Below are 132,156 nucleotides of genomic sequence, written 5' to 3' on the forward strand. Positions count from 1 at the left end.
TTTAAACAAGGAGAATACAGAATGTATTACGTGCTTGAGGCACAAGAGTATAAAGCACCCAGTAAAATCCACCCCCCCCCTTTTAAAGCTGGAGTCTTATGTAGCCAAGACTGGCCTTGAACTCATTCTTCTCCTGCCTTCATCTTCAAAGTTCCGGAGTAGAGGAATATACCACCACCTCTGGCCAGTAAAGTCCATTATTAACAGAGGAAGCAGAAGTGAAACCTGGTGTCAGAATTAAGTCCAGAGAGTATCATTTTGACAAGTGGTTTGGTTTTGCCAGGGTCAATTGGTAAAGGAAGATCATGGACACTTACCTAACTAGATGAGTATGAAATAGGTTGTCAGTATGTAAGAGAACCAAACTAGGAGCTAGGAGTGCAGCTCGGTGGTGGAGTACTTGCTTCTGTGCTCAGAGCCTTGGATTCTAGCCTCCACACAGAAAAGGAAAGAAAGATAGGAGAAAGAAATTGAACCAAAGTTAGGTGTTACCTTGTCCAGGAGGAGGGGAGGGAGGGACAAGTGAGCGCCACCTCTCCCTCCCGAAGGCTAATGGGCAGGTTGACAGTCCTTGGAGGGAGACATTTCCTTTAAGGGTGGGACCACTGCCGAGGTGCCCACGCTCCTGTAAGTAACCCTAGTGAAATGCGTTGGGTCACACACACTAGTTGGGAAGAGGAAGGGGGTTCCTGGGAAAGGAGAATAAGAAGGGGGTAATGAGAGTGACTATGATTAAAATATGTTATATGCAGGAATAAAATACATTGAAATGAGTTATGTATAATATACGTTAATAAAAACACCTCAGAGCTTAACAGAAACCAGGGCTAAGTCTGGAAGGTTAGGTCTTCAGAAGGTTACAGAGGGCTAGAATTGCCTAGGCCCCAGTGGACTGGTCCCAGCAGAGAGAGATATTAGAGGGAACTGCTTGAGAGAGAGAGAGAGAGAGAGAGAGAGAGAGAGAGAGAGAGAGAGAGAGAGAGAAGCTCGTGGAGGCCAGAAAGGGGCATCAGATCCCTTGGAGCTGGGGTTACAGGCTTTGTGAGCCACCTGACATAGATGCTCAGATCTGAACTCTGCTCTTCTCAGAGCACTAAGCTCTCTTGACCACTGAGCCATCTCTCCAGCCTTAAGAGATTTTTTTTTTTTTTTTGAGACAGGGTCTCTCTATGTAGCCTTGGCTGGCCTGGAACTCACAGCACTAGCATTAAAGGTATGTGCCACCATACCTAGCTTGAGGGTTTGTTTTGCTTTTCAAGACAAGATTTCTTTGTGTAGCCCTGGCTGTCCTAGAACTCGATTTGTACATTGAGATCCACCTGCCTCTGCCTCCTAAGTGCTGAGATTAAAGGTGTGTACTACCACCTCCTGATAAGAGATAAATTAGATATGAAACTTTAGATTCACAATTATAGGATAGGTGATAGAATATTTTCTTTAATTTTTCCAAATACAAATAGACTAGATATTGTAACTATAATTCTTGCTTGATAACTGTTACATATAATTTTACTATGTTACAGTTAAACCTTCCTTTTTGATTGTGCTGTGGGATGTCTTTCTGTACTCTGTGAATATGTGTTGCTCTGATTGGTTGATAAATAAAGCTGCATTGGCCTATGGCAGGGCAGGATGGAGCCAGGTGGGAAAATCCAGGAGAGATAGAGAGAGAAAAGAGAGTGGGGCAGACGCTGCAAGCCGCCTCTAGAAGAAGCAAGATGTGAAAGTACCAGTAAGCTACAGCCATGTGGTAACATAGATTAATAGAAATGGGCCTGCCATTGGCCATGCAATTGTAAATAATATAAGTTTCTGAGTGATTATTTTATAAGTGGCTGAGGGTCCATGGGGCCAGGCTGGACCAGAGGAACTTGGGGCCGGAGAAACCTTCTGACTACAACCTCCAGGCAGGATTTTTAAATAAAAATAAAACAGGGTTGGGGATTTAGCTCAGTGGTAGAGCGCTTGCCTAGTAAGTGCAAGGCCCTGGATTCGATCCTCAGCTCCACAAAAACAAAACAAAACCCCCAAAAAACAGTGAAGCTTGTGAGTGCAGCTCAGGGGTAGGACACTTGTTTAGTATGTATGAGGCCAGGTTCCACCACCAGCTCTGCACACAGGCAGTCACATGGAGAGGCATCAATGACTTCCCCCACACCCATGTAGAAAAAGCTGGGCACAACCATGTACACTTGTAACCCCAGCAATGTTGGGGACGGAGACCGGCAGACTCTAGGAGTCATTAGCCAGCTAGCCTAGCTAAAATGTTAAGCTTCAGATGCGGTGAGAGAACCTGTCTCAAGGGAGTAAGGCAGAAAAAGAGTAGAGCACCGATGGTGTGCTCTGGTCTCTGCACCAGCACCCGCACATACCACATGCACATATCTTACACATATGTGTATTTATGCACATTCAGTTTTTAAAATACACCACCCAAAGTTGGTGACTTTTTGAGATGAGTCACTTTGAGGACACTGGCTTTCTCTGCTGTCCATACACAAAGACTATTGGTAACTAATGGGCATCATACAGGAATCTTCAGAAAGATTCATGGTTGTGTAGGGCATGGTGGTGCATGCCTATAATCCTGGCAGTTGGGAGAGACTGAGGCAGGTGGGTCAGGAATTCAAGGCCATCTTTGGCTATACACTAAGTTTGTTGCCAGCCTAGGCTACATGAGACCTTCTTTCAAAAAAGAGGGTGGGTGGGTGCATAGCTCAGTTAGTTGATAAAGTGTTCACCTAGCATGCATGAAGCCCTGGGTTCAATGGCCAGCACCACATAAACTAGACACGATCTGGGCTACATGAGATTCTATCCTAATCCCTAGGGCCCTCTAGATAGAAACTCAAAGTCTTGTACATATTTGGCTGGATTCCTGGGGAACTTTTCAAACTATCACAGGGTCCGGGCATAGCTCAGGAACGTAGCTTCTTATTTACCGTGCAAGAAGTTCAAAGTTCCATCTCTGCACTAATAATAGTAATAGTAGTAGTAGTAGTAACATTAATATTAGTAATCAATAAACAACAAAACCAAAAAACGTTTCTGGGATGGTTCCCATGTGCAGCTAGCTGCAGCTGAGACCCTCAAATTCACCAAAAGCAGCGAACAGGACTATCTGCTGACCAGGCACAAAGCCTGTTGAAGCACAGAAAATCTGCTGCTATTCAACCATGTTGTTGTTTTGTTTTTAAGTCAATTTGCTACTGTTCAATTTAATACTACAGGCCAAAACAAGAAGAAGTTGCCTGCTACACTGCTGACTTCAGCCGCCTTTCCATCTGCACCCCGTTCTCAGAAGAGAGGAGATGAGAAGAATGGCTGGAATTTAGATAAACCCTGCACTAGAGTCAGACATGGTGGTAGAAACCTGTGATCTCAGCACTGGAGGAGGAGGAGGAGGAGGAGGAGGAGGAGGAGGAGGAGGAGGAGGAGGAGGCGGCAAGAGGACCTCAAGATGGAGACCAGCCTGGGCTACAGACTGAGATGGAAGGAAGAAAGGAGGAAGCAGAGAGTGGGCCATCGGACTGGGGTGTAGCTCAGTGCCGGAGTGCTTTGCCAAGCATGTGTAAGGCCCTAGGTTCAATCCCTAGCACCAGACACATCTATAAGAAGAATCTAGGTGAGGGGCTGGAGAGAGCACTGGCTGCTCTTCCCGAGGACCGGAGTTCAGTTCCCAGCTCCCAGCTGTCTGTAACTTCAGACTAAGGGGATCTGACACCTCCTTCTAACTTCCACCGGCACCAGGCTAACAAGTGGTGTACATGCCAGATGCAGGCACGACGCTCACACACATAAAATAATAACATTAGTAAGTGCAATAAAAATAAGTAACAAAAAGCATAGTTAAAGAATATTCTAGGTGGTATTCTATACAGTTGTCCCAAGGATGAAAGGTGTACAGTATGGCTCTCTTAATGCCACAACACACAGTTCAAATGCAGGCCATTTGGTATATAGCCTGATCCCCAAATAGCTGATGGTAATCGTCACCTGCCCTTCCTACCTCTCCTGTCATGCCTGGAACCCTCCCCTGACTCTGCTGTCTCTGAACTGCTTTCCCAACAGGCCCTGGTGCATATCTGCTGGTGGAAGGCTTGAGCCTTGGGGCCACCAGATTCTACCCAACCCACTTCCCAATAATTTCAGCAGGAACTGGCCCTGTCCAAATCCTCAGCCTCATTACCAGGAAAAGGTCCTGAAACTGGCTCGGCTGCCCACTGTGCCCCTGAGCAAAGACCTTGTGGAAGACTACCAAGCCCTGATAGAGGACCGGGTTGCCAAGCCCCTCCACTACCTGTCCAAGGCAAGACCTGCCAAAACATCAGAGGAATACTGGAAATGAAGACCCGGGATATGTCTAAAAGAGCCTCAGGGTACACAGCAGTCTACAGTCCTCAGCAAGAAGCTCCAGGAGGCTGAGGACTCCAGCTTCTACAGAATACCTTTTGACCATCCTCCAGCCTCATACCACCTCTGTTTCAGGCTCCTGGAGACATTACTGAAGCTCTGAATTGTTCTGTGTTCTCCTTGGCGACTCATAGTAGTGTGGGAGGATTGGGGTAGAGAGAGGGGATAGGGCAGCTGTATCTTCCAGCTCTCAAGATTAGAATAAGGAGTGTTAGGTGTGGTGTGGTGTGGTGTGGTGTGGTGTGTGTGTGTGTGTGTGTGTGTGTGTGTGTGTGTGTGTGTGTGTGCTGGGGTGAGGAAGAGGTATGGTAAGAAATGCGGGTAAGGAAGTGCAGGCTGGGAATATAGCTCAGTGGTAGAGTGCTTGCCTAGCAAGAGTGAGGTTCTATGTTCAATTCCCATCACACTACCGAAAAAAGTTGTCTCTACTCCCAGAACCAACTCACAATAACACTGGGACTGGTAAGAGGAGAGAAAACCTCTTAGACTCCTGAAGTTTGAATCAACATCAGCTACTGAGTTATGTTGAACCAAACTAGCTTCTTGCCTTCCAAGAATCATTGCTCTGCTGGCCATGGTCAGAGGGCTCCTGCAGAAAGACAGCTTTGGACCTGAGCTACTGTTGACTGCAAAGGCCTCAGCATATGGACTCTGGGGTCCGAGACAAGGTGTGAAGTGGAGGCAGGCAGAAGGCAGTTGTTAGGTGTTTTCTCTGACTGAGGTGCAGGTAGCATAGGTCCAAAGCCTGGTGCAGAGGGCCAGGGTGTGTGGCTACAGGAAAGGAAATCAGATGGTGGGAGCACCTCATATCTCCTCCTGTGACATATCCTCAAGTGGGTGGTCTGCCTCTGGCTGGCCTTCTGTCTTTTAACCCACTAACCTGTCTCCACTTCTGTTTTTCCCCCCAAACATTTTATTTTTACTTATGTGTTTGTGTGAGGATTTGTGTACATGCATTTAGATGCCCAAAGAGCCCAGAGCAGGAGCTGGAGTTACAGGCAGTTGTGAACTGCTTGATATGGGTGCTGAGAACTGACCTGGAATCCTCTGGAAGAGCAGCAAGCACCCTTAACCGCTGAGCCATCTCTCTAAGCCCCTCTGTCTCCACTTTTTTTTTAAAGCCCCAAAGGCACTTGGAACTTGAGACACAACAGAGATTAGCTAGCGCTGACTCAACCACTCACCAGCTATGAGACTTGTGGGAGAGAAACTGCTCCCCTCTTGTAGCAGGCTTTCTTGGGCTGCAAGACCCCAAATTATGACACAGAGACTTATTATTAATTATGAATGTGGTGGTGCACGCCTTTAATACCAGCCCTCGGGAGGCAGAGCCAGGCAGATCTCTGTGAGTTCGAGGCCAGCCTGGTTTCCAAAGCAAGTTCCAGGAAAGGTGCAAAGCTACACAAAAAACCCTGTCTCGAAAAACAAAAAACAAAACAATTATGCTTGGACTTAGCTTAGGCTTGTTTCTAGCTAGCTTTTTTAAAAATTTAAATTATCCCATTTCTATTAATCTATGTGCTGCCCAAGATTTGTTTACCTCCTCTATGTCCTGTCCATCTGCTTTCCTGCTTCCTCCATGTCTGGCTAGCTGGCTCCTGGCCTGCTGACTGGCTCCCCCTTTCTTTCTGCCAGCCAGCCCCTCTTATGCCTCCTCTGCCTAGCTATTGGCCATTCAGCTTTTTATTAGACCAATCAGATGCCTTAGGCAGACAAGGTAAAACAGCAACACAACTTCACATAGTTAAACAAATGCAGCATAAACAAACGCAATACATAGTTAAACAATTATTCTGCAACACAAACAAATGCAACACATCTTTACAAAGTTAAACAAATATTCTATTCCAAAACACCCTCTGAATTTTGTTTTGTTTTTTTCTGCACAATGGAAAACATTAGGCTGTAAATAATTGGGATAAAGAAAATAATGTAAGTGAAGTTCTTGCCAAGCACTGGCATAAATCTGTCCACCACTGTCCACAGAATAAAGTAACTTTTTTTTTTTTTTTTTGGTTTTTTTGAGACATGGTTTCCCTGTGTAGCTTTGCGCCTTTCTTGGAACTCACTTGGTAGCCTAGGCTGGCCTCAAACTCACAGAGATCCACCTGGCTCTGCCTCCCGAGTGCTGGGATTAAAGGCGTGTGCCACCACCGCCCAGCTTCCAGGTTTTTTTGTTTTGTTTTGTTTTGTTGTTGTTTTTTTTTTTTTAAATAAAGTAACTATTACTCACCCATAACAAGGAGTGGTCTACTGATGGACGCTATAATGAAGATGCAACCAGAAAACGCCAAGTGAAAGAAGCCTGGCACAAAAGACTACGTAATATATGAGGTCCTGGGATAGGCAAATTCACAGAAAAGGCAGAAGAGGCACCAGGGGCTTGTGGAAGGAGGCAGGAGTTATTGTTTAATGTGCACAGAATTCCTGTTGGGACCATGAAGAGATTCTAGAATAGGATAGTGGTGATGGCGGTATAACATGGTGAGTGTTGTCAATGCCCCTGACTCACACACTTAGTAACTGGTGAAAATGGTAAATTTTGTGTGTATTTTACCACAATAAAAATGTTTTTTGAGCTGGACATGGTGGCGCACGCCTTTAATCCCAGCACTCGAGAGGCAGAGGCAGGTGGATCTCTGTGAGTTTGAAGCCAGCCTGGTCTATAGAGCAAGTTCCAGGACAGGCTCCAAAGGTACATGGAGAAACCCTGTCTTGAAAAACAAACAAAAAACAAACAAACAAACAAAAATGCTTTTTGAAGCTCAAGGACAATTTATTAATGTTTAAAAGGAAAGCTTAAAGCAGGCAAGCTGTAAATCACAAAGCTGCTAGGAGGAAGAAGACATGCACAGAAGTCATCCACATGGCAGTGGGCAGCCTTAGAAAAAAGAGTAAGGGATCCAGCAGCTTCAGTTGGGAAGTTTAGAAGCCAGGTGTGGTGGTGCACGTCTTCAATTCCAGCACCCAGGAGGCAGGAGCAAACTCAGTTTGACTCAGCCTGATTTAGTCTTAGAAAGGCCTGAAGACCCAGTGAACCCCATAGTCATTCAGCGCCTCACAATCACAGTTTTGGTAAATAAATAAAAACATTATGCTAAGTAAAGGCAACCAGACACAAAAGGTCATATATGGCTTGCTCGGTTTTATATTTGGGCTGAGTGAGTCTCTTAAGAGTTTTGTTTTGGAAGCTTTGTCCCCCGTGTAGCATTGAGAGGGGGTGGGAGAGCCTTTAAGAGGTAGGGCATAATGGGGGGCTGCTGTGGGATGTCTTTCTGTATGCTGTGAATATGTGTTGTTATGACTGGTTGATAAACAAAGCTGCATTGGCCTCTAACAAGGCAGCTTAGAGGCAGGTGGGAAATGCAAGCAGATACAGGGAAAGGAGAGGAGGGGAGACACCAGCCGCCACCAACAGAGCCGCAAGATGCCAGCAGATCGGTAATGCCATGGTCACTTGGCAACTTATAGATTAATAGAAATGGGTTCAGTTATAAGAGCCAGCTGGCAAAAAGCCTGCCATAGGCCATAGAGTTGGTAATTAGCAGTAAGCCTCTGAATGATTATAAACGGCTGAAGGACTGTGAGGCTGGTGGGACCTGAGAAAACTTACGGTGACAGAGGGCTGTTAGGTTGTGGGCACAGCCCTCCCCACAGAATGAATGAATGCTGGTCTCACAAAGTGAATCAGTTAGTCTCTAGAAAGCAAGCTGTTATAAAGGCGCAGGACCAGCCCACACCGCCCTCTGGCCTCTGCATAGTCTGTTCTCAGGCATGTGCCCCCAACAGAGCCATGTGACAGACCAAGTTCTCACCAGCGTGAACAGCTGTCAGCTGTTTTGATTTTAAACCCTATTTATGTGTGTGCGGTCAGAAGACAACTTGTGGAGTCAGCTCTCTCCTTCCACCTTGAGGCCCCTGGAGACTGAACTCAGGTCATTAGAGTTGGCAGCAAGAGATTTTGTCACCGAGCCATCTTGCTGGCCCAGTACCATGTTTTTGAGTAACCAAAACTACAGCATAATATACCATCTCCCCTGACCCTGCTTCTTTCTTCCACTCTCCCCTACTCTCCTCTTTCAACAGCAACTCACTGTGTAGTTCAGGCTGGCCTCAAACAGGTGATCCTCCATCTTCAGGCTCCTTTGTCCATCCTGGGACTATAAGTATACTACTGGCGCTTTTGAGAGCAATTCCTACTCTCTGTCCTTAGAGTATGGGAGAGCAGAAAGTGCTTTAGATCCCTACCTTGGCAGACCCAGACCTCCCACCTCTCCCAAAGCCAAAGACTCCTAGCTTTAATGAGGCCATCTGCCTCACCTCCCCACCCTCGAATTGTCCTCTCTGGGTCAGCGTCTCCCCTGCTGGACAAATGCCTACTGCATGATCAGGATCCTCTTGTCCACTGGGCAGCCAAGGAGTGGACGCAGGCCTCCTGAAACTCCTGCACCCCATGCTTTGGAGAGACCTGGGGGACAATGGAACCCATTCCTCTCCTGGGTCTGAGGTCTTGAAGAAGACAATGCCCAGCTCAGCCTGCCATATAGCCAGCTGTTAACCACAGACACCCCAACTTCTGTCCCCATGTACTGATAAATACAGAGTTCTTGAAAGCCTTTGGTGAGGTAGTGGGGAGGGGACTTTAGGGGTGAGGGCTCCAGCAACAGGATTTCTGAGCTGCTGCAGGCCTGCCTGAGGGAAGATCACATCTAGTGGGTACTGGAAGCTATGGGAATGGAGAGCTCCTAGGGCTGGCCGGGAAGGTAGAAGGATCATACTGTAATCCTAGCACTCAGGAGGCAGAAGCAGAATTGTGAGTTCCAGGCTAGGCTGGGCAACACAGTGAACTCCAGGCCATCCATTGAAACAGCAAGACTCTTGGGAAAAAAAAAATCACGACATAAAAACAATAAAAAGTTCTATAGGCTTCTCCTGGAGGCAGAGGCCTGAAGGACTTGGTTCTTAAGCTAGATGGGGTGTCTAAATTCCCTAGAGAACTCATTAATACACAAACTGCTGGATTCTACCCAGGCGTTCTGGATGGTTAGGTCTGGTGGGGCTAAGAGTCCTGTTTCTGGCAAGCTCCCTGGGTGAAGCTGCTGTTCTGGGCTTGGACAACTTTACAGGAACTGCCCACATATTCCTGATCTCTAACTATTTACTGACTACTTTGACTATTCAGGAAAGAGGATTCCCCCCATATGTCAGTCCTGCACCAACAGCCCCTCTGCAGGCCCACCCAGGGACGGAGCCTCACAGAGACCTATGTGTTTGCTAATCCTGCTACTACATACTGTCAGTCTGAACTTGTCTGCCTAGCTTCCCTTAGGACACCAGCATGTTCTCAGGTGTTCACTGAACATTGATGGGGGCCTCATGACGTGGTTGCTACATAACAGCCAGTGCAAGCTTCAGCTTGCATGCAATGAAAAAGAAAGGTCATGTCCATGAAGGCTGAAGCAGGCCCAAAACTTATGGAAGGAGGAATGGAAGAAGTTGATAAACAGAAGGGGTTGGAAGGGAAGCGAGAGACCACTGAAGCTGGAGGAAAGCAAGGCAGGAGTCTTTGCTGAAGCCTAGAGGCCCACAATATTTGGAAGGAACCATGTGATTTTGGCACACGTCCAGAGTATTCACAAGATTATGATGGGGAAATTATTCTCATACACTACAGTGCCTATAGTCCAGCTGCTCAGGAGGCTGAGGCAGGAGAATTGCCACGATTTGAAGTCAACTTGGGCAACCACGTGAGTTTAAAGCCACCTTGTGATACAGAGTTTGATCTTTTCTTGAAGAAATAAGCAAACAAACATAAAACAAGCAAGCAAACACTAGACAAACAGAATAAAGCTGGGAAAGTGTGTTAGTCAAGTCTTCATTACTACAGTGAAGTACCTGAGGCAGACAACCTCATAAAGAGAAGTCTATCCATCTTGCAGTTTTTAAGGCTGGAAATCCAAACAGCCTGGAGCAGGCTCTCAAGAGCCTTCCTCTTCCCTTGGCTATAGCATATCATGGGAATTCATCTCTCTCTCTCTCTCTCTGGGCTGGAGCTTGCTGTATAGACTAGGCTGGCCTCAAACTCACAAAGTTCCTCCTGCCTCTGCTGCCTGAGTTCTGGGAGAAAAGTCATGTGCCAGTATGACTGGCACAACACTTTTTTTTAAAGACAAGGCCTTGCTATGCAGCCCAGGATGGCTTCAAACTTTTTTTTTTTTTTTTTCCGAGACAGGGTTTCTCTGTGTAGTTTTTGGTGCCTGTCCTGGAACTCACTCTGTAGCCCAAGCTGGCCTCAAACTCACAGAGATCTGCCTGCCTCTTCCTCCTGAGTGCTTGGATTAAAGGCATAAGCCACTGCTGCCCTGCTGGCCTCAAACTTTCTATGTGGCCTTGAACTCCTGATCCTGCTGCCTCCACTTCCAAAGTTCTGGGTTATAGGCAGGAGCCACTTCTTTGGCTTTGGGGTCTCTTTTGTTTGTTATTTTATTTTTGCTTTTGAGATTTGACATCCCTGGCCTCCAATTTAGGGTTCTTCTTCAGCCTTCTGAGTGCTGGAATTAAAGGCATAGCTGCCATGCTGGTTAAGAGTTGAAACCTTTTGTTTGCTTTTTAATCATGTTTTCTTAATTAGGCTATTTACTTGTTGTTGTTGTTGTTGTTGTTGTTGGTGGTGGTGGTGGTGGTGGTGGTGTGTGTGTGTGTGTGTGTGTGTGTGTGTGTAGGTCAGAGGACAACTCTGGGGAGTCAGTTCTCTCCTTCCACAGTGGGTTCTGGGCATTGAACTCAGGAGGTCACACTTGTGTGGCAAGCACATTGACCTGCTGAGCCCAAGCTGTAAAAATCTTAACCGAGACGTCTGATTCCCACATCCCTTGTTCAGCTTGTTTGCACTCAGAGACAAGCCACCATGTAGCTGGAAGGTTTCTCCAGTCTTGCCCAGCCCTGCAGTCAGGACGAATCCTATTCCTCTGATCTCTCGGTTTTCACCCCAGTATCTGGCTCTGGGTTTTTTGATTAATGAGACCATTAGCAACTCATCTTACAGCACCATCTTTTCAGTACCCTGGCTTTGCCATGCACAAAGTAGAAGGAGCAGTTCAGAGTCACTAATACCAAACGTGAGCTTGACCTGGTTGTCTTTGGAAGATCTTCCTTCTAGTGTGGAAGCAGGACAGTGTCTTCTCCTTCTCAAGATTTCAAAATTGGCACTGGTTCCTGGGACCCTTGCTGGGCAGGATTTTCACAAGCCACATCATTCATGCCTTCAGCAGATCTGACAGGCCCAGAGGAGAAAGCCTGAAATAGAGCTGGCCGCCCTTAACCTTTCAGTGGCTCAAGGGAGCTGTCTGTGCAGCTCTGAATAACCCATTGCACCTAGAATAGTCTGGGAATTTCCTTATGTGGCAGAGTACATGCTGGGGCTGGGTGGGGTGGTGGTTCACTGAGCCTACAGGTTCAATTCATCCTATGAGCAGAGACAATAATTGTACTATTCAGCACTAAGAAATGAATATAGAAAGGGTGTGAAGATATTTAAAAGCAAAAAGTGCCTTTAATCCTAGCACTTGAGTTAGAGGTAGGACAATCTCTGTGAGTTCGAGGCCAGCCTGGTCTACAGAGTGAGTTCCAGGACAATTAGAGCTACACAGAGAAACCTTGACTCAAAAAACCAAAGCAAACCAAATCAACCCTCCCCCCCAAAAGCTCTTCTGTGGTTTGAACAAGAGGGCAGGTACTTAGAATATTGCTCCTCTGACCTGTGTAATCTAATTCTAGTGTCTCTTAATGCTATCAGGAAGTTCTTTATGTCTAATCTAACCCCCTACAGGTTCTGATTCTCCTGCCTCTAATGTGCCTGTTGAAACCAGTGGTTGTTCAATAAACCTAAATATATAAACAAAAAAAATATAGGTGTCATGTGAAAAAGCAAAATGAAATTAATTTATAAGGTATTTTGTTCAACCAGACAGACCCAAAATATTATTCATACCCGACAATGTAATTGACATGGAAATAATTGAGACTTCTCACAGTGCTTCCTACATTGTTTTCCAATGCAAGGTGGGTTGTTAAAGCAGACCTCACTTCAGGTGAGCTGGGTCTTAAATATTCAGTAACCATATGGCACAGCATAAGTCTATAATCATCAACAGGCCTAGGGGTGTAGTTTGGTTGTAGAGCATGTGTTTAGTATGTGTGGGACCCTGGACTCTTTATCAGTAACAAAAGTAACAAAATAGATGGGCAGGGCATGATGGTATACATCTATAATCTGCAAATGCAGAGACAGGAAAATCAGCACAAGTTCAAGGTGAGCACTGTGTAGATAAGGAGTCACCTAGGGGACACAGCTCTGGGCATGTGTGTGCTTGTTTTAATAGTAATGGCCTCCATAGGCTCATATATTTGAATGCTTAGTCACCAGTGAGTGGAACTATTTGAAAGGATTAAAAGGATTAGGAGGTGTGGCCTTGTTGGAGGAAGTGTGTCACTGGGGGCGGGCTTTGAAGTTTCAAAAATCCATGCCAGGCCCAGTCTCTCTGCCTGCAGATCAGAATGTAGCTCTCAGCTGCCACTCCACTTACTGACTGCATGCTGTCATGCTCCTCAACATTGATGATGGACTAAACCTCTGGACTATATGCAAGCCTGTAATTATATGTTGTCTCTTTGAACAGTTGTTGTAGCCATGGCGTCTCTTCTCAGCAACAGAACAGTGACTAAGACAACATGTGAGGGTGTTTCCAGAGAGGTGTTAACTGAGGAAAGAAGAACCACCATGATATGGGTGCCACCATTCCATGGCGTGGAGTCCTGGGCTGAACAGAAAGGGAAAAAGGAAGAAGCCCGCCAAGCAGCAGCCTTCATCTCTCTGCTTCCTCATGGTAGAAGCCATGTGACCACCTGCCTCCCACTCCTGTCTCTATGCACTCCAGGACAAGATGGTCTATCCTCAACCTCAAGCCAAATGACTCCTCCCTTCTGACAGTAGCTCTGCCAGGCATTTGATCACAACGAGGAAGAACAGTAACTAGATATGCACACACAAGCTACAATTACTACTTGACCCCAAATGACAGACCAAAGTGAATCTGCTTTTAGCCAAAGACACAAAACTTTCCAGAAGGTCTTCAACCTGCGGGCCATGAGGTTGGAAAGCCAAGAAAACCTTACCTTTTGGTGCCTTGCTTGGCCACCACCATCAGCCCAAATACAAAGCCTACAGCTCTATAGTGAGCTTAGAAGGCAAGTAAGTGTTCTGTTCTCTGTGACACGGGATGGGCAGTGTCCCTCAGGTCTGTCAGAGTCAGAGGAAAGAGCAAACTGAAATTAGCATCTCTCCCACCTCTGTGACTATTTTCTTCCTTCCTTCCTTCTTTCCTTCTTTCCTTCTTTCTTTCCTTCCTTCCTTCCTTTCTTCCTTCCTTCCTTTTCCTCTTTTTTGGTTTTTTGAGAGAGGGTTTTTATATGTAGTCCTAGCCAACTAGTTCTGAAAACCAGGCTGGCCTCAAACTCACAGAGATCCGCTTGCCTTTGCCTCCTGAGTGCTGGGATTAAAGGTGTGCACCACCACCACCCGGCTGTGAGTATTTTCTTAAGCTCTTTATTTTCCTCAGTACTTAGAACAACCTACCTGCCATATTTAGGTGCAGATTTTCTAACTGTTTTTGTGTTGCTGCTGTATAACAGTATGGACTGAACAGGGCCTGTACGTGGCAGGAAAACCTTCCACCATCTCCAGCCCTCTTTTTACTTAAAAAAAGAAAAAAAATATTTATCTAGCTGGGGAGCGGTGGCACACGCCTTTAATCCCAGCACTCAGGAGGCAGAGGCAGGTGGATCTCTGAGTTTGATCGAGGCCAGCCTGGGCTACAGAGAGAGATCCAGGACAGGCACCAAAACTATATGGAGAAACCCTGTCTCAAAACAAAACAAAACAAAACAACAACAACAACAAAAACAACAATAAAAAAGATTTATCTAAAAACATTTTAATTACATGTAAACGTGTTTGTCTGCATGTGTGGAAATGTGAGTACAGGTGCTTTGGAGTCCAGAGAGGGTGTCAGATCTTTTGGAATTGGAGCTGCAGGTGGTTTTGAGCTCTCTGACTGGGCGGGCTGCTGGGACCATACTGTAGGAGCAGTGTGCATGGTCTGAGCTCTTAGCCAATGAGCTCTCTCTCCAGTCCCACCCTGACTCCTTTATACTATGATTTTCATTTGAGTTCATTTCGCTATTTTGTTTTTATTTCTATTTATTTGTGTATCTGTGTGAGTGTACGCCATGTAGGTGCTGGAGTCACATGTATCTGTGAGTCACCTGAAATCAGGGCAGTAAGCACTTTTAAGCCCTGAGCCATCTCTCCAGGCCCTTCTTTTTATTTTTGAGATATCACTAGACTGAAAGCCTATGCTTGAACTCACTTTGTAGTCCAGGCAGACCTTGTGATCCCCCCATCTCACTTTCCCAAGGAGTTGGGGTTCTAGGACTGTATCCCCAGGTCTGGACTGGATTCTGTAACTATACATCATATCAGAAGGCATGGAGGAGGCGAAGGTGAGTCACTGGCAAAGACTCAGACTAACCCAGTGGAGGAGACATATTAGGCCCAGACTATTCCCTAGCTTTCTTCATCATTGTATGACTCGGGTTTCAGCCTCTAACAAGGAAGATCTCAGAGGTTTGGCTTACTAGAACATTCCTGGTCTCCTTGCCACTTGAGAGCAATGTTGGGACCGTCTGACAGGGAGAGGCTAAGCAAGGAAGGTCTCTGATGGCAGAGAGAGAGAGAGAGAGAGAGAGAGAGAGAGAGAGAGAGAGAAGAGAGAGAGAGGTGGGGAGGACACTTTTCATATTGTCCCTCTCTGGCCATCACCTCAAACCCTGGCAGCAGAGGAAGAAAGAGCTGGGTGGCTGACTGTCCAGAGACTGGGAGGGGGTCGGCAGAGCCAACTCCACAAATACAGAAGGGACAGGGACATGCTCGCCTGCCTCCCCATGCATACAGAACACCCCCACACACAATGGCATCACGTTCTCTCCGATGACTTGGCACAGCCTCCTGACAGTTTACAACACAGGCACTCGCTATCCACCGCCCACTCTGAACAGGACCCCAGAGCTGGATGCTTTGCAGCCTACCAGCTGCAGGCCCTGCCAGCCCTCCCTCTCTTCTAGGGCTGGGTTTTTCCAGCCGGAACCTCGCTCCCTCTACTGCAATTGCTGGAAATTGGTGTCTGACGCGGCTGCTCCTGCCTATTATTTATTTATTTCTTCTTTTCTTCCCGCTGAGACCCTCCTGTCAGAAGGAGAGCTGCAGTCCAGAGAAAGAGAAAGGCAGAAGCTGCAGGGGGAGCTGGGAGCAAAGAGGAGGTAGAGAGGACTCCCAGACACCCTTGTCTGCTTACCCCAGAGGACCATGAGCACCGGGCAGGAAGCCAGGAGAGAAGAGGGAGACTCCAGGAGAGGCCAGGAAGCCTTGCTTCGGGACCGAGCCCACCTGAGCCAGCAGCGCCGGCTCAAACAGGCCACCCAGTTCTTGCACAAGGACTCGGCTGACCTGCTGCCTCTGGACAGCCTCAAGAGGCTCGGCACCTCCAAGGACCTGGTGAGGCCCCTGGCCCTTTCTCTCTTCTCCATCTATATCCTGTGTCTGGGGCATGGGGAAGGTGGTAGAAGGGGTAGAGCCTCAGCCTTCAGATTCCTCTCTCCTGTTCAGATGAGAGAGATGGTCCAGTCAACTTGCAGACCCCAACATTCCCCAGATCCTCCATTGGGGATGTTTCTTGGCCTGGTGGCACTGAGGGTCCCAGGCTCATAACTCAGTTTTCCTCCCTTAGAGCCCAAAGCTCATCCTGGGGACAATAGAGAGTTATGCTGTTCAGTAGAAGCCTAGAGGATCTGGGAATCCTGTGGAATGGGCATATGAGGCCAGCAAAGCCTGGAGGATTTGTCAGCTTAGGGTTATGACTCCCTCCTTTTAGAGTCCTTCAAAGCTGCCCATGAATTAGCCTCATTCCTTAGACCTGCCCCCCCCCCTTTTTTTGCCCTTTGCCAGCATCAAAGTATTGAGGGTCTTCTTGGCAATCATGGTTCACATGGCTCTGACCTGGACTACCAGTCTCTATGTCTGTGTCCTTCTGTCCTTTCCTTCCAAACCACTGCAGCAATTCTGGCCCCAGAGAGAACGGGCTCCCGGGTTACTATAAGGAGTCGAGGGGCTCAGGGTCAGCTGCATACTGTTTTGCCCCCAGAGATAGAATGGTTAAGAACATGAGCTTTGGAGCTATCTTGTTTGGGACCAAATTCTGGCTGCAATTCAGAAAGTTATGACTCTGCCTCGATTTACTCATCTGTTAGAAGGGGATAAAGTGGTAAGAACCAGGCTGGTAAGGAGAGTGTTACTTGGGCTTCTCCATCCTTAGCATGGGGGCAGTGCCCGGCTAATAGGAACACCAGGGAATCTTCTAGCTATGATTCCATTTGGCTGTTGTGTTGGCATGAACACGGTTCTGTGGGCGCCACTTCTCCCCGGGGGGCAAACACACCCTCTGTTGCTTTGACTGACCTGTCCTTTCCTTTCTGTCCTACTCTTCGCCTGCGTTTTCCCTCTAGGAATCTCCTAACCCCATCCCAGCAGCCCCACAGAACACAGGAGACAGCTGAGGAACAGGGAGGGGGCAGGAAAGCAGGTTCTTTGGTGTCCAGGGGTTTGGGCTTTGTGCTTCTCCATATAATCCTACAGCTGTGGTGCCCAGAAGTTGCCCTGTGGACACTGACACCTCAGAGGAGCTGGCCGAACCTTTTGATGTCAGGGCTTCTACCCTTCCCCTTTGCCTTACCACCTCCACAGATCTATAGTATGCAGCTCCTGTAACTTTGGGAATGAAGGAGCAACAGTCTGCGAGCCCTATCTCCCTGCTTGGGATAGCTCTGGAACGCACTTGCCAACAGTGAGGAGGATGGAGTCACAGCGGAGAGAAGGGCATGGGAACTGCTTGGGCCCTGAGCTGGCTGCACTTTCCCAGAGCTAGCAACTTGTTGCCAGGGTCTCATGAGGCCACGGGTGGAGAAACAATCCCAGGCTCCCAGGGTCAGGTGGAGGAGTGTGTGGAGCCTGGGAGCCTGTAGCCATTCTCCAGAACCTTGATTTTAATTTGTTCAGAGTCTCACTATGTAGTCCTGCTGGCCTGAATTTGCTATGTAGCCTAGACTGGCTTACAACAGTTTCTTCTGACTTTATAAACAACAGGGTTGTATTTTATTTCTGAGATAGGTCTCACTACGTAGTCCAGGCTGGCATGAACTAAGTAGACCAGGATGACCTCATCTTTGTGGTGATCTTGCCTCTACCTCCTGGGTGCTGTGATTATAGGAGTGAGCTACCATTTGAGACTAAAACCAACCACTTTATTTTGTGTCTTTTTCCTTTTTCTTTATTTGTAGTACTGGGTATGGGTCCTTGTGCATGCTAGGCAAGTTTTCTATGACTGAGCCACCCCAAATCTCCACGCCAAGGAGGCGCTTATATGCTGACCTCGGCCCTGGGACAGAAAGATGAGCAAGACAGATCTGACTTGAAGGCCTTTCTAGGCTGTGGTGGGGGTGAAATCCAAAGATAACATCTGTGAGAACATGACCAAAGGAGCTATGAAGAAGGAAGAGTGAGGACAGAACAACCCAGAGGCCAGGCCTGCAGTCAGAGTTAGAAGCAAGGCCGTTACTCAATAGAGTGTGAGAACTATGCATTCAGACTGGCCTGGGGAGAATGGGAGGAGGGGTTTCCAGCAGAGGAGAGCAGGGGTGGAGCTTGGGGTGAAACAGGCTGGCCAGGCAAGAGGAGTAGTGTCACCAGAGCAGGAGAGCAGTGTGTGTGGATTATGCAGCAGACAGCAGCCGGGTCATCTAGGGATCAGGTTAGAAAATACAGAACTGGGTATACTGGTTCATACCTTTAATCCCAACACTTGGGAGGAAAAATAAAGTAGATCTCTGTGAGTTCAAAGCCAGCCTGGCCCACATATCAAATTCCCAGACAGTCAAGGCTAGCTACATAGAGAGACCCTGTCTCACAAACACCAAAGCAAGCAAGCAAGCGAACAAACTAAAAAGAAGAAAAACAACAAAAATGAAAACAGGCTGTCTCTGTAACAGTGTGTGCATATGTGCATGTGTGACATATTTTATACAGAAGAATAACGCGTAAAAAATTTTTTTCAAGGCAGGATCTTACTCTGTAGACTCTGACCTTGAACTCAGGGATTCACTTCTTTCTGCCTCCTGAATGCTGAGATCAAAGGTGTGTACCACCACACCAGTTACTTCCTTTAAAAAACAAACAAACAAACAAACAAAGCCTACAGTGAGCTTGAACTCATGGCTATTCTTCTGCCTCAGCCTTCTGAACATTGGAAATGTCTAGGTACACACCACCACATCTAGTTTGTACAGTTATTTTTACCTTTTACTTAAGCATTTCTCAAACCTGAATGTGCAGGAGTCTTATTGAAACAAGATTAGAGGCTGGGTTTGATGGCATATGTCAATCCTAGATCTTGGGGAGGCAGAGGCAGGTGTATTACTGTGAGTTCGAGGCCAGCTTGGTCTACAGAGTGAGATCCAGGACAGGCACCAAAACCTACACAGAGAAACCCTGTCTTGAAAACAAACAAACAAACAACAACAAAAACCAAACCAAACAAAACCAAACCAAAACAACAACAACAAAAACCAAAACGAAGACTCAGGGCCGGGGAGCAGCTGAGTGGTAGAGCATTTGCCAGGCATGTATAAGCTCCTGGGTTTAAATCTATGCACCAGAAAACGAACAAAATCCTTGATTCAGGAGGTCTGAGGCTCTGCATTTGGACAGGCTTTAGAATATCATTAAGGGGCGGGGGAGGAGGGAAGAAAGGGGGATCTGTGATTGGTATGTAAAATGAACAAAAAATTTCTTAATAGGAAAAAAAAGCAAACCAAATGAAACAACAAAACAAAAAGAATGTCAGTAAAGCTGTTGGTTTGGGGCAGGAGAGATGGCTGAGTTAAGAGCACTCTTCCAGAGGGCACAGGTTCGATTCCCAGCACCCACATGGCAGTTCACAATCATCTGTAACTCCAGTTCCAGGGGGTCTTCAGGTAACTTCACAGGCACAGGTATGCATATGGTGCACAGACATTCATATAGGCTAAACACTCATGCACATGAAATTATATCTATCTATAGCTACATCTCTGTCATCTATCTTTCTTTCCTTTTTTTTTTTTTTTTCTTTCAAGACAGGGTTTCTCTGTGTAGCTTGGTGCCTTTCCTGGAACTCACTCTGTAGCCCAGGCTGGCCTCAAACTCAGAGATCCACCTGCCTCTGCTTCCTGAGTGCTCGGATTAAAGGTGTGTGCCACCACTGCCCAGCTATCTTTCTATCTATCCATCCATCTCCATCTCTCTCTCTCTCTCTCTATATATATATATATATATATATACACACACATATATGTATATATATACATACACATACATATATACATATATATGTGTGTGCATCTTAAAATTTTATACATGTTGACTTGTGGACCACACTTCGAGTAGTAGGGCTTTAGCTAAGTCAGTGTAGAAAGACAAGTCTTGGAGGCAGGCTTTTCTGTGAGTGAACAAAGGTGTCCAGGGTTCCAACAGAATTGTGGGAGTCTGGGCACATCAGGTGTCCCTACAAAGGAAGGAAGCTGAGCTGTCAGAATACAAGCAGTGATTGGATGAATGGGGGTGGCAGCAGATGAGAGGTCAAGAATGATGGCTCATTATTCCACCCTGGACACTCTGTTTATATCTTTAGAAAAGTATCTTCCCTTTGAGCCACTCAAGCCCTGCTGGCCTTGTACTTAGCACACAACTGAGGATGACCTTGAACTCCTGATTTTCTTTCCTCTGCTTCCCAATTGCTAGGATGACACACCTGTTCTTCTACCAATGCAAGGCTTGTACCATACTGAAATTAGTTATGAGCCTCTGTGTAGGTGCTAAGGATTGAATCCAGGTCCTTTAGAAAAGTAGCCAGTGCTCTTACCTGCTGAGCCATCCCTCAGCTACTTTCTTACTGCTCCTCTGATCTGGGGTAGAGCTGGGGCAAGCATCCTGTGGTTTGCAAGGCATAAGGTGGGGAAGCAAGTAACCTGGATCTTAGATCTGCTTTCACTGTTCTGTGATGGAGCCAGCAGCCACACAGCGTGATCCAAAGACGCCTGGTGGAGGGAAACCAGAGGCGGCTTCAGGGGGAGTCTCCCCTGGTGCAGACACTGATCCAAGGCCATGACAGCAGCAGGACCAGTGGGACACAGGTTCCGGCTCTTCTTGTCAACTGCAAGGTAAGAGGTCTCCCAGGGCTCTTCCACTTGCCTGCTGAGCCTGCTCACTTCCCCAGCTCTCCTTTCTGCCTCCGCTGTCAAAAGGTGGAGAGAAGTCATTTCTCTCCTTTTCTGTCCCCACATCCGCTCTCCTGTCTGTCTTGGGTGTCTTCTCGGTGTAATGCCATCCGTCAGCAGCACTACGCTCCCATGCGTTTATCAAAGTATATTTAAGTGTGAGTATCCTTCACTGTGCTGCACACACTGGGAAAGTGTGCGCGAGTACAAAAGGCTCATGTTCCAAGGTGAGAAAAACTTTATTACTTTAAAAAATTTGTGTGTATTTGGGACGTCATGTGTGTGTGCGCGGTGGCCAGAGGGGCTGTTGGATCCCCTGGAGCTGGAGTTGCCGGCAGTGGTGAGCTGAACTCAGGTCCTCTAAGAGTGGCAAACACGCTTAGCTACTGAGCCATCTCTGTAGCCCCAAGGCTCCTCATCTCTGGAGCACCCTCTTGCTAGTGGCACATCCCAATAAATGTCCACTGCCTCTCTGCCCAGAAGTCTTATTTCCTGATCTCCAACCAACCCTTGTGCACATTCTTATTTTTTAAGGCTCACCTCAGATGCTGCCTCCTCCTTGAAAGCTTTTCTCTGTCCAGGAAACAGCCCCGTCCTCTCTATGTTCTGAGACACTCACCACACGATCCTTCTATAGGTCTTACAATGTGGAGTCATATTTCATCTCTTTTACACTGCTGAGGGACAGCATTCACTAAAGTATCTGCTAGTAACACATCTTACACAGCAGATGCTCAATAAATGTTTGAAACAAGAAAACTTATCTCCATATGTATGTATCCACGTGTTCACCCTTATGCCTGTCAGTATCCCAAGGCAGTGAACTTCTCTTCCTGCCTCCATTCTTGGTCACCCAAATCTGAGTATGTGCACACGAGCTTTGTCTTCTTAGCCTCCTCATGACCTGCAGCTCTTTGATGAGGAGGCCCCCAACCTCCCATGATTCTCTAAACAAGATGGCCATTCTGGCCCAGATCTTTCTCAACTTAGTGACTCACCACATGGAATACAACTTTTCTTTCTTTTTTGAGACAAGGTTTCTCTTGTGTAGCTTTGGTGCCTGTCGTGGATCTCTCGCTCTGTAGACCAGGCTGGCCTCGAAGTCAGAGAGATCCACCTGCCTCTGTGTCCTGAGGGCTGGGATCAAAGGCGTGTGCTGCCGCCACCACCTGGCTTGATTCCCTTTTGGGAGAGTCAGTTTCACTTCTGAGAACTTGTTCATTTCCTGCACCCAACTCTCAAAGGGAATGATCAAAGGGCCCAGTCCCCTCCTGGGGGACTCATCAACCCATCACTCTTTGTTTTCAGTGCCAGGACCAGATGCTTCGAGTGGCTGTGGACACAGGGACCCAGCATAATCAGATATCTGCTGCATGCCTCAGGCGCCTGGGGTAAGAGTGTGGCCTAAACCGGGGGACAGGAGTGGGGTTTCCTTCCTCTCCTTTTTTGTTTATTTTACTGAACCTAGACTGGCCTCAAATTCAACAACCTCTGCCTCAGCCTCCTGTGTGTGGTTTGTGTTGAGACTACAGACCACACTTGGGTTTGGCGTGGCGTTTCTTTTGGGGTGATGAAATATCTTCAAAGTATCTAGTGAAGATGGTTGCACTCTGACATACTACTAAACACCACTGAACTGTACACTTTTTGTTGATTTTTGAGACAAGGTTTCACTATGTAGACCAGGCTGGCCTAGAATTCTGCCTCCCAAGTGCTGGGACTAAGGGTGTGTTACTATGCCTCGCTCTGAACTACACACTTTTATGGAGTGAATTTTGCTGGGCCTGGTAGCTCAAGCCTATAAACCTAACATCTGAGGGTAAAAGAAAACTAGGAACCCAAGGCCATCCTTGGCTACACAAGATGTCTGAGACAGCCTGAGCTCCACAAGACTGTTTCAAAACACAGCTTTCCCCTATCAACCCAAACAAAACCAACAACCAAAAATGAACCTGATGGCATACAAACTGTATCTCAGTATATATTGTTTTTAAGTGGGGGAGGTTGGTCAGGCAGTTCTGGCAGGAAAGGGTAGAGTCTTGCCTAGGTCAGGGACTGGAAGAGAGCATAGATCAGTATTTGCTTTTTAACTGTAAGGGGCTAGGATCGGGGACTGTGGTGGCTATAACCCTTGCTTTCTAATCACAGGTTAGGGAAGAGGGTCCCCAAAGCCCCAGGTGGGGACCTGGCACCTGGGCCACCAGGTCAGGTGGAACAGCTGGAGCTAGAGCTGGGGCAGGAGACTGTGGCATGCTCGGCCCAGGTGGTGGGTAAGTCCTCCAGCCTCTTAACTCTTCTGCACGGGACAAGGGTGGAGGTTTTCAACATGTGAGCACACGGTCCCAAGACACTCAGATTATTAGCCACTCTGCTGTTCTCAACCCCGGGGTGGACTGGGAAGGAAAGGGGTGAGTGCTCAGAGGAGGTCGTCAGTCAGAGATGCAACCCCATTTTCCAATGGTTCCTGCAGATGTGGACAGCCCTGAATTTTGCCTGGGACTGCAGACTCTGCTTTCCCTTAAGGTAAGGCCCCCATGCTTGGGCCTGGCTCAAAATGCGAGGAGAGATGGATGGCTCAGGGTGGAGGCCAAAGTAGGCTGTCGAGGAAGATGGAGAAGTGTGAGACCTGGGACTTGCTTAGTCCCCAAAGGAACGTCCAGAGAATGGGTTCCCTCTCTGCAGGGGCAGGGGCATGGGGGCAAGGGGAGGCAGAAGGGGTGCAGGTGTGAGCTGGCAGGGAGGTGACCACACATCCTCCGGGGTCCCCATGGCAGTGCTGCATTGATCTGGACCGTGGAGTGCTACGGCTGAAAGCCCCCTTCTCGGAGCTGCCCTTCCTGCCTCTGTACCAAGAGCCTGGCCAGTGAGCACTGTCTCAGCCAGTCCCTGGGGCGACCCTGAGCCTTAGGGGAAGAGTGGTGTGCAGTGGGACACTGCTGAGCAGGGCGTCTGGAGACCACCCCCCCCCCCCCCCCCCCCCGCCCTCGCAGTTGCCACCCCTGTATCTTCTCCATAGCTGCCCTCTGCCCCAGGAGTTCCCACTGAGACTGTGACTCCAAGGTCCTGGCTTCCCTTCTCTCTTATCCCTTCCCAAGAGCACAGCGAAGTCAGTTACAGAAAAGGACCTACGGAAAATGGACTTTGTCCTGGCTGGGGGGTCGAGGTCACCTGCCGCCGCCACCTGTCTGGTAAACCCAAGCACTCCTCCACTGCCCTTACCACCACATCTCCCACCTCTAGGGCTCATCTGTCACAACCAGAACCCAGCTTGCGTGCCAGCCCCTCCTGGCACCTGCACCCATCTGCGTAGAGTTGGGTAGGAGTGACAAGTAAGTAGGACTTGGAAGTCTAGGAAGGTCCAGTCCCGGAGCTGAGCGCTTTCAGTCACTGTTCTTTCTGGGCTGCAGATGTCTGAGCGTCTTTCTGGCTGGGCTGGCGACTCTCAAATCATGGTTAGAGGAAGAGAGAATGGTATGCCTAACCCAAACTAGGGAACCGGGCCCCTTACATGGGAACTAAATACTAAGCCTAGGGTAGACCAAAGAGGAACCAGGACACAGCCTCACCTTCTTTTCTTTCAAGAGCAGGCCAGCTTAGTGTAAGTGCCATGGTACCTGGTCTCTCCTGACTCCTTCATCACCTTGCTTCGAGACCTATGCTCCTTCCCCAGTCTGCCCCCTACTGCTGCTGTAATGGCAGACCTGGCCCAGGGCAGGCCCTCAGCCTGCTTCTGCATTTGAATAAACACTGGTTCTCTAAGCCATGTTCTTCTCTGCTCTCTTCCTCTTACCTCTAGGAGCCCACAGCACCTCTGCCCTCAGACCCACAGGGAAAGTGTGAATGGAGTCCCTCTCCCAAGCTGGAATACAGGCTTGTGAAGGACATTTTACACTGTATGTGCTGCATAAAGACACAGGCAACCGCAACAAATCAGTATTTACCTCCATTGTGAGCAAGGGACTCTAACATTCTCCATTTTATTTTACTTCATTTCATTTAGTTCAAAAGCCCCGAGGATTGGGGAGATCGCTTAGTGGGGAAGAAAAGAGCACTTGTCACGCAAGCATGAGACCTCAAATTCAAGCCCAGCACCCATGTAAAAGGTTCAATTCCAGCACCCACATGGCAGCTCACACCTGTCTGTGACTCCAGTTCCAAGATCTGACACCCTTACCCTGACATACATACAGATAAAACACCAGTGAACATAAAATAAAAATAAATTATATATATATATATATATATGTAAAAAAATGCTGCTCAGATGCTTATAAACCTGGCACTGTGAAGTACCCACAGGAGATCACTTGTCTTACTTACATCAGCCAGCTATATGAAGCAGCAAGCCTCAGGTTCAGTGAGAGACCCTGTCTCAAGGGAATAAAGTGGAGGGAAAGAATGCAGGAGACTGGATTCTTTTGACCTCCATATGCCATCACCCATGTGTGCTGGGTACGCACATATAACACACAAGCCCTAGCCACAATCCATCAAAGGATTCTTAACTGTAACTGAAAAAATACTTACTCATAGCACACACAATAATGAGCAGATAAAACATAAATGGCTTAAACTATGTTTTTTTTAAGGTAGGGTCTTACTATGGTTGGTCTGAAACTTGCTGTGTAGATCAGGCTGCCTCGAATTCAAAGATATCCACCTGCCTCTATCATCCAAGTGCTGGGACTAAAGGTGTGTGCCACCATGCCGGGCTCAATTATATAATTCTAATTACAGTCGAGATCATAAACTTGTTTCAAATTGTTAATGTCTTTTCTGTTTGGATTTTTAAGATAAAATCTCCAAATGTGACTCACGATGGTCTCAAACTTGCTATGGAGCCTTGGCTGGCCTTGAAGTTATGATCTTCCTCCCAAGTACCGGGATTACATTGGCACATATCACAGAGGACAAGCTGCAGGTGTCTACTTTTTTTATAGACAGTAGAGTACTGGGGAAGGTCTCAAGCAGCACAATACTTTAGAACAGCCCGACAGTGGTGGCACATACTTTTAATCCCAGACTCAGGAGGCAGAGGCAGGCAGATCTCTGTGAGTTCAAGGCCAGCCTGCTCTACAGAGTTCCAGGATAGCTAGGACTGTTTCACCAAGAAACCCTGTCGCAAAAAAAACAAAAACAAAACAACCAACCAAACCAAACCTTTAGAATATGGCAGGGCCGAGGTGCAGCTGAATAGTAGAGTGCTTGGCTAGTGTGTGCAAGGCCCTGGGCTCCACTTCTGAACACACACACACACACACACACACACACACACACACACACACACACACCAACCAACCACCATCACCACCAAAACCAGAGAGAGAGACAGAGAGAGATAATGACAAAATGAGAAAGCCCTGACCTAGTTGCTTCAACAACTGGAAGAACACAGGAAGATGAGACGGAACATGTCCCGAAAGATGCCCTTAAACAAACACTCTGCCATTCCTGTAATAATTGCTGCTGTCAGCTGCCTGGAGCTAAGCTGGGAAAGTCGGCACTCAGCGGGAGCAGGAGGGGGGCTCACTTCCACTGCTCCCCTAGTCCCTCAGGCCTGCAGCTGGTGTCCTTTCAGGTGCTGGCACCATGGGAAAGGTTTGCTGCCTTTTCTCACCAACGAGTCTGTTTTCTGCACTGACAGTGAGGACAGGAGGAGGGAAGCACAGGGCCCGGGTGATTTACAAGACTGGGATCCTGGGACCCAGGTGGTGACCACGGGGCACTCATCAAAGGCTCTCGGGGTGCCACCATCCTTCCATGCTGAGAGTCACGTCCCACTCCACTGTAATATACACTCCCCATCCTGCCAAGATCATGGATCACTTTGGGGTAGGGTAGGGGCTCAGAAGGATCGATCCTTCACCAGCTAACTGGCCAAGCCCAGCTAGGTGGGGTCCTGGAAGCTTGAGGGGGTACACTGTGGTGGCTGGTCCGGGTGGTAGAGAGTCTGGTGAAGCAGGGTACAGACTGCAGAGAGGTCATCAGGATCTGAAGGCCAAGAAGAGACTGGTGAGAGGCTGCTGGGCCTCCAGGTACAGGGCTCTTGACTTTGTTGACACTCACCCACACCCAGCTCCTGCAGTAGGCTGTGGTACTCAGGCTCAGCCTCCAGCAGCTTCAACAGATTAGTGGACTCCATCCGCTCCAGCTGCACATCCCAGTACACGTAGATCTTCTGATTGAAAGTGACATATACCAAGCAGGGGCTGTTGCGGCCGTCTTTGCAGGCATACTGGCCTGGGAGATGGGGGCAAGAAGACAAAGGTCAAGACTTAGTCCTGGTGTTGGGAGGAGGCCAAGGACAAGAAGACATCAGAGGCAGCAATATTAACCCTCCACAAATATCAATCAACAAAAGCCTTTTCCTACTTCTTCTCTGTGAAGAACTCAGTATAATACATAAAATGGTAAAACATATAGTGCATTCTACATATGGAAAAGATACAGCACCCCAAAAGATGTATTTGTAGGTCTTCTCATCTCAGTGATAGTCTGGAGTAAGAGAGACAGCTAGCTAATGCAAGGGGCAGGTTAACAAAGTAGCCAGAGAAAAAGGCTTTTCCTGGCCTGTTTCTTTCTTCCAAAGCACACTGCAATCTTTCAAGTATCTGGGGTGTTTTCCCATTTATTTTGGGGTCTGGGAGACTGAGCCCACAGCTTTGTACATGCCAGCCAAGGCTCTACCACTAAGCTATACTGTCAGCCCATTGCCATTTTAGTAGCCAGATATATCTCTGTCACCCAAATAGCTACTACAGCTTTCCAAAGCCCCCAGTTCAGGATTACAGCCATTACTCTGAAGTATTTTCTTCAGCCTGGCATGCTCAGCTGGAAACACCCTCCCACAGTCATCCCATTTTTACAGAAGACCAGGTTCAATTCCTAACATCCAACTGTCTGTAAAGCCAGCCCTAGGGATATGATGCCCTCTTCTGGCTTCGGTGGGCACTGCATAGGCATGGTACATAGACATACACTCAGGCAAACACTCAGACACATAAAAACAAATAAATTTTCCTTCCAAATTGAAAAACAACCTGTCAAGATGGCTGTGGGATACCCATCACCCACCAATGAAAGCAAAGGAAGCCATTTGTGTGTGAAGATGTCTATCGGGCTACACTGAATGGGAACAGTCAGTCACTTGCCAGCACATTTACTAAGCTTGAGTAGCTGAGCTTAGAGGGCGCTGTCCCACCTGCACAGAAGGCACGGATATTTTCATCCACTTGGAAGCGGACCACGGTGCGGTTGTGATCGATGATATATGTCTGCCCATCCCAGGCACACGCCACCACCTCCTCAAGCCCATTGCCCTGAAAAAGGTCAAAGACGGTGCCAGAAGGGTCAGGGGCTAATCCCTAGTCAGATGTAGTGCCAGAGGCCAGCCTGGGCTCCACAGCACATAGCAAGATCCTGTGTCAGAAAGGAAGATGTGACGGTGGGGCGGGGACCCTGGGTGGCAAGCTGTAAACTGGGGTATCTCTTCTATGTGCCAAGTGCCATAGGGCACTCAGTAATCCACTTTGCTAACGTTCAAAGCAACACTATGATGCAGACATTATTCTGTTTTATACTGGGAAATTTCTTCTGAGAGGGATAAAAAGCCACTTGCCCAAGGTCACAGACAGGGGTCTGTTCTACTAGTCAAAGCCATCCAGCACATACCATGGTAGTGTGACCAAAGCAGGCCCATCTGTCAATTGAGGGCTACCGTGATAACAAACAGACTCATGGGCAAGAAGAAAAGCCCACAAGATACAGCTATATTCATGACTAATAGCCCACTTCTAGACCTATAGCCTGCTTTCTTTAGGGCTATTATTTTGGCTGAAAGGCATGAGAATGATTTTCTGGTAGCTTCATAGAGAAGTATTAAAGTCTGCACTATAAGGTCATACTTGAGTGTAAATAGAGGGGCACACTCGTTTCAGGTCTAAGATAAAGGCTTACTATGTTGACTAGGATGTGAGAACAGCTGCATTTAAATGCCTTCTTGTGGGGCTGGCATGATGGCTCAGCAATTAGAACACTGGTTCCTTTCTGGAGCACCTGGGTTTGATTCCCATCTACAAAGTGGTTAACAACCGTCTGTAATTGCAGTTCTAGGGGATCTGATGCTCTTTTCTGGCCTCTGTGGGTACCAGGCACACATGTGGCACAAACACACACATATATACAGGCAAAACATCTATACACATAAAAGTAAATAAATAAATGAATCTCAAAAAGGGAAAAAGTCCACTCACTGTGACATCCAGCTTCTCCAGGGCAAAGAGCTGGTGATCCACCTGTACAGACCACAACAGCTTATCTGCTTCTTGCATCAGCTTTAGCGTCCCTGCAGGAAGAGAGTTTGTGTGTGTGTGTGTGCGCGCGCGCGCGCGCACGCGCTGGGCCTTTGAGCAGACCCCCCTTAGGCAGACACCCACCTCATCCAGCCCAGGATTACTCACCATCTAGGGTACACAAGGCAAAGAGGCCGGAGTTACCAGTTGCAGGGTTATGACCTGTGGGGCGATGGAGAAGGATGGGGGCAGGGCCCTGGGGCTCCTTTCTCCCAGAACTGCCTTGTTCTTCAGCTCCTTCCTCCCTTACCTTGTTTGATGTTGCCAATTAGGTGAGTGGAGACGTTCTTGTTGTGGATCCGGCCAGATGTCTGGTGCAGTACTATGTCCCGAGCAGCTGGGGTTTCCCTGTGGGTAGAAGAGACTGGGTCAATGGGAGCTGACTTCTCTAGCACCTTTACATCCACCATCACTGCAGGGGCTTTGGTTTCGGAAGCCCACCTCTGACCCTTTCTGACTCATGCAGCAAATGGAAGGAAGGTGAGGGGGCTGCCAGGCGGGAGTCCTGAGACCAGAATCCAATGGTGCAATCTCCACAGAGACAGGTGCACGGTGCTCAGATGCTGTGCGGTTAACAAAGCCCAGGGCTCCCAGTCTAGACAGTCTTCTCTAATGGGGTCAAGTACTTGGGCTGCAGCTTAGATGGAGCCCTGGCACCTGCAGACCTGCCTCACCACCATGTCACCCTGTCCCTACTTGGATGCACCCACCACCCCACCCCCTTACCTACTGTCTCCTGTGGCCTCCTCAGAGGCAGGAGGGGAGCCAGTGTCCTTGTTCCAGGTACACAGTAGAACTGCATAAGCACACCCTGGCTGCGACACAACCAGCTCAGGCACACCCAGAGGCCCCGGGGTCACAGAGAGACTGTCTACCTGCACCAGGGAACAGAGTCTTAATGGGGGCCAGATCAGGAAGGAAGGGAGACTCTGTCACCAGTGTCCCCAGAACCAGGGGAGACAAGGGCAGGGCTTCTGAGAATCACCCTCCAGTTTGATGGGGACAGGAGGAGTTCTGAGGTTCATGAGTCATGTCTGGCACCATCCCCTCCACAGACCATTGCTTTCTGCTGTGGGCCTCTCTGGCCCCAGACCTGGCTCACACCACACACCTTCACATACTGAATTCTCAGCCACCATTCTTTGCACCCTCTACCTGTTACTCGAACTCCACTGGGACCTTCCCTGGAAATGACCCGGATCTCTCTCAGCAAGGACATTTTCCTTTCTTCCCTTCTAGATGGGCTCCACTTTCTACAAGCCACTTCTGGGAGGCCTTTTCTGTTCACTGGGGCTTTTAGGTCCCCAAGCTCTGCTTCTCACCTGACCCTCCAGCATCCACTTCTTGAGGGACACCAGCTGCCCTGTCAGGTGCTCAGGCCCCTCAGCCATCTCTTCCCAGCGGAAGGCCCGCACCACACGGTCTGTATATCCGACCACCAACTCGTAACACCCATCTGCATCTGCAGGCACAGAAACAGTGGATCTGTAGCAAACCTGAACTGGTCTGCCTGGGCCATGGCCAGCTTTCCATAGCGGACATTCCCAGCGCTTTCAGTTGAGTGCAGCCTCACGTCAGTCTCCTGGGCCATTTACCACATCTGTGGTTATCGCCCATCCCTGCTTGGCCTTGTGCCCATGCAGTTTCTCACTCAGATGCTACACAGGGCCCATTATCTCTGCTCTCTGCTTCCTATATCCACGGCATAGCACCTTGACCCACCCCACACCTACTACCTAGACAGCTGCTGTCAGTCAGTAGCCCCATGTCTCTACAGCTCACTCTCCTGCCACTTTCAGCTCTTTACCAAATGACACCTTCCAGCAAGAATGTCCCTGACACCAGGCGGTGGTGACGCACGCCTTTAATCCCAGCACTCAGGAGGCAGAGGCAGGCGGATCTATGAGTTCAAGGCCAGCCTGGTCTACAGAGTGAGTTCCAGGACAGCCAGGGCTACACAGAGAAACCCTGTCTCGAAAAACAAAACAAAACAAAACAAAAAATAAATAAATAAAATAAAATAAATGAAAAAAAAAAAATCCCTGACAACTCCATTTGGGCCTCTCAGCAGTCGAGAGTACTTGCTGCTCCTCCAGAGGACCCTAGTTAGGTTCAGAATACCCATGTCAAGTAGTTTGCAACTTCCTGTAACTCCAACTACAGGAGATTTGACCTTCACTTATGTGCATACACCCCCACACAAACCTACATATAATTAAATACAAATAAATCTCTAAAATTGCTGTCTCTACCTTGGTATCTTCAGCCCTCTGTTTATTTTATTCATAGCACTTACTACCTTCTAATATAGTATGGATTAACTGATTTTGGGCTGGGATTGAACTCAGGCCTGGTAGATGCTGGATAAGTGTTCTAATCCTGAGCCAATTTCCCAGCCTCATTATTTAATTTTTTTATAAAATTTATTCTGTCTCTTCCTAGTAAGATCTAAGATGGTATGATATTTTTGTTTGCTTTATTTACTTTTGTAATTCTAGAGCATAGAACAGTTCCTAGCTCATAGCAGGAGCTCAGTAACTAGGCATCAAAATACAACAAATAAAAATAAAGTAAAACAAAATAAAAAGAGAAAAAGTAAACACAAAACAAATGTACAAAATGGACCATCTCTCTCCCTCAGCCTAGTCCCTCAGCATCAACCCTAGGTCCCTCCCTACTCTTTAGCTGCTCATGCTCACCGATGTCGCTGATCAGCATGACCTTGGTGTTGGCCGGGATGTGCTGCTTGAAGACAGGACGCTGCTCCTCTCCAAGAGTTTCATGGTGCCCGGAAGCATCCAGAGCCTTGGTGGATGTCAGGTCAAATAAGTGAAGCCAGCCCTCTGCACTGACTGCCACCACCAGGTTCTGGAAGAGAGAGAGGTACAGGAGAGGTGCACATGTTGGGGAGGGAGGCCAATGAGCAGATCTCAAGGGCCAGAGCTGACATTCCCAGGGAGTCACAATGGAGACGAGGACTGGAGTTCCATCCTAGCCCGAGACGCCGAGTCCTTACCTTTCCTTTATTACACACATCTCCAACACCAACACAAGTCAACTGCAAGAAAGAAGGGGAGACTGATGGCAGCGACACCAAGAGACCGTTTCTTCCTACTCACCAAAAGCTTGTGTCATGTGACCTATTGGAACAGCCTTTATTAATAAACACATTGAGTTATATAGTTCGGTTTCTTCATATAGCAATATGAAGACCCAAATAGATAAAAATTCAGACTTAGGAAAAAAGGGAAAAAATCTGGCTGTGTGGTGCACACCTATACTCTTCCAGCACTCAGGAGGCTGAGGCAGAAGAACTGTCATGAATTCCAGACTAGCTAGGACTATATAGCAAAACCTCGTCTTATAAGGCCTCCCACCCCCTCAAAAACCCCCACTAAACAGGAAAATAGCCTGGTTATCATACTTCTAGATTATTCCAATTATCATCCCCATTTTTTATTATAGAGTCATATACTGTATAAGGACATCTTAGTCAACAGCACATCACATATATTATGGTGCAGCTGTAAGATCCCATTACATAGTTGGGTATCAATTAAGAGGCTGAGGCAGGAAGACTGAAAGTCTGAAGCCTGCCTGAGCTACACAGCAAGACACCAGCTCATAGAACTAAGGTAACACAGTGGCTGTCTTAGCTAATGTAAATGCTGCGGTGGTCACCCAGTGATCAAAGAACCTAATGATGCATTTCTCAGACCATGTCCTTGCTGTTAACTAATGCATGACTGCACTGCATACTATCACACAATCTTAGGCAGCCTCCATAAAGCACAAGTTCATTCTACAACATAATGGACAAATTAATTGTCCTTTTTTCCTGTCAAATTGACACAAGCTACAGTTATATGGGAAGAGAAAGCTCAACTGAGAACATGCCTCCATTAGATTGCTTGTAGGCAATTTCTTGATGAATGGCTGATGTGGCAGGCCCAGCCCTGAGCAGGTGGTTCTGGGTTGTATAAGAAAGCAGGTGGGTAAGCAGCTCCATGTTCTCTGAGTTCTTGCTTACAGGTTCCTGTCTTGAGATCCTGCCCTTACTTCCGACTTTAAGACAGACTATAAACTGTAAGCTGAAATAAGCTCCTTCCTCCCCAAGTTATTTTTGTGCTGCAGGCCTTAAGAATATGAAAGAGATTCAGCTATATATGACCTTTATCACAGCAACAGAAAGCAAACTAAGGCAAAGTCTTGTGGGAGACTTGACAGGGGGACAGATGAGAACAATTCCTGGGCTTAACTCCCCACCTCCCATGGTCAAACAAACCCTGAAGCGGTAATGCAGCTGAGTTTCCAGGGAATTCCTTGTGGGACTCCTTGGCAACCCAACACAAAGGCATCCCAGCTCTTCCCAAGCCCCGCAGAGATGAATACTGACCATTCCCTGGCAGGAGCAGGTGAGCCATGGCCGGCTGTCATCATCCTTATACACAGACAGTTTTCCACTGGTGTCTCCCACCACCAGTTCATTTAACTGCAAATGGAGGGAGAACAATGTTAGGAAGGGACTCTATGAAACCTCAGTAACCCCTTACCAGCTTAGTTTGCTTTTGGAAAAACCATGACATTATGAAAAAACTCGGATGGGCTGTAGGGGTAGCTGCGTTGATAATGTGCTTTGCCTAAAATGCCTGGGGCATTGTTGCTGGGTGTGGTGGCATGCCCTTTGATCCTTCCCTGTACTTCAGAGGCAGAGGCAGAGGCAGAGGCAGGAGGATCACTGTGAGTTCAAGACCAGTCTGGTCTATAGACTGTTTCAGGACATTTAGGGCCACATAGTGTCTCAAAAAACGAGAAAACAGGCATCGTGGCACACACCTGTCATCTCAGCACGGGAGGTGAAGACACGGTGTCTAAGTTTGAGGTCATTCTCTAGTTACATAGCAAATTTAAGGCCAGCTTGGACGCTGCCTTTAAACAAGAAGGCATTGAGAGGTATGGCAAATCTGCCTGTGATCCCAGCACTCAGGAGACTGAAGCCAAGAGACTGATACCAAGTTCAAGGCAACCTGGGTCACACAGCAAGAACATGTTTCAGGGAAACAAATCTTCTGAGACTGGTTGCCTGGGTGCTGGGGTGGCTCAGGAGCAGAGCAGTTGCCTGGCACAGGTTAAGCAAAAGGAACTCGACAACAAACAAACCTTTTGGGACCAAGGCAGCCATAGTTTCCCAGAACTCACTTCCGTGTATGCACAAAGGAAAGGCTCTACACAAGAGCAGTGATTCAGGTAGGTCGGCTATGGGCACAGCTCTCTGTCCAAATGCCTGGCCTCGGCTACTCTCACTTGTCCATTACAAATAGGATATGTTTTGAAAACAGTCCAATAGTGAACTTTGGAAGAATATTACTTCAGACCTCCTACTCTGTCAGAGGTCAAAAATACAAAGCCAGTTCCCAGGGCCCCATCTCTTCTCACAAGACCCCTCAGTTTCAATGATTCATGTGTATGGGAACACAGAGGGATAGATCTGTTTGAGGGATCGGGGCCCGAAAGCATTGCTGGTGCCAGCATCCTGGCTCCGAGAGAGGGAGGGCCCTTTCCCGGAGCCTCTCCCCCACCACTGCTAATCCATTTGGGGAGTTCCTCATGATTACCACGTGGCTCCAACCCCAGCTTCTACAGTTTCCCGTCTTCTCTTGGGAAGAAGACAATGAATGTCTCTCCCAAAGAGAAAGTTAAAATTAGATTCTTAAGAGATCAACAGCAGGCCAGGCAGTGGTGGCACATGCCTTTAATCCCAGCACTCAGAAGGCAGAGGCAGGCGGATCTCTGTGAGTTCAAGGCCAGCCTGGTCTCCAAAGTGAGTTCCAGGAAAGGCGCAAAGCTACACAGAGAAACCCCGTCTTGACCAACAACGGTAATGGAGCTTCATGTGGTGTGCCATGGATCTGTTAGAGCCAGCTATTTGAGGGACTCCCTCCCACAAAAACCAAAAACAACCCAGAAGAAATTTGAGACAAACTGGGGTTGACGTAATTATTGACTTTTAAATTTGTATTTTTAATAGTTATGGGAGTTTTGTGCAAAGTTATACAAAGAGAAAAACAAAACAGGGAGTATCAGGTTATAGAAGCATATATTCTGCTTTATTACAGCCCCCCAGCTGAGGTCTCGATTACAGCCTGCAGGCACCATGGAGAGTGGATTCTTCGAGTAAGGGTTCAGAGAGCAACCGCTGGTTTAACCCTGACCTTCTGATGCCATTTTCACTCCTTCTCTCACGCTCTTTGGTTTTGAGACAGCGTTTCCTGCGCAGCCCTGGCTGTCCTGGAACTCACTCTGTAGACCAGGCTGGCCTTGAACTCACAGAGATGGAAGGTATACCCCACCACACCCGATTTCTCTCTCTCTAAAAGATTTATTTTTCTTTTATGTATATGGGTGTTTCGCCTGCAATGTACGTCTGTGCACCATATGCACGCCTGGTGTTCTCAGAGGTCAGAAGAGGGTGTCAGAGCCCTGGAACTGGGTACAGACAGCTGTGAGCCCTTGAGTGCTGGGACTAAAACTGGGGCCTCTGGAGGAGCAACCAGTACTCTTAGCCAAGCCACCTCTCCAACCTTGATTACACTTTTCTTAGAAATTTTAAGGGTTGGGGATTTAGCTCAGTGGTAGAGTGCTTGCCTAGCAAGCGCAAGGCCCTGGGTTTGGTCCTCAGCTCCAGCAGAAAAAAAATTTTAAGGCAGAAACTTGCGAGCCATATCCACGTAGGGTTGTAAGTCTGCCTGCTTTTCTGGATTATTCAGAAAAGTGCAACTTTTCCTTGCCTTTCTGTCTTGTGTGCCATGTGTCTGGCCTTGTTTCCAGATAAAATGGCATGGCCTTTCCCTTCTCCTCCTCAGGCAGCTGCTGATGTTTGACAGTTTCCCTGCCACTTTTTTTTTTTTTTTAAAAAGTTCTAATAAAATTGTCTTTGTGCTTCCAAAACAAATATTTTTAAACTTACAGACATTTATTTACTTGTGTGTGTGTGTGTGTGTGTGTGTGTGTGTGTGTGTGTGTCCATGCACATACATATATGTGCCATGTGGTGTGTGTACAGGTGTACAGGACAACTTGTGTCAACCCTCTCCTTCTACCATGTGGGGCCTAGAGATCAAACTCAGGTCACCAGACCTGGTGGTAAGTGTCGTCTTTATCTGCTGTCCTTGCTTACATTTTTCATGTATCAAGTGCTGAGAGGAACCCACGATGGTGTGCATGCCTATAATCCCAGCACCAGAGGTTGAGGAAGGAGGGGGGACTGCAAATTCCAGACCAGCCTGGGGTAGGTACACTGTGAGACTTTATCAAAGAAAGAGAAAGCAGAAATGCAGAAAATGCTCAGTCAGCCCTCCCCCCAGTCTCCAGGAGGCCTCCTTGTTGAGCAGGACCTCTGTTTTGAGAACCACAGACACAGAAAAGGAATCACAAAACAGCACGTAAGTACACTGAGCAAGCAGATGTGACTCAGGCAGCTGGAGGCAACATGTGGGAGAGGACATTTCCAGGGTGGCTGCCTGCTTTCTAGCCCTTGAATGCTTCTCATCAGATCTGCGCTCTGACAGCTTAGCTCTGGCCTCACCAGGTCACACAGTGACACTAAAGGACCCCAGAGGGAAGGTCCACTGTGTTCAGGAGTGCTGAGTGAGAAAGGTGTAATCTTTCTGCGATCTGCTTCAGTCTCCCAAAGGCTTGCTGGGCCATGTCCAACCAGGCTTCTGTGGGCGGTCCAAAGCATGCTTGATTCCTGGCTTCCCCTCTACCTCAGCAGGAAATAAATCACCTTTAGAGACCTTTAGGTTAAGGGTTTATCAGGTTGATAACAACCTTTGTCTCCCAAAGCTCCAAATGTTTGGGGACCACAAACCATGTGTTTTTTTGTCCTCTCCTCCCCCCCCTCCCCCAGGGTTTCTCTGTGTTGCCCTGGCTGTCCTGGAACTCACTCTGTAGACCAGGCTGTCCTCAAACTCAGAGATCCACCTGCCCCTGCCTCCTGAGTGCTGGGATTAAAGGTGTATACCACCACCGCCCAGCACACAAACCATGTTTTATTGGTAGTTTTGAGACAGCATTTCACTATGTAGTCCTGGATGGCCTGGAATCTGTTATGCAGATCTGGGTGGCCACAGACTTGCAATGATGTCCTCCTCTCTCCCTTCTGAGTGCTGAAATTACAGATGTGTACCACCATGCTTAGCAGTGATGTTTTCTTTTTCTTTGTTCATTTTTGGAATGGTGGTGGGGGAGGAATGCAGGGCCTCACACATTCTCGACAAGTGCCCTACCACTGGGCTAGACCCCCACTATAATAATGTTTACCTACAGTCATGTACTAGAGCTGATCATTTGCTAACTAGTTAACCTTTCAACTTCTTCCATCTTCCCCCTAAGAACACACAAAGCTCTGCAGTTGGCTGTGGAACAATCACATTTGCTTTGTCTTTTTTTTTTTTTTTTTAAATAACACTGGAACTAGCACCTCCATCGTACAAGATTTTGTTTTTCACACTTGCCTTCCCTAACAATTTTATATCAAAAACCTGAGTTTGGTACCTGGGCAGCATCCATATGGTAGATGTGAGAACTAACTCCTGCAAGTTGTCCTTTGACTTCTCTATGTGCACTGCGGCATGTGTGTGCGCTCACTCTGTCACTCACACATGCAAGTAAGTAAGTTAATACAATTATTGACTGTGGGAGATGAAGAGATTGACTTAGGGGTTTAGAGCACTAGCTACTCCTGCAGAAAACCACTTTTGGTTCCCAGCATCCACATGTCAGCTCACAACCACCTTTATGGAATTTATAGTAATGGCCCTCACAGTGTAGGTAAGAAAAATAAGGACACATAAATTGGAGTTGAACCTCTGTATCTGTGGGGTGTGGTTACAGGAACTTGGTAACCATAGAGGAGTGTTTGGACATAACCCCTTAGACATTTTACTTTTTTTTGGAAACAGTGTTTCTCTGGCTGTCCTGGAACTTGCTGTGTCTTGAACTCAGAAATCAGCCTGCCTCTGATTATTTTGGGGATTAAAGGAGTGTGCCATCATGCCCAACTTAATTCTTACTCTTTTATTTATTTCTGTGGTATCAAAGAATTCAATTCAGGGCGTTGTTTATGGTTAGGCAAGTGTTGGTAGCTACATCCTCAGGCTGCTACCATATACTTCATTCATCTCCAGGGCTATATGAATACAGACCCGTGCGGCATATAGCTTGGTCGACGGTGGGCTCCATATGTCAAGATAAATACCGTTCAGATTTGTATAAGCACACACTATGATGTTAGGACTACAAAGTAATCCAGCAATGCACTCCTCGAAAGCATTCCCTTCACTAGGGCTGTGGTTGCTATGCCGTACTCTTTAGGTAGTGGTATCAATAAATGAAATCTGAACATGTTCACTACAGACCCATTTCCTTCCTCTTCAAATATTTCCTATGTGGTCTGGTGAATCCTGAACTCGTAACACTGGGACTGGGACGGCTGCTAATACTGACAACACTAACAGTTCCAGATCTTTAACTGTATGCCAGGATGTGAAACGATGCGTCTCACCTGCTAAATCTAAAAAGGAACAACTGCCTAGGAAAGAAAAGAGTTGGTGGCAATTGCTTTTGTAACTCAACAACGGAGTAGCACTACAAAGTCGCCGGACACCTGAGTCTGTTCTGGGTAGAAGCCGGACTGATCAAGACCGTGGGGTGGGTATCTGCGGCGGATGGGCTGTTAACAGAGAAGTCTACCGGTCGATTCCAGTGCGAGAGCCAAGAGCAAGAGCAGCAAGCGCACAAGCCTGGCGGCACAGTGGTTGGGAGGGGCAAAGCCATTGGTAGCGCGATATTATTAAGTGAAATTTACAGGTTAAAAAAAAAATTGGGCCGGGCGGTGGTGGCGCACGCCTTTAATACCAAAGTGAGTTCCAGGAAAGGCACAAAGCTACACAGAGAAACCCTGTCTCAAAAAACAAAAACAAACAAACAAACAAAACAACAACAACAAATTGGGCTTTGAAGGGTAAAGAATTTTGAAAGGGTATTTGGACTCGGGGAAGCAATAATATAGGAAACCTGACCACTGCTTTACAAGATTAAGTCACTGAACTGGGCAAGAGGACCAACTATCCACTACAATGATTAATAATAATAAAAATAAAAAATGGCTGGAAAGATGACTCAGCGGTTAAGACACTGGCTGCTCTTCCAGAGGAACAGGGTTCAATTCCCAGCACCCACGTGGCAGCTCACAGTTGTCTCTAACTCCACTTCGAGGGCATTCAATGCTCCTCTTCTGGTCTCCAGGGCACTGCACACACGTGGCACATAGACGTACATGGAGGCAAAACATTCTACACGTAAATTTTAAAACTGAAAAATAAAAAAGAACTATTCCAGAGGTTCTAGCCCAGTTAAGCCGCGAGCAGTGTTGTTCAAGGACTGGAACTATCAATCAAGATTTTCTCTTCCAAACGCCATGTTGGCTCCAGTGCGCACGCGCACCACATGCCACTTCCCACCCCTCGCCCCGCCCAAATGCAGTCATTTGCAGTGCGCATGCACTCACTGTGTCGTTATCGACGTCTCCGAGGCAGATGGCGTGTGGGAACAGGCTCCCGCTGAAGTCCAGGGCCACGCGCTGCACGTAGCTAACCGACCTCATGGCACTCTGGAGAGCTGAGGTGCCGGGCCACCGCGCCAAACGACCCCCGAGTCCTCGCGACAGCCGCGCGCGCGTTAAGGCCACCAAGCCGGAAGTCTACGTCAGCGCCTGAGCCTCCAGTTCCGGCTTTCTCCGTCTAACTTAGGGGAGGAGGCGGGCCTTCCGTGCACGAGCCGACCTGAGCCCTGGGGCTTGACGCACAGTCAAGCCATCAGCAGGGCTTATTAATTGCTGTCATAATTAACAATTTTATATTTCCCAACAGTTCTTTTACGAAATTACCCAATAGTTGTCAACACAACGTAGTGGATTGCAACCCACATTAAAAAGAGGCCAGAAAGAGCTCAGCAATTAAGAGCACTTGCTGCCCTTGCAGGGGACCCAAGATCGATTCTCAGCCCCGACATGGCGCTCGCAGCCATCAGTAATTCCAGTTTCAGGGGATCGCAAGTCAGACGCCCTCTTCTGGCTTCTCAGACACCCACGTGATGCACAGATCACACGCAGCAAGACAGCCATCACAAAAAATTTAAAAATATGAATAGAAAAAGACCCTAGTAGTATATAGTATTATTTCGTGAAAGTTTTGCTTCAGTTGTTTATATTTACATATATATCTTGGATTATAATGAAAAACAATTTTTTATGCTATGTATTTTGTAGGCAGCAGTGAAAAACACCCACTGCGAAGCACACTTCACGTATTTAATAAAATCAACCCAACTATGTAAACTTGGTTTCTTCAGATGAGGAAAACGTTCAGCAAGATTGAGTAACAGCTAAAGTGTAGATGTGAGACTCAAACCAAGGTGTTTGACCCACAATGCTAGCTTTTTTGTCACTGCTGGAGTTCCTAGAAAAGTGAAGGCTTACTGGGATTCTGGATTGGCTGTATAGTGTAGCCCCCCCCACCAGCACCAAACTGCCTCTTCCAAGTGGTCTTACTCTAGTTTAGGTGGGATCCTCACTCTCATGACTGGTTGCTTTTGGATACTTCCCCTGTTGAGTCAGGTCCTGCTATTCTTTTTTTTTTTTTTTTTTTAATTTTTCTTTATTTATTGTGTACACAGAAGAGGGCGCCAGATCTCATTGCAGATGGTTGTGAGCCACCATCTGGTTGCTGGGAACTGAACTCAGGACCTGTGCTCTTAACCTCTGAGGCATCTCTCCAGCCCCCCCCCCCCTTCTTTTGAGGGGTCTCATTAAGACAACAGGAGTGCTAAGCTAGATGTGGTAGTTCTTGTCTGTAATTCCAACCCGTGGGAGGAGTAGACAGGAGGATCAAGATTTCAAAGTCAGTCTTGAACTAATTCTATGCCAGCTTTGGTTACAAGAGACCCTGTCTCAAAAACAAAACAAAAACAACAAAATAACAACTTTCCTGGCCCTCGGGAGGTCGGGGCAGGAGATCAGAAGTTCCGAGTTATCTTCACATGCAGTATGAGGCCAGCCTGAAACACATGAGGCCGTCTCAATTTTTTACGTTTTAAATGTGCATGCTCAGGCTGATTTACACATGGTTCTCAGGGGAAACAAATACACACTTAGGGTATGTTGGACCAGAGAGATGGCCTTACTTTCTGTGCTGAAGATGGGGAGAAAGGCTGAGGGTAAGACCTTTCCACCCTGGAGAGGGGGAAATGATGGGTGTGGCCTCGGTGCATCTGACCGCTGAAAATACAAGGGGAAAAGCAAACAGGACGCAGCCTGGATCAGTACTGGGGCCTGCAGATTCTTTCCTCGATAATGTTACCAGCTCCTATGGGTGGTGAGCTGTGCGGGTGGCTGGATCCACGGAAGGTCCGGGTCATTGTTACTCACGGAGGGCTGCAGGCTCCCCCACCTGCCATATCTACTCTTGCCATTCTTGTTCAACCTCACAACTTCCTATTAGGCTTTAAGGAGAAAACTATACCAACTTTGAAGTGTTTGTGCCAGAAGATAATAGGTAGTTTATGCTTTGTTATAACTTTGTTTTCTATTTCCTTTCTGAATAAAATTATAAGATAAACATATTAATAAATTCCTAGGACAGAATAGAAGAGCACTAGCCCACTTCTCACTGTACACCCTGGTCTGACCCAATTCCTTGAAATCACCTCCTGACCCAGTACTCCACAATAATCTCCCTCATCATTTGGACTTCTAGAATTTTCAGTGGCAGTGTCCGGTTGTTTGTACAGTTATCATTCACAACTTGCATGCCATATCTTCTGTCACTCAAGAGAGCCAGATAAAATTAGAAAGGAGAGAAAGTCCCTAAAAAGGGTATAACTAAGTATTGTGTTATGTGTCTGTGCACTTGTATGTGTGGGTGTGCTTGACGATGTGGACACACGTGAAAGCCAGGGGTTGATTTCAAAATGTCTTCCCCAATTGCTTCTCCATGGTTTCTCACTTAATCTAGAGCTACTACTTCAGGTAGTCTGGCTGGCCAGTGAACTGTGCCACCTTGCTCCACAGTTACAGGTATGCATTATGATGCCCAGTTTTTACATGGGTGCTGGGGGTCTTAAAGCAGGTCTTCATGCTTATGCATTTACTCACTGAACCATCCCTAGCCCAAATCTTTGGACCCACATCCTTTGAATACACTGCTCATCACAGTGGGAACATGTGACTGGGCCCTGCATAGCTAAGTGGCTGGATCCCTTTCCCAGCAATCATTTTCTTCTAAGAATATATATTTTTCTAGTTCTTAGTGTTGTTGCCATACTCTTGGCCTTCAAATTGAAATGGGACACACAACTTGAGGTGCTCTCAGGGGGGTGCCACAGGTCCAGCAAGCATCAGGCATTGTGGGCTCTGTGAGAGACACCATGGCAGAGACTCATCTTCGGCCTGAATGGGACAGGAAGCCTCTCAAAGTGGAGGAACAAAACAGTATGCAGTGCACGTGGGGTGAAAGTACCTTTTTCAAGAGGTTAGTGGTGAACAACGATGTGGGCGTAGATGGAGAGGGAAGATATGTAGGGGAAGTGACATTTCATAGGCATAGGAAGACTTAGGCAGTATAATTTACAGAACTCCATTTTAGCTTATTCTCAGTAACTACCTAGAAATCTGCATTATTAGCTCAGAACACCAGTGGCTGCTGGACTTTCTAATCTGAGCAAGTTCCTTGCATAAATGTGGGTAAGCAAGGCCCAAGTGTCTAGAAGACGTGAACAAGGACCCAAAAGAGTTATGTAGCAGGATTATTTTTAGCCATAAAGACTTAATCATGTGATCAAAACATCTTCACTAGACAGTTTTAATGTCACAATAAACTAGGACTTTTCCATCTCCACTGCTCTATCCAATTTTAAATTCTTGGAATCTCAAAGAGCTTTTAGACTGAACAGAATTTGGGATGCTTTTTATCCACGCATTGTAGAGGCTCAAGACTTGCCCCGAATCACATGACCTCAAAGTAGTTTGGGCTAGTTCAGAGAACTCCAAGTACAAAAATGTTTGACTCTTGCAAACTTTTTTTGGAGACAGGGTCTCACATAGCTCAGGCTGGTCTTGAACCAAAGTGGCTAACCCTAACCCTAACCTTGAACTCCTGATTCCTCTGCCTACATTCCAAATGCTAGGATTACAAATGTGCACCATCATTCAAGGTTCATGTGGTGTTGGGAATCCAAGCCAGTGCTTCATGCCTGCTAAGTCTTCTGTGTCTGGAGTGTATGCCATGTGTGTACAGATGACAGTGTAAGCCAGACGAGGGCATTGCGTCCCCTGGAGCTGGAGGTTGGGAGCACTTGGTGCTCGTGGAGAGGACCTGCTGGGTTCTGTTTCTGGCACCCACATGGTGAGGGCTCACAACTATCTCTAGTTCCAGGGGACTTGATACCCTCTGCCATCCATGGTTATTATACACATAGACACATGCAATTCACACACATACACTTCATTTTTAAAGACTATCTCACTATGTACCCCTGGAATCACTACATAGACCAGGCTGGTCTTACACTCAGGGATTCCCTTGCCTTTGCCTTCTCCTGAGTGTTGGGATTAAAGGTGTGTTCCACTATGCCTGCTATAAAAATAAATCTTTAGATAAAAATGCTTGAGTGCCTGAGTCTCCATACATATACCATGTGCAGTGCCTGTGGAGAGCACAAGAGGGTACTGGGTCCTTTTTGAACTAATTACGGACAGCTCTGAGCTGCCTGAGTGGGGGTTGGGAACCAAAGCTGGGGCCTCTTATAAGAGCAAGTGTTCCTAACTACCATGCTGTCTCTCTAGGCCCAGCACCTAGCTTTCGACAGGTCCTCACTTCTGCAATAAGTAGTCGAGTGACTGAGCTGTTCCCAAAGTTTTGGTTGAGTTTCTTCATCTGTAAAACGGGCCATGCCTCTGTAGTGGGCAGCTGTTTCAGCTTTGTTCTGGAAGTACTACCCCTATTGAGGCTTCCGGTAACTGTAACGCCTACGAGGCAGGGCTGAGAGAGGAGCCGTTAAGACCTGAGATCTGGATGTGCCAGCTCTCTTGGTTCCTGGATCCTGGACAGTAAAGGCAGAACTGAGCAGAGTTCTCCAAAGAACACCATTGGACTGCGCTTCATTCACCTTTCCCTGTAACCTAGCCCTTTCCTTGTAAGTTACCCCAGAAAATAAACCTCCCCTTTAACAACGCAGAGTTGCCTTAATACTTCCACCAGTTTGCCTTTCTTAGGGCAGTTGGATCAAAGACTGTATCATAGGGAGTCCTTGGTACAGGTCAAAGCTTACTCTGTTAAGTTCTTAGCAATTTAGCAAGGGCTTGCCTGGTATTGTCACTGAGAGCAAAGGCCAGAGTCAAAAGTTAGAAATACCCAAAAGAACCATACTGGAAACTCAAGCCCAAGCCTAGACTTACACCCACTGAGGGCCAGACATGTTGAAAAACTGAGCCCTTTCCCCTAGAAATCCATCCTCTACAATGTCAAGAGCTGTACAGGTCTGTGGGTAGGCAGACTGCCAGAGCCCACACAGAAAAGTATGGGCAGGCTGGGCGCTGACTATAGGTGATCAAGGAGTTCAGTGTGGTTTGCATGGGCCACCTGGCTTCTTGCAAAGTTAGGAAAGAGGTAGGAAGGAGGTACACTGTGTTCCTGGTAAGACAGAGAAGGTGGATTTGACCAGTACTCCACCAATACCTTAGTTCATATAAAAACCTGCGGCAGACAGCAAGAGTGCAACTTTTACACCTTAAGAAGCTGAGCACTGGGGCTGCAGAGGTGGCTCAGTTCACCTGCTGCCTTTGCAGGAGACCCAGGTTTGGTTCCCAGCACCCAACTGGTGACCCGCAATTCTAACTCCAGTTCCAGGAGACCCATTGCCCTGTTCTGGCCTCCACAGACACCAAGCATGCACATGGTGCACAGACATACATGCAGGTAAAATACCCAAACTAAAAAATAAAAAAACCCACCTAACTACCCAAGATGTCTGCCAGAACAGCAGCAGTAGTACAAACCCAGCTTCAAAACCATTAGGCCTGGTCCCAGTTTTCTGGATATTTCTATTTTCCTCTTGCCGTTGGGGGAAAACCCCAGCATTCTAATGCACTGGAGCTCAGGGGTGTGTGCAGAGGCCATCTCCTGCCTTGCCAGTCTGTATCACATGGCACACTGGAGTTGGACTGGAGCGTGCCCCTCTTCATTCCGCCCCTGCCCACATGTACCCACCATACCCTAACCCAGAGCTCAACATAAAGGGTTGCCTGACACCCAGTTTGTTGTTTCCATTTTATTGCTCAAGCACAGGACTTGAGGTGTGCCTGGACCTTCAGCGTGCATTAAAGAGGCTGAGGGGATGGGGACAGGGACAACCTGGGTGAGGGAAACTGGTAGGAGGGGACACACTGGAAGGCGCAGTCTAGAGGTGATCACCGTGTACCAGGACTATCAGGGACACCATCTCAGGAGAGCAAGGCAAGAGAGGACACACAGTGGTTTTCCCATGCCCCTAGCACCTGCATGGAGACTGCAGGCTTGGAAAACAACCAGAGAGGGAAGGAAGGGATAAGGAAAATGGCTGCCCAGGAGTTATCGTCTGCATCCTGGCTTCTTATCAGACTCCATCCCTATCACATACTCCCTTCTACCACTTGAAAAATGGAGCTAACAGAGGGAGAAATAAATTAACATTCTGACGTGTATGTATGGAAGGATATATACTCGTGTGTAATGGGGGAAGGAAAGGGTTGACACCATCTAAAACTACCCCCCATTTCACCCCCAGCCTGCTCTTCTCCCCTTTCCCCCCAAAGCCATCATCCAAACAGATAGAAAAATAAAGGTCTAATTCACTCAAAATTCTTCAGTTTTTACAAAACTAACAGGGTGGAGCAGGGATGGGAGCAGGGGCAGGCAGCTGCAGGGGCGGGCAGGCGGCTGCGGAGGCAGGCTAAGCTTCGGTCTCCACCTGAGACTGGCTCCCCGGCACATTGTCCTGCTCGCCCTTCATCTCAGTGTCAGTGGGATGGTCTCCTGCAGCCACCTGGGCCTTGGCCTGTAACATGAGGAAGAGGCTCAATTCCTGACAGAAAGGCACAGGCACAGCAATCCGGGAACTGTCCTCCAAGCAAACGCCCACACGCACACGTACATACTTTGTGCTGCTGGGATTAAACTCAGGGCCCTGAGCATGCTTGGCAAGCACACTGTGCTATATCCCAGACTGTCTAAACAAAAACATCTTTAATGTTAATGTCATGTTTGCTTCAGTTGGCATGTCTACTAGAATTGTAATGATAGAGATTAGCACAGCCCTGAGTAAGGCTATCACTTTTAAACCCATTTCTTTATATGCTAACCCCCCCCACAATTAAAAATACATCGAGCAATATATTAAATTCACTATTTAGTTTCACCTTTTAACTGTGGCTACTAGAAAGTTAGAAAATCTGTTTCTCTTTTTTTTTTTTTTTTTTCAAGACAGGGTTTCTCTGTGTAGCTTTGTGCCTTTCCTGGAACTCACTCTGTAGACCAGGCTGGCCCCAAACTCAGAGATCCGCCTTGTCTCTGCCTCCCAAGTGCTGGGTTTAAAGACGTGAGCCACCACAGCCTGGCATAATCTGTTTCTTTTTGACGGTGTTAGAGACACTGAAGCAATAAACAGGTTAAGTAAGACGCTATGAATGTGCAGTGGAGTACCACACAGCGGGGAGAGGAAATGAGAATCAGTGTGAAAGTTCTCTTAACTAGTAATGTAAACTGAGCTTCAGTCACTAATCAATGGTACGGAGAAAACCACGGACAGGTGCACACCAAGCACAGCAGGTGAGGTTGAACTGGCAGGACCACGTGCTTCTGTGGGGCAGACCACTAACCACACACCTACCCTTCTAGGCTCATATATGGACTCATAGGGCAGAGGCAGGCAGACAGCTGAGTTCCAGCCCCTGGTGTGAGAACTGGGCCCTGGTGGAGTGTACTTCCTATGCTATTGGCCTGGCCTCGCCAGTGCGGTCAAAACTGAGGGCTGACATTTCTTTCCTGGGAAGTGAATAAAATAACACCTGGCTTCTACAAGTAACTCCCACAGGCAACCACAAGCAGAGCCCACACCTCACTTGCTGAAGGGGCCAAGAAAACCCCTTCTATCCTTTGTAGCCACTCCCACCACGTGGCGGTTTGAAGGAGAATGGCCCCCATAGGTCGTCCCCCCCCCCATTCCAGGTTAACTCTGCCTCGTGCTTGCTCGTTGCCCGCCATGAGCTCTGACCCTCCAGAACTGTACATCCTCTAAAAACTGTGGTCATGGTTGTCTCTTCACAGCAAGTAGCTGCAACACACCCCCAACCCTCACCTTGTGCTCCTCCTCAGCCAACCTCTCAAACATGTTGGCATAGAGCTTCTTCTCCCGGGCAAGCTGCCTGCGGGTCCGCTGCTGGCACACAGCCAGCTGAGCCTTGGCGGCTTTGTTGCTGGGATAGAGCTGCAGGACCTTTTGAAAGTCGGCTCGTGCCAGGTCAAAGTCATTCACGGCCAGGTGTGCCTCTCCCCGGCGGAACAGGCCCTTCTCATTGTTGCTGTCCAGCTCCAGGGCCTAAGAGCACAGAAAGGAAGCAGCAGAGACATCAGACTCGGCAGCACCAGCTGGATTCCCAAGGGACCCCCCAGCAGGATGAGGCTCAGCAAAAATGGCTGCTGTCAAGTTAGGAAAAAAGATAGACTGAGGCATTAAATGGGAAGGGCCATGGCTCAGAAAAAAAATTAATTCAAGAGGAAGAAAGGAAATACAGGTCTTTGGATGCAGGAAGAACACAATTTCACCTTTCCAGACACAGAAAATGACCAAACCACCTGACTCCCTTTAGTTTTCCCCAACCTAGGGCTTGCCCACTGTATCTATTGTCTCCCACCATTAAAGCACCTGCTACATCCATACTAGGTAGGCCTCTCTATGGGTCTGTAACTCAGAATTCCCAAGCACATATCCCACTAACGCCACCCAATGACTGTGGGCAATTTTCAGGCTGGCTGGTGGTGCACTGGCCCAGCCTGTAAACGCTGCTTCCACATTCTCTGAAGGGATCTCACCTTGTTACAGTTTTCAATGGCAGCTGAGAAGGCCTGCAGTTTCAGGTGACACATGGCCAGATTGAGGTATGAGGCCAGTCGAAGTGCCTGGACCTTTTGCATTTCCTCATCAGAAAAACTAGACTCGTATTCTAGCCAGGACACAATCTTCTTGTACTGCAGCAAAGCTTGCTTGTACTTGCCTTCCTAGAATGGGAGGGAAGCTGAGGCACCCAGCACAGGTTAAGTAGCCCACGTTGCCTTACCTGGTGACTTACAAGTGACTCCTGGACACCAGATTCCCACTCGTTCCCATCCCAGACCATCGGACTAAGATATAATAGTGACAATCACAAGACGTATCCATAACTGGCAGAGTATCATCTGGTCAGTCATCGTCATCTTCCGGCCCCTCCCCCACGGTGTCTTGTCCTTTGCTCACCTTGAAGTATACAGTGCCCCTCTCTTTCACTATGTTGCTCTGTTCCAGCTTCTCCTCGGAGTTCATCTCCCAAGACTCCTTGGCCTGTCACACACCCCAGAGGACAGACACAGTGGTCAGCTTGCTCAGTCACCCACGGACCAGACTCCAGGAGAGAAAGAGAGCGAGCGCATGCCTCAGGCAGACTCACCTTCTCCAGACTCTTCAGATGTACTTCATATCGCAGGTGTGCATTTGGTGGGATCTGGAACTTTTCTTTCCCGACACTGCCAAAGGCATAGCTGGAGGGGTGAAAATGGCCGGTTACCTCACAGCCCTTAGTCTGCTCTGGGCTGAAAGGCTTCCTGTTTGTTTCCTGGAAAGTACCTTTTCACCCTGAGACCTGGTTCAAATAGTTTCTGTCAGGCCAACATTTTCCCAACTTCTTTATTACACATTTAGGCAGTCCCATAGCACTCACTACTACATGCTCCTAACTCTTAACCATACACCACTGAGATGACACCAAAGAGACAATGAAGCAAGAACCATTTTGAAGCGCTGAGAGCTTCAGTTTGTGTGGAACACACCAGGTGTTTCAACAAACATTAATGACTGAATAAATTAATGGCAGATGGAAATCTTCATGTTGGAAGTTAAGGGATTCAGATGAGGCTTGAATGCAGGTAAATGTGGACAAGAGTGGTGGACAAGAGTGGGCCACACTTTCAGATCCAGCAAAGGGTTCATGATGGTGACAGGTATCCCCTTAGAGTAGCAGCAGATCACACAACTCACTGTGGACATTCAGTTATATCTCTCTGCTCTGCAAAGTGCCTGTATCTCACCTAGGTTTAAGGTATACAATGGAATGTTCTCCTTTCTCCATGCGCTGAATGGCCGTCTCCAGCCCACAGGGCAGATCTAGGCTTTCTCCTTCGCCGACTTCAAAGCAGAGCTCCCGCTGGTCGAAAAGCTGATCTTTATAGTAACCTTCCAGTGCCACTGGCGTCAAAGAGAGGCAGTGCTCCAGGTGAGAGGGCAGAGCACTGAGGAAGTTGCCACCAGCCTCCCCACATCTCCGAATTACTGCTTATACTCAAGATAACCATTGTATCTCAGACCTGCAGGGATGCTAAGACAGTGTGGTGTAATTCCTTATTTTATGGATGAGACAAAAGGAAGGAAATGACTTGGTCCAAACCACCCAGTCTTTTGTCTCTGAGCTAGGAATCATACACAACTCTAGATTTTTCTTCCTACACTAGAATACGTTTCCCTTCCCTGTCGTTTTGTTTTTTGAGAGAGGGTTTCTTTGTGTAGCTTTGGCTATCCTAGAACTAGCTCTGTAGACTAGGCTGACCTCGAACCTGCCTCTGCCTCCTGAGTAATGGAATTTAAGGCACGTGCCACCACTGCCCGACCAGACTACACTTTTTTACCTTCTACTATAGCACCTTCATTGGGCCTGGCATAGCCTTCACCACGAGTCCGTATTCTGCGGATGATCCCGCCGTCTTCATCTTCTGTAAGATCTTCTCCTTTGAACTCAAACAGCTCCACCTGTGGGAGGAGATGTAAGGTGACCAACACCTTTCTGCACCAACTCAACAGTGAAACTCTGTGTCACTCAGAAGAGTTAAGACTAATGTAGACCACTTCTAGCCAGAGGGGCACAGTCCCAGTAGGAACTGGACAGTGGCACTTCTGACAAGCTGTTGGGGGCTGCTCTGGCCTACACTTTGGCAGAGGCCAGCAGGACACATGTGCTTCACTTGGCCTCAGAAAGACAAGCTATCATCCTGCTTCATTTAACAAGGACTGAGAAACCTAATGTGGCAGGCATCAGAAGTGACCTATCTCAGTGGTCTTGTGAATATTTTCTCATGGCCACTGATTGGTTTTCTACTTCCGGACTAAACAGCCGTAGTTCTTCCCCTCAGGGGATGCCTCAACCCCTGACCTATAGGAAGCTGTCTGCCCCTCCTGTGCCCCAGGTTGCCAATATTCCACACTACCCTCTCTAACGCTGATGCTCCCCACCCCAACTCCTTCCTGACCCAGTTAAGAAAGCCTACTAAGTGATTCCTACTCTAGAATGGCTTTGGAGCCCCCACCCCCTTCCCACCCAAAGCTTCTATTACTGGCCACCTTGGCGGCAGCAGAGCCAGCTACCTTTCAACCTCTCCTCCTACTAAAGCTAGGCTCTCAGGCTTGGCTACATTGTCTCTAAGAGGCAGGAAGGGCTGGAGGGCAGCCAGGCAATGGGGTGAGATAAGGTCTGGCTCTTTGCCTGGTGCTCTGTGGCCAGCACTCACCTCAAATACAAGTGTGGCATTGGGGGGGATCTTCGGAGGGCTGCCTGCTGAACCATAGGCATATTCTGGCTTGCAGGTGATGTGGCACACTTCCCCCACTTTCATGGTTGCCACACCAATATCCCAAGCCTTGATGACCTCCCCTGTGGGTAGAGGTAAACAAGACCTGCTTAGCAGGGGCCTAACTCTAGGCTCAGCGTCCCCAAAGAAAGCTGCTGTATACACCCAAGGGGAACCCGCATATCTCTAGAAATGGGACCAGAGACAAACATTCTAGGCACATTCAAAGATGGCTCAGCCCTGCAACAGAGTTCAAGAACAAGACTGTCCACCTCAGAGGGAGGGAAGAGCTGAATCAATGAGACGGGGAAAGAGATCAGCCAGTTCCAGGACAGTATAAGAAAACACAGGACGCATAATGGACGGATTCCTTTTCTGTTGTTTTAGACAGGGTTTCTCTGTGTAGTCCTGAAACTTACTCTGTTAGACCAGGCTGTCCTCAAACTCAGAGATGCACCTGCTATTGCCTCCTGGGTGCTGGGACTAAAGGCGTATGCTACCACTGCCCGGCAACAGATGGGATTCTTACCCATTCCTCCTTGATTTTAGTTCTGGTGGTGGTGGTGGTGTTCTGCTGACTAGTTTACGCTATTTTGCCAAGGCTATCTTGAACTCCTAGGCTCAAGTGACTCGCTTGCCTCAACTTCTGGTAGCTGGGAACATAGGGTAAGCGCTACTGTGCCCAGCTTAAGCCTGGCTGAGAATATAATTTTTGCTTGTGACAGCTGCCATCACCTTCAGAGCCCGTCCTGCCAGCCCACTAACCATGCCTACCTTTTCCCAGATCAAAGGAGAATTTGTCCTTGCGATCCAGACTGGAGTCAAACTTTGTGCCATCTAACAGCCAGCCAGTGTAGTGGACAAAGACCCGGTCACCAATCATGGGTGTCTCTGTGCCTGTACCCTCTCTCTTGATGACCTGGGAGGAAGTGGGCAGAAAGTGAGTATCCAAGGATGTGGGTAGAGGGCCCCAACTGCTTATAAGCTCATGAAAGGCATGTACTGGACTCCGCGAGACCCACTGCCCCCTGTCTCTTTATTAGCACATCTAAGAGCTCACTCTTCAAATGATTCCGATGTTAGTGGTTTAGCTTAGACTCAAGGAACCTTCCCAACTTCCTCTAGGTTTGTCCAGACCAGTTTTGGAAAACTTCAGATAAATGACCTGGGTTTAAGTCTTGTCTATGGTTTTAGACAAGTTGCTAGACTACCCTGAAATTGTCTGTCAAGCACTGTGGACAATCTCTACCCCCTGGAGGTGCTAGAAGAACAAAATGATAAAGCGTGGACAGAAAACTAGTTGGTCATCAGATCAGGGTCTGGTTTGAATAGAATGGAATAGAAGTAATGAAGGGAACAGATCTGTTAAAAACTGGTAAAAGGAAGGGCCAGATTACAGGTAAGCACAAAGGCTCTACATCAGGCCCTGGGAAATTAAGAGTTAGGAAACAAAATTACCATACCGTCAAGCTAAGGGGCCCTTTATTTCAGGACCAGAGTACCTCCCATGAACGTACAGGCATCTGCTTCTGTTTAACATGTTTATATATGGTGACCTCGTGGGTGTGCCACTAGGTGGATGTAGAACTCTAAAGGCTTCCCTGGTAAGAATGTACGGAGGCCTCAAAGGAGTGGAGGATAAAAGAGGAACTGACCCTTCTAGGAATCAGAACCTTGCAGAAAACGGGAGAAATAAGGGCCACATGTTCACATGGGAGCAGCTAGAGCTGGTGTAAAAGCCAGGAGCATTTCTAGACCAACAAGGCTCCCTGAGGTCTCTGCTTAGCACAGGCCACACACACTAGGAGCTAAGCAATGGGACGCCTGGAGGAGAAACAATGGATGCAGGGAGCGCATGCAATGCGGGTTAAGATTTCACCGTCCTGGACTGCTGGCAGAACCTGATCTAAACCGGCGCCCATTGTCCCGACCCGGGTCAGGGCGCCCCCCCCCCCGCCCCCGCCCCGGCTCCCCGGGCTATTTGCCGTCGAGCGATTAGTGAGCCGCTGGCTCCAGGGCAAACCGCCTCCCCCACGGCCAGCACCCTGAACCCCCCAACTCAAGAAGGCTCAGGAGGGGCGGGAGAAGAACTACAGGTCCCGGCATGCACCGCTCCTGCTCTCCCCGGACCGAGAAAGGGGGCACAGCATGGCCGAGCCCGTGACCTCGCTGGGTCTCGGCGATTGCAGAGGGGGCGCGGGGAGGCACAAAGGGCTCTGGGCCAGGCAACGGCTCCAGGGAGCCGTTTCAGATCCTAGCTAATGTTTAACTTTCAAGTGGGCGAGCCCTGACGCACCTTCGCCCAGGTGGCCCGCGCACGCACGCTGCGGACCAGGGGGTCCCCGGGAGGCAAGGCCCCCGGGGCCCTAGGCGCGCCCCCAGCCTCGTGCACCCCGCCCGGGCCCCCGGCTGCGGCTCTCGCGCTCCGCCCCGCCCCTCTCGGCCGCGCAGTGCAGCCGGATCAAGTTGGCGTGGCCGTGGGGGCTCCTTCCCGACCGGGGGCCGCACCCTCCGGGGCGCGCAGCCACCGGGCCATCTTCGGCGCCGCAGCCCGCACAGGGAAGGCAGATTCCCCCCATCCTCCGGCCGCGGCACCCCCTCGAGGCCCACGAGCCTGCAGCCGGAGGGGGGGGGCGGCGGCTCCGCGGCCCCCTCACCTTGAGCACGCCCTCGTCCTGCTTGGGGCTGATGTCCACTCCTTCGAGGGGCAGGGGCGCCGACTGCGCCCCGTTTTCGGCCGCCTTCATCTCCTCGGCGGTCATGGCCGCTAGGCGCACCGTTGGCTGCGGGAGCGGGGCGGGGCGGGGCGGGCGCGAGCCGGGCGCTCTGGCCACCGGCCGGGGTGAGCGGTGGTGCGGGTGGCGTGCGGCAGAGGGCGGCGCTGCCCACGACGGTCCTCGCCCCAGGCTCGCGCACCCGGCTCTCCGCGCGCTCGCCGCCGGCGGCCGAGCCCCGGCGACGCCGAGGGGCGGGAGCGGCGCGGCCCGGCCCGCGATTGGTCCCACTCGCCGCGGGGGCGGGGCCGGGCGGAGCGGCACGAGCGGCTTGCGAAGGGGCGGGAGCCGAGAACTTTCTAGAGAGGCGGTTAAACGGGTTGGGGCCCTTGCGCCGAGGGCACCCGAGGGTTGTTTTTGCTTGCTTGTTTGTTGTAATGGTAAGATTTGTTTTTCTGGTGGCTGGCTCCTGCGGGCGGCCTCCTCTCCCGCTCCGGGACCGCTCGGAGTCCAGTGATCGTACCCGTGCCCACGTCCTCCTCCCCACCCCGCCGCCGGAGTCCAGCCGATTTTTCCAGATCCTTCTCCATCCTCCGGACTCCCGAGTCCGGGCCTGCCTGCCCGCCCGCCCCGTCCACCCAGGCCCACAGCGCAGTATCTGGAGCCGGAGCCAGGCAGCCAGATGTGGAGTGGCGAGGGTCGTCGTCCTGCGATCGGGCCCCAGGCACCCGCGGCGCGGCCTGCGCGTCCCGGGCGTGGGCACCTAAGCAGTGTGGGGATTGGTGAAGGCCGGTGCACAAACCGTGGGGCACCGCCTTGCCCGCCCCGCAGCCTGGCAGGCCCGCCGGAGCACTTGCTCTCGGAAACGGTGTGGGCAGGAGAGCCTGTAAGTGGGGTCTGTGCACTAACCAGCCTGTTCTGTTAGTGGTGGAGCACAAAATGGTTTCAGCGCACGAGGGGGAAAATAAAGTCCCCTTTCCCTTTTTACAGAAGGTGGACAGGAAGGAGTTTTTTCATCTCAGCCGCCGCCCCTCTGGAGTTCGAGTCTGTGTGGCTTGCACTGTGCAGTTGGAGTTACGGAAGATCTGCCTGGCGGGGTCCGGACTCTGCCCAGCTCTCTAGGACCACAGTGATGCACAGCGCCCGGTAAGTGCTACCAGACGGCTACCTATTGGCTTCGTGAGTTTTCATTCCAGTGTAAAGAACCTGGTGTCTCCGTGTGCTCCGCATGATGTTCGGAGATGCCATGTAGGCAGGCAGTAGGCTGTTCTTCCTGGGTCTGCGAGATAGCTCAGTGGGTGCTTGCTGCGTGACTGCGGACCTGGGTTGGATTCCTAACACCCACAACGTTGAGAGAACGGACTCCTGCAAACTGTGCCCTGTTGTCCCTACCAAATTAGTGTAATAAAGTAATAATAATAGTAAAACTTAATCGTTTTGGTTTAAGTATCACTGTTAGGCCAGGCGGTGGTGGCGCACGCCTGTAATCCCAGCACTCGGGAGGCAGAGGCAGGTGGATCTCTGTGAGTTCGAGGCCAGCCTGGTCTCCAGAGCTAGTCCAGCACAGGCTCCAAAGCTACAGAGAAACCCTGTCTCGAAAAACCAAAATTAAAAAAAAAAAAAAGTATCACTGTTAAATAATTCGTTGTAGTCCCTCCTGATGGAACTTAACCCATTCTTTCCAGCAGTTTTAGTAGTTTAACCCAAAATCCAAGACTTCTTGGATGACTAGAGACTTGTAGAATATGGAAGGGGAGTAGCTACTTCTCCGGTAGTGAAGGTTCTGGTATAGTACTGGCTTGCACATGGCAGTTGGTTATCTCTCTGGTAAGGGACTCTGGTAGGCCTTTGGGTATTATCTGGCACAGCAAATTGTGATAGAGAAGGTAAGTTTTGCAGTAGTGAGCTTGTGTCTTCCCTGAGAACAAACAGCATTATAGGCCTAACACCTTTGAGTTCATGCAGCATGAACATTTGCTTTCACACTGCTTAAACAGGTTAACAACACAGTGGACAGAACATGTGGTTAGCAATAAGCAAAGAGTTGGGTCGTCCAAGTACAGCTGTGTAAATCGGGGCAGGTTGCCTCGTTTGCAAGCCTCCATTTCTTGTCTGTTTGTCCTGTCAATAGGGTGACTTGATGGTTAGAAAAGAGGAAATGTATTTGTGTACCTGCGTGGTGCTGGGCCTCCAGTGTCAGGTGAGTAATCAATGGTTGTTACTGTAATGTGATGTGTGTGGGGATGGAGGTGGGCAGCGTACTGTGGTAACGGTGAGGACAGATCTCCAGTGAGAGGGCCCTCCCTCTGTGTGACATAGCAGCGGATGAGAGGCTGACACACAGGCACTGAGGGCTTGAATCCCAGGGCAGGGCCATGTGCTTCTGGACTTTTTCTGATTGTGTATGTCACACCTTTAATCCCAGCACTCGGGAGGCAGAGCCAGGCGGAGTTCGAGGCCAGCCTGGACTACCAAGTGAGTTCCAGGAAAAGGTGCAAAGCTACACAGAGAAACCCTGTCTCGAAAAACCAAAAAAAAAAAAAAATTTTTTAACTTATTTTTTTAACCTTTTTATTTGACATGTTTGAGTGAGTGTTTTTGCCTGTATGCATGTCTGTGTGCATGTGGTGGCCAAAAGAGGGCACCAGCTTCCCCAGGCTGGAGTTAGATGGTTATAAGCGATCATGTAAGGGATGGGAATTGAACCCAGGTCCTCTAGAAGAATAGCTAGCTAAGCTCACTGTGTACTTACTCTTCAGGTGTTTTCTTTTCATTCCTCCTCCTCTTCACCCCTTCCTTCCCTGGCTCATTTAAATGGTATTCCCATTGGGTAAGTATGCATCCATATGTTTTTTTTTTTCTCTCTCTTTTTTTTTTTTTTTTTTTCTTTTTTCTTCAAGACAGTGTTTCTCTACGAAGTCCTGGATGCCCTGGAGTTCACTGTGTAAACCAGGCTAGCCTTGAACTCACAGAGGTCTCAACTTGCCTCTGTGTCCTGAGTGCTGGGATTAAAGGTGTGACACCTGGTTCTTTCAGCCCATCCACCTTTTGAGACAGTTTCTCGCTGAACTCAGCATTCACTGATTGGCTCTGGGATCCTCCTGTTTCTTCTCAAACAGGAAGTCTCTACGCATTTAAACAACAGGTCTCTATTTTCCTTGCTCAACCCTGTTTCTCTCTAGGATTTTATCTTCTAGATATCTCACATAGAGAATGACGTTTTTTAAATGTCTTCCATTAAAATTGTGATTTTGTGTTTTTGAAGAATGACAACACAGAAGAGAGAGAAACCATTAAAAAAAACCCAAGAAAAGGATTCGTCAGTGAAACAGAAATGGAGGCTAGAAAACGTGGAAAGAATTTTCCCCGAATGAGAACAAAAAATGCAAGGTGCTAAAGAGGATGAAAAGAGCCTTCAAAGAAGAAGGATGGGAAATGCGAACAGGAGTCAGGTGGGGGCGCCTGTTCTGCCCCCTGCTGGTGTAACACGGAACGTTTTGTGTTTTCCTGGTCGGAAGTCTTTCTGTTTCTTCAGCCAGCATACAAAGTAATGGGTTTCAGTGTGGCCTTTCATATGTAGATGTCACTGTCCTTTGTTCTTCTGCCCACTGCTCTCTCCCACCTCTCTCCTCCATCTCTTTGTCCTCTTCTTCCTTTTCCCAAACGGTTTCCCTTTCTGCTCTCATCTCCTATAGACACATATGTATGTATACATTTAGATTCCACACATGAGAGAAAATGTAACAATTGTTCAAGTCTGGCTTATTTTGCTTAGCATAATCTTCAGCTCTAGCCATCTTTCTGGATGGCTGAATACCATTTCACTGTGCATATGTATCACATTTTTAAGCGCGCCTGTTGCTGGACCCCTTTGTACCGGTTAGGGGTTGTGGAGAGTGCAGCCATGAGCTTTCACTCCTTCCTTAGATTTAGCATTCCCTGCATTAGATTTAGCATCCTCTTTGTTAGATTTAGCATTCCCTTGTTGGATTTAGCATCCCCTTCATTGTTTTGCTGTTACTTTAAATGTCTTCAAAGATTTTCTGTTTACTGCTGGTACAGAAAATGCATTTTTGTGTTGGAGAGGTGTTTCAGCTTTTAAAGACTACGCTCAGAACCAAAATGTCAAAATGCATTTTATTTCATAACAAAACTTACTGTGTAACCATTATAACTGTTTTTATGTTTTGGAAGTGAGATCTCACCATGTATCCCAGAGTGGCCTCAAACTTGAAATCCTTATGTCTCTGCCTTCCAAGTGCTTGGCTTAAAGTTCTGTGCTACCATGCCTGGCCATTTTTTCCATTCCCAAGTAGACAGTTCAGTGGCATTAAATATAAATACAAGGTTGTACAACCATACTTTTTTTTTTAAACACAGAGTCTTATATAGCCCAGGCTCGCCTTAAAATTTTGGTGTGGTCAAGGGTGAGGACTGCTTCTACCTCGCAACTTCTGGGATTACAGGTGTGCACCACCATACCTGGCGTCTTATTGTTTTGCCATAAGGTCTTGTTGTTCTCAAGATATGGCTCTTTTCCCCGAATGATGGTATTATAAACACCCTTTACCATAATTCTTGTTTTAAGCAACATGTTTGTGGTAATTTGTTGTATCTGTTGAACGTATAGCATTCAGGGTTTAGCAAAGGACATGGACTGAGTTATTGAGACTCCCAGTTCATGTTTTTAGTTTATCATATTGTTTGCCATGTCCTGGGGACAACAGGAGAAAGCCACCCCAGGGTGTACCTGAGCATCTGTGCACATCAGTGGACGAGGCTTAGATGGCTAAACTGCTGTTTAAGAGTTGAAGGCGAGAATTATGAGGCGGAGTCTGGTAGATGCTGGGAGCCGAGAAAGTGGCCTCTGAGGCATGTAGGTTGTATCCCATGGCTGGATATAGAGGAAAGAAAACTGAGGAAAACAACTCTCTTCAGCTCCTTCTCAGGCAAACATGCTGTGCTATTTTTTATGGGAGAATGGTCCCACCTAGTTCCATGAGCCAAGCTGATTCTGTTAACGAGAAGTGGGAATCTGGGAAAGCAAGGCCACTTTCTCCTTGGACTCTCTGGCTCATTTGATTGCTTGGCATGTCCCATCCCTTCTACCACCTGGTGCTGGCTCACAGATATTGTAGGAAGATGGTGTGAGTAGGCTTGTTACTTAGTCTTACTAATATTCTACCGTGTTATTCTGTATCCTAAAAAGGCAGAGACCTAGACAGAAGTGAGGTTGGGGCAGGCCAGTAGCACAAGGTTCCAGAATACACTGTTGTGTGGAACCTGGGACAGTATAGAGTTGTCCTCTATACACTCCTGCCCTGGTAGCACAGTACTCAATAGTGGGATTGTGACCCATGTCCCTTTGCTTCAGGATCTCTGACTGAGGCTTCAGGTCTGGGACTCCAGGATGCCTCCAGTGGGTAGTGATTTTTCTGTTTTCTTTCCTTCTATCTTCTTTTTGGAAGCTCAAAATCAGTGTCTTTCAGGAAGACCTCCCACCCCACCATGAGTTCTTTTCTCTGCTGCATATGGCTGGTGTTCAGTGACGGTCATTACAGTTGAGTTTATCATGGGGCCGGTTCTCACCTGTTCTTTACTTGTCACAGAGTTATGGGTGGGGTGCATGTCTTGCTTTCAAATAAGACTACCAACTTCTGGGCTCAACTGAGATGACTGAGGCTTCGGCAACCCAGATACAGCTGCTATCTGGAGCAAGTTTTCTGTCTACTAGGGTGGATTTCTGCAGGTCAGGTGGCCCATACACAGGCTTCGTCCCTTCAGCATATTCTCCTTTTATTCATTTATTCTCTAAGCAAACATCCCCCTTACTGAATCCCCTGTGTGAGAGGTGAAGCATTCAAAGATGGATGCTTGGCAGTCTCTGTATTTGCCTTGGGCACCTCAATTGCACAGGAGCGTTCACTTCCTCTGTGCACTTGGTTTCTGTTAGGTCTCCAGCCTGGGACAGAAGGCTCACTGAGATGCCTATTAACATATCAAAGCAGACACTGGCGGCCAAGTTCTCCCAGCATCCCTCAGTCTCTACCTGTTAGGGAAGTTCTCCTGGCTGCCATACCCTGAACTCTCCAGCCCAACCAACTACTGGGCTGGGCTTCTCTCCCGCTAGCTCCTCTGGCCCCTATATAACTGGCCAATTTTAGCAGTATGTGTGTCTTGGCCAGTTTCTTGACCCAGGCCACCCTTTTTGGTCAGAGGCTCCTCTTTTTGCTCCCCCTCCTCTCTCCTCACATGGTCTGGCTCAGTCTGGCCACGGTTCAGTTCACTTGTTCACTTGGGACTCTCCCAGATGTCTCCATCTCTACCACTTTTTTCCCTTATATATATACTAAAAACCTCAACCCCTTAGGAGCAGTCATGTCCTCCTTTTATTTCTTTTTTTCATTCAGTTCACAGATAATGCATCCAATCCCAAGATGCTTCCTAATCCATTGTCTGTGTTAGGTGTTATAATTTCCAGATAATCAGATCTGCTTCTTCTCATCAGAAGGAAGCATGTGAAATCACATGTTGAAGCTGGGGAGGCCCTAATTGGTATCTGGATTTCCACCAAAAGCTAAAAAACCCAGAACACCAAAAACAGGCTATCCTACCTGCCTGCTGTTTAGTGGGGCAGGGTCTTCTTTGAATTACAGAGTCAACTTGTGACACCCTAAACACAGGAGTAGTGAGCTGACCAAACTGGGCCACCAGCTGTTCACCCAACAGTTGCTCCAGACACTAAGGCACAAGCCAAGGGAGAACCCAGACATTTCTTCCTAAACGGCTTTCAGATTGCCGAACAGATGCCAGTCTTTAGTCCAAAGGTGGATAATGTGCAAGCTGGCAGGTAGAGGAGGATGGGGAAGGGTTGAATCTAGAAGGGCAGAGTGATGTTCTCTAGGCCACCTAATTTTTGAGTTAGTTGCTTAGTGTGATAGGTTTTTCCCTTCATGTTTGTCTTAAAAATCTATTCAGGGATTTGTTTCGAACAAAAGGAAAATCAGTTTTTCTCTCCCATTGCCCTTTTGTCTTCTCTGAAAAAAAAAGTTTCCAAATCTTTCTGGAGAGCTTAAATCCAAGTGCAATAGTAAACTGATTTGGGTTTGTAGCTCTTAGGTTGACACTAATCTGTGACAGTCACTTGGTTGTTAACAGTCACATGCCAGCTGTATGTTTTGTTGTATGAAAGCCATTATGAGAACAGAAAAAGTCTCCTGTAGTCTGTGGTCAGTTTAGAACCTGCGGGGAGCATGCAGACAGTAGCTGGTGATCTTGGCGATCTCCCCTGATAAGAGCAGTGAATGTGTAGGTCTACACTGGAAAGAAAGACTGCGAGCAGAGTGTGAAGCCACCCAAGGAGGAGCACACCTAGTTCATCTTAGAGGAAGAAAATGTCTTCTTCATTCTCCGTGTTGCAGTAATCAGACCCAGCATTTGTCTGGGATGATAACGTGTATAATGGGGAACTCATCCCTCGTCAGTTCCCCACAGAGTGCTCCACATGTTTCTATGTCACGGGCAGGGTTAGCGTTGGTGAACTGGGGAAACTTGGCAGAGCTTCAAGGTACCGTACATGCACTGTGGTCCACTGGTGATGGGAACGTTTCTGTGTCGCTCAGCACTCCAGGTCTTAAAAGACTTGTCTACCACTGGTGACCTAGCTAGCCTTGTGGCTATGTTACAGTCTGAAGCCTGTGGATGACACCCAGGTTGTGAATGCTTATCTGGGGCTTTTCTAAGTCAGGCCCCAGCAGCCCTCTGGGTCTGGATCTATCTTGCTAAACTCTTGCACAATTTTTAGTCACTCTTGTTCCAGCTCCTGGTTCTGGATCCTCTCCTCAAAGGCATGGAACTGTTTCTGTTCTAACTGGTGCAGCTTTTGCTCTTTCCCCAGCTCTTGCTGGGTGGCTGTGTCCTGGGAAAATTCTAACTCTTCCTTCTTCTCTTTGTATTTTTCACATTCCTTGGTGTGTGTATCCAAACTGTTTCTGGTTCTCCTGCCTGGAGAAAAGCAAGTTCTTTAATTTCTGGACTGTGTCTTCTCAGGAATGACAACTGCTTTGTCATCCCACTACCTGGGAACTTCTCTATGAAGGACTTGATGTACTTGCTATAGATGATAAAGGCATGTTCAATGGTGCTTTCTTCAGAGTAAATGGATGCCATGTAGATGACTTGAACTCCAGAGTAGAAGTACTGACAGGGTGCAGTATTGAATTGCACTGTATTCTCAAGCTGGGGAAGGAGCTTTGCCCTGTCTTTGGGTGGAAGGGTGATATTTCCATGGTCAGGCATCAGGACCAAAAGCTTCTGATTCAGATTTCTGCCTTCAGAATACAGCCACATCGGAAGAGTCTGTTGTTTCAAGTTCCATTGTATATTTCCTGACACGGATACTGTCAACAGCACATAGAAACCATGCAATAATATGGTTTGCCTGGGTTGCTGAAGCTGGCTAGCATGTGTGTCCAATATGAGGTCTAGTCACTGGTCACTTGGGATGATCTGAATTTGTTTATGGACAACTACGTGGAAACTCCAAAGTTCTAACAGATGCTGATAGGTTTGGAGGGAGAATGATGTCGTAAAGCAGGCAGTAGCCAATAGGAAGGTCAGATTCCTAGCCCGAAAATGAGTTGGGTGGAGAGAATGGCAGAAGAGCTACAGCTACCTGAATGGCTGGGTCTAGGCAGGAGAAAGCCTGCAAGGCAGGTATGACAATCCCTCCTTCCTCCCTTTTTAGGTTAGGGAAATCATCTTTGCATTTCTTATATGTATTCATTAACAAAGTTACTTATAATTTGATATTTTCATGTGGTTCCCCACACAGGGCCAGATCATGGTCTTAAGGAGCAAGACATCCCTGGGAATAAATTGCCAAGTTTGGGTGAGGTGCTAAGGCAGAAGGCCCTTCAGAAGACTGATATCTTGAGGAGAGATGGGAAAGGAGATACTTGAACTGAGTCTTGGAAGATGATAGGTGTTTCTTAGTGCACAAAACTAGGAAGGGCATCCAAGGCAGGCCAGAGCACAGCACTACAACATGCTTGGCTATTTAAAGAAATAGGAAATTTATCCTGCACCAAAGGTCCTCACTTTATCCCACTTCAAAGTTCTCTCTTTTGAAGTGGACTGTCTGTATTTTCAGTATCAAAGTCTTTTATTCTTTGGAACTTGAAACTTGAAAAGGATTCTACAGGTTTCCTTCCACTTTCTGATTGGATTTGAGGCCCACTCCATAGAAGGGAATTAACTACAATATACTACAAACCTGATCAAAAGCCCAAGGCAGAGAAGGTCATAGACATGAGTCGGGGGAGTTGCTTCTGATGTTTGAATATGAAGTTCCCATCAGATGCTTTTCAGGTGTTTGTGCCCATGTCCATAGATCAGTGCTCCTGTTTGCTTTTGTCAGAGAAGCATCTCTTTGCTCTGGGCAGCAGTTAGTGAAGAGGCTCACACATACCTGGTCAAGAATCAGAGACTCTTGGGGATGCTCAGCCCTAAATGGGGCATTTGTATCACCCACTCCAAGGCTCAGGGAACATTGCGGAAGAGGGGCCGGAAAGAATGTAAGAGCCAGAGGAAGGGGTGGAGTGATGGAGAGTACTGTCTTCCAGGCATGACGCGGCTGTTGTCCTCTCTGACTTTGAGCAGCTCTGATTACCTATACAAAACCTGCTTAAGATTTAGCCCACCAACATTCTGTCACAGAGCAGGGAGCATCTGATGAGGCCCAACCAGTCCCTGAGGACATATAGGCAGTTACGAGTTGCTAGGGGAGAGGGTCTCAAAAGGCACTGCCCTTCCCTGAGGATCTGTGGGCAATTAGTGGGACCCTTTCTCTAGTGGTGTAGCTACTGGTAAATTGTCCTGCTCCTGTACTAACCCTAATTGAGCTCATTGATTGACCAAAGGGAAAGTAGGAGGAGCACTGGTTGAAAAGAGGAAGATGATCAGTAGAGAGAGAGGGTTCATGGGATGAATGTAGTCAAAAGTGTATTGTATGCATAAATGAAAATGTCCAAGTGAAACCCACTGTTTTGTTATTAGCATATTAATATGTTAATAAAAATGAAACTAAAACAACAACCAAGCAAACAGCCTGGCCTACTAAGAAGATGCCCATATGGGGCTTAATCCTTTCAACATCGGAGGAGACTGTTAAAATAGGACATGTTGACTAGGGATGTAACTCAGTGAGGGAATGTTTATCTAGCATGGACAAAGACCTGAGATCAATCCTCAGAACTGCTAGAAAACTGATTTAAATGGCAGATGTGGTAACATGTTTCATCTCGACTGTGGAATGTAGGCCAAAGTCCTTGGAAGAACACGTAGAACTATCTACTACACCATCCAGATGTTACTTTTTTGATGGATCTCCTTCCTTTTTGTCTGCATTCATATATGTGTCTATGTATGCATTCACACGGAAATGTATGTGTAGTATACATATATTTTGGCTCTATGACTGTGTATATGTACACATATATTCACATGTGGCCAAGGTGTATAAAATTATATACATGTCTCTTGTAGTTTTCTCTTATTTTTTTAAATGTATGTATTTATTTTTACCTTTTACTTTTTGTTTGTTTTTCTAGACAGGGTTTCTCTGTGTAGCTCTGACTGTCCTGGAACTCACTCTATAGACTGGCCTTGAATTCAGAGATCTGCCTACCTCTGCCTCCTGAGTGCTGGGATTAAAGGTGTATGCCACTACCACCTGGCTTATTTTTACTTTTGTTTATGACATAAAATTTTGTTTATGACAGTTTTACCTGCATGAGTGTCTCTGCACCACATGTGTGCAGTGCCTCCAGAAGCCAGAAGAGGGCATTGCAGAGCTTGGAATTGAAGTTTTAAATGCTTGTGAGCCACATGTGGGTCCTGAGAATCGACTCCAGTCCTCTGTAAGAGCAGATAGTGCTCTTAGCCACCGAGCCATCATCTCTGTAGCCCTGTATGTGTTCTTTAACACACAATTATGAGATTAACTTGAAATAGGTAACTTAATTAACTCAGTATTTTCCAAAATGAAAAGCAAGAACTACATCACAAGTCTGAAATCCGAAGGAACAATGATAGCACAACCAACTCTGGTAGGTATCACTCCAGATTCAGAACACTGTGCTATGGCCTGAGCTTGGAGGTCAAGGGTTCTCTTTAAATGAAACATCTGCTGAGTCCCAAACTGTTAGACTTGCAGCAGCAGCAGCAGACCCAGGAACAGTGCTCTCAGTTTTCTCAGAATGCTGGTGCTTGGCTTCATCTTGCCCTTTAGACTCCAGGTATTTGTGTGTGTGGTAGTTTAAAAGAGATGTCTACTATTGTCTTGGCATCTGATGCTTGGTCCCCAGCTGGTGGCACTGCTTGGGTAGGTTGAGGAGGTGTGGCCTTATTGGAGGAAGTCTGTCACTGGGAGAGGGCTTCTGAGCTTTGTGCTTGTTCAAGATATGAGCCTTCAGCTCCCTGCTCTGGCCACCATGCCTTCCTCAGCCATCATGGACTGTGACCCTTTGGAACTGTAAGCCCAAATAGACTTCCTTCCATGAGTTGCCTTGATTGTGGTGTTTGTCACTTTAGTAGAAAGTAACTAGGACAATGTGAGCATGAATTGGCAATTTTTTTTGGTGTGTGTCTTTGGTGATGGTGTACTCACATTTTTGTGATTCTGTTTTATTTGAAGCTTGGCAAGGTGTTCTTCAGAGTTAAGATAGCAGATTTGTAAATGTGAATTCCTGTGGCCTTACAAATGGAGCACTATGATTTTATCAAAAGTTTGTAAAATTTTATTTTATGTGTTTTGCATGTATGTATATAAATGCACCAATTTTTGTGCAATGACTGAGGAAGCCAGAAAGGCATTGAATTCCCTTGGGACTAGTTACAGGGGGTTGTGAACTGCCATGTGGGTGCTGGGAGTTGAATCTGGTCCTTTGGAAGAGCATCAAGTGTGCTCTTAACTATTGAGCCATCTCTCAGGCTCATATTATCAAAAATTTCTCGCACTTCTGCTCTTGTCTTTCCTCAGAGGTATTTCAGTACTAACTGGTCTGTTACTTACTGGGTTTGGGGGTCCTTTAATGGTCACCAGACAACCCAAGAAAATCAGGGTCCCCTTTTAGGGTTCTTTGTCGCATTAGTAAAAGAGTGAATTCAAATTAATTATTATAAATAAATAATTTATTATATAAATAAATAATTCAAATTAATTAAAGAGTGGATTCAAATGGAAACTTAGGACACTTTTACTAGACTTTAAAAGCAGTCACATGGTGGGAAAAGAGTAAGAAAGCCCACAGTGGTAGGGAAAAGCCCAGTGTTAGGAAACCATGCTCAGAAAAGAGATAGAAGAAAAGGAAAATTTATGCTTTCTGAATAATTCAGAAAAGTGGGCAGACTTACTCCATATGGCTGCAGCTTGTCTGTAAGCTTCTGATGACTTTGTTTTTTTTCCATATTAACCTGTGTCTGTGGGAGTGTCTGTGTATGAGTTCACATGCCATGGCACACATGTGGAGGTCAGAGAATAATCCACAGGAGACAGTTCTCTTCTACCATGTGGGATTCCAGGGATTGAACTCAGGTCGATATAGGCTTGGAAGTGAATGCCTTTACTTGCTGAGCCAACTTGTTTGTTTATTTTGGGATGGTCCCATGTAGTTCAGAATGGGCTTTACCTGCTAAGTTTAGTCAAAAATGTCTTCTACATTTCTGATTCTCCTGCCTCTACCATTCAAGTGCTGGGATTAGAGGATGAACTAACACACCCCGGTTATGTGGGGCTGGAGACTGAACCCAGGGCTCTGTGCATACCACACAAGCATTCTACCAGCTGACCTGCACCTCCAGTTCTCATTTATTGTTTAAATACATGATGTAGCATCAATATTCTTTCATGTTACTAAATATTATTTTAAAAAATGTTTTTTTTGGCTGCACAGTATCTTATATATCTGAACTATAATTAAGCATTTGTGTATTGTTAAAAGTATTTTGAACTTTTTCTATTTACATTCCTCAATAATCACTGATGCATGTAAATGCTATTTTCATTTCTGGTTAAATATAAATAAATGTTTTTAAAAGTTATTTTCCCCTGCTTGAGATGGCCAAGTTGGGGGAGAGATGGGGAGGGAGAGCAATGAAAGAGATATCTTGACAGAGTGTGCCATTAGGGGATGGGGAGAAATCTGCAGCTAGGGAAATCCCCAGGAACTCACAAGATTGTCCCCAGCTAAGACTCATAGCAATGGTGGAGAGGGTGCTTGAACTATCTGAGTTCCCCTGCACTCAGATTGGTGTCTATCCTAATTGTCATCATAGAACCTACATCTAGTGATGATGGAAGCAGATGCAGAGACCCACAGCCAAGCACTTGGCCAAGATCCTGGAGTTCAGTTGAAGAGAGGGAGGAAGGATTATAAGAACAAGGGTGTCAGAATCATGATGGGAAAAACCACAGAGATAGCTGACCCAAGCTAGTGGGAGCTCATGGACTCTGGACTGACAGCTGGGGAGCCTGTGTGGGACCAAACTAGGCCCTCTGAATGTGGGTGAAAGTTGCTTGTATGTTTGTGGGTCCCCTGGCAATGGGACCAGGACTTAACCCCAGGTACATGAACTGGCTTTTTAGAGCCCATTCCCTTTGGTGGGATGCCTTACTCAGCCTTGATGCATTGGGGAGGGGCTAGGTCCAGCCCCAACATGTTATGCCATTCTGTGTTGACTACCCAAAAGGAGGCCTTACCCTCTATGAGGAGGGGGTGGGTGTGATGGGGGTAGGTGGCAGGGAGTGGGAGAAGGGGAGGGAGGGGGAACAGGTTGGTATGTAATAGGAAAGAAAAATTTTTTTAAATAAAAAATTTATTAAAGTTATTTTCCCAAGTACTTAAATTTTTTTTTTACTACTTTAAAATTTTATGTATGTATATGTACTACTACATGTGTGTACTTCCTGAAGAACCCTGAAGAGGGCTCAGAGCCTTAGAAGTGAAGTTATTGATGGTTGGTAGATTGAATGAGAATGGCCGCCATAGGCTCAATGTTTGAATGCTTGGTCATCAGTTAGTAGAGCTGTTTGGAAAGGATTGGAGGTGTGTGTATGGCTTTGTTGGAAGAGATGTGTCACTAGGGTGGGCTTTGGGGTCTCAAAAGTTCATGCCTGGCCCAGTCTTTCTCATTATCTGCAACCTATGGATCAGATGTAAGTTCTGAGCTACAGCACCATGCTCCCTGCCATGATGATCATGAACTAACTCCCTGAAACTGTAAGTAGATCACCAATTAAATGCTTTCTTCTATACGTTGTGTTGGCCATGGCCTCTCCTCATAGCAACAGAACAATAAGATAGTTATCAACTGCCATGTAAATTCTGGGACCTGGGCTCCTGTGCAAGAGCAGTAAGTGTGCTTAACCTATAAAGCTAGCCCATCAGAATAGTTCTTGATAAATGCTATGTGGCAATTGAAAGAGGAACTTGTGTAGAGTCACGATGAATTAAAATTCTTGTGTTCAGCTACCAGATTAGCTCCAGGTTGTGCCTTACAACATTGGTTGCTTGGCTGTAGTTAGCAATCCTTAGTGTTCCTGGAGACATTTCCTCTGTGTCATGTGCCAATCTGGTGTGACTACGGACAAAAACAAGGTGAGGAGGAGTCAGGCCTAGAGTCTAGGTGAGTCTGAGCATTATGAGGAGTGAGTGGATAAAGTCCTGAGGGAATGTTCATTGTTGACGTGAGTATAACCATGTTAAAGACTCCAATGCCTCAGACACATGGAAATGGTAAAGCCTTCCCTGGGTGAGGCTCAGGAATGGTAAGGCCTTTCTCTGGCTCAAGTTTGAGTGTCTACAAGTTTCTGGGGTGGAGTGTAGATGCTGCCCTTCATTAGAGCTAGCACAGCCCACCTGATCTGAGCTTTTCTGTATGTGTCTGTCATTTCTTTATTCCTGTGTTACTCCAGCCAGGTTTCCAGAACCAAGCCATGCTGTATGCAGTGGAATGTGAGAAGTGGGCTGGGCCATGTGAGGGCTGGAAAGAGAAGGAGCTGAGGGATATTCCCAAGTAGGATGCTCTGTTCTGGGGACTGGAGCTGGATGGTGAGGGAGAAAAGGAATCAAAGATGGCTGGATACTTGAGTATCATCTGGAGATATGGATGGTGTTTGAGTGGAGGGAAGGCGAATTCAATGTAGGATGATCTAAATTGAAGTACTGTCAACTAACAAAGATATTAAGAAGGCAGAAGTAGGCTTTGGGACTCAAGCCCTGCAGGTACAGATTTCTGACCCTAAAACTTGTTTGTGGACATTCATTCCAAACCTGCATTTTTTCTAACAGTTTAAAACTCACCAGTCTGCCTTTTGGGCAACACAGGACCCTAAACTAAATTTCAGTGTAATGTTACCTTGCTCATCCTAAACAACAACAACAAACTGTGTGTGGGATATGTACATGAGTGTGGGTTCCTGTGTGTCATGCATATATGTGGAAATCAGAGGACAACTTTCAGGGGATGGTTTTTCTCTCCTTTTACTGTTGGATCCAGGGACTGAACTTAGATTGTCAGGTTTGTGCCATTGGGGCACCAGCCCACCTGGCTCATCTTAGTGGTCATGATGTCTAATTTTCAGGTTCATCACAGTTTTTCATCCTTCATACTAGTTGTGCTTGAACAATGAGTGCTTAGATTTAACAGGTTCTCAGAGACCTCACAGGAAACAAGTTACATACCAAGATTAGCATGGCTCACATCCTATAATGCATAAATTAACTTTATGAAAGGTGTGGGTGGGATTCAGAAATCCACAGGAGTGCAATATGGTGAAGCCTGTCACTCAGAGACAGGAGGGGTTTGTGTGGGTCTGGAGCAATCTTGGCACCTGCAGGAGTCCTGTGTGTAGGGAGTAGTACAGAAGTGATTCAGAGGCCTCAAGGCTGTTTGTCCTGTCGAGGGTCAGCCCACAGTGGGGACCAGGAGAACACTGTGTGTATGTACACTGCCTATCTTCTCTTTCTCTAGTATCCTATTAAAGCTCCTTATGGGAAAGAGCCAGAGGACCAGGGAATCCACACTAGCTGGCTTCCCAAGGCATTTGGCAGAGTAAAGAAGGTGTAGGAAAGATCCAGGGAGATGCAGCGCATTAAATATTTCGCCCATTCTTTATGTGTAGTGAATGGACTTCTTGCCTTCCATCTCTGCTTTCCTAATTTGTTCTTATTCCTTGCTGATGGAAGTGCATTCATGGCTCTCTCAGTGAAGGCTGCTCCTTTCCTTTTCCTTTTCCTTTTCCTTTTCCTTTTCCTTTCCCTTCCCTTTCCTTTTCCCTCCCCTTCCCTTCCCTTCCTCCTTCCCTCCCCTTCCCTCCCCTTCCCTCCCCTTCTTCCCCTCTTTCCCTCCTCCTCCTCCCCCTCCTCTTCTTCACTTTCTTCCCCTTTTCTTTTCTTTTAGGGCAGGCTCTCCCTATGTAGTTCTGTATGGCCTGGAACTTGCTATATAGATCAGACTGGCCTCAAACTGTCTTCCTGTCTTCCAGTGAAAGACTTTACATGATAAATTCCTTAGTAGACCTGAAATATCTACATTTCCCCTTCTTTTTAAGTCTTTTAAAATTACACTTAATTGCCAGGTGGTGGTGGTACACACCTTTAATCCCACTACTCTAGAGGCAGGACAGCCAGAGCTATTACACAAGAGGAACCCTGTCTGGAAAACAATAAATAAATAAATACATGAAAATAAAATTAAAAAATAAATAAAATTACACTTATTTATAGTGTGTGTGTGTGTGTGTGTGTGTGTGTGTGTGTGTGTGTGTGTATGTTCCAGAAGTCAGTTGCTCCACATTCTCTTTGAGTCAGGGTCTCTCACCGAGTCATGTATGAGCTCACTGATTCCACTATGCTGGCTAGTTGACTTTTGAGCTCCAGGGGCCAGCCAGTCTCCACTTCCCCAGTGCTAGGATTATTACAGGTTTTAAAAGAATTACGTTTACTTATTTACTGTGTGTATGTGTGTGGGGACCTGTGCATGCCGAAGCACAGATGTGGAGGGCAGAGGATGCCTTGAGGGAATCGGTTCTCTCCTTCCAAATGTGGGTCCTGGAAACACTCAGATTGTCAGGCTTGGTGGCTAGTGCTTTTACTTGCTGAGCTATTATGCTAGGCACTCACCCCACCTCAGCATTTTTTTTTTATGGGTATATAGAAATATACTTTTTCCTCAGTCAGATTTGGGGGGTCAGATCTTGTACTGAAGTCCTTCATCCACGTGGAGTTGAATTTTGTGCAGGGTGAGAGAGACAAGTCTAGTCCCACTTTTTCCTTTTCTGCTTTTCCAAGACAAGGTTTCTCTATAGAACAGTCTTGGCTGCCCTAGAACTCTCTCTGTAAACCAGGCTGACCTTGAACTCACAGAGATCCTCCTTCATCTGCCTCCCGAGTGCTGGGATTAAAGGTGTGGGTCACTACCACCCAGATAGTTCCATTTTTTCAACGGGTAGTTATTCAGTCTTAGCAGCACTGTTGGTTGAAGGTGCTGTCTTTTCTCCAATGTGTATTATTGGCCTCTTTGTCAAAATTTAGGTGGCTATAGGAGTGTGGACTTATTTGTGGGTGTTTAATTCTATCCTGCTGATCAACATGTCTACTTTTATGCCATTGTACCATGCTTTGTTTCTCGAATATTATTATGGTCCAGCCTTAATAATCTTCCTAGGGGCCCAGAAGAGAATGGTGCTAATTATTTTTGGGAAAAAGAATCCTAAGTACACTAAGCTCTTAGTCCATCTACCTTATTCCTCTGGGATAAAATTTCTATCTACATAGCTTCAGTTCTGTTCTCATACCTAGCTCCTCTCTTGCCCGATTTCTCTCTGCCTTCATCTCTGTCCCCTCTGAGTGCTGTCTTAATTCTCTCATCTTAGTTCTGCCCCTCTTGGTCTTTCTCATCTCGTTCTTCCCCATCTGGCTCTTCCTCATCTTTATCTGGTTCTTCTAGTTCTCCATCTAGTTTCCCAGTCAAAATCCTCTCTAAGTCTAAGTCTCTAGGGTATACAATTATATACTCTTGCAATAGCAGTGCTCTAGCTAAAACAGGGTCACCAGGCTTGACCTCTTGCAGGGTCATAAAGGCAGACAAGAGTTTTCCTCAGGCAGTGACTGTCAGGCTTTCTTTTACAACCCAAAAGGGGAGTGGTAAAGGAGGTGAACTAAGCTAAAATCAGTTAGTATATCAGAAAAAGGGAGTTGATGTGCTCAAACTACATTCCTAGAAGTGGTTAGGTAAATACTAGGAGTCTATAATGTTAGTATAAATACCACTAAGGCTGTATAAGAAAGGAGGGTCTGAGCTTAATTTACTTTGAATCAGGAGATCGTTTGGCCTTGGATACTTGATTAGGTATTTCAGATAAAATACACTGTTAAGAGTTCTTGGAAGCACACATAGCATACAAGGAAATCATTGCAGGAATTGGCTAATATATATACAAAAGCTAAAGTATCACCAAGACTTCTTAAGTCATGGCTTGACCTTTGGAAAAGTCCTTGACCTTTCCAAGTAGTAGCTTTTGTGATAGTAGCTGTTCAGGACTGCTTTCGATATCCTGGGTGTTTTGTGTTTCCATATGAAATTTAAGAATATCTTTTTCAATTGCTGTGAAGATTTGTGCTTGAATGTAGCATGAATCTTTCTTTTTTTTCCCCCCAAGACAGGGTTTCTCTGTGTAGCTTTGCGCCTTTCCTGGAACTCACTCTGTAGACTAGGCTGGCCTCCAACTCCCAAATATCTGCCTGCCTCTGCCTCCCGAGTGCTGGGGTTAAAGGCGTGTGCTACCAACGCCCGGCTAAAATTATATTCTTTTCTGTTTGTTTTTTATTTTCTGAGACAGGGTTTCTCAGTGTACCTTTGCGCCTTTCCTGGAACTCACTCTGTAGACCAGGCTGGCCTCTAACTCACAGAGATCCTCCTGGCTCTGCCTCCCAAGTGCTGGGACTAAAGGCATGCGCCGCCGCCGCCACCACCACTCCACGTAGCACAAATCTTAAAGGGCCTTATTAATAAAAAACTCAGGAGCCAGATATTAGGGTAAACGCTGAAAGATCAGAGAAACAGAACAAGCCACAGCCAACCTCACCTTGCCAATTCCTCAGCTGATCTTGTTTCCTCAAACTGGAAGCCTCTGTGTCCTCCAAATGGATCTCACCTGAACTGCTGCTAAAAGCCTAAATGCTTAACAAGCCTAGGTCCTGGTCCTCATGCCTTAAATACTTTTCTGCTTCCTGCCATCGCATCCTGGGATTAAAGGTGTGTGTCACCATGCCTGGCAATTTCCAGTATGGCTTTGAACTCACAGAGATCCAAATGGATCTCTGCCTCCCCAGTGATAGGATTAAAGGTGTGTGTGCCACCATTTTCTGGCCTCTATGTCTGTCTAGTGGCTGTTCTGTTCTCTGACCCCAGATGAGTTTATTAGGGTGCACAACATATTGGGGGAACACTAGGACCACACTGGAATTTTGATGGTGACTGCAATAAGTCTAGATGGCTTTTGGCAGGACACTCATTTTCATAATGTTATTCTTACCAATCCACAAGCATGGAGGTCTTTCCATCTTCTGGTATCCTCTTTAATTCCTTTCTTCAATGTCTGAAAGTTTTCACTGTACAAATCTTTCTCTTCTTTGGTTAGAGTTACCCCAAGATATTTTTGAGGCTACTATGAGCAGTGTTGGTTCCCTGGTTTCTTTTTCAGTGTGTTAGTTGGTTGCATGTCTGAAGACACTGATATTTGTGTGTTAATTTTTTATCCTGTTACCTTGCTGAGTGTGTGTATCAGCTGTAGGAGATTTCTGGTGTAGTCTTTAGGGTCTTATATGTAGAATCATTTGCAACTAAGGATGCACTAACTTCTCCCTTTGCTATTTATATCCCTGTTATCTTCTTCACTTGAACTAAGACTTCAGTCACTGAACATGAGCAGGGAGAGTGGATACTCTTGTCTTGTTTCTGACATTAGTGGAAATGCTTTGAGTTTTTCTCCATTTAATGTGATTTTGGATACAAACTCACTATATATTGCCTTTATTATGTTGAGATATGTTCCCTATCTTCTTAGATTCTCCAGAATTTTTGATAGGGTGTTTCCAAAGTCTTTTCTGCTTTAGGTCATCAGACTTATGAAGGTTAAAGAATTTGGAGTTGAAAGCTGGGCGGTGGTGGCACAGGCCTGTAATCCCAGCACTCAGGAGGCAGAGGTAGGTGGATCTCTGTGAGTTTGAGGCCAGCCTGGTCTGCAGAGCTAGTCCAGGACAGGTTCCAAAGCTACAGAGAGACCCTGTGTCGAAAAAAAAAAAAAAGAATTTGGAGTTGAATATGTGATTCCGTTCTGTCCCATCCATCCCTATCTCCCTATCCCTTTTCTTTCTGGGTTGAAAAAGTATCTATCTCACTCTGTAGCTCTGGCTGACTTAGACCCTGCTTTGTAGTATGGAGTGATCTCAAATTGATGATCTTACCACCTCAGCTTTCTGAGTGGTGGTATGTTTTCCCTTTCAATATTGAAATGTTTTACTTAGGTTTTTTCTTTTATTTTTTTTTACATTTATTTACATACCCTTTGTGTATAATATGTCTGTCTGTCCTTATGTCTGTCTGTAGGTGCACATGTTTCACAGTGAACAGTCAGGAGTTGGTTCTCTCCTTCCACCATGTGGGTAGGTCCTGGAGATCAAACAAAATAACATAATTTTCTACATACAATTTATCTACATTTATATGATGAAAGATTGTATGATCTTTGTAAAATTAGATAAATAATGTCGCCGGGTGGTGGTGGCGCACGCCTGTAATCCCAGCACTTGGGAGGCAGAGGCAGGTGGATCTCTGTGAGTTCGAGGCCAGCCTGTTCTCCAGAGCTAGTCCAGGACAGGCTCCAAAGAAACCCTCTCTCGAAAAACCAAAAAAAAAAAAAAGATAATGTAAATATATAAATATATGTAAAATGCCAATTTATTATAGACTTTATTTTTTTAACTATATATATTTCATTTATGGGTTACAGAGAATGTGTCCAGTATATAACGAACAAACTAGGGTAGTTATATTCTACCTCCTTAAGCATTAAAAATTTTTATTGAAATAATGATGCGTATTTTGGGGTACAGTATGATATTTTAGTACATTTAGTATATAGTGATTACTGTTCAAGTCCCAGTAACTAGCATTTCCATTCCCTTATCAGTACTTTGTGTTTGGAACCTTTGAACTCCTTTTCTCGTTTTCCATAAACTATATAATAGGTAATTTTGAACTACAGTCACCCCACTGTGCTGTGGAGCAATAGAATGTGTTTCTTTAGTCTGATGGAGACCCATTTTCTGCCCTCCCTAGTAGTCAGTGTATACAGAATATCTTGACACTGGGTCTTGCACTCTCTATACAATTAGTTTCTTTTAAAAATATTACTTATTTAACCTATTTGTGTGTGTCCTTTGCAAGAGCAGTATATGCTCTTAACTGCTGAGTGATCTCTCCATCCCACCAAATCTGTTTCTTAAATTTTGAAAGCAAGCTGTGTGCTGGGTACTTTATGACTCGTGGAACACTGCAGTGAATAAAGCCAGTACCCTTATTTTTGTGCAGCTTATACTCTGATGGGAAAGGAGGATATGCCCTAAGTAACTATGTGCATCTTAGAGACAGGGCAGAGAGAGAAGTGAGGGCCTAGGCAGTGTTAGAGGAGGGGCAAGAGAACTATAGCATTATATATATATATATCACACACACATACACACACACACACACACACACACACACACACACACACTATAGTATTGTTCTGCACTAGTGAGCAGAGAATGTCTCTCCAATCCAGACTCTGGGAAATAAGGTCATGAACACTAGGTTACCTCAGGCTAGAGCACTTGACAAATTCAAGAAGCAGAGGATCACCAGGGCAGCATGGAGTGGACAAAAGGAAGAAAAGAGATGGGATCCATTTTGATAGTTAATCTTGGTTGTCAACTTGCTATAATTTTGAATCAGCGGGAGACAAACACTAACAACAAACCCTTCTTTCCTTCTCTCAAGTATTCTGTTACATTGATGAAAAGAGTAATAATTTGGGAAGTTGGTGCTGAGGATGGACTCAGTACTGGGGTAAACTGATCATTTGGTTCTTAGGTCATTGCAACTAGTTTTCGGGAGGAATGTGGAAGACTTTGGAGCCATGGCTAGAGAAACTCTAGAATGCTGCAAGCAGAGCTTAACAGGCCATTGTAGTGAGGATTTGGAAGACCAAATTGCCAGGAGAAACATGGACAGTGGAAGCCTGGCTCAAGTTGTTTTAGAGGGGACTAAGAAGTCTATTGAGGGGTAGCAAATGTCTTTAATCCCTGCACTGAGGAGACAGAAGCCGGCAGATCTCTGAGTTGAGACCAGCATCTACATAGTGAGTTTCAAGCCAGTGAGGGCTATGTAGTGAGAACCCGTCTCAAAACAAAGTAAAACACAAAATGATGGAGTGGATTTGAAGAAAAGGGAACCCTTATGTACTGCTGAAGCAGGAGCTAGCTTGGAGATCAGTTTTAAAATGTCTCAGACAACAACAACAACAAAATAGATCCGTAGTTGCACTACTCTTGGGTATTTACCTAGACCCTAAGTCAAGACATCACAGAGATACTTAACACATGTTTATTGTAGCATCTTTTACAACAATTAAGTTACAGAACCAACCTAGATATCCACCAACAGAGGATAGTTATAGAAAATGTGGCGTATGTACACAGTGGAATATTACTCAGTCAAAAAGAAGAGTGAGATTATGTTGATTGCTGGTAAATGGATGAGAGTGAAAATATTAAGTGCATAAAGTTAGACTCAAAGACAAAAAGCTCATGTTTTCTTTCATTGATGGATCCTAGGTCTTATATAGATACATAAAATTGTGTATGCATACATGTATATGACATGGAAAGCTGAACCAAGGGAACCAATGAGAGGAGAGAAGAGCATAAAAGGGGCTGGGTGAGATAATGTACATTATATACTTGCAAGAAAATACCCTTTTGTAATCTAGTACTATGTATAATAAATATGTGGCAACAACAACAAACAACTAACAAAATGTTTTGAAAACTTTAGAAAGGAAATAATGTGCTGGAGAGATGGCTCAGCAGTTACGAGCACCTGGGTTTGGTTTCTATCACCAACATGGTGGCTCATGATTGTAACTCCATTTCTTGTGGGAATCTGATGCCCTCTTCTGACCTCTGTGGGCACTGCACAAATGTGACACATACACACATGCAGGCAGAACAGTCATACACTTAAAAGTAAATTTCAAGAACAATGAAGATGATTACAAAAAGGAGTGGAGTGTATGAAATGCAGCTGCTTGGGGACCTCTCTGGATATTAATCAATGCCATCTCTACTGTTTGGGCACAAGTCAGTGGCTCCATCCATAGTCCTACTTTTTGTCCACTGAGTTTGACTACTGTGGTCATACGAAAGAGTCAGTTTGCATCTTAGGGATTTACATTCTTGTCCTTTATCTCCCCATGGGATTGTGAGTGACCATTACCATACATTTCTCAATAAGTTATTTCATCCTAAGGCCAGCTTGCTTCCATCCCAGTTCCTGGAGCTTGGAACTTAACTGCCTGAGTTCTCTGTGGCAGAAAGGAACAACATGTATAATCATGGAATTTAGTTAACCATTTTCATCCCTCCACTTATTCTGGATAGACATTCCTAGGCCTGGTACATATAGTCAGAAGTTTTCCTTTGTCCTGCCCTGTCCTGCAGATGCTCAAACCCAAATAAACACACAGAGGCTTATATCAATTATAAATTGCATGGCCATGGCCTATGGCTCAATTTTCTTGCTAGCTAGCTCTTATAACCAAACTCAGCCCATTTCTGTTCATCTATATGTCACCACTTGTTCTGTGGCTTTACCTGTGTGCCATTACATGCTGCTCCCTGGATGGCAGGCTGGCATCTCTTGTCTCTCTTTTTCCCTTGGATTTTCCCACCTCTCTCCATCCTGTCCTGCCATATATGGGCCAATGCAGCTTTATTTATCAACCAATCAGAGCAACACATATTCACAGCATACAGAAAGACATCCCACAGCAGACACATGCCCTTCCTGTCAAGAGAGTACAGTACATCAGATTGTCACATATATAACATTATTGTCTACATAACCTGCTGTTTTTTATATTGAAAAAGAATCCTTCTAGAACTTTGCTAAGAATCCCACTTTTCTCTACCCCATTAATAGTTTTGGGGTCACCTGGTTTACCCCACTTACCCTCTGTTCTGACTAAGGGGCACTGGATGACTTGAATGTTCTATGATCCAGCAAGCAGCGTGGTTTCCAGACAGCCTTGACTCCATGTGGGGCCTTGAGCATTCCAGGCCCTGATAAAGGCACTTATGTTGTTACTTAAAACCCTGAAAGAGCACTAATCCTGAGCTGAATTCCATAACCCTTGCTATGAACTCCACTCCCAGCTCCCTTGCTGTGGTTACACCTAGGCAGAGTGCCCTTCTCTCCTTGTCCATTCAGGATCTGTGCTTGAACTTCCTAGCAAGTGTGTGTTTTCCTGGCATTTATCACTTCTTTCCTTTGTAGCCAGCCAGCCTCATCTTGGAATGGTTTGAAGAATTCCTTATCAAAAACATCTTTGATACTGCTGTGGGGCAGACTCCAGCCTCAGATTTGGCAGAGGAAAAAAAAAACAGTTATTAATGACGTTTCTTTTAACCAAGGATTAAAATTTTATTAGTGTTTCTGCAGGCCAGGAATCTGGAGTGTGTCATGGCTTTTGGGTGTGTCATTGTGGTGGGGCTGAACCCTATTCCTCAGAATTCCCTACCAACATGTTTCCAGACAGAGTAGGTGTCTGCAGAACCCGCTGTTTGGAACCCCTCCCTCCACACCCCAATCCTTCAGCAAACACAAACCTTGATTAGTAGGTGTAAGGCAAGATGATGTGTGTGGGAAGTATTGCTAAAGGACGTGAATACATCCGTCTTTGTCCCAAACATCTTGACAACTAGAATGCAAACCAGTGACTGCGGGAATAACAGGTATCTTCGGCTATTGACCAGAAGTGGGGAATTAAAGATGACGGAAATAAAATGGCAGAGGAATTTAGGACAGCAGAGCTGCCCACCAGCTTACCTGGCTTGCCTTCAGACTGAGGCGGGTGGGAAGTTTATGTGGATTTCCCATTGTAGGCACGGCCAGTCTTGTGAATTTACTTCATCTTTCAGAGCAGCTGTAAAAAGTAGAGACCAGTGATAGGAAGTGCTGAGCGGATTAGTGTGAAGAGGACAATGATCAGTCTTCAAAAGTAATGAGGGGTGGGGATTTAGCTCAGTGGTAGAGTGCTTGCTTAGCAAGCGCAAGGCCCTGGGGTCGATCCTCAGCTCCAAAAACAAAAAACAAAAAAAGTAATGAAAGATTTAAGGCAATGAAACTTGGTCATAAGAATTACCCCCCTTCCTGTTAATTATTTGATTTGCTTTTTGAGATAAGAGTCTTCTTCTGTAGTACAAGATGACTTCCTTCTTGCCTCAGCTTCATCAAGTTCAGGGATTACAGATGTGCACCACCACATCTGGCTCCTAATCTGTTGTTTTGAGAATAGAATCTTACTATTTTGTTTTTATAGCTGTTATTTGACTTTCTCCAGGATGATCTTGAACTTGAGAGCTCACAGGATTCCCTTGGCATTAGTGTCTGCAGTAGCTGAGTTTACAGGAGTGTGCCACATGCCTGGCTTGGTTGTGAGCCCTTTGAAAAATGTAGGAAGATGGGGAAATTGGTTTCTACTTGGTTAGAACTGACTTCATTATTTCATTGAAGTTGGCAGTGATTTTTTTCCCCCCAGACAAGGCCTTACTCTGTAATCCTGGGTGGCCTTGAACTCATTAAGTAGACCACGATGGCCTTGAACTTACCAAAATGCACCTGCACCTGCCTCTATCTCTCAAGTCCTGGAATTAAAGGCATGTGTCACCATGCCTGGGCCAAGATTCTAAATTATGTGCATTTTCAGGTTAAATCATCCTGGGGCTTAGGTTCTGCATAGTTAAAAATGAGAATATTTACTTACTTTATAGGGTTTACAAGATTAATTGAAATGGTGCTATATATAGCACCTCTTCTCTCCTCCTCTCCTCTCCTCTCTTTTCCTCTCCTCTTCTCCTTTCTTCTCCTCTCCTCCTGCTTCCCTGGAGTACCGGACTAATGCATGCGGTATGATAGTCTGAATGTTTATGACCTCACAAGTTACTGGTAGATTTCCTAACATACAAGGTAATGGGATTGGGGCCAGAGTGATGGCTCAGTGGTTAAGAGCAGTGGCCGCTCTTCCAGAGGACCCTGGGTTCAATTTCCAGTAACCAACCACATGGTGGCTCACAATTGTCTGTAACTCCAGGGGATTTGACACCCTCAAATAGGCACACATGCAGACAAAACACCAATGCACGTAAAACAAAAATAATTTAAAAACAAGTTCCAAGGTAATGGTATTAAGATCTGGAACCTTTAGGTGGTGATTATTTGGAAGGCAGAGCACTCATGAATGGACATCAAATCTGCTTTGATTTTGGACTCTAGACCTGTGAAACTTAATGTTCTGTTGTTTATAAACCATCCAGTGTGTGATAATTTCTTTCTGTTTTGTTTTTCAAGTCAGGGTTTCTCTGTGTAACAGCCCTGACTGTTCTGGAACTCACTCTGGAGTTCTGCCTCCTCTGCCTCCCGAGCGTGAGTGCTGAGATTAAAGATGTACACCACCACCACTCCACAGGTTCTAGAGTCCCTCAGAAAATCTGTGAAGGGATTATTTAGACTTAGTTGAACTGGAAGGATCTGAGCACTAGCATCAGGTGAGCAGCTGCCTTAGGCTGCTGTTGTGTCTGTCCTTCCTGTCTTTTCCTGATACCAGGAATTGTGAACCAAACCAAACGCCGCCGCTGCCACTACCACCACCACCACCACCACCACCACCACCACCACCACCACCACCACCACCACATTTCCTTCCTTAGATTGCTTCTTGTCAGGTATTTTTTGTCATAACAATGATACAAAATATATAATATAGTTGCTGAGCCTCATTTATCACTTTTGCACATCAGGATTGGTAACAATATATGCCGTGTTTATGCTCACCTGAATCAATGCTTATTCATGGTCATGCTTTGCATGAATAGTTAATTTATTCTTGTAACTTCCTATGGTGTGAACACGGTTACTATGCCCATTTTATAGTCAAGGAAGCCAAGTCCCAGAGATCCTTAAAACATGAATTAAGACACAGGTGTTGGCTCAGACCGCCTCACTAACATGACTAGAGAATCAACAGACAGTTCCAGGCTTATCAGCTTTATTTCTCTGAGGATGATAATCTGGTTCATCTCAAGTCTCCTAACAGAATGCACAAGAAGCATGATCCAGAAATTCTTGTCTGTGTGGTGGCAGAAGGGTGGGAACATAGTTTAAGCTGGCATTCGGGTTAGAGGCACTGGGTGGAAGGAACTGTAATTGAAGTGCTTATGTTTTTTGCTGCTCTGCACTGCAAATGCCAATGGGCAAAGACAGGGCATGACCCCTCAAAATGTGCTTTATTCACAGAGCCATCAGTATGACAAGCCAGAGGACTGACATCCAAATCCTGCCTTCTTCCTCCCGTCTCCAGCTAGCAGACTTTATAGAGAGTTAGAACAAAGACACTCAATCATCCCAAAGTTTAATCTTGTCTCTCTGGTCATATGGTCAGCCTTGTCTTTTATATTTATAGAGAGTTAGAACAAAGGCACTGAATCATTCCAAAGTTTAATCTTGTCCCTCTGGTCAGGTGGCCAGCCTTGTCTCTGAGATTCATGGTCTTAACCCTTTCTCCTTATCATCCCCTGCACACCCCCCATCGCCATCTTTCTGTGTAGTGGGGGTTTGCATACTCCCAAGGCCACTGAGTATTACATTCCCCCTGAGGCATCTAGGTTACATCTGTGGTTAACTCACCACAAACGAGCTGCTGCAGATATATATGAACTGGACTGTTCATAGTGTGCCTATGCCGGTTCCTTTCTACAACGTGTACAGGTGTGCTCTTATAATACCAAACAAAATACCCCTACCCACTCCCTACAAAAATGATCCCCATTTGTCCAGAATCCAGCCAATCTTCTGGGCTGAAGCTGATGTTGTTTCTGTCTCTTCCACAGTAGTTCCCCTCCCCCACCACTCCCCACATGTCTAGCTAGAGAGATATCTGACCAGAACCAGGTGGGAACCCTGAGGACAGAAATGAAGTGAATTTCTCCACCCCAAATAATGCTCCAAATGTCACACAGATAGAAAATGATAGTGGGGATGCATTCAACTTGTGCCCTGGACAGAAAAACCAAAGGCTTTGCTATTCCTATAGGTAGTCTTTGGCATCTAAAGTCCTCATCAATATCCTCATATTCTATCAATTACCCTAGAATTACTTTTTAAAACATGTATGTGCTACAACTAAGAGGAAGCCTAGAAATGACTTCTGTATTAGTTACTTTTCACATTGATGCAGTCAAATACCTAATCAGAAACAACTTAAGGAGGAGAGCTTTATTTTGGTTTGTTGTTCACGTAACAGTCCATCCAGGTGGGGCAAGGAAGACATAACATCTGGAGTGGGCCAATACATAGCAGTGGCAGCTTATAGCAGTGACTTTTTGCATGGTGCTGACTTGGAAGCAGAGAGAAAAGGACCAGAAGCAAGACAGGGCTATGACCTTCAAAGTGACTGTCAGTAATTCACCTGTCCCAGGCATGTCTCCCAACTCTCCAGAACAGTGCCACCAACTAAAGACCAGGTCTTAAAATAAACAAGTGTGGCCAGGCAGTGGTGGTGTACACCTTTGATTCCAGCACTTGGGAGGCAGGGGCAGGTAGAACTCTGTGAGCCAGCCTGGTCTGCAGAGCTAATTTTAGGACAGCCAAGGCTACACAGAGAAACCCTGTCTCAAACAAACAAACAAACAAGAAGTCTGTGAGGAAAATTTCTAAGCCAAATCATGGTAACTTTTTTTTTTTTCTAGAAATCTAATTTTAAGACATTTTATCTTCAACTATATACACATAGCATATCTATCTGCATATATAATGCAGACATGTATTTATAAATACATGTATCTATACACACAATTTATCCAAATACATTGCCATGTCATTTAATTTTGTTATTCATTTTTTACCATTTGGGGGTCAAACACAGGCTTTAAACATGCTAGACAAAGCATTATACCACTTAGCTACACTCCCAATCTTTACCATGCCATTTTGAAAGTGAGACATATAGGGATATGTAAATGGAGGCTTTTCTCTTTTCCGCCTTGTCCTGAAAGCCATTTCTAAATAATCACTCAGAGGCTTATATTAATTATAAGTGTTTGGCTGGTGGCTCAGGCTTATTACTAGCTAGCTCTTACATCTAAATATTTATCTATGCTTTACCATGTGGTTCATGCTTGTTACCTCATTTTTCTTTTTCTTTCTTTTTTTTTTCTTTTTTTTTTTGGTTTTTCAAGACAAGGTTTCTCTGTAGCTTTGGAGGCTGCCCTGGAACTTGCTTTGTAGACCAGGCTGGCCTCGAACTCACAGAGATTCATCTGTCTCTGCCTCCCAAGTGCTGGGATTACAGGTGTGCACCACCATCACCTGGCTTCCTCATTTTCTATATGTCTTGCTTCCTTGGTGCTGGCTCAAGTCTGCTGCAACTCCTTTCTTTGTCTTCTGTTTGATTGTACCGCCTAGCCTTATTCTGCCTGGCTATGGGCCAAAACAGCTTTATTTATCAACCAATAAGAGCAAAACATTCAACACCATACAGAAAGACCATCTCATAGCAGGGATAAAATGCCATTCTTCTCCACAATCAAGTACAATTGCTTCCTGTCCTCTATCTTCTTTTATTGAACACAGTATTTGAACCCTTAGTGTGCTCAAGTCCTTGAGTTTGGTGCATTCTGGAGTATTGAGAGGGAACTCTGATTCATATGGCATTCATGAGTTTATAGTCTAAGAAGTTGTGGTAGTTAGAATAAGGAATATACCCCATATGTTCGGGTATTAAATACTTGCTCACCAGTTGGTGTGCTGTTTGGGAAGGCTATGGAACTTTTAGGAAAAGAACTTTGTGGGAGAAAGCATGTCACTGCGGGTGGGCTTTGAGAGTTTATAGCCTCATCCTACTTCCTGTTCACTTTCTACTTCCTATGTGTGATTGCTCAGCTTCCTGCTCTGGCTGCTTGCTGTTGGATTTCCCCTACCATTATGGACTCTCCATCTGGAACCATAAATCAAAATCAGCTTGCTCTTCTATTATTGCTTTTGGCCATGGTATTTCACTTGAGCAACAAAAGAGCAATTGGTATGGGCTTGGGGAGAAAAGCAGTGAAAATAATGGAGGAATACAAGAAATCATATGGGAGAAGAAAAAATAGACATTCAGGGATCCAGGTCGAGAAAGAACACTTTAGATGGAGTGGAAACATCAGGAAGAAAGCATGATTGTATGTAGGAGAAATAAGCAGTCTAGTGACTTTGCAACCAACTGAATGACCAACTATTCAACAAGAGAGGGACCGGATTGCTGAGAGGGAATCTTATAGTATAGGACAGAGAAAGGCAGAGAGAGCCAAAGTTCTGTGGAGCAGTCACAGCATGGCTCAGTAGGGGAATTCCCAAGCCTAACCTGAGACTCCTCAAGGGCTCCCCACTTCTTACCAGAGGCCAGAGGCAAATCTGTACACTTGGCTGAAGCCTTGAGATCCAGCTCCATCAGTCTTGCATACCAATTGTCTTCCCTGGGAAAACTGCCACTTCCTTGGGACTCAAAAGCTATGTGCTGGGATGAAGATGAAGCTTAGTAATTGAGATCTTGCTTAGCACATACAGGTCCATGGGTTCCATTCCGAGGGTTGTTAACTAAAAAAATACATGTAAATGATAGTGTCTGTGGTGGCTAATGTTATCCACTTGGCAGAATCTAGAACATCTAGGAGACAAACTGCTGCACATGTCTCTGAGGCAGTTCTAGATTAAGTTACCTGAGATGGGAAGATACAACCTAAATATGGGCAGCACAATTTTGTACTAATTAAACAGAAGAAACTGTTGTGGGATATTTGTACACTGTGTGAAGGTGTATTGCTGTGACTGGTATAATCAAAAGCTGAACAGCCAATAGCTAGGCTTGAGGAATAGGCAGGATTTCTTGTGAGAGAAAGGAAGAAGAGGAGGAATCTAGGTATGCAGGAGAAGCCAGAAGACACTGAGAGGAAACAGGAGGTGCAAAATGGAAGAGAGACAACACCATGTGATAGAACATAGATTAATATAAACGGGTTAATTTAAGTTATAAGAGCAAGTTAGGAACAAGCCTAAGCTATAGGCTGAGCTTTCATAATAAGAAGTCTCTGTGTCATTATTTGGGAGCTGGCTGACAGGACAGAGAAAGACTCATTACATATGGTGCTCAATGTGGGGCTTGAACATCCTCATAGAGCCTGAGAAAGTGGTCTTGGGTAGGCTTGGCATATAGAGGTGTGGCTCTTTTAAGAGACCTTGCTGTGCAACAGAGCACTTGAGCAGCCTTGTGCTAGGTAAAAATGCCTGCTGCATCATGGACACAGCAGCTTTCCAGACTAGGGCAGTAAACACATGGGTATGAGGCTAGGCTCTCAGGGAACTGAGTGTGTGGAGCCAATTGCTTGAACTGCACAGCACTGGCCTGGCTGTTTAAGGTTTGTCTCATGGTCAGAGAATACTGTAGGCATACAGTAAAGTGGTCCAGACTGAGAAAACCTTTAAAACAGATACAGTAAGTGGGTATAGACAGTCATAGAAAAAAATAGTTTAAAATAATAAAGTCTTTAAAGAGAGAATAAAGTAATAAAAAGAATAAGCCATTTAAGAACGGGAAATACACAGGATATCTGGATCCTGTATGGTGCTTTGTTGACTTTGAATTTTTAAATGCTAATGTACAAAAAACAATGGCTGCTGAGAGACATTAGATTATGGAAACTGCTAAATTAAGCCAACCTATATATTTTAAGAATGCATTTATGGGGCTAGAGAGATGGCTTAGAGGTTAAAAGCACTGGCTGCTCTTCCAGAGGTCCTGAGTTCAATTCCCAGAAACTACATGGTGGCTCAAACCATCTGTAATGCGATCTGGTGTCCTCTTCTGGTGTACAGACATACATGCAGGCAAAACACTGTATACATAATAAATAGATAAATCTTAAAAAAGAATGTCTTCACTTCAGAATGGAAGTAAAATGTGTTGCTTTGGGGGAAAATTTATGCCTTTGTTTCCATAGGAAACAAAAAGTTATGATTCTTTTCACCATTTAATGAAGATCAGATTTGATTGGGGGAGACCTCCTGAAAATCATGACTATAGATATGAAAAATGAAACCAAGAAAGACAACAGGACATGTGATGTATATGCTGATTCCTCTACTATGGGAACAGTCCTGAGACTGACTGAAACATGATAAATCTTGTTGGCTATGGAATTGTCATGACTTAATATTATATACAATCTTTTCATATGGCATAGATAGAGGCTTGGTTATACAGTCCAAACGAACTTATAAAGTTAACAAATGCCTTTTACCTGATCAAACATAAAACAAAAAAATCATCTTTAGCTGACTTGTGTACATTGAACATTCCATACTTGTGTTAATGCAGATATATATGTTACCTTCAAAAGTTTATATGTTTGCAGAAAAAACCCAAACACCAATAAAGACAAGTAACCCAGGTTAGCCTCTCAGAATGCCTCTGTTGCAGTTTTCTCTGTTGCAGAACAACTTCAAAGCTGCTAGTTGAGATGGTCCAGCATCACAGACTACTCTAGCCAGGACTTCAGATAAGCCCTGCACTTTCCCATTACACAGAGACTGGATAATGAATGATACAGCTAGGTCACCCAGGACTTGGTCATTATCCCAATTTTCTTAGGGTCCCCTAGAGATGCCATTATCCCCAGACAATAGGAAGCAGTCTAGAGAATACAATACCCATATTCCCAAGATGTGGGGTGGGTGGTTTTGGTTGTTCAATGGATTATAGATGTTTATCATCATTTAAGGGGATTGGTTCCAAGTTTTTAGTGATCATGGTCAGGAAAAAAACTGAACAAAGGAGGTTAGATTCAGTGATCTCTTTCTGAATGGAAAAAGGGGGGATATAGTATATAAATGATGGGATAAAAGGGTAGATTGTTGAGTCTACTTTTGAATAACTACTTAGTGTAAAATATTCTACATTGATATGGATTTTTATATATTGATGTAAATTTAAGGTTATTTTTGTTAGAACATACTGTATATATGATATACAGTATATATATGATATATATATATATGCATACATGCAGGCAAAACACTGTATACATAATAAATAAATATTTAAAAAAAAGAACATCTTCACTTCAGAATGGAAGTAAAAAATATGTTGCTTTGGGGGAGAGGTTATGCCTTTGTTTCCACAGGAAACAAAAAGTTATGATTCTTTTTAAAATTAATGAAGATCAGATTTGATTGGGGGAGACCTCCTGAAAAAAATATATGTTTATGGTATCATTTTACCCATGAATCTCATTTAAAATGTAAAGTTCTAGTCCTTGAAAGCTATTATTACAAACTATTTAGGATACTTAAGAAATGCAGGTTAGGTCATACAGTGGTGGTACATGCCTTTAATCCCAGCACTTGGGAGGCAGGGGCAGGTGGATCTCTGTGAGTTTGAGACCAGCCTGGTCTACAGAGCAAGTTCCAGGACAGCCAGGACTGTTACACAGAGAAACCCTGTCTCAAAAACAAAAACAAAAACAAACAAAACAAAACAAAAACAACAAAAATACCAAACAAAAAAACACCCAAAAAAGTAGGTTAGTAGTTAGTCATCTATAACAATCAAACTTATAGTTATGTTAGGTGTTGTTTTCAGTAGCTGGCCCTTAAGCAACTGCTGTCCTAATCGGCAATTGCAACTCCACAGCTACAGTAGTGGTTTGGCCTCACTGGCCATAGATGGGCAGAAATTCTGTTCCCTCAGGCACCTTCTCTATCACAGCCACTAAAGGGAACTTTAGATTTCTATAACTCTATAGATCTCAGAGTTCCAAGGTTGAGGTAAAATTTTGCTCACTTGGAGAGACTGAATAGCAAGTAGCTAACCTTTTCTCCTAGCTTGTGTCTCCCCTAAAACAGGGTGTGCTTCTGCTCAACACCCACTTAAGAACCCTAGGTGCACATGGTTCCCTTCCCACCACTTCCTGTCAACTAGTTGCTGACTCAGCCTCCTGACCTCAAGTTAATTTATTTAATCAAACAAATGTAACACACCTTTGCATCATTAAACAAATATTCCACAGCATAAATGAATATAACACATCGTAAATTAATATTCCACAACAGTTAGGTATGCTTTCAAGGCCTTACAGAGATATATTTTAGATAGATAAATGGTCTTCAAACACTTCAGAGGCCTAACAGAATAAGTCATTTAAGATGTTTTAACACATTTCATAATGATCACAAGTTTTCTCATTTTCACAAGCCCATCTATTATGGACCTTATATATCAGCACACTGTCTTGTCCACATTGAATGAAGTGATCTCATTGGTGGAGACTATGCATGTTAATCTACAAAATACTGTAATTGCATGAACCTGTAAAGCATTGCAGTTACATTGTATTTTGGTCATTCAAATAGTCTTCGTCTTCAAGTTCCTGGCTCCCAGAAAAAGGAGGGAAACAAATGAAACTGATACACTTCTGGAAGTATTTAATGATAATTTATCAGATACTCTTAGATAGAAGATGCAGATGACTGTTTTGACGATTTCAGAGATGATTCTACCAATTGTGACAGTGAAATTATTAGACTTGTAAGGAAGTGCAAGGTGACACACCACCCTGCTTACAAGTGCTTGAAGGTCATGCTGAGGTCACTACATTTCCATCTCAGTGTGACTCTGTAACATCTGTGACCAGTCTCTTTTTTGGTGATGACTTGTTTGAGATGTTGTGCAAAGAGCTGTCCAACTATCACAAACCACAATGAAATGCAAAACACTGTCTAGAACACTAACGTGGTCTTTGGTTACACACAAGGACATCAAGAAATTTCTTGGCCTAATTATTCTGATGGATCAAACAAGAAAAGGTAGCTTGAAAGACTATTGGTCAACAGATCCTTTGATATGTACCCGAATGTTTCCACAGACAATGAGTCACCATATATTGGAACATATATGGACAGTCTGGAATTTTAATGATAATGCCAAAATGGACAGTCACTTGGGGGAGACTTGAAGATCCAGCCTGTTCTGGATTACTTCCTCCATAAAATTTGAATAATATATAAACCAAAGCAAGAGTTATCTTTGGTTTGAGGGAATAATTCCATGGAGATGACATTAAAAATTTGCACATACAACCCACTGAAAATAACAAAATACAATTTATTTGTTCAGCTGGTATGCAAGAGTGACAGCAGCTGTATCTGCAATATGGAGGTATACACTCCCAAAGGAAAAAAGTGGCAAGACACTGGGTCCTTGGACTCTATCTTGGCAAATGGCACCATATTTACCAGAATAATTATTACAATGCTACTGCTGAATTGCTGCTATGGAACAAAACTAGAGTCTGTGGGACTCTAGAGAGAGCAGAGGTTTACCACCAAATTTGAAAATTAAAATATGAAGAATGAAGAAGTTGACATATTTTCCAGAAAAGGTGATATTCTTCTCCTAGGTTGGAAGACAAGTGGGTTGTCTGAATGTTATCAATGATCCATGACATTTCTGTCTTGACAATAGGAAAAAAAATAGAAAAACAGGAGAGAATGTTGTAAAACCCACCTGTATCAAGGAATACAATGCCCAAATGAAAGGCATTGACATGCAGATCAACTCCTTTCGTGTTGTTCCATTCCAAGGAAAACAATGAAATGGACAAAAATAATAGTGTTGTTCCTTATAAACTGTAAACTTTTCAATTCATTTAGAGTGTACAACATCCTCAACCCACAGGCAAAAATGAAGTATGAACAGTTTCTGCAATCAGTGGTGAGAGACTGGATAACAGATGACAATATGAAGTTCTCTCTGGAACCAGAGACAAATCCATCCAGCTTTCCCCCAGGGGTTGCAAGGAGAGCACCTTGAAAAGGTCCACCCAAAAGGTGGTCAGGTGATATGAACCAGCATGAACCTATGTGTATTCCAGTGAGTGGAAAGAAAAAGTTCCCTACTAGAGCCTGCAGAATTTGTGCTGCCCCGGAAAAAGGAGTGCACCTAGGTACTTACGTAAATTTTGCTTGGACCCTCTTCACAGAGGAAAATGGTTTATGTAGTACCATACATTAAAAAGTATTTTAGGGTTGGAGATTTAGCTCAGTGGTAGAGCACTTGGCCCTGGGTTCAATTCTCAGTTCAACCCCCCCCCCCCAAAAAAACCCACCAAACCCCCAAAAACCCAAAAACAAAACAAAACAAAGAAAACCAAAACAAAACAAAAAATATTTTAATTAGGCCAGGTGGTGGTGGTGCACACCTTTAATCCCAGCACCCGGGAGGCAGAGCCACCTGGATCTCTGTGAGTTTGAGGCCAGCCTGGGCTACCAAGTGAGTTCCAGGAAAGGCACAAAGCTACACAGAGAAACTCTATCTCGGAAAAACAAAAACAAAAACAAAACCCAAACAAACAGAAAAATCCCAAAAAGTATTTTAATTGCTCTGCACTTCTGTTTACTCAGGTAATAGTATATCCTTCTTGGGTCTGTGATGGAGTTGAAGACTAGATAGTATACAATTTTCTTTGTTACCAAATTAAAAAAAAAAAAAAAACCTCACAAAAGAGGTATAATATGTATAAGGTTGAGAGACATAAAAGCATAAATTGCTTATCTAAGAAGATGTTTTTAGGTCTAAAAAGATATTCTTAGGATGGTAATACAAGTTATGATAGAAAATGGTTTAGTTATAAAACTTCGGGCTCACTAAGATAGGATAGATAATATAGTAGTTTCTCCGAATTTGACAAATGCATATGGACTAAACATTGTGAATGTAATTCTTACTTAATAATTGTTCTTATTGTGTACAGTTTCACTATGTTAGAGTTAAAATCTTTTTTTATTTAGATAAAAAGGGAGAAATGTTGTGGGATATTTGTACACTGTGTGAGGGTGTATTGCTATGACTGGTGTAATAAAAAGCTGAATAGCCAATAGCTAGGCAGGAGGTAAAAGTGAGATTTCCTGGGAGAGAAAGGAAGAGGAGAAGGAATTTAGGCATGTGGGAGATGCTAGAAGACACTGAGAGGAAACAGGAGGTGCAAGATGGAAGAGAGCTCATGCTGCATAATAGAACATAGATTAATAGAAATGTGTTAAGTTATAAGAACTAGTTAGGAACAAGCCTAAGCTGTAGGCCAAGCTTTCATAATTAATAAGTCTTCATGTCATTACTTGGGAGCTGGTTGAAGGGACAGGGAAAGACTCGTTACAAGAAGTCAAGTGGAGAAGCAGCATTTATTTCTCTTTGCTTCATGACTGTGGACCCTGTGTGACCATGTCACATTGCTGTTGACATGGCTTCTCTGCCATGATGGATTGTCTCCTCAAATTGTGAGCCCAAATAAACTCTTCTTAATTCGATTTTGTCAGGTATTCTGCTACAGCAATGAAAGTAAAGTACTCTAGAAAACTGGAGAATTTCCAGAAAAGTGGAGCCACATGGTGCTTAGGAACTGGTTTGTGGGACGAATGTGGAAGATTTTAGAACTTTGGGCTAGAAAAGCCCTTGATCATTATAAACATAGCTTAATGGTCCGTTCTGGTGTGAGTTTGGAAAACTAGAATGTTGAGAGAGATGCAGACAATGGAGGTATGGCTCATGAGCTATCAGAGGGAAACAAGGGCTCTCTTGGGCTAGAAAACATTTGTTCAGTATTCTGGCAAAGAATCTGATGTATTTTGCCCATGTCCCGAGAACTCACGTGAGGCTGAACTCAAAAGTAATGGATTGCTTTGTCTGACAAAGGAACTTTCAAGAGAAGATTGCATCCAGGCTGTGGCATCATTACTGCTCATTATTGTCCAGATGTAGTGAGTGAGAGCTTCCACTGCATTAGGAAGAGATGAAGATGGTCCACTTGGTGTGGAAAGAAATGAGTGCAGAATTGCAGACAAGGAGGCTGAAGAAGCAGTTACAGTTGGGAAAGAGAGTAGTACCATTAGTGATAAGCCTCTTAGTCTGTGCTGGGAAGGTGGAAAAGATGCCCCAAGAACAAGAAGACATCCACCAAAGCCTCTGTGTTGGGGAAATGCAAATTCATCTGAAAGCAGAGAGCCTAAGCTGAGAATGCTACTGAAGAGGTAGGTGCCTTGCTCCAACCAACGCCTAGGCACAGAGGCCACCATGCAGCAGCACTTGGCAGCATCATCCACATAGGGGTGCTCAACATTTTGGCTTCTTTGAGCCACATTGGATACAAAGCATTGTCTTGGGCTATACATTAAATATACAAATACTGGGGCTGGAGCAGTGAAGAACACTTGTTGCTCTTGCAGAGGATGTAGACTCAGTTCCCAGCCATCCACAGTTCCAGTTCCAGGGGATTGGACACTCTCTTCTGACCCCTGTGCATTTTTTTTAAAAAATTGTGAAACTAGAAGAGGGTAGCCAGGCTGTGTCTGACATTGTATTTCAGAAACTGATCCTTGGGTCTTTCCACACCTCAGTCGCCAATGCAGTGCAATCAAAGCACGTTGATTACCAGGTGTGGCAAGTGATGAATGAGGCACAGCCGAGGTGTAGAAGTACCTTAAATAATCAAATGAAAACACCTGTCTTCTAAATAATGTTCATAGGCTGACCCATGGGGTCCTGCTGCAGCCTGGGTTCAGGTCCTGAGACGGGGAAAGGTCATCAGCACTAAGAAATGAATTGTTGGACCACCAGATGAATTTCACACAAGTGGCCGGCCCCAAATGGCTCCAGCCACCTTTATTTATACATAAAAAACAAGCATGTTTTTCCATCTTAACTAGTTTTTCCCATCCTCCAAAATTAACTTCTGGTAAAACCAAGTATGTCAAATATGTTTTCTCCCAACTTTTACATCAAAACATGTTTAAACCAAAAACAACATTTATCACTTTGCTAGCTTAGCCAAATATCAAGCCAGGCACATCCCGTTTTTACAAAACTAAAAGGTGATTGACATAGGCACACGTTTTCAAGAACAGATATATCATTCAAAACTTAACAAAATACATTTACAGAAATAGGGGTGATCTGCCTCCAATCCTGTCAGCACTGATTCAGGACAGCTCCTGGGGTCTGGAGTGACAGCTGGCATCCCCAGACAAGAAACCTGAGAAGCATCAGCTCCCAAAGAATTTTAGGGGAAATGTTCAAGAAAATTGCGATTTCTAGGAATGATCACACCTGTCGCGTGCATGATTGACAAATGACGCTGGCACTGCTAAGAGAGTCAACCAGAGAGTAGAGAGCATGCAGGCCACGAGGTCTCAGCAGTATTGTGCTCTGTCCCAAAGTCCACTGGTTCTTGCTGAGTGAGACTGTCGTGTGATACTTTGTGTTCTGACAAATAAAGCTTGCCTGGAGATCAGAGGGCGGAGCTAGCCACTAGTTAACCACAGAGGCCAGGCTGTGGTGGCGCACACCTTTAATCCCAGCACTCAAGAGGCAGAAAGAGGAAGTGATAAACTGGGTGGAGACAGGATCTCAGCCCTTTGTGTTGGGGGATCCAGAGAGGAGTCACTGGTGGCTGCTCCTCTGCTTCTCTGATCTTTCAGATTACTACCCCATATTTAATTCCTGGTTTTTATTGATAAGACTAATTAGGTTCATGCTTCAACTGTCCCCATGGGCTTTTGCCTCATCTGGAGACCCATTAGACACACACTCATATACTGGTCCAAAGCTAGGCTGCACAGCTCCCAAAAATTGGCCTGGGAAGATGGTTCAGTAAAGTCCTTGCTGCACCGTCATGAGTACTTTAGTTCAGATTTCCAGTACCCACCCCAAACCCAGATGTGGTATCCTGTATCTGTAATCCTCAAGCTGAGGATTTGGAGACAGGAGGCTCCTTGGAGCTCATCTGCCAGCTAGTCTTGCCCAATCAGTGAGCTCCAGGCTCAGTGAGAGATCTCATCTCAAAATATAAGGTGGAGAGTGATAAAGATACTTTACTAGATCCATGGCCTGTAATACACGTACACAGATGAGCATATGTGTGTTCACACATACGTGAACACACACACATCACAGCACATTGTGAGAGTGTTAACTGTTGATCTGACAGAATCCTTGTTATCTTGGAAACAAGCCTTTGGCTATGCTTTTGAGGGGTTATCTTAAATGGGAAGACCCATTTTAAAACTAGATGGCTCTGTTCTCTTGGTTTGGGGTCTCAAACTGAATCCAGTGTTTACTAATTACACATACTTCCTTAAATGTCAAGCAAAATGGTCACTCCAGAAAGGTCTGGAAGCATCAGCCACAGAGACCTACTCGATTTAGTTCCTCAAGTGCTTTCCAGAGGCTCTGGATTCTGTGCTCTAGGGCATCCCCAGAAATGCAGATTGCTGAGTACCAAAGAGGCATGTGTGGCTCCTCATCAGAAAGTTTTGAAGATGGGCTTCAGCTTTTGAAAATGGCTGGACATAGGAAAAAGAATTTGTGACATTTTAGAACTCCTATGCTTTCCCTTTCTATTTCTGCTTCGTCTTTCAGCATCTCTCTTGGCCGCTGGGCTTGCCCGGGGCTTCTGCTTTGATTCTTAGGCGTTTCCTTCTTGCCCTTTGATTTCTGTCTCATGTTGTCCAACAGAGTATGTGGGCAGGTAGGTAGAAGAGGCTAGAGGTGCAAGCAGTCTCCCTGAGGGTTTGTGCTGAGGGGCATTCTAGGGAACTGTCCGTGGTGCTGAAGTGACTCTGACTCAGGCAGGGCGGGCCAGCTGAGCCCCAGTCACCTCACCAGCAGCCCGTGGCACCTGGGGCTGTTATCAAGGAGAAGGAGCGACCCCTGAGTTGTTGCGCAGTTGTTGGAGTCCTCCTTTGGTACACATCCCCCCTGCCCTCTGCAAGGGTGTCCTGAGCAGGAGGAAGAGGTTCTGTGAGGAGCAAATGGGTGTAAGGATGTGGTGACCTGAATGATAATGGCCTCCATAGGCTTGTATATTTGAAATCTTGGTCCTTAGTTGGTGGAACTGTTTTGAAAAGATTAGGAAGTGTGTCACTGGGGGTGGGCTTTGAAGTTTCAAATGCACATTCCATCTCCCTATTAGCTCCCTCCCTCCCTCCTTCCCTCCCTCCCTCCCTCCCTCCCTCCCTCCCTTCCCCCCTCTCCTGATGGTTCTTGTCTCAACATGTAAGCCCTCAGCTATTGCTTAAGTGCTAAGCCAGCCTGCTTGCTGTCATGCTTTCTGCCATGGTGGTCACGGACTCACCCTCTGAAACTGTTGGCAAGCCTACGATGAAATGCTTCCTTTACGAACTGCCTTGGCCATAGGGTCTCTCCACAGATAGAGCAAGATAACCAAGATGGAGGAGACATGGGGAAATCACATAGGAGTGAAGGAACATGAAGCGAAGCCAGGAGAAGATGCCCGTGTCAGGAGACTCTGGCAAAGAAGATTTTGTGGATATCAGAGCAGAAGGACATACCCAGACTATCTCAGGAACAGAGAAAAAGCAGGTTTTGAGTGATTAGGGATATTAGGAACTGGTGTGGTTTAAAGGAGATAAAACTGGCAGGAAGTTGGGATGAGGATTTAACTGAAAAAGATCGTACCACTGAAAGATTTGCATTTGGAAAACTGCATAGCAAAATAATTTAAATGGTGAGTGAGATATGAGAAAGCCTGGCTTGGCCAGAGGCGTAAGAGCTTTACAAGGGCTGGGCCAAGCAGCAGGACCAGGGTAGAGGGCGAGGGGCTAAAGCCAAGGGCAGGAGTATTCTGAGCAGACAGTGGAGCTGCAGACCAGCAGACGGTGGGGGGCAGCACTGTCCAGGCAGAGGAGCAGGCTCTTCTGCTGCAATGAGAAGCAAAGCCAGGGTGGCTCACTGGAGGGCACCTTCTCTGTTCAGATTTGAGAGGGCACCTTTCTTCTGAGTCCCTGTAGTGCACACGCAAAGAGCCTACAGAGGGCTCAGGCCTGGCTTGAGGACTGGGTACGGCTAGAACTCCTTTTCTCTGACTTAATAGCATATCTGTGTGCAGGGTGGAAGGGATCAATGGCGAGAGAGAGAGAGAGAGAGAGAGAGAGAGAGAGAGAGAGAGAGAGCGCAAATGTAATGTTCCTCTAAATCTCTATTTTGGCCAGTGATGGCAAGCCCATCTCTTTGGTTGTTTGTTGGATCCCAGGAGAAAGGTTAACTGGCCCTAGGAGAATCTAGGACCTCAAGCTTCCCTTCTCTGGTTAAACAGGAGCTGGAACAGCAGACCTGTGGAAATCAGCACCCAGCACCTGCCCTGATGATGAGGGGAGGGGAGCAGGAGCTTTGAGGGGGAAGGGTGATGAGAGCCAAGTGCTTCTCGTCCACTTGGTCTCCTCTGTGCTTTGTGTCTTGTGAAGAGTGGTTGTGTCAGTAAAGAAAACCCCTCTGTCAACCTCGTTTGCTTCTCCCCTCTGTGTGGAGTTGGAGAATACTCAGGACAGTGCTCCTTCACCAGGTCGATCTGACTAGAAGCCTGGGACTTCAAGGATGGAGGTCCAACATGATTTGGTTTGGTAGATCTGAGACATCTGAACCCTAAGAAGACTGGCAGGGACCCTTAGCCTCTCGGTTTTGTGGCTTTCCTTTCTGGCATATAATGCTCAAAGTCGGTTTTCTTCAATGCCCAAATCTCAGTGAAAGGCAATATTCTTCCCAGATACTGTGAGGCCATTTTCTCTGAAAGGGGAAACAACAGTCCCGCCCCACTTCCCTAGAGGAAACTGTCTTCTGGTTCTGTCACACTGAGAAAAGATCTGAACTGTCCCGGTAACCTCCAGGCTTAGGATGTGGCCAGATGCTGACATGCCTCTGCTCTAGTAGTTAGCTTCTGAATTCATCCACAACATACAGACATGCTTCTGCCACAGTGCATCTGTGCTGCAGGATCCACAGCCTGGAAAAATCATGGCTTGGACATTCTCAGGGAGATTTCTCATGATCTTAATTTTTTTTTCCCTGAAGAGCATGCTCCAGTGTGTTGCACATGGACCGCCCTATTAAAGCACCTGCTCCCTGGAAGGCCTTCTTTATAATGTCTGCTACCTTCTGAAACAATGGTTTCTTTTTTCTTCTGGTTAGAGTGTATCATATGCATGCTCCCACTACAATGCTTGCTCCATGAGGCCTGCAATAGTTTTAGTTACTTCATGGTGTGTCCTAGAAGCAATGGAAGTATGTCACTCATTTGACACACAGTTATCTGAGGAACAATCACTGCTGTGTTATTTTCCCTGGGAAGTCTGTTTCCATTCCCTAGGGTTCGCAGAGGGAGGGAGGGAGGAGAGAGAGGAGCCAAGCAGAGTGCAACACAATTCTAAAAGGCCCTGGCTTAGGAGAAGACACAACAGCATCGTTCCTCCCTGTAAACCCTATCATCAGGAGTTAGACTTTGAGATATTAGGAAAAAGTAAATCCAGGAAACAGCCCCCAAAGGAGTCACCACTCATCTCTTCACATTCTTCTGGGTGTAGGGGCATTGTCTGGGTCTTGCAGAGACAATGGCAGGGAAAATACTACTACTGTCACATCTGGGGGACTCCCAAAGCAGAATGAACCAGCATCCCTTGCAAGAACAAGACAAGGCTTACCCTATAGAAACTGAGGGATGAGAAGTGAACACAAAAGATGGAGACAGAGGTCACATCCAGTCTGAGCCTAGGCTAACCTGGTCACAGGAATTCTTGTTTATGATCCTGGGGACAGGGCAAGGCTCTGGCCATGTCTGTGTCCCTGTGACCACAGGCCCTGCCCACATGAGACAAGAACAGAAGAACCCAAGAGGTGATGCAACTGAGGTGTGACCACATCAAAGCCCACAGTGAGCCAAGTGGCCACAGCCTTGTTCACACTTGGCTCCCCACAGCCTTTTCCTGTCCTCTCTTGACATACATCTAGCCTAGTGAATTCAGATTCTGAAAGGTTCTTAATGATGCCATTTATTTCTTCCACTAAACTTTAGGAAGCTTAATGCTTCTCATTATTGAGGTAGAGCACAGTTCTAAAATGTGGTCCATCTCTCAGGCCCTGGAGACGTGAGAGGTAGTGGTCAGGGCCCTGGAATGCAGCCCTCATGTGCCTGGTCCCTTAGTTTGGGGTGTTGTTGAACATCGTGCTGCTGAACACACAGACAGCAAGTGAAGGAGGCAGTCTCGAGAAACCTGAGATCCTGGGATAGGAGAAAAAGCATGTGTCAAGGTGCTGAGGTGGGGTGCTACTCAGTTCCGTTTCCAGGGTGCACAGCGAGCCAGAAAATTCCTTCTTTTGGATTTTGAGATAAAAATGTTCTTTCAGGGCCAGATAACTTCACAGCAGAATCCTGGCATCCCAACCTGAGCATGAGCTGTCGTCCAGCTGAGGAACTGGATTAAGCTTCTGGGATATTTTCCACTCCTTAGTACCGCTCCCTCAGGAGCTTAGGTGGAGGGCTGTTAAGTGAGAAGCTCCTGGGAAGACACAGAGAGTTTCCTAGTGGCCAGCAACGCTCAGTTCTCAGGGTCCTGAGACGCAGGAGAGGTGCACTCTGGTAATTTTTCTGCTCCAGACCTCTCCTGTCTTTCCTGTCAAGGTCATTAGAAGGACATTAAGTAGGCTATACTTAGATCTTCGTGGGAAGTTCTTTGCAGAATTGAGTGTGAGTTGTTTGATCTGTCTTTCTGTGGGAGCTGTTGCAAATAGGCATGTTTTCCAAGATGATGGTTTGGAATGACTTTTTTTTTTTCTTTTCTTTTTACCAAATCCACATGGAATGTTTCCTCAGGCACATTATTCTTTTTCTTCTCCCAAAGTGTTGCTTTTCTTTGTTGCTTTGATAAAATGAAGGAGAGATCCATTTTGGCTCATGGTTTGAGGGATGCGGTCCATCAAGGTGGTGATGGCCTGGGAGAATTCCTAGTGGCCAGAGCGTGTGGCTGGGACACCACTCATCTGCACAGACCATGAAGCAGACAGATGAACGCTTGCATTCAATTGACCTTTAATTTTTTTTTTTTTAAAGAGGCCCAACATGTTCAGATTGTATTTATGAAGCCTTTTCCTGCTGTTGTACAGAGAGCAAAAATGTTGCTACAGTCACAGTGTAACTGGTAGGCACAGATGGCTATCTATGCCACAGCAGAGTCTTACACGAAATAGTTACAGTTTTTCTTTTTCTCTTTTTAATTGGGGATAGATTCTTCTCTCATACAGTACATCCCTGCCTCAGTTTCCCTCCACTCTTCCCACTTCTCCTTTATCTCCCCTCTCTCCCAGATCCACTCCCAAGCTTTCTCTTCAGAAAGGAAAAGGCCTTCAAGAGACAGCAACCAAACATGGCAAAACTAGATACAACTGGTCCCTTTCTTCCCTTTTTTTTTTTTATCCAGTCTGGGACTTACGGTTTGGGGCTGTCCACATTTGGGGTGGGTCTTCCCTCCTCTGTTACTTCTCACTGGAACACTCTTAATCCCACCGAGTGTATCTCCTAGGTGACTCTAAATCCAGTTAACCTGATTATGAAGATTAACTATCACTCAGGTTCTAGATGCCACATTGCTCACTTGTGCCTATTACACCTTTGGGAGCCGGGATGCAGAAAATCACAAGGTGGGAGTGATGTCCCATGCTTGTTATCCTTAGGAGGTGGAGACTGGTGGAGTTCAAACCTAAATTAGAGCTTGCTTTAAAATACTACCGGAAATACAATGTTGGATTTTGGCCAACTCCTCCTTCCAGAGAAGTGCACAAAACCAGTTTTTCTGGTCCTCTGTCTTGGTGGCTATCAGCTCAAGATTTGAACTGGTAATCCCTGCCAATCTGTTTTCCTGGTTCAAACTCAAAAGCTGCCTAAACACTGTTGTAGACAACGATGAAAACCCCATAAAAAAATGACCTTTTCTCTTTGTTGTTTTCCCACAAACTCCTCTCACTTACCTTCAAACAGTCTGACTCACTCTTTTGAACAAGTCAGAAAAAGTTCAACAAAATGACAAATACATCTTTCAGGAAGTTGAGTAAAAACTTGGAGGTGTTGTGGCCACCACTTCCTCTGATGGCGCCCGTTTGGTCGGTAGCTCCTGTACTTATCCTTGATCTTCCCCCATAAACTTCTGCCATTCATTTTTCCCAGAATTCAACAAATCCAACTCCAAATGGTTTCACAAGTGGCAATATCCTCTGATGTGTGACTTCAGATGCCAGTCTCTGACCCAAGGACCCTCTCCTGACTCCCCACCACCAAATGAGGAGCATTTCTAATGCAATGCTGCCCCAATTCAGCAGGAAGCAGACCACTTCATAACTTGGATGCTCCATAATCTTTAGGATCTTACCATTTCTATAAAATTATATATATGAATGTTAGGAAACTCAAGTCCTCCAGGTTATCAGGCCATAAGCAGAGAGGGCTACAAGAGAGCATGAACACACTCAGGCTCCCACCCCTGCTACTCAGGGTTCAGAGGCAGCCTATTAACCAGATCCCTATTCCCTTCCCCAGACAGAGTGACCCCTGTCATGTGACCCCTGAATGCCCTATTCCCCTACCTTGGTCTGTAGCGTAGGTCACATATTAACTGGGCCTGTTTCCCTTGATACCAGCCCCTCCCCTTGTGTCAACAGTGGACACCTTGCTTTGGATGCCTGGTGGTAGTCAGAGCCCCTGCCGTACAGCCTGTCGTTAATACAGCTGTTGTCTAAAGGATGAAAACCAAACAGTAATGTTTTGAGGAAGGGATGTTTACTCAGTTTGGGGGATCATGTTTAGAAAAGTGATACAAAGAGCGTAAATTCAAAATCATTTGCAAAACCGAGTAATTGACCAGAGGAGCCTGGATGACAGAGGGGCCTAAGCCCCCAGACTCACTGTCTTCAGGGTGACTCTACCTGAGGTGAGGCTTCCATGTGACAAGGTGTTCACCTAGTGAAGCAGGAGGTGGCTGAGCAATGATTTCTGGGATGGGGTAGGGTGGGGGGTCGTTCTCCACACTGTGGCTGAGAATCTGCCCTTGACTCTGGGTCTTCACTGTCTCCTGTCTCAGGTGATAGGCACATCTTCAGAGACTGTCCTTCCGTTGGCTTAAGGTCAGTGTACCAAGGGGTCTCTCCCTGCTTGTACCTGAAGCAGCTGAGACACACTGACTTGATTCTCATATGATTTTGCCCAGAGTGTGGGTAAGAGGAGCTGACAAATGAAGGACTAGAGACACCCAAAGTCATCTGTCTCTCCACTTTAAATCTTTTACTGGAGGCTTTATTTGAAATTACAGCCTACATCAAAGATACTTCAGCGCAGACAATACTTCCTGATGACCTGGGTTACTGCTTTTTGATTCTAATAAAGGCATTTTATGCAAACACGTTAACACAGAAGATCCTGGGGAATGCCCCAGCACCCCAAGTTCAGCTACAGCTATCAGGCCAAATCCCCCTCCTCATCCATAGCTCCACCCACACGTTTTGAAAAGAATCCCAGAGAGTGGATTTATCAAACATTCTGGTGTTTTTGATCGTCTTATATTTGTTTGTTTTCTTTTCCAGAACCAGCTTCCTTAAAGGGAAAGTGAGATAAGAGAGGGCGGCAGTGGCCGCGGGCGGGCAGGGGGCTTACAAAAGGAAAACGTTTTAAGGAAAAGGAGCCCAAAGACTCCAGTGTGGCTTTTATGTCGACCCCTCCGGACTCTTAGACCTTCAGTGAAATAAAGATCAGCTCAGGGCTGGGAAGTCAGTGAAGGAGGTACTCGGCTGTGGTATGTTTTTCAGGGCCCAGTTTTTCCGATCTGAATGGAATTTCCAGCAAAGAGACTGAGCAGAAGACAGCATTCTCCCGCAGCTCTCCCCTGCGGCTGATTTCCTCTTGGTGGAGGGGGCGGGAGCCAGGGACGAGAAAACAGAATGGCTCTTGCTCCCTCTGCTGGCTGCCCGCATGCATGGCAGGCAAGGCCCACAGCAGGGGTTTCTCGGTCTCCGGGTTCCTTCAGGAATTTCCCCCCAGAGCAGATAGACAAACAATGGAAACACGATGTGGGGGAGGATCTCTTTAAAGTTTTATCCCCCATCTTATCTACAGGCCTTCAGGGCTCACGGATGGCCAGGCCTCCAGTGGGCCGCAGTGGGCCAGCACCTAGGACAGCAAGCACAGCAGGACGGCCGGCGGGCCAGGCCTCTTACCCACAGGGGCAGCAGCCTCTGGGTGTTTGTGGCATCCTGGATGACAGGCACCTGTGACTCCATCATCCCTTTACGTGAAAAGTCAGTGGCAGAGGAGAGTTGTCCCCGTGGATGCACCTGCAGGACGGAAGAGCACAGGCTTTTGTCTCGGGCTGTAGCAACACATGCCATGGGGCAGGGTCACTCAGCCAGCAGGGGGTGCTGGTGACCATGTCTTCTTCCCACTGCCCAGCCTTTGTTCGCTCCTACTCCTTTAGACAAGCTTTCCCCACTGGACAGAGCAGGCCCCTAGTAGCTGTTGAAACACTGGCTTGGTCTTTATCAGAGACACGGTCTCTTGTTCCTATTGGTTTATCAGACTGTGAGAGTCGAGCAGGTGAGAGCTTCGGAGGAGGCAGCTGTGTGGACAGAGCCTGGGTGAGACTGGCCTAGCTGATTTTAGGCACTGTGGCTAAAGTGTGAAGTCTAGACCTGACTGTACAGGCTCCATCTTGGGAAAAGGGCCACCATCTCAGACCACCTGCTGTACTCAGTTCCAGGAAGGACCTCAGGAATGTGCCATGACAACTCTCAGATACAGGGCAGTATCTTCCTGCAGACATCCTGTCTGCAGTTTATGGCCCTTGAAGATATCTAGATAATCCTGCTGAGCAGTCCAGATAATCCTGTTCAGTGGGTTGTGGTTCCCCAACAAAAGTCTAACCCAATGATTTCAAATGTGGTTTTGTGTCCAAAGTCTAGACCAATTGTTTCAAAAAATCACCTTGCCCCATATCTCCTCTACCCAATCCCAAGTTGCCAATTCCCAGCTTATGGTTTTTCCCTCTAAAAACTCTCTACACCTGAGCTCATGGCCGCCGCCACATTTCCTTCCATCTGCTGTGCAGTGGCCCTGATTGAATCTGAATAAAAGGACCTTTATGTGCTTGAATTGGAAACCAGCTCCTTGGTGGTCTCTGGGGGTTTTGAGAAACGGGTACAACAACAGCTTCCCACTGGGATCTCAAAGATGGCATATTCCACTGTGGAGCCACAGGGGTGGGGGTGGGGCACATTCTACCAGCCATGTTACACAGATGCCTGGGACCTGAAGGCAAGAATTAGTTTCCTTTTCAATACATGCCTCCTTTATAGTGACCAAGGCAGTCACAACGTGGCATTTGAACAGGTTTCCTCTGTGGTCTGTTCCCTGTAGGAGGCTCCACTGAGTCAGTTCATTTTCAGACAGTGAATGGCACAGGGAAGTCAACATGTTGGTTTGTGAACACAGAGGACCTGGAACTTTGCAGTACCACACTACTGTACCCTCAGTTAGGTAGAAAGTGGCAGCTGATAACAGCCAAGGAAAAGCATTCTTGGGGGCTGGCGTGTGCCTAGGGCTCAGTGTGGTGTCTGAAGACCGTGGGGTAGTGGAGAGCCGACACAGGCGTCTGAATCTCTTCCAGGACCACAGTTGGACTCTGTTCTCCCTAGTTCTCAAGTGTCCATGACCCCTGACATTTGAGGGCAGTCTCCACACCCCTCACTCACCCCAAGACTCTAGGATACAGTATATAGCCCCTCTCCTGGTCTCTGCTCCTCCTTCAGGCCCCTCCAAAGCCAACAAGAAGTAGAGAAAGGTGGGATCTGTCGGCTCTGGCCTTTTGTCCCCACCTCCTTTCCTGTCAGTTATTATCTGAATGTAGCATGAATCTTAGAGGTACTTATTAATAAAATCAAACCTAAGGCTAGTTATTGGGGTGAATGCTGGAAGATCAGAGAAGCAGAACAAGCCATAGCTACCTCACCTGCCAATTCCTCAGCTGATCCTGTTTCCTCAGACTGGAAGCCTCTGAGTCTCATCCAAATGGATCTCAGCTGAACTGCTGCTCAAAAGCCTAAAAGCTTAACCAGCTAAAAGCTTCTAGTTTCTGGTCTTCACACCTTATATACCTTTCTGCTTTCTGTCATCACTCCCTGGGATTAAAGGCTCACTTCTTGGGATTAAAGGTGAGTGTCACCATGCCTGGCTGTTTCCAATGTGGCCTTGAACTCACAGAGATCCAGACGGATTTCTGTCTCTGGAATGCTAGGAGTAAAGGCGTGAGTGCCACCATTTCCTAGCCTCTGTATCTAGTGGCTGTATCTATTAGATAGCCCCCAGATAAGTTTATGAGGGTGCACAATATATTGGGGAACACAATACCACCAGATCTGAGCACCCTACCTCTGCTGCTATCAGAGTCCTCATGGCGGCAAAGCACATTCCGACTAAGACAGAGCTCACAGGCTACCTGAGCGGCAGCGCCCAGGTTTCCTGTCCTTCCATACACTGCCACTGGGTGGCGCCTGAGAGTAGTATCACCCAGATTGCTCTACAAAAACACCCAGTTGTCCAAACTTCCCAGAAATGACTCTAAATCAGAAAGTCAATATTGGGCAAGTGGATATGCTTCAACTGTCCATGACCCAAGACGATACAGCAAAACAGGTTTCCAATGTGGTTAGAGTATAAACATTACAGGGTCCATTCTGCTTATCCTTCCTTCCTTCCTTCCTTCCTTCCTTCCTTCCTTCCTTCCTTCCGTCCTTCCTTTCTTTATTTCTTGAGGGGAGATTTACTGAACTAGTATAGCCACAGCAAGAGCCCTTCAATGAGGCATTAGGCTCTGCTCCATCTCCCCTACTTACCCATCAGGCAGCACAGACTGTCAGGTGACCTCTTAACACTCTATTTGTGTTTCTTTCTATTGTGGCCTGTGCCTTTATACGTGTTAAGTGTCTACCTACTTCACAAAACACTTCGGTTTCATGGCTGGGGCGTGGGTCAGTGTTGAGTGCTCTCCTGGTCTTCGTGAGACCCTGGGTTCAATACCCAGCAGTGTAAAGGTAGTTAAGCCAACCTATAATTAAAAAAATATAGTATCTGAATCTGTGAAGATGGCTCAGTGGGTAAAAGCACTTGCTATGCAAGCGTGAGCACCTGGGTTTGAATTCCCAGCATGCACATAAAAAAGCTGAGCATGGCTGCGTGTGCCTGTAACCCTGCTGTTAAAAGGAGGAGACAGGTGGCTCCTAGGAGCTCACTGGCCAGCCTACATAGCCAGCTCCTGTTCACTGAGGGATCCTGTCACAGGGAGTCAGATAGAGACCAGCAGAAGAGGATACCAATGTCTTCCTCAGGCCTCTGCGTGTGTGGTTGCTTACACACAACTTAATAGTCACATATACGCAACACACACACACAGTATTGAGTTCAAAAGCAACACAAGAGGGTTGGGGATTTAGCTCAATGGTAGAGCACTTGCCTAGCAAGAGCAAGGCCCTGGGTTTGATCCTCAGTTTAAAAAAAAAAAAGCAACACAAGAAAATTCAATGCTGTGAAACATGAAGCTTTATTTAAGAGGTACTTTCTAGTGTTCAGTTACAGCTAATTCTTTGGATTACAACATCAGCATTTTGTTGAATTTAGGAATTAGGTTAGTATATCTTAACGTAGTAATGATCTCTCCCTGGTGCCTCCTACAGATCCCAGTGAAGATACAATTTTAACATTTCCCAGATAGTCTCTCTGTCTCTAGAGACACTCCTATCAAAACTTCCGTGGGGGAACCATCTATGCTTTGCTTCTATTAAACTACAGTCAGGATGTAATGTATGAGAGAAGAATAAATATATAAAAAAGAATATAGCTCACAAATCATGAATGACTGATCTGCTGCTACTCACTCATCTGATGCTTACAACATTGTGAAAATATCAGAGAATGAACAGATATAATCAGAACTGTCTCTCCACATTCTGGCTGGTCCACCTGTGGGGCTCTGTAACCCATGGGTATGAATTTCATTATCTATCCATGCCTCAGTCTGAGTAGCTATGGGTGATGTCACCTTAGAGTTGGGCAGTAATTTCTGGGAGTGAACATTAATGAGACAAGGTACCTGAGAACCAAAAGACAGGTCAGTCTGAAGACAAGAGAACATGGAGCCAGCAGGGCTGATGTTCAGTGCAAAATGTGCTGTCTCCCGAGGCAGAGGCCAGCTCCGCCTGTACACTGATGGGAGAACTGATGTCCTGACACTGCTGCACATGCTTAGAAATGCAGAGAGCAGGGGGTCGGGTGGGGGAGTGGGGCCAGAGAGATGGCACAGGGGTTGCTAGCGCTTGCTGCTCTTCCAGAGGTCCTGAGTTCAAGTCTCAGCAACCACATGGTGGCTCACAACCATCTGTAATAGGATCTGATGCCCTCATGCAGGTATACATGCAGAGCACTCATACATAAAATATTAAAAAAAAAAGAAAAAGAAATTCAGAGAGCAACACAGAACTCAAGGGTTTAGATATAGATTCTCTAGTTACTGAATACATCCATTAACCCATGAATGAGCTCCCCTGCCCCACCACACTGAGATGATCCTCACTGAAAATGAACACGTTGTTCCAAAGCCAGAGGAGGAGGCTGTGCAGGAAAAAAAAAAAAAAAAAGGAAAAGATATTCCAGAAGAAACCAAGATACAACAACTTACGGCATGGGAACAAATTCAACACAAAAATACGCAAATAAAATGGAGCTCTGTTGGTTGCCTTCATTGCAGGCGCGTTAAGTGTTCTTATTAAAGTTAGGAAGTTTTTAAAATAAACTGGAAAAGAAAGGCCAACAGAGCCAGTCTCACTTCTGACATCACCTCGTTCTCTCTTTCTCTGGAATTCTTTTAGTTTATTCACAGACACAACGCACTTAGGCAGATGTGCATTATCTAATATTGTGCACTAGCACCCCAGATGTGAACATACCACCGTTTGTTAGATCGTCATTGGCCTATTGAGCATTTGGGCTGTTTTCCAATGTTAGGAAACACCGGGTCATTTCCCCCTTGTTCTTGTGGGCTACCCAAACACTTTAAAAAACTCCACATCATAGTGTTTTCTAGCGTATCTCTTTCTGTAACTTCTTTAGGTACTGTTAAAGTGCCGTGGAGGAAAAAAAACAAAAACAAAAACATACTTCAGAAAATAAATATGATAAAAGTACACAAAGAAAAGAAAATGTAGCTATAAATGTCATAACTTTATTCGAGATATAAATTTTATGTGTCTCTAGTTCCTTTGCATTTATTTCACTGTCCTTTCTTCTAACAGCTCTTGGTTCTTCATGTCCGGGGAAGTCCAAGGAAGAGATCTACAGGTTCCCAGTTTTAAGCATTCACTTGTTCAGAGCCTAAACAGAAGAACAGAAATAGCAAAGGAAGTAAAAAACCTGCTAAAAGAACTAATTTTAATATTCAATTCTAAATCTTCAAATTTAATTATCTTTAACAAGGAAACTGTTCTCAGATTTCCTTCCAAGTTTAAAAACTGAGCCAAACTGCCATAGAAAATGATTTATTGTGAAAGACCAACCCTATGATCAACCTAAAGGAATGTCTTATATATGAGCTCTCTCATGCTGTGCCCTATGGCTAATAGCAGTGACACTGAATTTAACCAGTGCACATTTTAAAATGTCTTTAAAAATGTGGGTGGCCACTGAGTTTACATAGAATGTAAACATCAGTTGATTTAATTTTTATGCCTTAAAATTCTTTTATGTATATTTTTAACTTGAGAAATTATATGGATTTTGATCATATTATTTCCCCTCCCCCAACTCCTCCCAGATCTTCCTCCCTACACAAGTTCATGTTCTCTCTCTCTCTAATTCTTAAATTTAGTTAAAAATAAGTCACTCCCAGGTACTAGTAATTATATTTCACTAGCATATTTCTATTAAAAATTCTACAATATGTCTGATACAGTCCAATCAATTGATGTTACATTAGATTTTATATAATATACATTGCTATATTAAAAAACCAGCCTAGAACTCAAGCGGGCGCTCATTGATTGTCTTTAAGTTGCTATTAGGTTTGACAGTTTATACCGTACCAGCACTGAAAGGGGCACTGTATTCTTCAATGGCGAATTCATCTAGAACATAGAAATAATTGGGCAGAAAGCAGTTAATTGTGGGTAAACCTGTAAGTGAAGAATGAAAAGCATAAACCACAGCTACAGAGTCAATGAAGATGAGGTCTATACTGAGTGATTCTGATTGGGGGTGGAGACTAAGAGAACCGGGGTTCTGGGACAGAATGGAGGGGTGGGCTACAGGCTTGCTGTGGTGCCTGTGTGTACCCACAAGACTCAGGTAGTCCCTCCCATAGCTGTGCTTCCCTGCATTGTGCCTTCCTCTCTGTGTCTTTCCTGAATTTAACAAGGAGACATTGTTTAATTCTGTTAATGTGGTATAATGCCAGCAAGTTTCAAGTTCAAAGTTGGGAACAAGCGGAAGAATTTTCTGCTCTATCTAGTCTCCTTCCATTTTGTGGGGTTTATATTGAAAAATATATCAAATGGTAGGTTCTATGTCACACATCAGTAGCAAGATGTGATTAAAAAAATTGCTATTTTTACCTTTCCAGAATAATCCAGCCTAGAGCAAGCAACTTTAAAGGGAAATTTAGCTAGAACTCTTGACCAATTGTTTTATGATGTCTCCACCAGAGAGGCCCTAAGGCTGTGTAAATGCACCCAAGATATTATTAACAAAAACATAATTATAAGTGACCATAAACTCACTTTTTCTTCCAGTAAAAGATTGTGGAGTATTGTTTTATTTAAAATAACCTTTAATTAGACTAGGCACCATTTCCTATCAAAGCTCAGCATATCTGAGTTCCACTTACCTGTCTCGTAATAATCGTAGACTTTTATTGGCACTGGTTGTAAGTTCTTTACTGGGATGTCTTGTTCCACCAAGAAGGAGAAACTCAGGGTTTGGTTGGTTAGCTGGAGAGATGAGAGAACAGATTGGACTCAATGATTAACTTGGTCGTTGGTCACCATCTTGTTTTCTTTCTTTCTTTCTTTCTTTCTTTTTTCCTTTCTTCCTTCCTTTCTCTCTCCCTTCCTTCCTTCCTTCCTTCCTTCCTTCCTTCCTTCCTTCCTTCCTTCCTTCCTTCCTTCCTTCCTTTCTTTCTTTCTTTCTTTCTTTCTTTCTTTCTTTCTTTCTTTCTTTCTTGTTTTTCCCCGAGACAGGGTTTCTCTGTAGCTTTGGAGCCTGTCCTGGACTAGCTCTGTAGCCCAGGCTGGCCTCGAACTCACAGAGATCCACCTGCCTCTGCCTCCTGAGTTCTGGGATTACAGGCATGTGCCACCACTGCCTGGCACCATCTTGTTTTAAGATATGCTAAGCTATAGGAGTGTGCTGTCTCCTGTCTCACAGCCTAGAAGAGAATGGGATGTTTTGTTCTCTATAACATAACCAACAAAAGATGAAAGAACAAACGTTCTGTGGATGGTCAGGTGTCATAAACAGCTTTCCTGACCAGTCCTGGTCCCATTTTCCTTTGTAGCTATTTGTCCTTGTGTGTATGTGTGTGTGTGTGTGTGTGTGTGTGTGTGTGTGTGTGTGTGTGTGTGATAAAGGGGTGATAGAGACTGACTCTTTGGAATCTTGATGGTCTGGTTAAACACTGCAGCAATTCTTCCAGACCCCAGAGTCACAAAGTCTTACCTTTTCAATATAGACTAGAACATGGTTGGTGTTCACTTCAGTCCTCTGAATGTTAGGCTGGGTTTGGAGCTGTTGATAATCCAGAATTATGGAGTGAGGAAGGTTTATGCTAGGAGCAGTTTTCAGGCATTTTTTCATATAAAAGGTTTCTCTGGAGAATCTAAACTAATGATGCTTTTTTTTATTTCTTTAGGAACACTAGACATAATGACAATATTAATTGAATCCTTTCCATCCATATGTATGTATATAGATACATATACTATAAATTTATAAGGACAGACACACACACACACACACACACACACACACACACACACATATATATATATATATATATATATATATATATATATACATATACATATACATACAGGTTTTGAAAGTGTGTCCACCAACCTGATAGCTAATGGCTTGCTAGAATTGGGTATAGACTAGAACTTAGGCCTCATAACCAACACACTATAACCAGTATAAACAGCAATAAATGATGGAATCATACTCTGGAGAGGCAGGTTTGCGGAGTAAGCCTTTTGAAAACTACATCAATCAAATCAAATAGACAAACAGTATGGCACCGCCACCTGCAAGAGCTGGTGTTAACCCTTTTCACCAATGGTTTAGTGTTTAGCCTTTTCTGCTGATGGTGTAGGGTTTACCTTTTTCACGGATGGCTTCACAGGTATGAAGCCTGATATCATCTTCACATCAACAATGACCATGTTGGAGCTGGGTCGTTCTCCAGTATAACTGTGAAGGGAACACACAGAGATAAGTCCTTCTGACAAGGCTCCATGGGATTGACTGAAGCTGAAGTCTGACCTTCTACTCAGTTTCTCTATCTACCATATCTGTGTAGTTGTTTGGAAAGCTCACCATTTTCCTCTTCTCGCTTCAGGTAGATTATGCATTTATATGTGTGTATATATATTTATATATATATTCCTGAGATGATATATTCTCAATGCTAAGGCCTTTCAGTAAGAGTTAAGAAAAAGTCCTGGTTCACAAATACAAGACCCCATTTTTGTTAAGATTAACTTTGCACAATACATTTCTTTCACATACATTAACACATTTTTTTTTCTCATGTCCTATAGGCAGACTGGTTGCCACTTAGGATTTACCTTACGTTGATGTGAATCTGGAATGTTCTGTGATAATTAACATTTAGCGGGAGAGTATCAACATGAAGTGTGAAGGGTGCTTTCCCGTCTGCCTTTGGAAGGACGTTGTATTTTAGAGATGTCTGAAAATGAACAGAATTCTTTGTCTCAGTGCTGAGAACATCTCACAGTCTCTTCTAAGTGACTCAGCTCTTCACTTGACACAGATTTCCTTTTTGATTTGGCAATGAAAATGTAGCCCTTGAGACGTTCTCTCCCATGTACCCATTCTCTGGGCCCTGATGGCCTCACCTGGAGGTACACACATCCTGACCCGGACACTGTGGTGGCATAATTTCCAGGAAGATCTGGCAGCCTGACTTCCTGCAGCAGCAGACGGTTGGTATTGTGAACATGGAACTCCTGAGAGAAGATCCCTGAAGACTTGATGGTGACCAAGGCTTCTTTCTTACTTTTGGTGAAAGTCGCTGCTCCATATTTGGAGAGGGCTTGGAGAGCCACCACTGTATCCTGAGGGGGGAAAAAGATACGGAAATTGCAGTGGATGCAGCAATATCAGGCCGCACTGAGTGAACAATGTTGACACTGCTTCCCTTCAGGATCATTTAGTCAAAACCACAGCTCATTAGTTTAATTTCAATACAGTTCAATCCTGCTTACCAATGGTGACCCAATCCATGTATTTTAGGGGGAATAAGTTTTATCATGTACACAGACTACAATGTATATGGAAATAAGAAATGAACATACATGACTAGTAATTTATAAGTCTGAGTAGCGATATTGTTGTAGAAATTTGAAGTGGGGAAGAAAATGTAGGCTAAGATAGAACAAAGAAGACTAAAGATGAGAACTCAGATCATTTTTGAATAATGAAAAGTATTTGTGGAGAGGGGAGAGCAACATCATGGAAGAGCTGGGATGTCTTACATGGTCCCAGAAACAGCAGCAAGTCCATTCCAGAAACATCGTAAGGACTTGCTTAATCAGCTGGGTGCACACACATTTCCTGCAGGCAGGAAATGGCTCAGGCAGAATTAGAGAATTTTAGTCCGTGGATGAAAATAAGATTTATTTTCTCCTGGAAGTAATTCCACAAAAATATTGCTGAGGACCTGCTTCAAGGAGAATGAGAGTAGAAGAAGGACAGAGCAGTGGCCCGTGTGTGAAGTAGGCTGGGATTGGTGATGGAGGAACAGTGTACACTAGAAACGATGATGCCGTTGTCTAATCCCTAGAACATGTCTGTGCTCATATATGGATTAGTTGATTGATCTTTCCCTCATAGGGTCTCTCCACAGACCTGAGTGGAGGAGAAACCCCCATGGGAGTTTTGTTGCCTGATGATCCATTTCACAATTTGGGATGCTGAAGACAGGTCCTCTGAAGATGGGGAAGGCAAAGCCGTAAGATAGGCAAGAAGCACGTAAGCTGTCATTTCCACTTCAGCAGAAGGGGCCCGCGGCTGATAATAGGGTGTCTTCACTTCCTGAACATCGCCAGGACGTTGCCAGTGGATTGAATCCTCTTTCAAATGGAAAGGATAAAATTTTAAGCTTAAAACATAGTTTTTAAAATCTAGCCCATAAGTGATGATTAGTTCAGCTAATGAATTGGAACACATGAAATGAATGGATGCTTTAGAACAATCACAAGTGGACTTTTATTTATTTATTCATTTTTTTTTTGAGATAGGTTCTCACTATATAGACCAGGCTGGCCTTGAACTCCAACTCAGAGATCCACCTGTCTCTGCCTCCTAAGTGCTGGGATTAAAGGTATGAGCCACCCTGCTTGGTAACAAGCAAATCTTTATCAAAAAGCACATCAAGCTCCCAGATGACCTTTGGGTCTCTTTACATAGTTGTGTAGCACTAGCAGTTGGATCTTATAACATCAGTAATGTGTGTGTCAATAAAATGGCTCCCATCACTTAAGTGTTGGGTCAATGACAGTTTCTCTTGTTGTCTTTCTAGTTAAGGCAGGACAAAAGTGACTGCCTTTGCATCTCTAGTGACTTCTAGTTAGATACCCTTTGCAATAGAAGCTCCTACCTTCTTTCACAGCCTCTCTGTTTAGTGATTCAAGCAGCTCTTTTCGCTTGGCTTGGTTTCCTGCCAGTGCGAAGGCATAGGCCAACAATGCCTTGGTATAGATATGACTTCCTTGGCTCTCTGAGATGGAGGCCCAGGCTGTTTCCAGGCAAAATAGAGCATTGCGGACAATGCTGTGCTATAAAAGAAAATGAAAGCCAATTTCAAAATAACAGAACCAGGCTAAGGAACTACCCCCAGGCTAACCCCAGGTTGAGAGCCACACTGTGACAACCCAGCATTAGGGTTTATATACCAGGGACAAGCTTCCTCGGGGGATTCTAGTTCTGTGATTTTTTTTTTTTATGCCTCACATTTGTGAATGAGTTATGGCAATGGGTATGTACATACACTGACAGCCAGTGGGACCTCCAGCAGAGCAATGGTGATGTAGGCAGAGAGTGTCACCTCGTCATCCACGCCACCCTGGAAGGACAAAGGGAGAACTCTTACACACTCCAGCCTTCACTGGAACGTTTAGACTCTCCGAGTTATGTTATCAGGACTGGAGAACTCTTTTTTTCTTTTTTAAAGATTTTAAAAATCATGTGTATATATATATGCATTTATGTTGTTTGTGCATGAGTGAAGTACCCACAGAGGCCAGAAGAGGGCACTGGGTCATCTGGAGCGGTCGTTACAGGTAGTTGTGAACTGATTGAGGAGGATGCTGGGAACCAAACTGGTCCTCTGCAATAGCACTAAACACCCTTAATCACTGAGTCATCGCTCCATCCCCAAGGACTGGAGAACTCTTACAGAAGCCTTCTTTCCTACACACCACAGCCTTCTAGAGGGGAATCAGGACATCACCTTCATAGCGTTGTTGAGCAGGGATCCGGACTTTTCAAAACAACCGGTTTCTTTTTGTTTCCCTGAGAGCCAGTTGAGAGCTTTCGTGATGTGTGTCTTCTCTATAAAGATGTGTGACTGAGCTTGAGCAAAGGCCTTGAGCACGAATGCAGTGAGCCTGTTCAGCAGAAAAGAGACGGAGAAGCAGGGCCACCTCACTTTTAAATCTCATCATGCGTTGCCTGCAGACACTGATCTTCATAGGTCAGTGGAGGTCATTTTGGAGGGTCTTAGATGATAGTTTTCTCTCTTTGGTCTTTTAAAATATATCTTATTTGAACTGTCACTGTACCCTCGCATCAAAACTGCATTTTCCAAATGACTTCCAATTGTACTGCTCTACATCACTTCCTCTGCTCCCTGCCTCGCCTCTTCTGAAGAGCAGTGGGAAAGCTTTCCCATCACTGTGGACAACTGCACTTCTTGTCTCCCACCTCCATTTCTTTGTTTCTCTATTGTCACCTGGGCTGGTGGAGTGGATGGGTTTTCAGAGGTCAGAAGGGATGACATTTGGAGTTTTAAGAATAAATAAACCTTCCAGAAAAGAATCCCAGGTGTCAGAGAACAGCAAATTCTTGAAATGCCTCAGATCAGCAAAGCACAATGACACAATTTCATCTTACCAAGTATTTCCCTGGCTGTTCCTATCATGACCTCCAAATGTGCTGTATGAGCCATCACTGTGCTGATAGTTCAGCTGCCTCTGATACCCTGGAGAGGGAAATTCAGTCATGTATGAGTGACATGAGACAATTATTATTCTTCATTAATTTAACCCTATCAAAGAATCATTGAGTAACCATTTTTTACTCACATGTTTCTAAGAATATTGACACTATTGGGAATCATTATTCTACAGAGGGGCATTTGATTGGAAATCACAGCAATAATGATTACCAAATCTCATCCAAACAGAAGTCATTTTGGAGTTCAGGTAAATTGCTCACCACTGATGAGGTAGCTAATGGCTTTGGACTTGATGGTCTCCGTCAACTGTTGTGTCTCATTCAGATAGTTTAGAACATAGATGTTGGGGACAAAAAGGACCATATTTTGTTCTCCACAGCCGTAGGGCATCTGGAGAAGATTTTGGAGGTTTTGCATTGCAGAGCCTAGTATATCGCCTGAGGAGTGAAAGGTTATTGCAAATTAGAGGAATATAGAGATGGCTTGTATTGGAGTAGGAAAATATAACCTAGAGGCCACACTATTAATTGAATGAAAGAAAAAATTAAATAAAAAATGAGAAAAACAGGAAGCAGGGAAGAACCTGAATGGCAAGAGATAAAATCTTTTCTGATGGGCCACAATGTCTGGGAAGATGGAACTATCATTTTTATATCCACCAGGATACACTGTCATCCAGTTTCCCTCTTGAAGAGGAGGACACAGTTCTTACTAACTGTCAGAGTTAACCAAAGCATACTGTGTAGAACAGCATCTGGTGACTTGCTTTCTCATTCTCGCGCAGGGCAGCCCTTGAGCTGGGGCTCCTTTCTCAATCCAACATCAGGTGCTCAGTGACTGCATTAGGCTTGCGGGGTGAGGTCCCATGTGTACTGGGATTACAGAGAGGAGCAGCTGTTAGGGCTGGTGCTGAGAGACTTACCCAAAACAGAGTGTGTAGCCCTGGCAGATCCTTCAACCACATTGGGTGGGAGGTCCAGTGACCACTGGTTAACTAATTCAGCATCTAATGAAAGGACACAAACTAGACATTAGACAATTACGGTGTGGGGGGAGGGGAAGAAAGCGATGCTCCATGTTTGTCATAAATATTTTTCCTCAACATCTAGATGCAACCTTTGTGTTTCTCTTTGAACTTAAGCAGTTTCTTGGTGCAGTTAGGTTCTTCCCAAAGCCACCACTCATCTCATGGCAAAGTTCATGTTTGTTATATATTTGTACTAACTGTCTACAGCTTTCCTTATAAGCATATATGTTACAAAGACTTCCTTCTTTTTCCTCATGGATTATATTAATTCCGTGTATGTGTGTGTGTGTGTGTGTGTGTGTGTGTGTGTGTGTGTGTGTGTGTATGCACCCATGAGGCAGGATCTCTCACTGAATCTAGAACTTGCTGTTTTAGCTAGACTGGGTCCTCTTGCCACTGTTCCTCAGTTCCCCATTGCTGACTGGGATTACAGGTGTACACTGTCTTGCTCAGCTTTTATATGGTGGCTGTGGATCCAAATTCAGGTCCTCATGCTTGCCCAGCAAACACTTCACCTACCTGCTCAGCCATCTCTCTAGCTGCAATTCTCATCATTGTTAATGTTTTTACACAGGCGTTTATCCCACACGTATACATTAAATATGTGGTGTGTTCTGAGTTCTGTCTTATGTGCTGTGAGTGGTGACTTTCAAAACTCATTTCCTGACTTTTTAGAGCCCTTACTTTTATTAGAAGCGTTAGGCAAACAAGTGAAGGTGTATTTAGTGAGACTGACATTGGTAGGGACTGGCGGAAAGTAGAAGAGGCTGTTTGTGGGCTGAAATAGTAAAGTGGGAGGCTGGGGAGGTGACGCACCATGGAAAGACTCGTCAGGAAAGTCATTTGTGTTCAGAGGCCATCAGTAAGTCACGGAGTAAGAGTTACAGACACTGTCAGCAAGATACTCCAAGGAAAAATGAACCCAAAGTCAAAAGACTTTAGAGACGGAAGTGTGGTAAACATGCTCCCAGAGAAAGAAGGCTGGTGTGGCTGGCTCTCAGCGAGTGAGAGGCAGAGCAGCGGGCCATGGTGTTGAGGGGATGTTAAGGGTTTTAGGGCTGTGGAATGTAGGAGAGCTGTGAAAGGTGTGAGCAGAGGAAGGACATGTTCTGACTGATTTGACATGCTCTTGAAGGAACCCTCTTGCTGTACAGGGACAAGAGGGGATGGTCAGGAGGTCAGTTAGAAAACTGCTGAAGTTTTTTTTTTTGAGAGACTCCAGCACGTGCCACCACATGCTGCTCAGTTCGGAAGTCACTGAGGCAGGCCAGCCAGGGAGGGATGACAGTAGATATGGTGAGAAGTGGGCGAATTCTGATATAGCTTGAGAGTGGAGTCAGCTACATCTGTGAATGGATTGGGGTGGAGGAGAGTTGAACTGACGCTATAAAGGCAGATTTACACATTTCATGCCCGGCACATGGAAGAATGAAACGGCCACAATATGAGATGAAGGGAGTTGGGAGGAGCAGTTGTGGGGCCAGTAGGGCTTTCCTTTGTGGCAGAGTAGTTCTGAGGTCCCGGTTAGACCTACAAGCCTGTAAACACAGATGATGGCTAAATACAGGAGTCTGAGTTCAGAAAGGAGACATGCACCAATGATGCATGTAAATTTGTGGGCTCTGGTACTTGATTGTTATTAAAGTTATGTGCCTAGGTCTGGGGAGGTGGCTTAGTCAGTAAAATGTTTGCCTTGTAACATGAGGACCTGAGTTTGATACCCACAACCTGTGTGGGAAGAAAAAGCCAGACACAGTAGTGTGTATTTGTAATCTTAGCTCTGGTGAGGCAGAGACAGGGAGGTCCTTTGGGTTTGCTGGCTAGCTGGCTTACCTTACTTGCTAGGTTAGTGAGAGACCTTGTTTTACAAAAATAAGGTGGAGAGCACCCAAGGTACAATGCCTAAGGTTGACCTTTGTCCCCTATATGCACATACACATATATACATCCTCTACAGGAACACACACACACACACACACACACACACACACACACACAGACACACAATGTATGTAGATGAGACTATCAAAGATATTTAGATGAATGGTCTCTAATTTATGATGGTTTCAGTCACTATAGTGTGAACGTGATGCATAGTCAGTAGAAACCATGAACACCTTGAATTCTGAACATCGCCCTTTTCCTGGACTAGTGATAATGGAATGCAACACTATCTAGTGATGCTGGGCAGCAGCAGCTGTCCTCTGCCTCAAGCCAGGATGGGACTATAAGAGCAAACAATTGTGTTGCTAATCTACGATATCCCATAGGTTAGGTATATTAAATGGATTTTTGACTCATTTTTGTGATGGACTTAATAGGTTGCAACCCCTTTGTAAGTTGAAGGGCATCTCTATAGGGAATGGGCTTGTAGGTAAAGCCTCACCTTAAGAAACACTCTAGATGGCACACAACGTTTTTTTGATGGAGATCTTTATATGATCATACTAACAGTATCAGTCAAATAATGTTTTGGGGTCTATGTCAGCACACTAGAGATACTGTCAATCAAAGCACAAGTATGGATATATTTAAATTACAAATGTAATAGTATACCTGAACAATGCCACACAGATCCTTCAATGCCCTCAACATAGTCTAAGGAGAAGTTTTACAGGCATAGATGTATTAGAAAGAATCCTGCCCCAGGTCAAGGCTTTTATCACTAACCAGGAGCTTCCTGACAACTTTTTCACTATACCTCTTCTTTATCCTTAAAATATGACAATAATTATAATAATAATGTTAATATCCTCAATAGTATTCATCCTTTAGTCCCCTGGGGAAATTGAGCATATTTTGAGAGATTTTCATCAAGAAAGGGCTTCTCTTCATGAAATGTCTTTAGGTTTCCATGGAAAGAGCATACAAGTTTTTGCTTTATTTTTTCTTCAGAGTAAGCTATATCCTCGAGATGTTTTTTCCACAGCTATAAATTCTACTAAATGGCTTAGTTTGAGAATTTTGTGTTTTGTTACACATACCTGATGCACATAGCAGTGTGTTGAATGTTTGCTCCTTCTCAATTCCTTCAGGCTTGGCATTGAAAAAAAAAAAAGTAAAATGATACAAAACATAACAAATACAAAACAAAAGAAAGAAACAAACAAAAACCCAAACCAATCACTTTGAAGTATTAGTAAAAAATTGAGCTGTAGACCCATGCACAATCCGGAAGTGAGATACAGTTGCCCAGATTACAAACACAATGCCACACGGCAGACCCACAGTACTCACACACCTCGACTATTAAGGGTTTGACCACAGTGTCCTTCTGTATAAGGTCTGGTACTTCTGCCACCTTGTTGCCACACAGTTCTGGAGACTGCAGAGCTTCTGCAGTAGCTGTGAAGTTCACCTCCCCTGGGAGATACAGTTTTGAAGGCTTTAAATGGTGATACTCGGGCCAGTGAGATGCCCCGGTGGTTGAATATGCTTGTTGCCAAGACTGACACCCAGGGTTTGATCCCTGGGATCCACATGGCAGAAACAGAGAACCAACTCCCCCCAAGTTGTCCTCTGACCTCCACATGTGCATTGTGGCACACACACACACACACACACACACACACACACACACACACACACAGAGCAAATAAACGAATTTGAAAATTCAGACAAACACTGTTATACTGTGTTAAATGCTTTCCCCCAGAGTACACAGTGCTTTTCTGCTTGGGTGATCAGTTTTAAATTCAAGAGGAGGAAAAGTGTGCATTGGGCTCACAGCCAGAGCAAACCATTGCAACACAAAGCATGAAATCAGTCAACAGCTTTGCCACTCACCCAGTGACTTTGGGGTCACAGCCCAGGACACAGTTTTCCTTCCATTTCCACAGATGCAGTGGGAGTTTTCATGGTCCCCTACTGGGACTGCCAGGAAGTCAGGAGAGATCTCCAGGTTCACACGGATCTGTTCCCCAACCCAGACAGGCAGAGAGAGTCAGGAGGAATGAGAAGTAGAGAGCAGACGAGGCCAGAGGCTGTGAGATGTGTCAGAATGGGTAAATCCTAGCACATGCTTTGAAATTTAGATGTTTGCAATACAGGAATGGTGTAAATGCCTGGGATTTCTCTGTGCCAACGGAGAAAAAGATATTTCTTTAGACAGACTTTAAATACAAAGTTGGGCATGGTGGCATGTTCCTGTAATTCTAGCACTTTGCTGGTTGAGGCAGGAAGGTGGGGATTTTTAGGTCAGCCTGAATTTAGGAACATTTACAGAGAGTAGTGAATGAAAACAGTGTTTCTCTGAGTACTTGTTCCTTTCTGAGACCAGGGCACAGCACACACAGCTCTATAGGGGGTCTGAGGAGCCCTAGGTAATGGGGTGATGGGGTTCACATTCACTTCCAGAGAAGTGCCCTTACCCGAATGCAGTGAGACATGTAATTGAACACTGTGGCTTTGAGGGTGAAGGCTTCTCCCCGCACCACAGAGTAGGGGAGGGTGAGTTCCAGGAAGAAGGGCTGGAAGACTTGAAGAGAGATGGTGGGGGAGAGACCAAGGCCAGTAGCTCCAGACAAGCAGAATGCGCTGGCCTTCCACTCAGTGATGGTGTCGGGGACCTTCACTGCCAGCTCACTGCCGCCGGATACGCTGGTGTGGAGGGAAAAGAGAGGAGAAAACCAGAATGTGGTAACTCAGAAATCACGTGCTGCAGACGTGGGGCTAAATCTAGAGGCTTGATGCTTCTGTTGGGGGTCTCTGGAAGTCCTCCCCTCCCCTCCCCTCTTCTCCCCTCCCCTCCCCTCCCTCTCCTTCCCCCATTCTCTTTCGATTTACTCATCCCCACCCCCCACCCCTCTTGGGGAAGAAGACAGCTTCCAGTTTTCTGTCACTTCTGTAAACTGGGAGCCACGTAAGGGGGAGAAAAGTGTTTGCTGTGAGAGATAAGTGAATCAGAACTGGAAGGATCGTGAATGGATGACACCAAAGTCCCACTCACACCCTCACCTATGCTAATCCCCAGGGAGCATTCAACTCACTCCAGTGGCACCATGTCCCAGATCCAGGTTTCTGGGAAAAACTTCCGCACTGTCTCTCTGACTTGCACCTCTTGAAAATCTTCTCTCATGCTGACTGGTTCTGAGTAGCTCATTGTTCTGAAGCCTGCTCCTGCTACTGATGCCATAGGTAAGGCTTGAGGTGCTATGTGAGAAGACAACATATGAGCCCCACATTCTCACAACTGATTTTGAATGGTTTTTGTTTCTTCAGTAGAAGAGGATCATCTACCCTGCAGTCACTTTTTTAAATTTATTTTTATTTATTTGTTTATTACTTCATATATTTTATACATTTGTTCTATTGCTTCATGGCATAGAGGTGAGTATATTTTTCTTTCTAAAGCCAATGGAACTTTCTCTAAGACAGCTGGTTTCCTGAAATGATAGTCTTGTCTCCACTGGCACTGGTAGTGAATACCAAGGTCAGGAAAGGAAATTAGCTGTAGCAAGTTTCCAGAAATAGGACTCATTTACCAGTGAACGAGACAGAGACACAAACAGAAAGCAGTAGGATCCCGGAATGTGTGGGCTCCATACCCTAGCCTTGGAAAGGGATCACAGCTCCATATGGGGCTGTGTAATCAAGCGTGGAGGTTGGGAAACATTGGCGACAGTGAAAAGGTCTCTGAACATGTCACAAGCAAAAACTAACCCACAATCAAAGGTGCAACGAATCTGAGGTGTCCTCTTGGTTTGCATTATCGATTTTGATGTAACCTTGGACCTGAGCACACACGTGCACTTTGCACTGTCCGTTACCGCTTGAAACACCCTGGCTCAGACTCCTGGCTGTTGTGAGCTGTGAACTGCAGCAGCTTTATTCTCCACATGAAGGTTTCTGCTCTCAGAGAAGCATAATGGCTTAACTACAAAAAAGAGTTATAATATTTTCCTTCTAGCCTATAGGCATCAGCTTAATTATTTAGAACATCTGAGTTTTAAAAACTGCTGCTGTTTGAGTTGTTGACTTGAGTTTGATAAAAATGATTCAATGAATTTTAGTGTGGAATTCATGTAGAACTTCCAATAATTTCTGACATGGCCACAAACATGCATCTACTACTTTTTTTTTTGCATCTACTATTTTTATTGTGTATTTATGTGAAATGCCATTTTCAGCACTGATGACTATAAAGTTAACATATCAACTAAGGTTGAAACCCACTGAAGATGCTTTAGATCTTATAGTATCTAATATGCATCCATAATTTAATTCTTTATGCAAGATAGACAAGCATATTCTTCCCAGTTAGTCTGTAAATTTGCTTTTGTTTTTAGTAAATGGTGAATGCAAAGGTGTACCAAAGAATTGCTTTAAAATAAATTTCTTTATAATTCACTGTCATTAAATGCTGTGGGATAATGCTCTTGTTCACTGTAAAGATTTGTCACTCCTATTGGTTTAATAAAATGCTGATTGGTCAATAGCCAGGCAGGAGGTGTAGGTGGGGTGAGCAGACTAGGAAAGAGGAGAGGTACAGACAGAGTCACGAGCCAGATGCAGAGGAAGTAAGATGAGAATGATGGACTGAGAAAAGCTCCCAAGCTAGGTGGTTAAACATAGAGAAGAATTATGGGTTAATTTAAGTGTGATAGCTAGTTAGTTATAAGCTTGAGAAATAGGCCAAACAGTTTATGATTAATATAAGCCTCTGTGTGTTTATTTGGGACTGAATGGCTGCACGACTGGCCACAGAAACTTCCATCTACAATTAAACATTTTATATTCATAGCTCTTTGATACAGTTACATGCTGGGGTTACATTTGAAAAGAGGTTACAAGTGCACAAAGTTTAACAAGTCCATTATACACCATGAGGATCAGCTACAGTCTTCACTACAGCTGGTTCTCAAGACTTCACCATGTGGAACTTAAGGTGGTCATTAGTTGATGGGAAGGCAAGGAAAGGGAAAGAATTCCAGGGAAACAGCTGTGCAAATGTATTCACAAAGGTGGGAAGGCACTTTCAGAGGTTAATGAAAAGTCCCTCTAGGGTAGAATGTATATTTCAGGAGTGTGCTTATCATAGTCAAGCAAATCGTAAGTGTAAGTATAGAATAAAACACCATGGAGGTTAGGATAAAGACGTCTTTTAAGGTAAGACTCAGTGAGACAAAAGAAATAGACCCACAAACAACTTCTGGGTGAGCCTAAAGATGAGCAAGGTGAAGCTCAGCCACTGAGATGGAGTGCTGGCTGTGGACTGAAGCCTCAGTCCTGTCATGCCTGACTTAGGTGTGGGGTCTACAGACAACAGAGGGGATATGAAGAAGCAAGATGATTGACGTCTAGGATGAAAAAGTCAATCTTGACAAGAGAAGGGAGAGAGGGGAGGGAAGGGGGAGAGAGAGGTGGGGAGGGAGAGGACATGGGAGGGAGAGAGAAACCTGAATTCTATTTTTGACAGAGAATGTGACTGGTGAATATATTGCCAAATGAGTTGGGTGGAGCCCAAGCTGTATATGTAGATGATGTGTATGTACATATATGTATAAAAACATTCTTTACACTCCTACCCTACTCCAGCGAAGCAGCATTTTTGCTCCTATTATTCTAGCAGACGAAGAAATCACACCTTTACCTCCATAGGCTACAGGCATTCCTGGATAGGCTTGAGGCAGATTGCAAAAGTGTGGTTTGTAGATTTTGGAGTTGGTAAAAATATTTAATCCTACAGACTGGAAAGAAATATTACATGTTAAAGCACATTGGAAACTCCAGAGAGGGGATTTAAATTGTTCTCAGCTGCAGACCTCTATAAGAAGAATTATATATATGTTTTAAAGGTAAAAATAAGAGATTTTAGTTTATTTTGATAAAATAAAATCTAATTCACAATCTGGATATACCTAATTCTCATAGCTCAGTTTAGCTCTAGTTAATCCTAAAAAATATACATTCAAAGCAGGCTGATACTTCTAAAATGGAGTTTATTAATAAGACCAACCATTGACAAATGGGATGTTGTGAGATTAAAAAGCTCTGCAAACCAAAAGAACCAGTCACTTGATTGTGAAGGGCACTGTCTACAGAAGGGGAGAGAATCTTGGCCAACTGTACATCTGACAGAGGACTAATATCTGTAATATACAAATAACTAAAAAACCCTAAACAACAAGAAATCCACCCAGTAAGGAAACAGGTTAATAAAATGAACAGATAGACAGTTCTCAAAAGATGACATTAAAGTAGTCAATATGAAACATGTTCAACTTAGAGAAATGTTAATCAAAACCATATCAAGATTCCATATTGGTCCAGTCAGAATGTCAGTCACAGCAGCAAATACTGATGAGGGAATGGTCACCAGGAATCCCTTACACACTGCTGGTGGACGTTTATCTAGTCTAGTCACAATGGAAGTCTGGAGGCCTCTCAATAAACTAAAAGGAGTTAGACATTCCATATGACCATACTACCGCTTTACCTATCCCTTTCCCAAAGCACTGCAAACCAGCCTATCACAGAGACACTTGCATTTCAGTGTTTATATAATCATTCTTTGTAATAGCTAACTTATGGAACCAACTTAGCTGTCCAAAAAGAGAGGCATGGATAAGGAAACACACACACACACACACTACACACACACACACACACACACACACACACACACACACACACACACACCAATTTTCCAGCTATAAAGAACAATGAAGCCATGTGAGTTTCAGGAAAATAGATGCAACTGGAGATAATCATATTAAGTGAGCTAAACTAGTCTCAGAAAGAAAAACATTACATGTTTTTAATGACTGTGTTCTCTTTCATTTGTGGATCCTAGACTTGATAAAGGTACACAAAGTTCTGTCTACATATGTTAATGAAAGTAGAAGCAAAATGGTCCAGGGGACAAAGGGGCCTCATGGGAAATGGGGCGGGGGGGGGTGAGGAAAGGGAGGGTGAGGCAATACTTGGGGAATATGATCAACCAACAATGTATACACAGATACTTTAGAAACTCTAAAGAATTAATTGTGCAAATGACTTCGATTGAGGCTGCCAAGAAGGTACTCATATATTAATCTCTAAGATATATATATATCTACATACACAGATATAGAGAGAAACAGTAAACCACTTGTTACTTAAGGTGCTAGAGAAATCCTGGTAGATATGCATGTGTACAAAGCGATAAACCCATGCCTTTGAGATTCTTTTCTGTTGATTATTGTTTTGTTAGAGAAGGGAGGGTCAGATTGCAGTGTTTAGAAGCTCCTGGATTTTATATTTTAACACAGACTTATAAATCAGCTCTGGTGAGTTTCAGGAAGGATTACCTCAAAAACACTGTTGGCATCATCGTCGCTCAGGTCCTGCTTCGGTATGTACACAATCCCATTGTGAGTGATTTCTTCTGCTTTGATGCAGTTTTCGCTGTGTCCGTACATTGGGCCACCGTACTGAACACCCTGGGGAGACTTCCCTGGCAGCAAATTATAGATCTGTGCATTGGAGGAGAAGAGAGGGACCCTGTTCGTGTTCTACTGTTTAAAGAATTTTAAACGTGATAATGCTCAATATGGAATTTAAACTACTGTGGTTTTATTCACCCTTTCTATGTGTATGATATAAGGGAAGAGGCAGAGAATCATAGAAAGAGACGGAATGTCACAGTTTACAATCCTCTTGTGCACAAATACAGTAATTAAAGGGATGAAAGGACGGAGATACAGCTCAATTGGTAGAATGCTTGTGTAACTCACAGGCATGAAGCCTTGGATTTCCTCTCCAGCACTGCATAAACCAGGCATGCTGGTGCAGGCCTGTAATCCCATCACTTCGGAGGTGGGGGTATGAGGACCAAAAACTCAAGGTCATCCTTAGCTGTCTTATGAGTTCAATGTCAGCCTGGGCCATATGAGACTCTTTCTAAAAAAAAAAAAAAATGAAGTGAATTTATTAAAACTGATCTTATGTAGAAGAATATGAGGAAGAGAGCTAGAGGCTGCCAGTTTTCTGGTTAATGGTATAGAGGGAGGGTGGATAATGGGCACACAAGAGACAACTGGACCACTTCTGACCAGTTATTCTGGTCTCAGTAGTGCTGGACCCGGAGGCAAGAAACAGAGGATAACTTTAAAACTGGTAAAGACACCACAAAGCCAGTAAACAGGGATGCTTCTTTGAAAACGCAAAGATGTTTTAAAGACATGTTTGAAAAGAAACTGTTTTTGTCCACTTTAAGATCAGTAAGTGCTTAATTTCAGGGAAAGCAGAAAAGCAGGGCATGTTACAGGTTAGCAAGTGGATTGGAAGAAATTCAACTTCTCTCTTTTTTTTTTTTTTCTGGTTTTTCGAGACAGGGTTTCTTTGTAGCTTTGGAGCCTGTCCTGGACTAGCTCTGTAGACCAGGCTGGCCTCGAACTCACAGAGATCCACCTGGCTCTGCCTCCCGAGTGCTGGGATTATAGGCGTGCACCACCGCCGTCTTTTTTTTTTTTTTTTTGTGGAGCGAACTCAGGGCCTTGCGCTTGCTAGGCAAGCACTCTACCACTGAGCTAAATTCCCAACTTAACTTCTCTAAAACGTATCATAGCATGCTCTCTCCACAATTAACACACCCTACTTGTATTTTATTATTCATAACATGAAGTTATAAGACCTGTCCTGAATTACTATTCACTTAAGAAATACCAGGGTGAAATGAGACCTTTCTGTAAAGCACTTTGCTCAGAGACTGTCAGGGAGTTACATCACACTTATCACTCTGAGGATCTTATCCTTTGTGGTTATGGTTTATCTTATCATGTCAGCATTCTGTGCCGCCCAAGACTGCAATGGGACTCACTGTCTGAGGTGAGAGCTCGGCTTCCGGCTTCAGTAGCAGCACGCTCTGGTCTACTGCACGAAGGGCACAGAGGGACAAGGGCGTGGCTGTGACCTTCAGGTGGGCATCAGAGGCTGGGAGGCTTTGCGCTGGTGAGAAACTCAGATTTACCTGCAAAGAGCATATGATTATAGCAATATCTTAAAAAAATGAACATTACAGTCTTGACTCTGCTCCAGCCCATGCTGAGCCCTCTTTCTTTCCCTATCTTACAGCAGGTTTACAGAATGGACTTTTCTAGGAATTCTCCATTCGGCATGGAAGTGTGGCTCGGGTTTACTTGGTTTTCTTTCTTTCTGTAACTGGTAGAAGGTTGATGTTGATCCCACTGAAATAGAATCCAGTATGGTATTGAAAACATTCCTGAGAAGGAAGACACAAACCTTTGGTGGCTGACCTATCTGTGTAAGATGAAACACCTAACTTCCTCCAGTCATGGTCACATGATATTCTACAGTAGGGCAATGCTGATATCCAATATGTATTTTAAGATGTATGTTGGGAAATTAGTAAGTTTATAAAAATTAAAAAGCATCTGAAGGCTTAGTACAGGAGAACAGAACAATGGGAAATTGTATGGAATTTTGTTAAGAGTTTTGATTGTGCTTTGGCTAATAGAAAGTCATGGGTGAGGGAGTTGTTGGTTTCTTCCATTAATGAAGAGATTTCTTAAATTTCCTTTCCTCCTGATTCTTTGTTTTGGCTTATTCCAGTGTGTTAGTTTTTGCTTTATCTTATTTTATTTTGTTATTTTCCCCCAGAAGCCTGTTTGTTTTCTAACACAAATGTCAGTATGCTCAGTGAAATTACTTGGGTCAGTGAATTTCACTGCAACAAAGGGATGGTTTGAAATCATGCTGCCATGAGGTGAACATCTGCATATCTCAAAATCAACCTGTTAGGAAAACATTGCTTGTGGAGTCTTCCGAGTATCTTTTTATTTTTTTTTTTAGAAAATTTAAGTTCATTAAAATAAGTTCATGTCTATATTGGATGAACAAGTTAATTATTTGAGATTATGACCAACTGAAAATATTATTTGCCAAGAAAAGGGCATGTTAGGAAAATGCAAAATTGCTTACTGATACAAGATCTGGAAGAGAAACTTAATGCATGTCTTGAAGGAGGCCGTACTAGATATGATAATCAGTGTTGTTCTTAGCGAATAGTTACATCTAGGTGAGATTAATAGTCAAAAATTTGAGGTGAGGTCTCAAAGGAAAAGAATGACTTATGCCTTTATTATAATGGAATTATATGATGCAAAATGTCCCAAAGCCTGATGATGTGACACACAAGAACTTTTGCATTGTGCTTTTTAGGAGAAAGAACTTTCATGGGTGCAGATTAGACCACAGGGCCATCACATCTGAACTGAAAACCTCATGTGCCACTGCCGTTCCACCTGAGCCACATGGAAAACCATCTCCCGTGGGGGTATGTGACTCCATGGTAGAGGAAAAAGAAAACTAACATGGCAGCTGTTCATTCCAGGGACTGAGCAGTTTCCAGCGCTGGACTCAAAACCACTTTTCTCTTTTTCATTTGACTTATTTTTAAACTAATTTGAGAAAGGATCCTGCACATATCCCAGGTTGGCTTTGAACTCACTATGTACCCCAAGGATCCTGCTGAAGCCCCCAAATGCTGGGATCAGAGGCATGCATCCACGGCGCCTGACCTGTGTTGTTTCCTCTTACTTATCTCTCCACTATGCACAAACATTTGCAGGGCTTGGTGCCAGAAAAACAATTTAAACTAATATATATTTAATGTGTACACACTGTCTTAAAGGGAAGATGTTCTAAACAGAAAACAGTTTTTCTCTGTCCAATAAAAGACTAGAAAAATACACCGGTTTGAAGAGATGCGGCCCTGTTTAACTCCAGCTCCGTTCTCATTCCCTCCAGGCCTCTCTTTGCTCACCATCCCGTCGGGGGACTAAACTGGTAATTCCACTAGACCCGTTCTGGCATTTTCGTGGCAGTCGGCGTTCTTGTGGGTGCTGCGTGAGTCTTCCTTTCTGTGGTTGTCTGTGCTTTCTTTCGTCTTTGGTCAACGGTAAGTGAAAAGTGATCTGAAGTGACAGTTAACTTTGAATAGCCAGCCTTTAGCTCCTATCAAGAATTTTTGTGGTGTTACACAGAGATTTTCCACTGCTTTGCAGAATCAGAGGCATTTTTCAGATTTGATTCTGAGTAGGAAGTAATTTTTTTTTCTCTCTCAATTATATGCTGTCAGATGTTTCAAGTCTGGAGTGTGAAGAGGTAAGACTCACTCACTGGCTAGAGACTGTTGCCCACTGCTAAAGTGGGGTGAGCCAAGGCTTAGTCCTCCCAAGATTTCCCTTGCAACTGCACATAACTCATAGAAGAAGACCCTAGAGGCTGATGCAGGAGGCTCACGTGACATGAAATTCACAGAAGACCCCAACAGAATCTACACTCTGCTCCTGACACAATGCCCAGCTTTAACAGCGTTCCTTAGATGGAAGTGAAGATTTATATAGCAATCCACACTGTCTTTTGCTTAGATCACTGCATATGTAATGTATGTATGTATGTAATGTGAACACAGCAGAAATGCCCACTTGCTATAAATAGACATTATCTTCCTATTTATGGTTTTGAAAAACAAAAAGTGGCTGAAGCTGACAGAGCCCTTGTGATTGATAATTCAAAGACTATGCTACCAGAACAGTCAAAAGTCAGACAACCTGTGCCAATTCTGCTCTGATAAAACTTACTTATAGCTTAGTGGGGCTCACACTACAGCTTTATAGTTTTTAAAAATCATAAAAGATCTCATTGACAAGTTAATTTTTTTTTTTTATATTTTTTAACTCTGTATACTTTCTTGTCTACATTGAGGAGCTCAAAACACACACTCTGCAGGGAACTCTGCAGGGAATGGAATGGAGGTATGCCAGAGGGCCAATGGGACAAGGTATTACACAGCTTGGTGGGACAGCATTTTCAATGGAAAATTGGTAACAAAATATTTCAAAATAATTTAAATGTTTGATATGGGGCCTGGAGAGATGGCTCAGCAGTTAAGAGCACTGGCTGCTTTCCCAGAGGACCTGGGTTCAGTTCCCAGCACCCACATGACCACTCACAGCTACTTGTAACTTCAGTTCCAGGAGATTCCATGGCCTCTTTTGGCCTTCAGAGGTAACAAGCACGCACATGGTGCATAGACACACATTTGGGCAAGACACCATAAACATAAAATAAAACAACAATATATATATTTAAAAGTATATATAAATATATATTTTAAAGTTTGCTGTAGAATAGATTTTGAAGTCCACATGAGTCTTTTAAATTAAAAAAATTCTACCTGTGGCCACCTGCTTTGGGCAGTGCCACTAGATGGGTAAGGTATGATTTCTCTCACTAACTTGAGAGATACCTGGGGGGGAAAGTTTAAGAACCCCTGCATGATGGCTTTAAAATAGATATTAAGCCATTTTAATCCCAACCCTTGGAAGGCAGAGGCAGGTAGATCTCTGTGTGTTCACAGTCAACCTGATCTACCTAGCAAGTTCCTGGACATCTAGGTCTACATCGAGGGGCCCTGTCTCAAAAAGAAAAATTAAAATAGATATTACTTATTTATTGCCCACACTTATAAAGGACAGAATAAAAGGATCAGGCTTAGACATAAACACCCACCTTATTGGCGAAGCAGTTTTCAATTTGGAGTTTCTGAGTATCGACGACAATTTCCCCATCAGGTAAAATTGCATAAATGAGCAGCTGAGCCATGGGAGCCATGCCTGGCTCCACTTGAATTGGGAAGGAAAACGCCCCTTTGTCTGGAGAATGAAGTTGATTCAAGATTATAGATTAGGAGTGGAGTCTCAATTTTGTGTCAGAACAGTTCTTAGAATAGTTAAGAATTCATGTTTGGATCACGTAAGAAGGATTTGCACTTTTATCACTGTGCACAGAGTGGTGCTTGATAAATGCATGCTGAACAAATGACACTTTTATAGGTACAGCTTTAACTCTGTCCCCCAGTTAAGTAGGAAAACCCATTTAGTCTATGGCTCTATTTCTAAAGGTTTTTATATTTTATTTTATGTGTATCAGTGTTTTGCCTTCATGCATGTCTGTGCAGCATATGTGTGTAGTACCCACAAAGATCAGAAGAAGGTATCAGATTTCCTTAAAACCAGAGTTACAGATGGTTTTGAGCCACCATGTGGGTACTGGGAATTGAACCTGGGACCTCTGGAAGAGCATCCAGTGTTCCATCTCTTCAGCCCTTTATGTTTATTTCACATACACTGATAACCAACTACAGTGAGACTGAAGAGAATGAAGAGATGCTATAGACCTAAGAAGAGCCCTTGCTGAGCCTGGCTTTAGAGGAGAGGATGCTGCATCTTTACTGGACTGGTAGAATTATGATGCTAAAAGTCCTCTAGGAAGTATGCAGAGTGAGAGTCATGGTCCAGCAGACATTTTAGCGAAGATGTAACGTGGTTTAAACAGACGGTTAGGAAAAACACAGAGGTTAAAAGCAGTGCCGGATGTTGGAAGATCCAAGATGGTGGCTGGAGGCAGCCATCAATCACTACTCCAGCATAGGGAAAATCAACTCAACCAGAGAGCAAATGCTTTCAGAGGTGGAAGACTATAGAAGCATACTAAGTTCAGAAGTGAAGACACAGCCTACTTAGTCAGGGAAATGCCAGTCATATTTACATTGAGATCCCATTTGATTCCAGTCAGAATGGCAAAAAAGAAAACATAAACAACCGGAATGCTAGCAAAGATGTGCAGGAGAAGGAACCTTTAAGTTAGTGTAGTCATGGTGGTGAACAGCGTGTAGGATCCTCAATAAACTAAAAATAGAACAATCATATGGACCAGCTGTGCCACTCTTGAGTGTTTATCACATGGATATGAAATCAGCATTCAAAAGAGACACCTAAATATCCACACTCACAGTAGCTCTGTTCGCTACCATCAGTATATGGGGTCAACTTAAGCATCCATCAACAGATGAACAGGCAAGAAAATGTGGTCCACACAGAGAGTGGAATATTATTCAGTCACCAAGAATAATGAAATTATGTCATTGTCAGGAAAATGGGTGGAACTGGAGGACATTATGTTAAACAAAACAAGCCAGATGAAGAGATTAGTATTGTGCAGTTTGTTTCTCTTATATGGGGAAAAATAATGACTCAAAACTATAAGAAGAGTCCAGGAAGATGAAGAGGAGAGGAGTATGGGCAAAAGGAGGCCAAAGTATGATACACACAGGCATGGAGACAAGACTGTAAAACCATTAATTTGTGTGAACGATAAATATTGATGATTATAATGACAAAAGAATTAAAAAGATGGCTGCCAGTGAGGACTATAGAGGAGGGGGACTCTTGATGTACAATGGCAGAAATTCTAGTGGAACTGTGTCCTGAAGTTATGTGGAAAACGAATGTAAAGAAAGGATTGAAAAAGGAAAAGGGGTTTGGGATTTAGCTTAGTGGTAGAGCGCTTGCCTGGCAAGCACAAGGCCCTGGGTTCGGTCCTCAGCTAAAAAAAAAGAAAAGAAAAAGGAGAAGTGTTTAGAGAGAAGTACTGATGTCCAACCTGGCTTCTTC

The 132,156-nt window shown here is 45.2% G+C and overlaps 4 protein-coding genes and 1 long non-coding RNA gene across 7 annotated transcripts in view; 2 read left to right on the top strand and 3 right to left on the bottom strand.

The window, feature by feature from the left end:
- The first annotated feature begins 15,291 nt into the window (after positions 1–15,291).
- Positions 15,292–35,379, top strand: Nrip2 (nuclear receptor interacting protein 2). Of its 3 annotated transcripts, XM_036180875.1 has the most exons (6): positions 15,304–16,024; positions 20,629–20,778; positions 22,144–22,226; positions 22,984–23,105; positions 23,306–23,358; positions 23,610–24,062. In XM_036180875.1, the coding sequence occupies exons 1-6, from the start codon at positions 15,836–15,838 to the stop codon at positions 23,700–23,702; spliced, it is 690 nt and encodes a 229-aa protein (XP_036036768.1). In that variant the 5' UTR covers positions 15,304–15,835; the 3' UTR covers positions 23,703–24,062. The 3 variants fall into 3 exon arrangements, with proteins under 3 accessions (XP_036036767.1, XP_036036768.1, XP_036036769.1); XM_036180874.1 differs by lacking the exon at positions 23,610–24,062 and having other exon boundaries at positions 15,292–16,024; positions 23,306–23,602; XM_036180876.1 differs by lacking the exons at positions 23,306–23,358; positions 23,610–24,062 and adding an exon at positions 35,303–35,379 and having other exon boundaries at positions 15,747–16,024.
- Positions 26,126–39,947, bottom strand: Itfg2 (integrin alpha FG-GAP repeat containing 2). Its single transcript, XM_036180873.1, has 12 exons — positions 39,757–39,947; positions 33,583–33,678; positions 32,203–32,244; positions 31,886–32,054; positions 30,509–30,648; positions 29,913–30,061; positions 29,437–29,534; positions 29,295–29,348; positions 29,088–29,179; positions 28,037–28,154; positions 26,902–27,075; positions 26,126–26,826 (listed from the first exon to the last, which is right to left on the bottom strand). The coding sequence occupies exons 1-12, from the start codon at positions 39,850–39,852 to the stop codon at positions 26,723–26,725; spliced, it is 1,332 nt and encodes a 443-aa protein (XP_036036766.1). The 5' UTR covers positions 39,853–39,947; the 3' UTR covers positions 26,126–26,722.
- A 5,610-nt stretch (positions 39,948–45,557) lies between these two features.
- Positions 45,558–54,121, bottom strand: Fkbp4 (FKBP prolyl isomerase 4). The gene is made up of 10 exons (XM_036182675.1): positions 53,806–54,121; positions 51,923–52,067; positions 51,089–51,231; positions 50,213–50,333; positions 49,619–49,775; positions 48,982–49,072; positions 48,792–48,875; positions 48,371–48,556; positions 47,637–47,876; positions 45,558–46,337 (listed from the first exon to the last, which is right to left on the bottom strand). The coding sequence occupies exons 1-10, from the start codon at positions 53,908–53,910 to the stop codon at positions 46,233–46,235; spliced, it is 1,377 nt and encodes a 458-aa protein (XP_036038568.1). The 5' UTR covers positions 53,911–54,121; the 3' UTR covers positions 45,558–46,232.
- A 68-nt stretch (positions 54,122–54,189) lies between these two features.
- LOC118580392 lies at positions 54,190–58,118 on the top strand. The gene is made up of 4 exons (XR_004944524.1): positions 54,190–54,748; positions 54,853–55,008; positions 55,994–56,062; positions 57,128–58,118. It is a non-coding gene; the product is annotated as an uncharacterized LOC118580392 (long non-coding RNA).
- A 43,809-nt stretch (positions 58,119–101,927) lies between these two features.
- LOC118580292 (pregnancy zone protein-like) overlaps positions 101,928–132,156 on the bottom strand; it is a 48,876-nt gene continuing 18,647 nt past the window's right edge. The window contains exons 14-38 of the mRNA XM_036181958.1: positions 130,214–130,356; positions 126,498–126,647; positions 124,987–125,151; positions 123,282–123,384; positions 120,685–120,847; positions 120,067–120,295; positions 119,483–119,609; positions 118,938–119,059; positions 118,681–118,732; positions 115,592–115,675; positions 114,930–115,106; positions 114,606–114,693; positions 113,944–114,100; positions 113,482–113,556; positions 113,092–113,269; positions 112,341–112,564; positions 111,329–111,547; positions 111,038–111,159; positions 110,570–110,660; positions 109,911–109,979; positions 109,081–109,183; positions 108,276–108,322; positions 102,374–102,490; positions 102,271–102,326; positions 101,928–102,177 (exon numbers count right to left, since the gene is read on the bottom strand). Of these exons, the coding sequence (XP_036037851.1) occupies positions 101,928–102,177; positions 102,271–102,326; positions 102,374–102,490; positions 108,276–108,322; positions 109,081–109,183; positions 109,911–109,979; positions 110,570–110,660; positions 111,038–111,159; positions 111,329–111,547; positions 112,341–112,564; positions 113,092–113,269; positions 113,482–113,556; positions 113,944–114,100; positions 114,606–114,693; positions 114,930–115,106; positions 115,592–115,675; positions 118,681–118,732; positions 118,938–119,059; positions 119,483–119,609; positions 120,067–120,295; positions 120,685–120,847; positions 123,282–123,384; positions 124,987–125,151; positions 126,498–126,647; positions 130,214–130,356 (3,311 nt within the window). The remainder of the gene's footprint in view (positions 102,178–102,270; positions 102,327–102,373; positions 102,491–108,275; positions 108,323–109,080; positions 109,184–109,910; positions 109,980–110,569; positions 110,661–111,037; positions 111,160–111,328; positions 111,548–112,340; positions 112,565–113,091; positions 113,270–113,481; positions 113,557–113,943; positions 114,101–114,605; positions 114,694–114,929; positions 115,107–115,591; positions 115,676–118,680; positions 118,733–118,937; positions 119,060–119,482; positions 119,610–120,066; positions 120,296–120,684; positions 120,848–123,281; positions 123,385–124,986; positions 125,152–126,497; positions 126,648–130,213; positions 130,357–132,156) is intronic.

This window comes from Onychomys torridus, chromosome 3 (genome assembly GCF_903995425.1).
Source record: "Onychomys torridus chromosome 3, mOncTor1.1, whole genome shotgun sequence".
In the NCBI taxonomy this organism is placed as follows: domain Eukaryota; kingdom Metazoa; phylum Chordata; class Mammalia; order Rodentia; family Cricetidae; genus Onychomys; species Onychomys torridus.

Excerpts from the sequence above, each read along its gene's own strand:
- Nrip2 (XM_036180874.1), top strand. The coding sequence starts at position 15,836 with ATGAGCACCGGGCAGGAAGCCAGGAGAGAAGAGGGAGACTCCAGGAGA. Across the intron at positions 16,025-20,628 it reads TCGGCACCTCCAAGGACCTG|CAGCCACACAGCGTGATCCA; the intron begins GTGAGGCCCCTG and ends TGATGGAGCCAG. Across the intron at positions 22,227-22,983 it reads GCATGCCTCAGGCGCCTGGG|GTTAGGGAAGAGGGTCCCCA; the intron begins GTAAGAGTGTGG and ends TTCTAATCACAG.
- Fkbp4 (XM_036182675.1), bottom strand. The coding sequence starts at position 53,910 with ATGACCGCCGAGGAGATGAAGGCGGCCGAAAACGGGGCGCAGTCGGCG. Across the intron at positions 52,068-53,805 it reads AGGACGAGGGCGTGCTCAAG|GTCATCAAGAGAGAGGGTAC; the intron begins GTGAGGGGGCCG and ends ACTTCCTCCCAG. Across the intron at positions 48,876-48,981 it reads ATCTGAAGAGTCTGGAGAAG|GCCAAGGAGTCTTGGGAGAT; the intron begins GTGAGTCTGCCT and ends GGTGTGTGACAG.
- Itfg2 (XM_036180873.1), bottom strand. The coding sequence starts at position 39,852 with ATGAGGTCGGTTAGCTACGTGCAGCGCGTGGCCCTGGACTTCAGCGGG. Across the intron at positions 29,180-29,294 it reads TGCCTTGTGTACCCTAGATG|GGACGCTAAAGCTGATGCAA; the intron begins GTGAGTAATCCT and ends CTCTTCCTGCAG. Across the intron at positions 28,155-29,087 it reads TGGAGAAGCTGGATGTCACA|GGCAATGGGCTTGAGGAGGT; the intron begins GTGAGTGGACTT and ends GACCTTTTTCAG.